General features: G+C 39.0%; 2 protein-coding genes across 5 annotated transcripts; one reads left to right on the top strand and one right to left on the bottom strand.

Moving 5' to 3' along the window:
- The first annotated feature begins 38,588 nt into the window (after positions 1–38,588).
- On the top strand, positions 38,589–108,635 carry LOC127627240 (calcium/calmodulin-dependent protein kinase kinase 1-like). The gene is made up of 15 exons (XM_052103584.1): positions 38,589–38,975; positions 52,670–52,717; positions 52,968–53,021; positions 59,243–59,294; positions 59,439–59,572; positions 63,240–63,276; positions 69,645–69,666; positions 71,118–71,206; positions 81,623–81,822; positions 82,670–82,723; positions 82,924–82,997; positions 85,052–85,139; positions 93,180–93,308; positions 94,860–94,963; positions 103,980–108,635. The coding sequence occupies exons 1-15, from the start codon at positions 38,661–38,663 to the stop codon at positions 104,053–104,055; spliced, it is 1,476 nt and encodes a 491-aa protein (XP_051959544.1). The 5' UTR covers positions 38,589–38,660; the 3' UTR covers positions 104,056–108,635.
- A 1-nt stretch (position 108,636) lies between these two features.
- On the bottom strand, positions 108,637–143,181 carry LOC127627220 (P2X purinoceptor 1-like). 4 transcript variants are annotated; one of them, XM_052103556.1, is made up of 13 exons: positions 142,834–143,180; positions 134,665–134,809; positions 132,823–132,891; positions 130,171–130,249; positions 127,655–127,742; positions 125,045–125,125; positions 121,161–121,302; positions 120,579–120,724; positions 116,721–116,811; positions 116,577–116,642; positions 114,975–115,069; positions 109,919–109,962; positions 108,639–109,837 (listed from the first exon to the last, which is right to left on the bottom strand). In XM_052103556.1, exons 1-11 carry the CDS (start codon positions 142,968–142,970, stop codon positions 114,980–114,982), a joined length of 1,134 nt encoding a protein of 377 aa, XP_051959516.1. In that variant the 5' UTR covers positions 142,971–143,180; the 3' UTR covers positions 108,639–109,837; positions 109,919–109,962; positions 114,975–114,979. The 4 variants fall into 4 exon arrangements, with proteins under 4 accessions (XP_051959532.1, XP_051959516.1, XP_051959526.1 ...); XM_052103566.1 differs by having other exon boundaries at positions 108,639–109,799; XM_052103575.1 differs by having other exon boundaries at positions 130,183–130,249.
- Between the last annotated feature and the right edge of the window lie 998 nt (positions 143,182–144,179).

The following is a 144,179-nucleotide window of genomic DNA, read 5'->3' as shown; positions in this document are numbered from 1 at the left end:
ACTATGTGTTTTCAACATAAATGTTCAATTCTGTTGGTTCAGGAAGGACGCCATGACAGGCTGCTGGCTCCCACTGTCGCTGTTAATTTTTATTTATTTTTTGTTGGAAAAGCACTTCTGTATTAGCTTAAAGCCCTCAAGTTTACATTGGTTACTGTATTCTTTCAATTGCTCTAAACAAGTATTTTGGGTGACCTTTATATTTTTTTATTGAATGCTAGACATCAAGTTGTTGTTATTTTAATCTGAAAGAAGAATTACAAGATGCACATTTGTTTCAGTAAGCTAGGCCTATGTGTTTTCAAGGCATCAAGGTTTTATTGAATGCTAACTCTGACTAAGAATGCATTACTTTGCACTTGTATAGTCTTTTATTTTGGAATTTTAAGAGCAATAAACATATATTGCAATGTTAAGGAATTCATGTTTTTTTCATGCAGATATGTAAATCAACATGTATAAATTGCTATTAGTCAATTAATGGGGAGATAATCGAATCGAAATCGAATCGGACTGGAAAAATGAATCGTTAGATTAATCGATGCATCGAAAAAATAATCGCTAGATTAATCGTTTAAAAAATAATCGCTTATCCCAGCCCTATTCATGACACCTCATATGTCTAATTTTGCGAGAATCACCCATCTATACTTTGAAAAACTGACCCAAACCAGACAGTGTGTTGGGTACTGTCGGGCTCGGGTCGGGTTGAAGAACTAATTTACCATGCAGAATAACCAAATAGTGATTTTGGTATACACTGATTAGCCACAACAATAAAACCACTGACAGGTGAAGTGAATAAAATTTGATTATCTCATTACAATGACACCTGTTTAGGGGTGGGATATATCAGGCAGCAAGTGAACAGTCAGTTAATTAATTTAATGTGTTGGAAGCAGGAAAAATGGGTAAACGTAAAGATCTGAGCGACTTTGGCAAGAGCCAAATTATGATGGCTAGACGATTAGGTAAGAGCATTTCCAAAACTGCAAGTCTTTTGGGGTGTTCCCGGTATACAGTGGTTAGTGCCTACCAAAAGTGTTCCAAGTAAATACAACCGGCGACAGGGTCATGGACGCCCAAGGCTCATTGATGCATGTGGGAAGCGAGGCCTGTTTGTTCCGATCCCACAAAAGAGCTACTTTAGCACAAATTGCTGAAAAACTTAATGCTGGCAATGATAGAATTGTGTCAGAACACAAAATGCATCGCAGCTTGGTGCGTATGGGGCTGCGTAGATGCAGACAATGGGCATGTGAGCATAAGAACTGGACCGTGGAGCAATGTAAGAAGGCGGCCTGGTCTGATGAATCACGTTTTCTTTTAGATCATGTGGACGGCCACGTGCGCGTGCGTCATTTACCTGGGGAAGAGATGGCAGCAGGATGCACTATAGAAAGAAGGCAGGCCGGCAGAGGCAGTGTGATGCTCTGGGCAATGTTCTGCTGGGAAACCTTGGGTTCTGGCATTCATGTGGATGTTTCTTTGACACGTACCACATACCTAAAGTTTGTTGCAGACTACGTACACTCCTTCATGGCAGCTGTATTCCCTGATGGCAGTGGCCTCTTTCAGAAGGATAATTCACCCGTCACCCGTGGTGCCACATTGCATAAATTGTTCAGGAATGGTTTGAGGAACATGACAAAGGTGTTCAATCCAATTGAGCATCTATGGGATGTGTTTGACCATAAAGTCCGATCCATGGAGGCCCCACCTCACAACTTACAGGACTTAAAGGATCTGCTGCTAATGTCGTGGTGCCAGATACCACAGGACACCTTCAGAGGTCTTGTGGAGTCCATGAATAAATGGGTCAGAGCTGTTTTGGCAGCACGAGAGGGACCTACATGATATTAGGTAGGTGGTTTTATTGTTGTGGTTGATCGTGTATTCTGGCCCATCGAATGGTTAACTGAATAGCGACTATCCCTGCTCATCCCTAATAGAGACCTCCATCACTCCAAAAAATAGCTCACTTTAATAATTCAAGCAAATGAAGGCAGTAAATGCTGATTGAATGAGTAAGCAAAACCTTTTACTGTTGTCCTTCCTCTGTTGCTGAGCACAAGTCTCCTCAACAAACTGTAATTTTGCATCAGCAATAGCAGCTGAATAACATGAAGAAAATCAGATTAATTTATCTGTCATAGCCTTTAACCTTTACCTTTATTTATTGTTACAATTCAAAAGTCTGAGTCCATATTAAAAATCTGGGATTCAAATTCAATTGAATGAATACAATTAAAACCTGAAATAAACCAAGTTTTAAGATCTTGAATAATTTAAAAGAAAGTTGCATTATATAACATTGAGTAATTGAGTTCAGTTATTAAGTAAATTGAATTATGAAATATATAAGATTCTGTAATCTTGCTGGGAAAACTTAGATCATCAGGTTTTGCACAAAATTGTGGAGTTCATGCCAGCCTCGCGCCACTGGGGTTGATGCATATGAGACCGCTCCAGCACTGGCTTCAGACTTGAAACACAGCAGACACCCATGTCATCCTAAGACTGCAATGTTCCCAAGGTTCCTATGACCCCCTTCAGGGACTAGGTAGTGAACCTGCAAATGCTGCCCTGTGAGGAGGCAGACCCAGCCTTTCCGTTGCTGTGTCCGGTACGTGCTTCGCGCAACTATGTGGATCGCATGCAGAGCTTTAGATGTTCTGAGCAGCTCTTTGTCTGCTTTTTGTCTCCAAACAGAGGCTTTCCCACTGGGTCGTTGATGCCATCACATTGGCATATCACACCCAGGCCGTGTCCGCGCCCTTGCAGGTTCGAGCACACTCAACGAGAAGTGTGGCATCCTCGTGGGCACTGTCCAACAGCACCTCCCTAGCAGACATATGCAGAGCAACACCCAATACCTTTACGAGATTTTACAATCTCAGGGTTGAGTCGGTCTTGTCCCGTGTTCCCTCTGGTCCGAGAACATAGAACTCGGAATGTGTAACATCTGAGCTGGTGTTCCGCTTGCACATGCCGCCTTTCATGGCGCTACCTCCACTGAGGTGATCATGTGCACTCTTTTTCCCCAGGAGAGTCCACTAGATTCATGCTTCCTGGATATTTTTCCTTCCCAGCCCTCTGGTCCGCGAATCAGCAGAGGAATTCCCCAACCAGACCCACTATGGGTACTAAAATGACTGTACTGGAATAGGTGCTCCACAGTATGGGCACTTGTGGATTAATCCCCTGTGTGTATTTTCCGCAGTACGGTCCCCCTACCAGAGGACCCGCGTCTCCCTCGGGCAGTCCTTGCTGCCCCCGGTCACCGTGTTTGTAGCAACTCCTCCCTCGCAGCAGGTAGGATCTACAGCACCATTCCCACATGTGTTCTGAAAACTCATGTGACGTATTTCGCCACTCTTTACCGCACCCCAGCCTGGGCAGGTGGTGGTCTCCCCAGGGTCTTTTCCACCTGAAAGAATAGGAGTTGGAAAAGAACGCCTTCCCCGATGTGTGTGATAGTGTTAAGATGGCCCCAGCCACTTTAACTCTATGCGAGAATCATAGAGAGAGAAAAGGCATGGCTGGTGCGGCCTGCTCCCATGCTTGTCACGTCACTTTGTTCCCCCCTTCAGTGTGCCAGGTACCTAAAAAGTTTATAACAATTTTATGGGGTGTTGGGGAAGGGTACGTGCAGTCTGATGCAGCCTGTCACTTTGGCACGCAACTGCCTGCCCGCACCTGCTTCAGCATTACACGTACACGGTTCAGCACATGGCATGGGTAAATAGTGACCCCTAGTGTCGCTTGACTCGACACAACATCGAAGTGAGCGACAGACAGGGAATGTCTAGGTTACTGTTGTAACCTCCGTTCCCTGATGGAGGGAACGAGACATCGTGTCCCCCTGGCCACGACGCTGAACCGAGCCACTGCCATTGTCGAACCTTATTCCCGGCTACTCAGTGCAAAACCTGAATGAACAGACGCATGATTTAGTAAATTTGTTTTTGGGTGAACTATCCGTTTAATGTTGCAGGAAGTTCCATGCGTTTGTGTTTGTGTAATAACTGTCTCTGTAATCCTCCTCTCTGGGCTGTTTTTGAGGCACTCCGTAAGAGTTGGGTGATGTCCAGACTCTCTCAGGACAAGCATGCATTTCCACCATTCGTCATTTATGAATGATGATTAACACCAGCATATCCATGCATGTGTTTGTGAGTGTTTGTGTGTGTGTGTGTGTGTTTGTGATCTCCCTAATGGATGCTCACAGTCTCTAGAGTATTTCATTTGGTATGTCCTCAGATGTGTCCTATCCCCCATGGTGTTGTTAATCTAATAATAAACAAGTGCATGTGTGTGTGTGTGTGTGTGTGTGTGATTCAAACACTGCAAAACACATCCTGTCTGCAGGTTATGCAGGTCTAAAGTAAATGGGAAAATGTGAGAAACCTTTGACTGGACAGAATCGTCTTCGGTTAGGACAGCAGGGGAAAATTAATGCTAATATATAATAAAATTCAGATTGCAAAACTACGCAAGACTTCATTATAAAAACAAGTTTGTGGTGAATTATTAGCTACCAAGAGCATGAAATCATCAAAATTCAAGAGACATTTAGAATCCAAAGACTCTATAGACTATAGATAGGAACTATAAAAACAATGAAGACAATGTAAAATTTCAGTATGAATCATGTTAGTAATTTTGCATATTGTTTGGCTTCATGCAGTTCATGGTAACATTAATATATTCCAAGGTTGGAATTTAAGCACATTTTTGTTTACTTTTTGAATGATGTTGTTGTGTCGTCACTTGATATTAGGGATGGGCATTTACAGTATCTCACAAAAGTGAGTACACCCCTCACATTTTTGTAAATATTTGATTATATCTTTTCATGTGACAACACTGAAGAAATTACACTTTGCTAAAATGAAAAGTAGTGAGTGTACAGCTTGTATAACAGTGTAAATTTGCTGTCCCCTCAAAATAACTTCACACACAGCCATTAATGTTTAAACCGCTGGCAACAAAAGTGAGTACACCCCTTAGTGAAAATGTCCAAATTTGGCCCAATTAGCCATTTTCCCTCCCCAGTGTCATGTGACTCATTAGTGTTACAAGGTCTCAGGTGTGAGTGGGGAGCAGGTGTGTTAAATTTAGTGTCATTGCTCTCACACTCCCTCATACTGGTCACTAGAAGTTCAACATGTGGCACCTTATGGCAAAGAACTCTCTGAGGATCTGAACAAAATAATTGTTGCTCTACATAAAGATGGCCTAGGCTATAAGAAGATTGCCAAGACCCTGACACTGAGCTGCGTAATGGTGGCCAAGACCATACAGTGGTTTAACAGGACAGGTTCCACTCAGAACAGGCCTCGCCATGGTTGACCAAAGAAGTTGAGTACATGTGCTCAGCATCATATCCAGAGGTTGTCTTTGGGAAATAGACATATGAGTGCTGCCAGCATTACTGCAGAGGTTGAAGGGGTGGGGGGGTCAGCCTGTGCTCAGACCATTGACTGCATCAATTTGGTCTGCATGGCTGCCGTCCCAGAAGGATGATTCTTCTAAAGATGATGCACAAAAAAGCCTGGAAACAGTTTGCTGAAGACAAGCAGACTAAGGACATGGATTACTGGAACCATGTCCTGTGGTCTGATGAGACCAAGATAAACTTATTTGGTTCAGATGGTGTCAAGCGTGTGTGGCGGCAACCAGGTGAGGAGTACAAAGAGAAGTGTGTCTTGCCTACAGTCAAGCATGGTGGTGGGAGTGTCAAGGTCTGGGGCTGCATGAGTGCTGCCGGCACTGGGGAGCTACAGTTCATTAAGGGAATCATGAATGCCAACATGTACTGTGACATACTGAAGCAGAGCATGATCCCCTCCCTTCTGCCGCAGGGAAGTATTCCAGCATGATAACGACCCCAAACACACCTCCAAGATGACCACTGCCTTGCTAAAGAAGCTGAGGGTGAAGGTGATGGACTGGCCAAGCATGTCTCCAGACCTAAACCCTTTTGAGCATCTGTGGGGCATCCTCAAAAGGAAGGTGGAGGAGCACAAGGTCTCCAACATCCACTAGCTCTGTGATGTCGTCATGGAGGAGTGGAAGAGGACTCCACTGGCAACCTGCAAGCTCTGGTGAACTCCATACCCAAGAGGGTTAAAGCAGTGCTGGAAAATAATGGTGGCCACACAAAAATATTGACACTTAGGGCCCAATTTGTACATTTTCACTTAGGGGTGTACTCACTTTTGATGCCAGCGGTTTAGACATTAATGGGGACAGCAAATTTACACTGTTATACAAGCAAATTTACACTGTTATACAAGCTGAACACTCACTACTTTACATTGTAGCAAAGTGTCATTTCTTCAGTGTTGTCACATGAAAAGATATAATAAAATATTTACAAAAATGTGAGGGGTGTACTCGCCAGAGAATGTAACTCCCATTGTGGATGCGCTCTTCTAACTGCACGCTGAAACACGGGCAAGCAAAAAGAATTCACAACATTCTATAGTGTTCTCATAATGTATATGTATATGGCAGCTTACATTACAGTATTTTCATCTACTTTATCAAGTGATTGCTGACATCGGCTATATATTGGCTACAATTACGACATTTTAGTCAGAGTAAAACTGACATAAATTACTGAACAACACATGATGATTATTGATGAATTATGAATAAAATGTTAAGGATATTTTCATCACAAGATAAAAACTGACAAAAAAAGTGTTGATTTTCATTGTCTCTCCAAATATAGGTGTCACAGATTGTCTCCACAGTGTTCTTCAAGGACTCTTATTTTGAAGTTTTCCCCAGCACTACGTTTCCCAGAATCCACTGCCCTAATCACTTCTGTTCATTGTCATCCCCACCTGTATTCCATTTCCTCATTAGTTTCCATGTGTGTGTGTATGTATATATATATATATATATATATATATATATATATATATATATATATATATATATATATATATACCCTCTAGGTTTCTTCATTATTTGTTAGTCCTTGATGTGTGAAGTTTGAAGTGTTACGTTGAGTTAAGTTTGATGTTAAGCTTTATTGTTTGTTTCCACTCCAGCGTTTGTTTTCACTCCAGCGAATGTTCTACTCCAGTGTGTAATTAAAATATTCAAAGATTCCACTCCTGCGTCTCCTCTCTTCCACTCCTAGGACAACAAATGTTACAAGAGGACTGACCCAGAAACAACAAAGTATACGGATTCTCTTACTTTATTAGCTTTATTCCTGCAGCTTTTCAGGCAGGATATTCCCCTACTGGAATATTCAACCAGGTTCCTTCGCCTTGCTGCTGCTACTACAGACTTTTCGGATAAGTACCTCAAGCCCATTTATGGTATGAGGTAAAAATTGTATCGTGCAACAGCGCTTCCTGAGGTGGGGAATCTCTCCCTGGTTGAGTTTGTTGCTGCCACTCTGATCTACTCTCCTCCTTGTCCAAAGTAACTTCTCTTCAATTTTTCTCTCCTCACCTTGAGGGTTATGGTGGGAACTCAAAGCCTTCCTTGGCCTCAGCTTCCACGACTCCTTCCTCGCCCTCTATCTCCAAGGTAACTCCAGTCCCCAGGGGGGCTCATCCTCTCCTGTATCCGGTGGTCGAATAGAGAGCCAGTGCCCATGCCTGCCACGGTTAACGAGCCAGTGCCCATGCCTGCCACGGTTAGCGAGCCAGTGTCCATGCCTGCCAAGGTTATCGAGCCAGTGCCCGTGCCTGTCACGGACTCTTCCTCGGCTCTGCCCTCTGTGTCTTCTGTGGCTCTGCCCACTTCTCCAGAGTATCCTCCTCCACAGGTTCCACCTCCTGACCTAGTCCTTGCCCTGTGACCAACTCCCAGGCCTCCTGACCCAGTCCTCGCCCTGTGATATGCCCTGCTATAGAGCATCTATTCTTCCAATGACTGTTTTGCATGATGGGTCATTATACTGAGGCTCAATGTAATGCATAAATCTTTGACTAAACTAATGGGCAGCAAATCTTTTGCCACCATTTCGGTGATTAGTTGTGTAATCTTTTCAGCTCTGGCTGCGTTGCATTTCTGTCTGATGGTAAAAGATGCAATGCTCGTCTGAGTTGCTTTTCTGGTATCGGAAGACATTTTATGTACAAATACTAGATGATAACGCTTTGTACTTGTGGTAGATTTGTGTGACAGCTTGGTGCTGCACATCATGCATTGAACTGTATTTTGATCTATTTTGTCGAAGTGAAGCCAGACATCACTATGCAAATTTGATGGCATGTTTCTCTCTGTTCTTTGATCTGGACTTTGGACCGCATGCTCTAGCAACGCTAACTCAAGGTGCTACCCAAAATTCCGCTATATCCAATCTTTTTTAAACTAACACGATCATTGTTTTTATGATCGATCGTCGCTGTCATGTTCAATTACTCCAGTACAATTGCCCATCCCTACTTGATATCCAACATATAATCTGGGTTCTGAAGCAAACCCAGTTGAAAACCACTGTACTAAAGGACCTGTGAAAGGGGAGGCCCTGGAGTTCTTAATTGCGTCTTACTACTGTGCAGGGAGAGGAAAACTCTGAGTGTACCATGGCAGGAACAATGGTTTTGCCTGGGTTTCTATTCATCTGGGTCCTCTTCCTCACCCCCACAGGATAGGATCATGCCTCCATCCATGAAAGCAAACCTCTCAGTGAGCCATCCTTCCATGTGAGTAAACAAAACATTGAATTTCTACCTCTCCCTCTGCTAACCCCAAATTCACTATCTGGGGGTTAGCAGGGTAGATAGAGGTTAGCTCAGGATTTGAGTTGTTGCTGCTGTGGCTAGCCAGATTGTGACAAGATAATCTGTGTTATTCAATTAAAGTGACCCAGATTACACCCTTACACACTCAAACCTGATAATACAACCACTCTATCGCTTGAAAAAAATATGTTTGGATGCTACAGACATCCTCTATTTAGGATAAAAGTATAGTTTGAGATTTGAGCACTAATATACAATGTGAACACACTGTTTCTGAATCTAGCAATAACTTGAATGTTCTCTTGAACAGGTTTAAAAGTCTCAGAGGGAGTTTCTAGTTTACAAGCAAGTTTCTAAATGAAAAAGTCTATATATATTTTCATTTTAAATGAACTCAGACACTGATCTTGATCCTCGAGTGTGTAATCCAGTTTGACCCCTGACCTCAGCTGATCATTCATCAGGTTAAATTTCGCTTTATTAATTAAGCACTGAAGCAGTATAATTCTGTTTTTATTGCTTTGTTAAATATTGAGATTGTATAGGTTAAAAATTTGCTTTATGCTGTACTGCAAGTCTGCACTTGAATAACACCGTGTGCAAGATTTGTTAGAATTATGGTTAAACTGAATTTGCTACAAGAGCTGAATGTGATATGTGGAGTATCGTTTTGTGTATGGGTTATTGGCATGTTATCATTAGGTGCGTTATTCAGTTTTTATGTTAAAATTAGAGGTCGACACAGATTTTTTTTTGTATGCATTTTTTAACATAATCGGCATCGGCCAATATCCAAGTATATCAAGCCGATTATTAGGCAGGCGCATCTGTGGGCAGCCTAGTGTTGTTGTGGAACACGTGTTCGAAGCACGCTGCCCCTAGAGTCATTTTCCAGCAGAGTGAGCAGACCTCATCCAGTGCCTAAGGAAGGAGCTAAGTTCCTTGGAGAAAACGGTAAGGATTAAATTTGTATAACTCCTTTTATATTTAATTAAAAACTTTTGATATGTTACTGCCAACTTCAAGAAAAAATGCGACAAATGCGATAGCGACATGACGTTCGGCTACTTTGGATATTGATAGCGTAGTTGAAGTTGCATTATCACAGCAGAAGGGTTGCTATCATGTCACAATAATAAGCAAGAATTTTGCAATTACAGACAGTGAATCTGAGACTTTTATTTGTTCTGTTTGTGTGTCTTATTTTTGAGAGGGTTGTCACTCAATGCAGAGAAATAAGTAATAAAAAAGATACCAACGCACTATAGGCTATTGAAGGACTGGCTTTGGTAAGCTCGGACGTTATCGGTTCTGCTGTCGGTACTGGAGAAATTAAGAAAATACATTTATTATTGCTATAAAGAGAAAGTTATTTTATTTCGCCAGCCATTTCTATGTATAATAATATGAAACCATTTGTCTGTGATGCAATTTAGCTATTCGCAGTCAGAGAGGGAGATCCCTCTCACGCGGTGCCACAGCGAGCACAACACGAGCCCTGCTTAATGAATGACAGAACTAAACATTCAAACATAGCCTGGTTACACTTTAGATCTGTGATATTAGTCTGATTTTATTTTAGATTTCGCCTTCCAAAGATTATAAAAATAATATTTATACATAAGCCGCATTCTGTCTAGCACAACTTCCTTCCCTTCACAGCGGTGCACTGACATTTCTCCCTAAAACTCAAACTTAACGTCAGAATCAGCATGATTGGTGATTGTTGTAAAATGCAGTCTAGCTACTGTTGCTAAATAATAATAAATAATTTATTAAATAATAATGAAAAGAGCGCAAGAGATACCGTTCCCAAGGTGGCTCACGCTCCGAAACTGACTGGAACGAGACAAGCAAAGTATAGGCTACTTTGGGTTTCATGTGCGCATCTAAACGATCAACTATACACAAAAATATGTCAAAACGATCGGCTTGGAGAGTCACTTAAACACAGTATATGTCTTAAATGAACGTAGTTATGGAAATAGTTGGGAGAAAATATGGTGCATCAGGAGCCTATTAGATCAAAAGATTAAAGGGGAAGCGGTCTAATAAACATGCTGACGATTGAGCCATTACTGCGAATCAAACAACTAAAGTCAAAGAGAAAATCACTTACAGCTCTTGAATGAATAACTTCTGCTTTAATAAGCATTAATCTATCTATGATAAACTATGCAGTGTTATTTTACAATTGATTACTTTATTAGATTTCTTTTTAGACCACACCTGAACAGTAATGTTAGTAGACCTTCCTGAAATGAAATCACTGTGCCTATATAACGTTTATCTTTGTGTAATTGTTTTTCTTTTGTTTATCTATTGTTTATCTTTGTTTAATATATATATATATATATATATATATATATATATATATATATATATATATATATATATATATAACAAAAAGAACCATTAAGAATACTAGGGATGCACCGAAATTAAAATTCTGGGCCGAAACCTGAAAATCCAGGATGCACTTTTTTTTTTTTTTTACCTATTTAAGAAAAAAAATATATATATTTTGTGTATAATTGTATTAACATTATACTTTTTCATTAATTTCATGAATTTAATGAATCTGAATTGAAAAACTACAAACCAATAAAATAAATCACACTTTTATTGAAAGTAACACCAATATTGGACAAAAAATATATTAAAACATTATTAAATATTATTCTTCATTCAGTTCTGTAAAAATCTAATTTTACAGATTTTGTTAACAATTATCCAAATAATGTAAAGTTTTAGAAAACTATTATATGCAAAACAACAGTCAAGTAATGAACTTAGCTAGCATCTTTCAAAAAGTTTAAATATGCAACAGTAATTTTAATTGAAACAAAAAGGCAGAACACAGAATGGCAGAGGGCCTCTATTCCACTGATCTATATATAACTATAATATATAATTATATATATAGATCAGTGCTCTATTCTTTTTATGTAAACGTATGTATACTTTAAGTGAAAATTATTGTGCAAAACAGCAGTAATTGAACTAAATCCAACCTCAACTGTAAACGACAGATGTATCCTCAAGTCAAGAACTAGTGTAATGTAATTGCTATACACATCAAATTGGACCGCTGTCTATTTAAGTACAAGTGACAGGTTTCTCTTCAAGAACAAAAGTTGCTAAACTTTCTGACAGTCTCTCCTGTCAGAAAGCTCATCAAGAACATGAGATGCTGCACTGAATACACTCTCACTCTCTGTGCTGGTGCTTGGGCAGATAAATACCTGTGCGCAATCCGTGCAAGCAAAGGAAAGCGGTCTTTGTTTATGCGACAGTAGTCAAGGGGATTGTCGCTTCTGGCGTAGTTCAGCTAGATACGTCTCAAGTTCTGTTGTAGCTGCGCTAGTTGTGGCACTGCTGTGGATCGGGGCACTTTCCTGTAGAATCTCTTGCTGTACTCTGTGTATATATATATATCTTGAAAGTTCTGCTGAACAAACACTGCAGATCGCAAATGTGATGTCCTTATCAGAAACTTTGAAGAATTTCCACACCGCTGACATGACCGGCCTTTGTTTGGTAGCGCCGTGATAAGGGCTAGATCGATCCAGAGTGAAATCAGAGCACTGAGGGGCGGGGCGAGGAGGTATATATTTTCGGCTCATATTTTCGGCCTTTTTTCTCTTTCGGCCGAAAACCGAAAGTGCCATTTTTGGCCGAAAATTTCGGCGCCGAAATTTCGGTGCATCCCTAAAGAATACCGTTAAAGTACCGGATCGATAAGCAGTATCGGTAAGATAGTAATACCATTAAAACCTTCCCTAGTTATGCCTGTGCTTCACTTGGATGCTCTGAATATTGGATTACGTGTCTGGATTGCCCCTTAATTAAAGCTGCATTTGGATCTCAACCTTCGTGTCTCGGAACAGTTTGTAACACCTGCTTAGTTTATTTAATATATTTGTTATACATTATTTATACAATATGTTTTTACATTATACATTTTTAATTTAAGTGTACAAGTGCAGATTGGTCAAGTGTTCAATAAATGTATTTGTTGAGAAATTTTGTCTATCTTAAGTAATTATTTGTGTTCATTTTATCTTTCAAATAAAAGGTTCAAATAAGAGGTTAAAAACAAGCACATATCAGCCAAATATCGGCCAAAATAAATCGGCAGCATTTATCAGCCATCGGCCGACCCGGATTTCAAAAGATAGGCATCGGCCTGAAAAATCCATATTGGTCGACCTCTAGTTAAAATACTTTCTTCTATGCCAGTTAAAATATGGCCCCATTTACACCATTAATTTTATTACTTTCATTAACATGCGTTTCATATCCGTATAGTATCTGGATATTTTTAGCTGGATTGTATTTACACCAACCAGTCAAATGCATCTCCACTGTGGTTGGATAGAATTTAAAGCTACATTTCTGGTTCGCTATGGCAAATTTAATGACATTCATCTTACGTTTGGCACTTTGTAACTGCTAAATACGAGTGATGCCTGGAGTGTTGTGTGAGCCACATAGTGATTAGAAAACATGAGAGAGGTGTAAGCGAGTATGGATTTGAGGAGAGAGATGAAATCTTCCAAGTGTATTCCAATTAAAATAAAACTTAAGAGGAAATTGGCGGTTGTGGCAGGCTACGAGGATGCTTAGCCTGCTCCCCTGTTGCTGACCAGTCCTACGTTGGGTACTCGGGAGGAGGTAAGTGCTTTAACGTCTCTCCCTGTACAGCAAGATCGAGACACAAGGCCTCTCTACATAGCATTTCCCACTGCGCCTGGAGTTTGGAGGCACAATGGCTGGCCAGGACGATCCGACTCTGCTACTGGATTCAGTTCTCCAGGCACCCGCCCAGGTTCAGTGGCGTCCATTTCACCTCGGCAGGTGGCGAGGGCACCGCTGCCCTATGTGTGGAAGTCGCAGTCCTTCTGCATAAGGATGCAATAGAGCCTGTCCCTCCGGCCGAGATGAAGAGTGGCTTCTACAGCCCCTACCTCATCGTGCCCAAGAAAGGTGGTAGTTTGCGACAGATCTTGGACCTGTGGGCACCGAACCAGGACCTGTACAGGTTTCCATTCAGGATGCTCTCGCAGAAGCACATTCTATCGTGCGTCCGGCACCAAGATTGGTTCGCGGCGGTAGACCTGAAAGATGCATAATTTCATGTCTCAATCCTGCCTCGTCACAGACCATTCCTTCGGTTTGCCTTCGAAGGTCGGGCATACCAGTACAAGGTCCTCCCCTGCGGTCTGTCCCTGTCGCCTCATGTCTTCACGAAGGTTGCAGATGCAGCCCTTGCCCTGCTAAGGGATGCGGGCATCTGCATACTCGATCTCATTGACTGGCTGATCCTAGCTCCCTCTTGAGATCTGTTGTGTGCACAGAAGGACCTGGTGCTCGGCTACATCAGCCGATTGGGGCTTCAGGTCAACTGGCAAAAGAGCAAGCTCAGCCCCAGCACAGAGCATCTCTTTTCTCAGGATGGAGTTGTACTCAGTCGCTATGACTGTTCATCTCACGAGCGTGCGTGCTCAGTCGGTGCTGAATTGTCTGAAGGCATTCAGGGGGAGAACAGCTGTCCAACTGAAGCAGTTTCAGAGGCTCTTGGGGCATATGGCATCCTCGGCGGTGGTCATGCCCCATGGGTTGATGCATATGAGACCGCTTCAGCACTGGCTTTAGACTGGAGTCGTGAGAAGGGCATGGCGCTGCGGCACGCAGCCCTTGGACGGAACTGCCATTTCTACTAGCAGGAGTTCTCCTAAAGCAGGTCTCCAGGCGAATCTTTGTCAAGACGGACGCTTCCAAGTCATATTCCTGGCGAACTGAATCGCACAGTAGATGCTTTGTCATGGCAGGTGACACTCAGGGGAGAGTGGAGGCTCCACCCCCAGGTGGTCCCACTGATTTGGAGTCGATTTGGCCCCAGCTGGAATCAAGCGAGTTCTTTCTCCGGAAGAAGAAAGAAGGGAAAAGGCTGACCCAGCTGGCGTTGTCTGTTCCCATTGTGGGCCCGTCTGACCCCCCCCCCCCCTTTTATGCTTTCAGGGAGCGAGGGTCCTTACGACGTACACGGGCGTTGGAAAGGTTACGATGGGGCCGGTGCACTCGTTACTTGGCACGCAGTGGACTGCACCTTATGTCCGGGGGAGTGGCATGCAAATTCCACTCGCCAATTTGCATTGGCCTTTTCTCAAAGATCAGAGGGGTTTGGGGCTCCCAAGATTTACCCCTAGTGTCACTACATCAACACGTCTCGTTCCCTCCACCATGAACAGGGGTTCCAACAGTAACCCAGAAGTTATTCTGTATATTGCAAAATGTCATTCTTTATATTGTTATTCTGTACACTGTTATATTATTATTCTGTAAATTGTTATTCGGTTGAATAACAATGTCTGGACCATGCACATAAGCTTTGCGGACCCTCTCCATGTAGAATAAAACAGCTTTTATAAGGTTACTGTTATGTGTGGAGTCTTCATTTTAATGTGAGTGGTCATGAATACATATCTTTAAGAGTTAAACTTTTTAATGAGGAAAAATTACTTGAGTGCCCCTTTAATTAGTGCATGTTAATTAGTTTTAACAGAATAATTAATGTAAGTGCTTTTATGAAATGAGAAGCTACACATTTCAACCTTTAAACTCACTTTAAACTCAACCCAAATTCACTTCTATGATAATTGTCTCTGTAAACTCTGTATTCTTTTTTTTTAAAGAAAAGGAGGGACTATTTGAAAATATTTTTTGTGGTAATCAACATTATGGCTAAACTTGTATTGAAACCATAATATTCCTTTAAACATTGTCTCTGTGAGGATAGGCATACATACTGAATGTTTCAGCCAAAAACATATAAGTGTGTAGTGACCTTAAAGTGCTCTTTAGTGTGGATGTGGCCTTAGAGTGCTAATTGCTGTTGTTTACATACAGTTCGGTAATAAACAAGATTGGCAAATGCATACCTGAACTGAGTCCCTTAAATTTTAAGGACATTCACTCTCATTTTGAGAGTGAGTTTGGAAAACTTGGTATTTGTGACAAGTTGTCTGTCTTGTAATCCAGACAGGGGAAGTAATTTCAGTCATGCTCAAAGCACAAAATTGATGGGAGCAGTGATATCACGAATGCTGCACTCTACAGTTAAACTGGGAGTCGGGAGCATTTTGTCCAAGTTATACTTGGATATAAATAAAGAAAAAAAACTTCAAAGCCACTGTTGGTTAATTAGGATTTGACGGATGAACCTTTGCTTCGATTGGACTTGTTTATTAAATAATAATGTAAATTGCGAAAAGACTTGGGTTATGGATGTCGGAATCTTTGAAATTAATTTTAGTCATTGTCACTATGGTTACAGGCATTGTTTACGGACATCAGAGTATGAACGTAGCCATAGAAGAGAGCTATATTTGTTCCAATTAAGTTATGGTGTGGCAAAAGTAAAAATACAAAAAAACTCTCATCCTTTGTGGTTATTTTTGTTCAACCATACTTCCTTGTGGTCTCGCTAACTCTTCTTCTCTCATTCTCTCTCTCTCTCTCTCTCTCTCTCTCTCTCTCTCTCATTTGCCATTAACTTACTCCCTCTTTCCCCACTCTTTCCATCTCAGCTCTTAGTGTGGGATTACCAGTGATTAATGAATCAGTCTGATCACCCCACAGCAGCAGTGAGGATTAGTCTCTGCTGTCCATTACTCTATGAAAGGAGAGCTCTCTCCTTTTCTCTACTGGCTAAATACTTAGATCACATTTTATTGACGACATCGGCTATTCTGTATGTAGAATGTAGGCTAAATATTGAAATTTACTCAAAAGTTTATCATCGTTATCAAAATGTTTTCCGAAAAATATAGAGATTGTTTTATTGCCAAACCATATAATTAGGTATAATTTTGACAACAACTTGCCAGCTGTTTTAAGTCCCTAAAATCTCTCTCTCACACACACACAGACAGAGAGAGAGAAAGAGAGGGGGGAGAGGTGACATATATATATATATACTACGAAAACATTAATAAAAACACTAGGTTTAAATTGACGCAACCTCTGGTCGGTGTTAGCATTCCTAATTAGCTATATTGCACTACCCAATGTTTGCGACAGTACAATATTAGCTAGCTTTGTGTGTGAATTAATGTGACTAACCTTTGAGAAGGTCCGAGTCTCTAACTCGAGTCCCTATATCTGGTCTGAAGTTCTGCAGTATGTTCAGTCCCATTTTTTTTTTAATCTTTCCAGAGCTTACAATTAAAGTTTCTCTCAGAATAGTCTGCATTTCACCATTCATTCTCTAAAACTGGCATTCACTGATGGCCTCCTGAAATCTATATCCCACTTGAGTTTGTTGGCAAATACAGCTCTCTTTCTGTTCCCTTGCTAACTTGAAAAGGCTTAAATTGAGCTGCTTCATGATTTAAATGAAGACTTATGGCTTAAGACAGCAAATGAGACCCCAGAGCACTGTGATGTACCACATTCAGCATTTGCTCTGAAATGCAGACCTAGCAGATGCCACTCCTACAAAAAGGCTTGTCTGTGCTGTCTGCAACTGAAAATATATTTTATAGAGTGGGCAGACAAGTTGTTTTGGTTGGTTCTCTCACACGTGGAGTGCTTAACTTTTTTCATAAGTGGCCTGTCCATGCAGTTTCCTTAGAGAAGACTGCTGGAAAAAAGAGGGTAGTTATTCATCCCTTATTAACAAGATACTTAAGCTTGTCTGCTGCACTTCTGTGTTCACTGAGTTTAGAAATTATCCATTCACCATCTGTATAAATAAATTATGTAATAGAATAATTTTAGCCTGTGTGTTAGAATAAGCATTGGTTTGTTTTGTGCATTGCATCTGTCTGTTAGTCCACCTGTAGATCATCTGTTATTTTTTCAAATATTGTAACATATCAGGTATCAACACTTTTTCCCACAATTTCACTGTCAGAGTCAAAGCTTTGGATTTAGACCAGTTGATTCTGTATCCTGAGAACTTAGAATAGTAATTAATACGTTTGTGGAGGCAAGGCATAGATCTAGTAGGGTCGTAGATGAATAATGAAATATCATCTGTGTATAGAAAAAGCTTTAACTTAATCGATTAGCCAAATTTTTTTATCAATATTTTAACGTCTAGCTGGATCAGGGAAATTGAACAGTAACTCTTACAATCGCTTGGATCTTTTTCCTTTTTAAGAATCAGACTGATCTGGGCCTGTATCATGTTTGGGGAAAGCTTTCCATTCTTTAATGATTCTGTAAAAACTTCTAACAAAATTGGTGCCTGTTCTGTAGCATAAGATCTAAAAACATTCAGCGGCAAAGCCTTCTGGCCCCAGAGCCTTGCCTGTAGCCAAGGCTTTAATTACCTCGCTAAGCTTTTCCAATGTTATCTCAGAATCAAGAGAAATGTTTTGATTAGTCATCAGTTTAGGAAGTTCTAATGGTTCCACAAAGTTTTTAATATCTTCATCAGTAGACGATGTGGAACAATAGATATCGAGATAGAATTATTTAATTGCATTATTAGTTTCAATAGCCGAGGAACATATTTCACCACCAGCAGAGGGAATGGTAGAAGAAGACACTTTCTGCTTTATATATCTAGCCAAAATCTTCACTGCTTTGTCCCCCGATTCAAATTACGACTGTCTTGCCCTGAATAGCCAAAACTCCACCTTCCGTGATAACCTGAGGCCATTAGACTACATTCAGCGCTTCAGCTCTGCCTGTGCACTTTTAATATTCCCTTCCGATTTCACGAGTTCTTGTACTCTGGATTTTTTGATGGAGGCATACTGTATTATCCTGCCCCTATGAACCACCTTAAATGCCTCCCAAGCCATGCCAACAGAGGATACCGAGGACCTGTTGGTCTCCATATAGACAATGATTTCAGTCTTTATCATTTGTTGGAATTTAGGATTTTGCAAAAGGGATACATTAAAGCAGCAACTATATGATTTTTTTCTCTGTATGTGGCAGCAATTCCACACACACAAGGGCGTGATATGTGATTTAAAATGTTTCCAATTGAGCAATCAATAACAGATGAAATGAGGGACTTCTATTCTATTATAGAGTAAATCTTATGGACTGAAGCAATAAAATGTATCCTTACCAGATGGGTTTAAAAGTCTCCAAAGCCCTGATCATCAACGTTAGGTGTATAAATATTCTCCAAAATAACACTTTGTCCCTGAATTTCAGCTAAAACAATAATGACTCTTCCTAATTTATCTTTATTCTGTTTGAGACATTTGAATTGTAGATGTTTACTTATCAGTGTTATGACTCCCCTACATCCCATATCTTTAAAAAATGTTCGGCTTCCTGCGGAGAAAGGTGCGTTTCTTGAAGAAACAGTATATCATATTTCTTACGCTTCAGAAAATAAATAAACTTCCTTCTTTTTATGGGGTGCCACAACCCATTCATCTTCCACGTGGAGAGAGACAATCCACTGATGTTAACATTTTGACATTTTGACATAATCAATTGATTGTGTATCAAAAACAGGATTATAATGACCACATTCCTATATTAGTGCAACAGTCAAACCCTGAACATTCCCCAGAACCAAAAAAACAAAAAAGAAAAACGTGCGCATTAACCCAGCACACAACAGCGCCAACTGACGTCCATCACTCTAAACTCATAAAATCCATGCACACCTACGAGAACCTCCACGACAACTGTGCAGTCAGATTGTTAATGTCCTGTGATTCTATACAAGTTGTGAGAGAATTTCACAGCAAATGATAATCTATAAAACAAACTCCAGCCAATAGGCAGAATAAACACAAAGAGCATGTAGCTTCATCCATAAAACTGTGCTAAAGGTGTATTATTCTACAAAATAAACTCCAGCCGATAGGTGGAACCAGCACAAAAAGAGCACGCAGATTCTTCAGACAGTCAAATTAATGTTCAGTGAGCCAGTCCATTCGGCTGCAACATGAGTACAAGCAAATAACTTACTCCAATGACTTTCAACTCCAATGACTCCAATGCCAGAAATACTCCACAAAATAAACTCCAGCTGATGAAAAGCGTACAGAATCCTTAAACTGTCAAGCGAATGATCCATCTGTCAAGCCATCCACCTGGTGGCAACGTAAGCGCCACAACACGACCCACTCACTCCATTGACTTTATGAAGGACATCGTTTGCTGTGGGCATTTGAATGTTTTACGGCCATCCTTAGAATCTATTCTCAATTTGGCCAGGAAAATCCATGCAAAGCAACATTCTGTTGATGTAAAAGTTTCTTAACATTAAAAACATCAAACTGATTAAATAGCCATGTGTCATATGTTCTTGGAAATCTCTCATGGAGTAGAATACAACCAGCCTATTTATATTACTAACAGAAAAAAATATATACAAGTATACACTGGTGGCCAAAAGTTTGGAATAATGTAAAGAGTTTGCTGTTTCAGAAGGGAATTGGTTCTAGACAGGCCCCATTTTCAGCACCCATCACTCCAACACTTTATCCTTGAGTAATTATGCTAAATTGCTAATTTAGTACTAGAAAACCACTTGCCATTATATCAAAAACAGCTGAAATCTATTTGGTTCATTAAATGAAGCTTAACATGTCTTTGTGTTTGTTTTTGAGTTGCCACAGTATGCAATAGACTGGCATGTCTTAAGGTCAATATTAGGTCAAAAATTGCAAAAAAGAAACAGTTTTCTCTAGAAACTCGTTAGTCAATCGTTGTTTTGAGGAATGAATGCTATACAATGCTAGAAATTGCCAAAAAAACTGAGGATTTCATACAAAGGTGTACACTACCGTCTTCAAAAACAATTGGCTCTAACAAGGACAGAAAGAGATGTGGAAGGACAGATGTACAACTAAACAAGTGGATAAGTACATCAGTCTCTAGTTTGAGAAATAGATGCCTCACATGTCCTCAGCTGACAGCTTCATTGAATTCTTCCTGCTCAACACCAGTTTCATGTACAACAGTAAAGAGAAGACTCAGGGGTGCAGACCTTATGGGAAGAATTGCAAAGTAAAAGCCACTTTTGAAACTGAAAAACAAAAAGAAAAGGTTAGAGTGGGCTTTTGTGGGATCATCTAGACTGCAAGGTGCGTGAGAAGTGCCCGACAAGACAGACACATCTATAGCAAGTGCTACAGGAAGTGTGGGGTGAAATGTCACCTGAGGATCTGGACAAACTGACAGCTAGAATGCCAAGGATCTGCAAAGATTTTATTGCTGCATATAGAGGATTTATTTTATGAGAACTCTGAAGTAATTTAAGAAGTTCTGAATTTTTTTTTTCAAATTGTAATAGTATTTTTTCATGTTATTAATGTCCTGATTATACGTTGTGATCAGTTGAATGCCACTGAAAAAAGTACTGATTTCTTTCCATAAGAGCAAAATCTGTACGTTATTCCAAACGTTTGGCCGCCAGTGTATGCCTTTGACACATACATTAAAGGGTTAAATTTTAAAGACATAGTTCACCCGGGGGCCTGGGTAAAGATGAGGACTATCACCTCTTGAGTTTTGCGAATCCCAGGGTGTGCCGAGTGCCTCCAGCCAGGTCTACTAAGCAACCAAATTGGCCCGGTTGCTAAGGAGGTTAGAGTCACATGGGGTAATCTCCTCGTGGTTGCTATAATGTGGTTTGCTCTTGGTGCGGCGTGTGGTGGGATGTACATGGATGCCAAGTGGATGACGTGAAGCCTTCACACACACAATGTCTCCGCTGTAATGTGCTCAACAAGTCACGTGATAAGATGCGCAGGTTGACTGGCTCAACTGCGGATGCAACCGAGATTTGTCCACCGCCACCCGGATTGAGTTGAGTCACCACACTACCACGAGGATTTAGAGTAAAAGTGCATTGGGAATTCCAAATTGGGGAGAAAAAGAAATATATAGTTCACCTAAAATTGACAATCCTGTTATCGTTTACTGGCCCTCATGTTGTTTCAGACTTGTGCAACTATCTTAATTCCATAAAACACAAAACAAGATGAAATTTTACGGCTAACATTCTGCGTAGCGTTCTGAACCACAAGAGTCAATGATGACTTTTCAGAATTTACATTTTTGGTTGAACTCTCCCTTTAGATTCCTTTCCAAAAATAAATAAAAAAGAAAGATAAATACAAAAAAAAGAAAATACTAGCTTAGAATCAGAATCAGCTTTATTGTCAAGTATGCTTACACATACAAGGAATTTGTCTCAGTGACAGGAGCTTCCAATGCACAACAATACAAAAATAATACAAAAACAGCAGCAAGACATAGATAATAATAAAAAAGAATTATAAACATATGTACACACACACACATACATAGTGTAGACACACACATACATAGTGCAAATCTGTTATCTGTTATGTACCGTGCAAAATGCAAATCTGTTCAGTGCAATTTCTTTTGTTTGTTTTTATTAATTTTTTTCAGAGGAATGAAATGGCAGGAGAGGTAGATGTGTTGGATAAATATAATAAAAAGACTAAACTGTGTATTGCACATAATTATTGCTCAATGGGGGAATTTTAACTGTTCATGAGATGGATAGCCTGAGGAAAAAAAAACTGTTTGGGCAACCTATAATCCTCTCAGCAGTCCGAACTGTCCTTTGTAGTCTTCTGAAATCTGATTTCGTAGCTGAACCAAACCAGACAGTTATTGAAGTGCAGAGGATAGACTTTGCTGAGTAGAACTGTATCAGCAGTGCCTGTGGCAGGCTGAACTTCCTCAACTGGCAAAGGAAGTACAACCTCTGTTGGGCCTTTTTCATAATTGAGTCAATGTGGGTCTCCCACTTCAGGTCCTGTGAGATGGTAGAGCCCAGGAACCTGAATGATTCCACTGCTGCCACAGTGCTGTTCAGAATGGTAAGGGGGGTCAGTGTTGGGGTGTTCCTCTTAAAGTCAACAATCATCTCCACTGTTTTGAGCGTGTTCAGCTCCAGGTTGTTATGACTGCACCAGACAGCCAGCAGCTCAGCTTCTATTAGTCTGTAATTTACAATAATAACGGAAAATTATGCAGCTATAATATGGAAGCTATTCTTCAGCTTCAACCCATTCATACTGATAATGCAAAAAAGTGTTGTTGGTGGGATTAAAATCATTGTAGATTTGGGCTTATTTAAATTTCCATCAGGATAAACTCAGGATTTGAAATATTTATGATATGATATGATTACCGCAAAGCTGCTGTTGGTAAATTAAAACTTTTTACGAAGGAATCATTCAAACATCGAATGCAAACCACTGTTTTTAATTTCCAAAGTGCAATCGCGTAACCTAATGATAATCTCATTTGAACATGGGAGATCTAATGGGAAGAACTGGACCCCATCTTTACCATCACAGCGCAGAGCAAACTTACTGTTTGTGAAAGGATATGTGAATAAAAATAATGTAATACTGCTAAAATTATGTCTTTGCATTTATTTTGAATGCAGTAAGTAACCATTTCCAAATGGAAAATGGCTGAAATTAAGTTTGAACATGGAATATGATGAAATTGAAATCATATTTTATATTTAACTTAATGTGGGTCATTAATTTAAGCAGTTAAGACACATATTGTATGTCTGATGGTAATTTCTTTCTTTTTTTTTTTTTTTTATTATGCCACATTTCTCAGGTTTAGAAGTGTGCTAAATGTTTGAGAATGTGTATCCATCAACTTGTTACGTGTCCGACATATATTGAATCAAGTTCAAATTAGTTTAGCTGATATTTCAAAAAAAATCTACATAATTTTTTCACTGTAAACAATAGATATCCCTTTATAATAACATTTATTAACATCAACAAACATTCTTACATTTATTTAATGCTTAAAAGATTATTAAAATGGCACTGCTACCCATATCCACTATTCAAATCTGCTGCTCAAAAGAACCTGGAAGCTTGGTTGCCTGCGGTGTGACGTCAGAGTACTTTAATCTGTATTAGCCTGAAAGATCTTTGTGACAAATTTTAACTTGGCTTAAAACCTTACAGAAAATCAAATGTTAAAGTTTTCAAGGAATAAAAAACATTAACATGATCAACAAATTAAATATGTAGTGATTTAGCCCGGCATTGTCCCAATAGGGCAAGTGAAAGTTCCATCAACTGACCCAAAACTATGCACCAGCAGGCCATTCTTATTGTTGAGCCCTGCATGTAATTTCTCATTTCTGCAGTGCTAATCAGTCTTTCTGGCATGTGCTTTTAAAAGAAAGAATCAAAACTTTTGTATCAGGATGTACTCAAAATTCATGTACTTTTGGGAGAAGCATCGAATGCCCAATACTAAGGTGAGTAAACCCCACTTCACCTACTCAATAAGATCCAATTGCCTTATTGAACATTAGCTTTACAATTATTTTTGAGGATTCCTTTATATAATGTCACACTTTACACCTAATTAGATCTAGATATTTCTAGATGACTCCAAAAGGGCAGCTTCTACCACAAGCTTTAGTACATAAAACACATGTACTGTAATCTGTCGAGCTGTTCCCTCATGTGTGAAATCCCATTTGTATTCATCTGGATGTACATTGGCCATGTCCTCAACCACTGATTGCTCCAACAGTTTAAAGCCTGTCAATATTCATCTCGTCAGCGATCCCACTCTCCCTCAGCACTTATCAGCCTCTTAAAGGGGAAGTGATGGACATTTATGGACCGTATCCATAAATGTGTATCAAAACTATTCTGTACATTTGGACGTAGCTAGAACCCATTTTTAGGTGTTGAAATTCACTAACACATTTGAGAGCTCGATACTGTGAAAAAGCTGAAACCTTCTCAAGTGTAAATTGCTTTTACTTTTACAATGTTTAATGGTGATCTACAATTAAAGGGGTCATATCACGAAAAATGAGAGAGACTTTTGTGCCCAGTTGCTCTGAGGTAAAATGTAGGAAGTAAGCTAGTTACCAATAACTAAACACTAGAAGAAATGGCCAAATTTCAGCCATGCAACTCTCTGTGGTGCAAGCTGATAGGTTATTTGACTTTTTAGCTGTATTTAGACAATTTAAGCCAATCGGCTCACATGGTGTAAGCTGATTACACCATGTGAGTAGTTACAATTGTTATCGGGTAGCCAGTCATCTTGAGTCTCTCCTTGTGTTTTATTTACATGGTTCTGTTTTGCTGTTAAGCTGGTTTCTCTGCAGCGCTCTGTGAGTTTTTTTTTCTCTGAAAACGCTATTTGTTCAGGTGGTTTGCTGGGGGTTCCTTATATCATCTAGCACAGTAAGGTCTGCTTTGTCCATGACACATAGAAGTGTGCCTTAAGCTGGCTTTACACTAGCGAACTCAAAACAAATAGTTTTGGCCGATGGGGTCACACCTGCGGACTGTTTTGCTGAGATCTCCGCTCTCTTCAGTCAGAGGTATGACACACTTGCCGATTAAAATTGGTGGAAGGGTGACACACATATGACACACAACTCGCTACAACTACCTCTCTGACAAAATAACAACATGAGTAAAATTGCAATTGCAATATAGTGATTTGGGGTGTTTTCAGACATGTAGCTTGCTTTATATATTTTCCGAAACAGGCAAAAATAGTTGCAATGTTGTATTTTCTTCATGGTTCAGTTGGCTTTCACAAGGTTATATTTTAAAATGCACCAAAACTGTAAAATGTCTGTCAAGGTTATTATATTTATTATTTCTGCAGAATGACAGAATCACATGGATTTGAATCCGTGTTTGTGATGATATGCTTCTGAGTGTGATAAAAAAAATAGTTCAGATAAGCTTGTCATCTTGTCAGTTCTGCTCAGTGGCAGAATGATTTTTTCAAACAAAACAGATGTTTTTTTAGCGCTTGAAGCCATTAACTCATCATGGAGTACAGATGGTCAAGTGATTAATACCTCTTGCTGAGATGTACTAATGGGTGCTCTGTCTTCCTCTGCCTGGTTAGTGATTATGTTAATGAAGTTAACACCTGAAAATCATTGAATAAATCAGCTAGTGGAGAGCCATCTTTAATAAGCCTTGGCCAAATCTGGCTGGCACACATTGCCATCCTGTCATTAAAGTAAATAAATCCACACATTTGTGCAACTTCCCTGCTTTTTTGGGGTGTTGTTTATGTCTTTTTGTGCAGCAGTATGTAACATATGCTCATTGTGCAGCAGAATGTATACATGCTAACTCGGTTTGTGTTTGCTCTTTAGCAGCAGCAGCACAGCAGACCTAGTCTGGCAAGACTAATATCCTATCAATATGTCATACCCACATTCACATGCTAAATCTTTCAGAGAGTTGCATGACTGAACTAAAAACTGGTGCAGTCTGTTTTGTTAACCTGTCAAAATGTAACGCAGTTTTTGCAAATATATTTGCAAAAAAATTATTGAAGGATGGCCATGGGGCAGTTGCAACAGTGTTGGACTCACAACCTGTAATAAACGTTTCTGCTCATTTCACATGCAAAGAGAAAGTTTACAAAACATTTAATTCACAATAGCAAAAAATGGTCTGTTTAATTATAAGGGTTAGATAAAAACCTTCCCGTGCCCAAATGTACCTTATTCCGTACTATAATGACTGTCAAAATCATGTGTCAAATGAGTAGTATGTCTGAATTCTCAGTATTCATAAAAGAGTAGGTGAAAAATACTCTGATTACCTCAACACTTTACTAACTCATAATATGATTTGAGATGTCAAATCACTGAATATCAATAAAATGCAGTAGAAGCGAGAGCCGGGTGGATTGTTTCAGCTGTAAATGCTTTATATACAAAGAAAAATGTTCTTTGTGTTTAAAGTGTGTTTTAAAAAAAAACAAAACAGATGAAATTATTTTTGTTATTGTTGTTACTACATCATGCATTCGGGCCACAATACAATGCCCACATAAAGGCATGAAGTATGTCTCAGAATGTATTCATACTGATCACTTTCATACTTAAAGAACATAGGAACATGTTATTTTTAAAGAACATTTATTAACTGCTGGGTAGTAAGTTTCATGCAGAATGCATGAAATGCTGTCTGTCTTGTCTAACAGTACATAAACGCATGTTCTAGTACCAGTAGCTCCAGATCACCACCCACTGAGTGATAGAGCGCTAAAGGCGTTTGGCCACTGTTCTCTCACAGTTTGCATCAAAGCATCAGTGTTGATTTGATGTGAGAGGAGGCAGAACGTAGGCATGGAACTTTGCAGTCATTCACCTCTCCTCCTCCTGTTTTCCCTCATCACATATCCTTCACTTTGCTCCATGCAACTCTCCTCATCCGGAAGGACTCTCTATAACTGCCGCTTATATGCGTTCTGTTTCTACAAGGACACCTGCTAGAGCTCAACTCTTCCAGTGTGGGAAGAATGAGTGTCTGCATACAGATGTTTTGGGTTTAAATGGATATCCAGCACCTGGGAGTACAATTGAAGTGTCTGTGAATGCAAACTCACACTTGTGCACTGAAAAACACTGTGTGAGTTATATTCTCTTATGCAGGAGCTGGCAGATCTGTCTGGATGAGTTTAGAGAGTCCGCGTAATACGCATTGCTCTATTGTATGGTTATAATAGTTTAAAAAAAAATTTAGTTTTCATTTTGTTTGTTAGTTCTTTGTTAGCTTTAGTTGGTCATTTTAGTTTAGTTTTCAACTGTTCCTGCTGATCTCCAGACAGGATCTTCTGCACTTTCCCTGATTGCAGATTCAATAATTAGACATATTAGCATTAATATTGTTATTTTTCCAAAGGATAATGTAACAAAGTATTGCAATATTTTCAATAAAGGAAAGACCATGAGCTAATGTTTTCTTATAAATTATTAACAATGTTATTCTTAATGTGCACTGTTCCACGTGTATTTGTATCACAGTACCTTGTGTTATATTATCCAGGCATTAATCCAATCATTATAAAAAGAGTAGTTGGCTTCATACATATACAAATATAAATAGTAAGTATATTTATGCTACAGCACTCTTTACTCATCTCACTCACAAATAAACACAGATTATATGCTCCTCAGAATGCATCAACTCCATGGAAAGAACATAATGAAACAGTTATGCCAAATTAGGTAAATGAATGCTTTAACAGCATTCGATATAGTAATCTCTAACAGCTGAAGGTGCGGGCATGAGAATGGTATAAATGTTTGTAAAACAGCAACAGTGCTGCCTACTATACAGGGGTGAAATAGTTTTTCATTTTCATTTTTTTATGCACTCTGTGTGTGTGTGTATAGACTTTTCGTCAGAAGTTTGTCTCACATAATCGTCATGATTTGGTGTGAAACCTTTGTCTCTCAAGGGCCGGATGTGGCCCGAGGGCCGCCTACTGAGGACCCTGTACTAAACTATGTTTTTTTTGAAAATGTAAAAATGCAGAAAGTTTTTTTGTGAAGGTTTGGTTTAGGGGTATATTTAGGGTTAGGGGATATAATCTCTAGTTAGTACAGTATAAAAATCAATATGTCTATGGAGAGTCCTCATAAGGATAGCCGCACCAACGTGTGTGTGTGTGTGTGTGTGTGTGTGAGAGAGAGAGAGAGAGAGAGAGAGAGAGAGAGAGAGTCAGAATAAATTTCTGGATATTAAATTGTTTCTGTTCTCTTTGTTTTAACATCATGCATGGGCAACACAAGCAGACTGAGGTAATGGTTGAAAACGACTCTCTCGGTTTTATATATCCAGAAATTTTCCTGCTTGTTCCCATCAAATTATGACTGTCTATGAATAGCCAAAACTCCCCCTTCCATGACAAAATAGTATTATATCTGTATTTCAATCGGGTCAATTCTCTGAGGCCATCAGATAACATTCAGCGCTTCAGCTCTAATTCGGCACTTTCCACGAGTTCTCGTGCTTTGGATTTTTTGGTGAATGAGGCATACTGTATGATGGTGTATGAGGTGTCAGTGGCATGCAACATCCCTTCAAGATCTATAAAAAAGCCCTGATCTTCAACGTTAGTTGTGTAAATATTAGCCAAAATATGACTTTGCCCCTGAATTTCTGCTAAAACAATAATTACCTAATTTATCTTAAATCTGTTTGAGGTATTGTAGATGCTTGCTTATCAGTGTAATGGCTCCCCCGCTCTTACTTGAGCCAGCACAAGAAAACATGTCCACCCCATATCTTCCCAATTTTTCATCTTCCTATGGGAGTGAGATAATCCACTCATATTAACATTTGACATTTTGACATATGAGAAAAAATAGACTGTGTGTCAAACTTTTTTTTATAAAGACCAAATTCCAACATTAGTGCAACAATCAAACCCCGAACCTGCCCCAGAACCAAACAAACAGAAAAAAGAAATATGTGCGCATTAACCCCACGCACAAAAGTGCCAACTTCCGTCCATTCCTCTAAACACAAACAGCCTATGTATGCCTACGAGAACCCCCGTGACAATTTTGCCATTGGATTGGTCAAGTCTGGTGTGTCTATACACATTTTTTGAGACAGAGTTACACAACAACAGGTAATCTATAAAACAAACTCCAGCCAATAGGTGGAATAAACACAAAGAACATGTAGATTCATCCACATAACTTTTCCAAAGGTGGTGTACTATTCCACAAAACAAACTCCAGCCACTAGGCGGAACCACCACCAAAAAAACAAACAAACAAAAAACACAAAAGGTTCACTCTGTTTCCTAGGACCAATCAGCTGCTACATTAGTGCAACAAATGACCTAATCACTCCAATGTCTTGCAAGAAATACTTCACAAAACAAACTCCAGCCAATAGGAGGCATAAGCACAAAGAACATACAGATTCATCTACTCAACAGTCCCGAAGAAGTGTTACTACACAAAACAAACTCCACTATACCTCTAGTTTTATTCAGATAGTATAGAGTATAACCTGCATTATAACACATCTCTTCAGAGACTCCCAACAGCAAGACATGCAATCATGGGCTGACATTTATATTGTTGTTCTTGGCAAATACCTTTAACAAATACTTTAGCAGGTATGTAAAATGATAGTTTACCCAAAAATAAAAATGTTGTCATGATAAAAATAGATAATAAGATGATATTTTGAATATTATGTATTTATATTATTAATAAAATAGTATGTATATTATGTAAATTGATAAACATGCCTACCGGTACTTATGAAAATGACTGATTCACAGGGCAGAGAAAATACCCGAATCCTCCTTAGACCCCTGCGTGACAGCTTTTTCCATTCTCCTTTTTAATTTGTAACTAGTAGCCCCTAAGAAACAAAAAAAAAACAATCCCTAAAAATCGATGTTCACATACAGTATGTGGATCGTGGAACGAAGTTGTGAAATTTTAAATAATAGCAAGGTTTAGAAAGTCAGATATTTTTAATGAAATTGTCTATGATGTTTCCAGGAGTGTTGGTTATTTATGTTTTTGAGACATTACAGACATCACATCAGAAATAGGCATAAATAATTCTGATTTAAAGTATTGACCAGCATCATTGAACATTATAAACATTATACATTATAAATAGGTCCAGTGGATATGAAAAATGTATCCAGTGTTTTACAGGATGAGAAAGTAGTCTTTTTCAAGCATTTCTTTTCATCTTGCATCTGTTCTGGTAGCATTTTTACTTCCATAACCACACTGTTGCACTCTATCCACTTCCTTGGCTCACTGTGTGCTTGTCAAGCTGTGGAATGTGGTAGCACCCCGGATGGGAAATGCTGGTTTAGTGTATGGGGTGTTAAAGGTGCTGTAAGCAGTCTCTGACACTTCTGACTGTCAACCATTTTGCTTGTTCTCATAGGGTTGTCGTTGCAGCAATTTATTGAGGCTTAATGCCACATTCTGATATATAATTTGGCAGTTGATGGCATTATTTCACTTCTGTTGTGTTTGACAACCATGGGAACATGCTTTGTGTTGGTCTAAACAGTATCTGTGCTAAGTTTTGTATAGTGAACCGTGGTTAAATCAAAAAGTTTTTTGAGTTATCCCTGAACTACCAGCATTATTTTATTTATTCATTATGAACATTGCTGGGTACTATTAATTGATGGTTGTTATTAATAAGGCTAGATGATCTGGTGCGGGAGGAACCGTATGATTCCGTTATTAAAATGCAGTAAAAAATGAAAGCAATTTGGAGTTCCCCTTCTGTCACTCACTCGAAGTTGTGTCGAATTAAGTGATACAAGGGGTCTTCCTTGGGAGCCTCGTGTACCTCTGAACTTGAGAAAATTCCAATGAGAAATTGGCAGACAGAATTTGCATGTCCTGCCCCGGACATACGGGTATAATGGGAAGCGGGCATGCATCTGTCAGTCAGATTTTTTCTTCGGAGCCGAGTGGTTGTGCAGCAGCAAGCTGAAGTCTCACCACTGTTCCACTCACCTCTGTTGGCAAGAAACACTGCTGTTGGATCTTACGGCGCGTTTATAGCGGTGTTATCTCTCTGCACGCTGTGCAGTCCACGCCCCTGGGCACTTCGACAGCGCTTTCTATCTAAAAGAGTGTTTTCCCGTCCTAAAAGAGTTTGATTTCTCTGGAAGAGTTTATTTTCACTAATAAATGAGCAATATACAAGCAGGCGTTAAACGTCCTTTTCAGGACGCGTCTTTTTAAAGATGCCTTTCCGCCTCTGTGTAGTTCCTGGATGCGGTCGATATCTCTCCAAGACCGACAATCATAGACGCTGCCTTGTGTGCCTGGGCAGCGATCACACTGAGGCAGCGTTTGTGGATAGTTCTTGTACTCATTGCGGCACTTCAGCAACCCCCCGAGTCGCTCCTTCTTCCCACGGGATTGAGGACGCGATGGAGGCGACCTGGGGATGGCAGTGGGCTCTGGTTCGCAAGGTAAATCCCCACGAACCACTCGCCTCACGGCCAGCCTGCATTCTCCCTTGAGCCCCCGGAATCGGATGAGGACGCCGCCGCCGCCGCATCAGAGAGCGTTCAGGCATTTGACACAGAGGACTCAACTGGGCTGCCACCTTCGGGTCAGCTCGCTCAGTCTGAGGTCAACGTGCAGATGGCCGACATGCTTGCCCGGGCTGCCATGAGCGTGGACTTGGACTGGAACCCTCCGTCCTCCCCACAGCCTTCACGGCTCAACGATTGGTTCCTCGGGTCAGGGCGCCGCTCCCAGCCACACCCCCTGCAGTTCCTTTCTTCCCGGAGGTGCATGAAAAGTTGACGAGTTCGTGGAGGGCACCTTTTACTGCCCAAAACCGAACCAATCACTCGTCCGCCTGATACTCCCCTCCAAGGCCTGTAGGGTGAGGTCATCGCTGACTTCGACAGCCTACAACACCAATGGACAGGCTGCCTCACCAAGCCAAGGCACTCAAAGAATGCACCTGGGTAGTCCCGACCCCGATGTGCTGCAGGAACTGCACTCTGCTACTGACCTCGCTCTCAGAGCTACGAAGGTCACAGTGTGGGCACTCAGGTGGGCGATGGCCACCCTCGTGGTACAGGAATGCCACCTTTGTCTGAACATGGTTGAGATGCGCGACTTTGACAAGTCTCCCAGCTTGGCCTCTATGGCGACACCATTGACGACTTCGCCCAGCAGTTTTCGGCTGTAAAGAGGCTATATCCCACATCATGTCGCGGTGCTGCTCCAGCGGAGCCCACGCTCTGCCTGCCCACAGAGGGCGTCCCCTTGTGCCCAAACAACAGGCAGCTCTGCCTCAACCCTGGCCCAGCTCTCAGATCCTGCGTAGAGTGCCCTGTAGACGGCGTACGCCCACCGTCTCTTGGACCCTCTCTAGGACCCGTAAAGCTCCTAAGCACTCCTGAGACAGAAGACCCAGGCAGTCAGATGTTCGCTCCGGAGCTGGTATCAGGACCAGGTTTCTCAGCACCGAAGCCTCCCGATGCGGTTTTGCCTCCCGACGCATTATTACCTGCTCCCCCCCCGCTGCGAAGCCCCACCTGGTACATCAAAAACTATCGTCCCTGTAGTGCCCCTCGCGCGGAGTCAGCCGAAGAAGGGTTTCTACAGCACTTTCTTCATTGTACCCAAAAAAGGTGGTGGTTTTCGGCCAATCTTGGACTTGCGAGTTCTCAACCGGCTTTGCACAAACTCCCGTTCAAAATGCTCACGCTGAGACAGATTCTAACCTGCGTCCGTCATCAAGATTGGTTTGTGGTGGTAGACCTGAAGGACGCATAATTCCACGTCTCCATCTTGCCTCGACACGACCCTTCCTACGGTTTGTGTTCTACGGCCAGGCATATAAGTACAAGGACCTCCCCTTCGGCCTGTCCCTGTCCCCTTGCCTCTTCACCAAGGTCGCAGAGACAGCCCTTGCCCCGCTTCCGGCCTGTCCCTGTCCCCTCGCGTCTTCACCAAGGTTGCAGAGACAGCCCTTGCCCCGCTACGGGAAGTGGGCATCCGCATACTCAGTTACCTCGATGACTGGCTCATTCTGGCTCACTCTCGAGTGTTACTATGCTCTCATAGGGACCAGGTGCTTGAGCACCTCTGCCGTCTAGGGCTTCAAGTCAACTGGGAAAAGAGCAAGCTTGCCCCGGTTCAGAGCATCTCTTTTCTCAATGACAGTGTGCCTCACGAACGAGTGTGTGCATTCAGTGCTCAGGTGCCTCGCTCTCTTCGAGCCCAGCACAACGGTTCCTCTAAAACAATTACAGAGGCTCCTGGGGTATATGGCATCCTCGGGCGCGGTCGCGCCGCTCTGGTTGATGCATATGAGACCACTTCAGCACTGCCTTCAGACTCGAGTCCCGAGATGGGCATGGCACCGTGGCACATACCATGTGTTAATCGCCCCTTCCTGCTGTCAGACTTTCAACCCTTGGGCAGACCTCTGTTTTCTGAGGGCCGGAGTTCCCCTACAGCAGGTGTCCAGACATGTCGTGGTCACCACAGACGCCTCTCAACTGGGTTGGGGCACAATGTGCAACAGGCACGCAGCCGCTGGCTCCTGGATAGGTCCCTGGCTGCGTTGGCACATCAAATGCCTAGAGTTGCTTGCTGTATTCCTTGCCCTACGGAGGTTTCTCCCGCTGGTTCAGGGCCAGCACGTCATGATCCGTTCAGACAGCACCGCGACGGTAGTGTACATAAAGCGTCATAGGTGGCGTGCTCTCTTGTCATATGTCACTCATATCCCGGGCAACAGCAACATGACGGTCTTTGCAAGCGTTGTCCAGCGGATATGTGTTTGTTTACTGAATGTTCCACAAACAGTCCTGGCCTGAATCTTTTAGTAGCTTTTAAATAAAATATGCCCCTGTGTTGCGCCTCTACCAAGATCGACTAGCAGGAGAAAAGATCTTTGTGCTGAAACAGGGGTTCAGTGAACTGGCTGTGAGTTTTAAAAGGCATTTGCGGCTAGGAGGAGAAAACATGCTCTGTTTGCTCCATATTTTTTAGATAATAAAGAAAAAGGTAGCCTGTCCCAAATATGTCTAATTGTGAGTGGTACCATTGACGTTTGTGTTATGGTATTTTGCTCTGTTTTGTTGAGCTGGTCCTGTGCTTCAGTCTCTCCTAGTTGTGATGATATTCCTATGGTAATTCATCATGCACTCATAGAGGATTCTCTGGAATGGATTACATGTGGAACGAGACAATAGGTGTTAGAAATAAAGCAGATGTGTGAAAAGGTATTATGAGAGTGGATGAAGAAATCCATCCCTACGCCTCTCTCTCTACCTCTCTACTTCTGTGTAGAGAGCTACATTTTGTATATACACTTCTTTTATCTGTTTAACAAAAGCTCTGCTTTGATTCTCTCTATGAAGCAAACGGTGTCTGATCAGGAGAGAGATACATTGATGTGAGGTAAGATGTGAACATGCCCATGCTCATAGAGAAAGGTACAGTAGACAGACAGTCAGGGTTACCCGCTATTTCTGTGAAATTTCAGCCAAAGTGTAAACTATTTGCATATTCTTTCCTACCATAATAACTGAATAATGAGATTAAATTATTTGTCTGATTGGTTTGGAGGGTTATGTGGGTAAATGGAAACATTTTTCAACTGTTGTTCTGCATTTGCACTTTATGAATTAATCGAGAGTTCTTCACTCTTTGTGTGACCACTGTTTTGTGTGAACATCATTGTTATATAAATTGTTTGTGGAGTGACATGTATGACACTTGCATTTATTGATGGACAAATACACAAGACTGATTAATCTGCCAATATTTGAGAATTTGGAGATCACATTTTATTTTATTTCCACAATTTTGTGTATGCCTCATTTCCCATTGTATTATACATTTTTTTTTAACAGTGATTAATAGCATATTTTTTCATAGTTAATAGCGATTGATCACAGATTTTGAAAGTGCTGAAATTTAACTCTAAATATACTATGTAACAATATAATTCTTTATTAACATTTTCCAAACAAAGCCTTCAAAGATAGAAATGCAACAAAATAGCACCAATTCAAGGAACATTAAACATTTCCCAAAGTCTATGTGGGAGTTTGACTAATTGAAATAAACTAGTCCCCACATTGGTTGCATATTCATTTCAATAGGCATTACATCTCTTAATATCTCATCCTCCACAATATTAATCAGCCGGCAGACAATGGCAATAAAAATGCGGCTGTAAAATCCTGGATTTCTGTCACAAGTTCCATCTAGGCTTGTTTTGTAAAACAAATAACTTTAAGAGTTCCTTTCCCCATCACTTTATCACTGACACTTAATCATTACAGTGTGTGTGCATCAGTGTAATGACTCTGGACACATCACAAAGGTTCTGCCCTTCCAACCAGTGTATATGCTGGTTTACACTGTATTAACAGTAAAAGCATATATATATATATATATATATATATATATATATATATATATATATATGTATATATATATATATATATATATATATATATGTGTATGTATATTGGTATTGTATCCACCATCAACTGTCTGGATATCATCATCTGTATCAGCCCTTTAAAATCCCATCCAAATTGATAGACCACTTGCATTAAGGGCTGGTCACACTACACTTCACGCTATTGGTTCACTGAACAAACACATTTTGTACTGTTCTACATTAAAAAAAAAAAAAAAAAAACTAAAAACAAAGAATACATATTTCAAATAGGGATCCACCGATACCACTTTTTACTCTTCCGATTCCGATATCTGAAAACTGCAAATACCGATCCGATACCAGTGCTGTTGTTTTTGTATAATCAGTTTAGAATGTCTTTACATTATTGTATGGAACTAATTGGGGGTACTTTGTAATGTGTAAAGAAACACAAACTTCTAACTACACATTATTTCAATATAAATGTATTGCTGATTAAGAAAAACTGTATTGCTAACTAGTATACTGGATAATGTAGTAGTAAAATTAACAGTTATTCCAGTCTTGTGTTCAGTAGAAAAGAAGGCAGGTTTTTTTTTCTTTTTTTGCTAAATGATTAAAATTTTTCTATCTGGATTTTAAAGGATTCAGATCTGTTTTTTGTTCAATTTAGTTATAAGATATCAGATAAAATGCACATTCGGTGTCGTTCTATATGCATATTTTAAATGAACCGAAGTATTGGGCCGATACCTAATCGGTGCCATCCCTAATTTCAAAACTGCATGTATTATTTTGACCTTTATTTTATAATACATTTTAGCATTTTAAATATTATATTATTTGTTATTTGTAATGTATTATGTACTAACACCAGAAGCCCTCTCGCGTGATATCATATCCTTGTCGGTTGCGTTGTCCAAAAAGTTACACTAGTTACACTAGTGACATGTAGTTCTTGTTCATTTTTATCATTTATATAGTTTTGAATACTTCTATACTTAATTCTGGTTTAATATTTCTCTCATTTTCTTTATTTTGACCTTTATGCTATTATATCTTACTGTTTCATGGATGATTTAATGTGCTGTTGGGTTCATGGTCCTGTGATGTTGCTAATGTTGTTCTGTTGGCTTTCTAAAGCACTGCTGTTTGTAAGTCAATAGGCCTCAGGCAGCCGTCTCACACATTGCCGTCTCTGTATGGATAGAGAAAAAGACTTGCTTACTGTCTCAGTCTTCCACAAACAAACCCCAGACCGATAGATAATTTGAGTCTAAAAGCTCTGAGGGAAATAGGATGCACACACACACACACACACACACACACACACACACAGACTAAGTCATGGAGTACAAAGCAGTTCTTGTTCACAATGGTGGTTCTTAATTATCTCCTGTCTGAAGAAATTGGGCTCCCTGAGAAACACACTTTATCAATTAGCTGGTCATGTGTGGATGATTTCATTCATAGGCACCCCGGTGCCAGTAATATTCACACACGGAGATAGAAAAATGCCATGGAAAGTGTTATCAGGAAATAACTGGCCCTTATTAGAGCCCCAATTGAAGAGGGCTGATAATGTTATAATAGAGCCTTTATATTTTGTACTTTGTTTCATAAGAGATACAATTAGATTTTATGAATGTACAGAATCAGCTATATCTTTTTGGTAATACACATTTATTATCTGCCGTAATGTTGGGACAGCATGTTTTGGTCACAAAACACCTCAAGCATTGTATCTCGAGAACAATCTTCTATTTGATTGTTTGTTTGACTGATTTTGATTATAAATTACTGCAAGATCTCTGTAAAGGTCTGTTCACAGTGACCAGAAATGTTAAGAGAATCAAATCGTAATGCGAAATATGGAGGCTTTTGTCCCACCTTACAGTTGAAATAACCAGTCGCTTTTTGATAGAGGCATTGCAGTGCTCTATATGGTGTCTATAGGAAAGGAAGTCGGGCCTTACATTTTAAAAGAGCCAATTGCCTGTTTGATTAAAACATTGCCTGTTTGTTTTCTCTAAAATCCTGGTTCACATAATGCTGGACTATTTTGAAAAATAGCATTAATTTTGTGTGGTTTGAGAAAAAGAAAAAGAATTTAACTTACCACTGTTTTATTAGATGTAATTGCTGATTTGAAATTTTTTATTTTTTTTTAAACGTAATCTTTATTGACCGTTTTGGAGATTTTGGTCTTTCCACATTGTAGCTGTACTCTCAGATGATGACTAGAAAACAGCTGCCCACAGGCATTTTGAATATGGACGCTTAGTTACCTGACTTGCCTTAAAGGGTTTGTTCAACCAAAAATGAAAATGATCAGATAATTTACTCATCCTCAAGCCATCCTAGGTGTATATGACTTTCTTCTTTCAGCCAAGCACAATCAGAGCCCAAACCAAGCCCTTTTTTGGGCTTCAAAATCTAAAGTACCATTCAATTCCATTATAAAGCTTTGAAGAGCAGGAATATTTTTTCATATAACTCTGATTGTGTTTGGCTGAAAGAAGAAAGTCATATACACCTAGGATTGCTTGAGGATGAGTAAATTATGGGATCATTTTCATTTTTGGGTGAACTAATCCTTTAAAGGTACTTTGCTGGAAGTTGTTCATTTTGGATGAGACTTGGTGCTTAGAGGCAACATAAGTGATATCGATGGTAATGCAATGCACTTCAACAAATTTGAGCAAAGTTTAACTTTATGCAAATAAGCAAATTCAGCCTTCTTATTCAGTCATATACTCTCTTATGAAAATCGAGAGTTCATGGCAAATTTGCTGCAAACTTGCTTCAAATTCACCACTGATAATTTTGCGGCAAATCGTCCATTGTTGCCAGAGGTTTGCGGGAGGTTCACCACTATCGGCAAAGAGGTGCAAACTTCTGGCAAAATTTGAGGCAAATTTACAGCAAGTTTGTGGCTAGTTAAGATTTTTTTGTAAAGATAGCAGTCGAGTAAGAGTCCCAACAGTACAGCAACATTGCACCTCCAGAGTTTAAGTGTGCTTTCAGTGTGTACGCACCTTGAGATGGCAAGTCTCTGTCATAACGTTAATTATATTCTCCTCTTTCTTTTTTCTCTCTTTCAATCTATCTTACTCACAGTTTCCTGTAAATACAAACCAAAGTTGGAGGTGGAACGTTTAATGCAAAAACAGCCACACCCCCTCCTAGCCTCTCCTACTGCATCGTCATGGCGATGAGCAGTGATCCTGGTTCCATGGGGGCGGACTTTGACACAGATTCCTCACAGACTTCTGAGATGGCTGACAAGATGTCGGCTGTCTCCTTGAGGTCTGATCCCTCCTCCAATGGAGCAAAGAATGGAACAGGTGTTAAGAAAGCTCCACCCCAGAGGCCACACCTGTCAGGCAGGAAGATGTCATTGCAGGAAAGAGGGACATATGTTTCTTCTGGGGGCGGAGCAGACCGCTATTCCCAAATCACAGCACGAGTGGCCAGACATCCAACCGTTGAGTCTAAACGAGTGTCCATCTCAGAATCACAGGTGAGAGACATTTACAAATCGCCTGGACTCGCAGTGGTCATTATTATGTATGAATCATGAAATGCATCATTACATTTACTGGTGTTTATTCAACTAAAGGCACTTTTATGTCCAAGGGGTTGATTTCTTTTATTGAAACTTACAGATTTTTTTGCAACATGAAGGTCACATTTGAACTAACTTGGAAACTTTTGAACATGCCTTAATCATTAATTTTCGCTACTTCTGAAATGCCTTTTATGTATAGATTATTTTAACCATTTGAACATTATCAGCCCTCTTTATTTTGGGTTCTATCTAGGGCCAGTTATTTCCTGATAACACTCTCCATGGCATTTTTCTATCTCCGTGTGTGAATATTACTGGCACCGAGGTGCCTATGAATGAAGTCATCCATACATGACCAGCTAATTGATAAAATAACGTCTCAGATGAAGACTCAATCTTAAAATATAAAAATCCTAATAATTACATCATAATTATTAAACATTTTTAAACTATGATAATCTAAACATGTATGAAATAAACCAACAATCTCCATAAGTATTGTGTGAAAGTTCATTATAAAAGATTGTATGCATACAGTATTATGACCCTCAGGTGTCACTTCACCTTGACCAAAAATTTAGTTCCTAATAATTATTTTTCAAAAGTGTACTTGGTTACCAAGAAGACCACAGTGTCAGTGAAGAGCAGTCATTTCCATTCAATGTTGAATATAATTTAATTGCACATAGTTGTGTGTATTTATGAGATTAAAATGCTTGCTATGAAATAATGTTTTAATTTTTTCTAATATTACAATTTTATTTCCACAACAAAATGAATGGTGATTTGAGATGTGGTGGAAATAACATTTGTACATTAATGTACAGTCATATCTGCTGTTGCATATTGTTAATAGACACATTAAATAAACTAGTGAGTTTGAAAAGTGTGTTATAAGAGTGTTTATTTCTAAAAGTCCACTGGACAAAAAGTGCCCATAGTTGAAGAAACACTATTACATGGATTTACATTTTTCATCACTTTTATGACTGTCAATAGCAGGCATCTGGATTGCACATGGAGTTAGAAAAGTGAATGTGGATAGGGGGTTGCAGAGACAATGGCTGTTCTATATGTGAGCATCAATGTTTTGAATTTGACATGAGCAAACATGTCAATATAGGTTGACATCTGGTTATACCTGAATGTCTTTCTAGTGTGACATTTTCTGTAAAAGGTGCATTAGTACCCTTGGAATAGTTTGTGCTGTTTATATTCAGAGTTTCGTTTGAATAACATAGCAGAGAGTTAAGCGGATATCCACCAGCAGAGTTTTGATTACTTAATTATGTCTGTAAAATTGTCTATAATGAGGTTTTCTGTGCTGCACTTAGACTCTCTACACCAGTGTTTCCCAAACTGGGGTATGCGTACCCCTGGGGGTACGTGAGGTGACAATAGTGGTACGCGAATACAATTCTGAGATTTACCATTCTTTTAATTTCATCAGTCTAAAATAACATTCAAACCCAGTTCATGTATTTCTCACTGGCAAAAATTATTTTGTGTGCCCTCTAGTGTAGAAACAACAAAATGTGCAATGAAATAACCCTATCTTTTGCAGTTAAAAAAATGCATCTACTCATGCGTTGTGCGTCACACCAGTATCTTTTTTCGCCAGCCCAGCATACTGCTAGGTGAAGTAGCTTAGTGATGGCAAGTAAAATACTTCACTGTTTTGCCTGTTTTTACATTGTTGCATGATGTTTTTTCAGCAAATGAGCTTAACCTTGCTAACAGTGAAATGTGACATAAAAAAGCACCTTGAGCTGACCGTGCAATTGCACAGATACTTACCCGCAGTGCTCAAAGTCGGCCAGCAATGCCATACCAGCAATGATGCACAATTCCAGGCACAGACCCAAACACTGTTATTGAGTACCACGACGCAATGAGGGGGAGTTTTGAAGTTATGCAGTTATATCATATCTAGTATTCCCATCTCAATTGGTAAGCCATTTATTCAGTATGTTTATGATTAATATAACATGTACAAAATATGTAAAAATATTACATGTTTAATATAAGGGAGTTGTTTTAAAAGAGAATTGTGTTAAAAAGACATATTTTCAAATTACCTTGTGGGAATTTATTCTATGTGTTAGAGTGGGGGTATGTGAAAGGATGTTTGAAGTGGTACGCCACTGTAAAAAGTTTGGGAACCACTGCTCTACACATTTGTAGAGCTTGTGTTTTCTGTGCAATCACTAGCGGAGACTTGCTCACCATTATATAAATTATATTTTCCCCCATGTCGGTCTTTTATTATGGTATGAAACATATAATAAGCCTGCCCCTTAACACCCCGTAATGACAAAACCAATTGTGATTGTTCGCTTTACATGTCAGTTGGCTTTTCAGTAGATGGCTTTTCCTGTCTAAATCGGCGGTTTTGGCCAATTGAAGCGGCTGTAGACCCCAGACCTATGCCGCAGTCATAGTCAATGATAAACATTTTGTTAAATAATATCCATCAATGACACAAAGTTCCTACATTACATATTATAAAACTTATTTAGCAAACATTTGCAGAGACAGGTGTTCAAAACACTGTAAATTATAGGCTGCATCCAAAACCAAATGTAGTTGCCTCATTGCCCTATCAGTCAATGACACTACAGACAGTGTTTCCATATGAAGGAACCTCCAGAAACTGGTTTTGGACAGGCTACGGAGAATAACGTCACATCGTTACTAGGATACCAGCAACTGATTATCGCCATCTAAGTTGTCCACTAAAGGTAACACGTCTGCTTCATTCAGTCCAACCGAATCACAATGGTTTAATAATATAGAACAAAATCAAGAGAGTTTTGCCAATAACCAAGTGTATATTTAATAACTACAATACTATTTTCTCACTAGAAACGTAGCCAAAAGTTGGAAAAATTTAATAAAAACTTTTTTTATACACAAATTGGCAATTAAAGGGTAACTAAACCCTAAACCAACTTTTTTTAGTTAATGATCTGTAAGAATGGGGCGTTATTAGTACTGGTCATTGATTCAAGTAATTTTTTTTTTTGACATTTGTGTATAAAGTGTTTTAATTCTACAATATATGGTGTAAAAACATCTGAGTGCTGCCCTCTTCAGGTTGAACGGTGGCTACTGCAGTTGAATTTTCCTATTGGCTGTTTGCGTACTGCCGTGATGTAAGCGGTGACAGCTGACGTAAGCAGGTTCCAGCTCACCACGCCCTTGGTACGAGCTACCACGCCCATGGCAGTATAAAAACCATCTCGTTTCGTCAAAACCACTGTAGCGAGTCAGGAGTTGGAATTGCGAGTATTGAAAACGATCAGGATAGAGTATTTTAGCATCTATTTAGCATAGCATTTATATAGTTATTTAGATTATTTCGTGTAGCCTAGGTAGTTAATTAGCATATTTGTTAGTGTAGTATTGTTAGAAGCATAGTTAGTTAGTAGCATAGTATTAAGGCCAGTTAGGATAGCTTCAAGTTAGCGTAGATTATCTGTATTTAGTACAGTGGTCAGGATGGTACGTAGGTGTAATGTTGCTGGTTGCAACAGCACTGCTGGACTGTATTGCTTTCCATATAGACTTGGAAATTAGGCGGCAGGGGTTGCACGTCCTTGTTCTGGAAGACCGTGAGTTCCCGCCTAGAGCTGTAGGAGTGTGCAAACTGCATTTTACGTGGGATTGCTTCTCCAACGCAATGGAGGTGGAAATGGGCTTCTTCAAACAGCTCGCGCTGAAAAGCGAAGCAGTGCCAAACGCTGCTCCTCCTGCATGGACTCTACCACCTCAGCGGCGTCTTGAGGTGAGTGATCATATATATTTGAATCACAATTTATGGTTAGGCTAAAGTTAATCCTCTGGGGCCGACAAACGCGGGTTCGCGATGCGGGAGTGTTAAATGTATTGCACCCTTATACATTGTATTACGGTATTGACTACCTGTATAGTTTTATTTGGAGGTATATGGTTTTGTACATGATGACGTTACGCTTTATGTCACATTCTTCTAAGTTGAGAGAACAGCTAACTGATGTTATGTTCAAGTGAAGCTTGCTAAATAAAAATCCTGCTAAAAGGATAAACATCACTGAACAGCGTTTCGTTTGTTTTTCCTGCACGCGAGTGAAGGTGAATACGCACCCGGATGCTCAACAGGGAGTTAAAACCGCAGTTTGAGCCAGCAGCTCGAATTGATATGGCTCCGGCCCTGTGTCCACAGACAATTCACCCTCCTCCACTCCAGGTGAAGGTGGGGGAGAAAGGTCCTCGACTTCAAAAGACCGCTCCGTGGCAAAGCTATTTGCGTCACTCCAGTCACTCTCCATTTTAGAGTCTGACAGCAGCTGTCAATTAATCTGTCACTACGGGTCTCAGGTCCACTTTTCGAGCATTTTTCAAATATTGCTAGTGGGTGGAGTCAGACTCTGAGCAGGGGTTTAGTTACCCTTTAACTGCCTCTTCGGTCACCTTTTTTTCCTCTTCAGCTCAACCGATGTGGATCCACGTGCGCAAGATTGGTGGATTTCATTGGCATTGAAGGATACATCTATGTTGCCTTCAAAAATCAATCAAATGAAGGTAGCTCAGTAGACAGGATGTGACACAAACATTGACAGCCTACGGAGGCAGCATTTTCCTGGTTTCGGACGCAGCCATATTCTCTTTTGATTATCATACACTTGTAAAACAAATGCAGTATTGTTTATCAATTGTGTTGCTATGAGATGTCTCTGTTGACAATGAAATAACTCCTAAGCTAACGGAACCATAGCAGTTTTGTTTCCTTACACTTCATCTTCAGAGCATCAGGCATTGGATTGCCTTTCTGGGCTGACATCGGATATATCAAGCAGAAATATCCCATATCCGATTTTGAACTGAAGGCAGCATAAGTCATAAGTCATGGTGACCCATACAGTCATTCTTTAGTAAGGCTTCTTTCATTTGAACATAGCCTGTTGCTCTCCACACACACCCTTAACAACATGCTTTTATTAAAGCATGCCTTTGTTTGGACCTGCAGAGGTGGTCTGTGTGTATGGCTGTGTGTGCGCACTATCCTGTAATATGTCTGTTAGTGTCTGTCTCTCTGCTCTGAGAAGAGCATCAGCTGGATCTGTTTTAATCCTTATCTGATATCAGTGATACTGTAGCAGCAGAGAGGAAACTCTCTTTCACTTATCTCACAGTCAAACTGAAATGCTCCACTCCACCACTGCAGGAGTTCATCAGTATTTATCAACTAAGGTAGTCACTGTCATTGTTGTACAGTAAGTGTAATATTTTAACTTCCATTCAGTACTGTTATACTACTTTATAAAATCCAAAAATTCTGATTAGATGTGATGCATTTGAGTGGGTATAAAATGACAATAAATGCACAACTCAGCTCAACATGCAGCAATACTATGAAGGTATTTTTGGTGCAAAACAAATGAGTACCTGTGACAGTGGAATTTGTATTTGTAGAGATTAGCCACACATGTATATCAGTAAATTTTAAGTCACACAGAAAAATGTTTTAAGAGTTGCAAACTTGTAGATTTGTTTTCTCTCCCACTAACACAACACAACATTAACACCTTCTCAAATTCTTCATTGCAGGTGCACAAATCCTTTTCTACCAATCACAAATTAAGAAACTCGTATGCTCACATTTTTGCTACAGTTGCTGCAGTGAATATGGTGCAAAACACATTCACACACTAGCATCAAAAAATGTGAAGACACAGACAAAATTTGCTCATCAGTATGTGAATTCATCCAATGAGAGTTGCACACTTGTAGAATATTTTCTCACAAATATTTTTTTTTCTTGGACATTTTTCTAGCACAATCACAAGTACATAACTACAACTGCTTTAATCTGCGCTACAAGTCTCAAACACTGTTTTTCGCTTGCAAATTACAAGTTTCGCGAGCTCTCCCGTTTCCATATCTGTGTAAAATATGGAGCAAAAGTGTTTTGTGCATCTGTAGAGGCAGCGGCGACCACTGTTCAGAGATCAGAGAATTCTGGCCAATCAGAAGACGCCTATCCGTAGGCGGAACTTCCATGAGCATCTTCCCGAGCTGGCAGTGGCAAATACCAAGAAATGTATGTTTTTTTCTGAAATCACTCACCGTTATACATTTGTTTTTATAGTTTAAATATATGCGCTGGTCAGCTACAGTTGGTAATCAGTGTTTCTTAGTTAGGTTAGTCTTTCTTGTTTCAGAAAAGTTTTGCTATTCAGTTGTCTCATATTAAACTATTTATTCCTTATATTCTCTTCTGCTTTACCTTCTAGAAAAATGACAGAACAAGTATGCACCTAATGTAAGATTACCCTTATGAGAATTTACCATGGTGCCATATTTGTACTTTTCTTTGTTTGTTTTTTGCGGCTAGTAATTGTGTGTGTGTGTGTGTGTGTGTAATCTCTGTGACTAGAAAATTTACTGATACACATGTGTGGCTAATATCTACAACTACAAATTCCATTGTCACAGATGCTCATTTGTTTTGCTCCAAAAATACCTTCATACAATACAGTTTAAATAAATACAATAAGATGTGCACCCATTTCAATATACTATACACACAGTGCTGGGTAGATTACTTCTAAAATGTACTGATTACAAATTTCACAAATTGTAGGCAGTAACGTTATCTTTATATAACACTTTTTAGATACTGGAAATTAATCTGATTACTTTTGGATTACTTATTGCATGAAGATGTTAACTTAACATCCAGTTTAAATTCAAACATGAAATCAAACAACAATTTGCTATTTGTCAATTGTTGCAAAGTTTATGTAAATAGATATACAGTATTTATATATTTAGAGAAAGATTTAATCAAATTTGAAGTTTGAGGTAATCAAAAATCATGATCGTGAATCATTGGAATCTAATGCTGAACATTAGCAAATCAGAATTCCTATCAAAATCTCTTTAGAGCAAATTGTGACCTGAAATGAAGATTTTGTTTTTATAAAAATGCAATAATATGAAATTAAGAAGAAAATAAAAAAACTAAACCAAATGTATTATGGATTAGTTCTTCGTGATCTTCTGATGATTTGGGTATTAATCCCCAATATCTCTGTACTGTTTGTTTGAAGTGTTTTAGTGTCAAAAATTACTCTGGTAGTGATCTCTGGTAGTTAGAAGAAGGCTCAAAGCAGAGATTCTAGGACTGCATTTTCCCCACATTCTCACATGTTCTGCCATGATGGTACAGTATGTTAGCACTCATGAGATGGTTATCACTGATTGTAGGTTATTATTTTATTGTCGAAATCACACCTTTGTATTTTATAATATTCCCACAATTTCCCAGTTTATTGGATACCTAATCTTGAGGAGATTTTATGACATTGTATGTACAGTAAATTATATTTCATTGTTTTCTGATTGTTTTCTAAATGTTGAGGTGCCATGCTCCCTTATTATCCTGCAACTGTATATCTGATCTGTTTATCTCTCGCTCACACTCTGTCGCTCTCTTCTCAATTATCTCTTTCAATGTCTGTCTCTTGATCTCAGCAGCTCCAGTAAAGTCTTAAAGGATCCACTGTATTCTTAAACTTACAGCACAAGCTCTCTGTGTCTTCATACATCTGTCTTACACACACTCTTTTCAGCAAGTGAGGAGTTTGCCACACTTTGACACTGCAGTTAAAATGAGAGTAGTAATGTGAGACTGTTTTGGTTTAGCAACACGGAACAGTCAATGTAATTGTCAGATTTCACATAGATTTACATAGACATTCCTCTTCCTCTCATGCTTTTGCAGTCCTTTCTGTTTCTTTCTGCCATTTGCCATCTTGATCTCTTTTGCTCTCTTCACTCACTCACACCCTTTCTATAAAAAACTACTGATGTTTGTAAGCTTGGTTTCTCTAGGGTGGTCACTCTATGGTGGTCTTGACAAATCTGATGTGTTTATGCAAACAACTCAGCTGCAGAAAAATCTTCAGACTTAGAAAAGGAACAAGGTGCATCCCAAACCATGCGCTTCTACACTATTCAATGTAATTTTGTAGTGTAAGATGTGCATGTGTTATGTTAACACTGAAAATGCAACAAAAAGTAGTGTACTGCAAGTACCTGGATGATGTACTTCTTCATGCATCAAAACGGAGTGTGAAATGTTGGACACTTGCATTCGGCTTACATTTACATTACATTTATGCATTTGGCAGACGCTTTTATCCAAAGCGACTTACAGAGCCCTTATTACAGGGACAATCCCCCCGGAGCAACTTGGAGTTAAGTGCCTTGCTCAAGGACACAATGGTGGTGGCTGTGGGGCTCGAACCAACATCCTTCTGATAACCAGATTACCAGTTATGTGCTTAGACCACTACACCACCACCACTCCTTGCAGTACATAGTGGAAGGGGTGGAGGTACCTGGCTGCAATGCTGATCTGACAAAACAATTGTAAATAATGGAGAATGTAGTAACTAGCGAAACTTCAGTGAAGACGGCACCTTACAAATGTAAGTTGAACACTTTACCATCACACTGTACTGTGTGAATATGCATGTTGAGATACAAGTGTTGAACTGAGGTAGGCTAAAGAACTAAAGCTAGCCAACAGCTTGCATGCTTTTGAAATGTCACTTCTGTAAGCTGTTAAACAGCAAAAGATTCCATGTAGTAAAAAAACTTTACGTTTTTCATTTGAGGCGATACTAAACTTTCAAACACTACCTGGCTGAGTGCACTGCATAGTAGAGGTCGACCGATTAATCTGCCAATTTTTTTGCATTTTTTAACATAATCGGCATTGGCCAATATCCAAGTATATCAAGCCGATTATTAGGCAGGCGCATCTGTGGGCAGCCTAGTGTTGTTGTGGAACACGTGTTCGACGCACGCTGCCCCTAGAGTCATTTTCCAGCAGAGTGAGCAGACCTCATCCAGTGCCTAAGGAAGGAGCTAAGTTCCTTGGAGAAAGCGGTAAGGATTACATTTGTATAACTTCTTTATATTTAATTAAAAACTTTTGATATGTTACTGCCAACTTCAAGAAAAAAACGCGACAAACGCGATAGGCGACATGACGTTCAGCTACTTTGGATATTGATAGCGTAGTTGAAGTTGCATTATCACAGCAGAAGGGTTGCTATTATGTCACAATAAGTAAGCAAGAATTTTGCAATTACAGACAGAGAATCTGAGACTTTTATTTGTTCTGTTTGTGTGTCTTATATTTGAGAGGGTTGTCACTCAATGCAGAGAAATAAGTAATAAAAAAGATACCAACGCACTATAGGCTAGTGAAGGACTGGCTTTGGTAAGCTCTGACGTTATCGGTTCTGCTGTCAGTACTGGAGATATTGAGAAAATACATTTATTATTGCTATAAAGAGAAAGTTATTTTATTTCGCCAGCCATTTCTATGTATAATAATATGAAACCATTTGTCTGTGATGCAATTTAGCTATTCGCAGTCAGAGAGAGAGAGAGAGAGAGATCTCGCTCAAGCGGTGCCACAGCGAGCACAACGCGAGCCCTGCTTAAGTGCTTGAGTGACGACAGAGGACAGAATTAAACATTCAAACGTAGCCTGGTTTAGATCTGTGATATTAGTCTGATTTTATTTTAAATTTCGCCTTCCAAAGATTATAAAAATAATATTTATACATAAGCCGCATTCTGTCTAGCACAACTTCCTTCCCTTCACAGCGGTGCACTGACATTTCTCCCTAAAACTCAAACTTAACGTCAGCATCAGCACGATTGGTGGTTGTTGTAAAATGCAGTCTAGCTACTGTTGCTAAATTGCGGGACGGGTTTTTTAATAGAAATCTGGGTTTTAATAGAAACAAATTACCAACCTGGAAGAGATGGAAAATGAGTGCTTGCTTTAATCCTGAGCTGTCGCACTTAAACGTTTATTTTTTCTCTCTCACAGTTATTGAAACATCTCAATCTTTCTTTCTTTTTATTTCTCTTTCTTTTCATCTTTCTTCCTTCATCTACATCTTCATTCCTGTCTTTCCTCTCAATCTCATTCATCTCCTCTGTTTGCAGTCCTTCAGTTCTCATTGGCCCCAGGAGTCATCCCTGCCTTCACAGGTTGCAGGCGTGTGCTTTATTTGTTTTGACAGTGTTCGGATGTGATCTGAATCTGTGTCACCTTCATATGTAGCGCGTCTTGTGTTCTGTAGGTTATTGGGTGAAATCTTGTTGAGGCATTACAAGATTGTACTGTAGGAGCTACACAGTAGCATTAGGTGTCTGGAAAGCCTGTTGTTGTCCATTGCCTTGAAAAGCAATTCAATTAGAAATTCAAGGCATATCAATTTCAAATAGAAGTGATGGCTTTTGTCCCTCAGAGCACAGCATTTATACCTTCACCTCACATTAATCTGAAAAATGAAGCAGCAAGCATAGAATACATCACTAGGTCATGACTTCTTAACTCTTTCCCCGCCAAACACGGAATTTTCTGGGTTTTATGAAAAAACGCTTCCCCGCCAAACACGGAATTTTCCGGGTATCCGTGTTTTAGGTGGTATACGGTAAGGAAGACCCGCACGCATGTTTTGAAAGAGTACGCAACTCTTTGATCAAAGAAACAGACTGCAATCGTCTCAAACGTGAAGTGGAACACCATACTAATACTAAAGCACTTGTTTGATAAAAATGCCTTTTTCTCAGCTTTTTGTCCGAAATGTTGTTTTTGACAAAACCTACCTCTGTTCAAGTGGCAATAAAAAAAGTAAGACAAATGAAGATAAAATAAAATCGTTTTTTTGCCTAAAAGCAGAGGCTCAGATCTTTATTTTGATATATAGCATCTTCATATATTCATGGAAGAAAATATTCTGCGGGCCATTAAAGTTTAGCGAAAATCGTCAAAAACCCTGGCGGTGGCTGGCAACTTTTTTTAAAAACGCTGGCGGGGAAAGAGTTAATGGATAATGTGTGAATATCTGTTCTCTCACTAGGAATGAAATTAAATATGGTCAGAATGTGGTGTTTTTGTGCCCTTATGAAGAACTGCAGTGATTTGATCGAAGAACATTTTATCAGAGCCAGTTTCCTCTAGGAGAAAACCTATATTTTGTTGTTGACATGAAACGTCATGTCTCCAATCAAACTTTACAGTATTCTGGCACAAATTCTGTCACTTGGTAGAAGCTAGTGAAAATAAAGAGATGCCAAAATATGCAGGTTGTGTGACATGCCCTTATCTCTATAGACCAGTTGTGAAACACTAATCTAGACTGGCATTATCCAGTGACATCTGTCATGTACATCTAACATAATGTTCATACATTCATATGTTTTTTATGTTTTACTACACTAGTAATGGGTTTGTTCTGACCCTGCATGTGGAATGGCTCCTCAAACAGCTCAATCATAATTGAGATGTAATCCTGATGCTTGTGAGCTTGGCGACACTAAGGGTGGTCATCTCGAGGCGCTTTAGCCATTCAGATGTATTTATGCAAATTACTTATCAGTGAACAAATCTTCAGACTTGGAGAAGAGATTAGTCGCAGCATTTGATACAGACGTGGCATGAACTCATCATGGGCATGACAACATGATGGCTTATTATAAAAACAGAAGGCGATTATGAAAATTGAACCTTCAAAGAATGAACAGAGAATTATTTTGTTTTCCCTGCTCCAAATGTTAAATTGATTTGTCCAGTGCTCATAAAAGGTGATAAATTAAACAGCCACATATAACTGATCATTTTTAGGTGTATATGATCCCAAAAAAATTGCACCAATATCTAAGAAGCTCAGAATACTTGCAGGCCAATGAAAAGCAATTTTTTCACACTGAATGGGAATGTTAAATGGAAAGACAACAGACTGATCTCACTGGGGGTGTCTCGTTTGGAAGGATGCGTCCTCCGGAGGTCGTGTCCTTTGAAGGCTGCAGTATACAGAGTGTCCTCCTTTAAACAAGCCTCATTTAAACGAGACTACCTTCGTAGGACAAATAGGAAACGGAACATAACATGGTTGCTATGACAGCACGCCACTCTTTAAAAGTGCGAGTGCTTTGAGTGAGAGAGTAACAAAGTCCCTCTGGAAGGGAATGAATGAGGTACTTTTTAGGACCGTTATAATAATGTAAAGAGAAAAGAAAATAGATTTTACAGGTGTACTTTTATTCTAATACTTTATTTTTATTATACATATAATTATACATATTATATACTCTGAACCTGTCTACTAAGGTACTTCAACTTGGGAATTAACATTCCTTTTGAACATCACATTTTATGGGCAAATTGGCGTAATTGTTTTAGACATTTCCATTGAAGCAAAGTATTGTGAGTTATGAGTGCCCACAAAGGTTACACCTCATGCATCCTCTAAATTCCCGTGAAAGAAGGTCGATTCGAAGTGTCCTACTCTCTTTTCTGAAACGAGACATCCTAGATGACGTATGCGGCCGACAAATGCGACCTCCGGAGGATGCAGCCTTCCAAATGAGACACAGCCAGTGTGTAATTAGAAACAGTTGGTTGACTTTTCTTTAGCTAAAATCGGTCTATTAGAATTCTAAACATTGAGCTCGGAGGCCAAAGTGGTAAGTGTTGTTGGGTGTATGGGCATGTGTGAGAACCATTTTTTGGAGCAATGCATTTTATAAACTGTACCTCCAAACCTAAACCTAACCATCATTGGAGTAAATATAAAATATTAGAGGGAAAACTGCAACAATGTAATCGTGCTCGTCACTGATTATGCAAATGCAATTACCTTGTGGTTTCAACGCGATCTGAAACCGAGTGTCCCACGCTGCTGATGCAACAGGCTTCTGGTCAGACCGTAGGGTAAGATAGAAGCTGGAGCCCCTGCAAAAATGTCTGATAGGTTAGTGGTTCTCAGCCCTGTTCCTGGAGGCCCCCCTACACTACACATTTAGGATATCTCCCTAATAAACACACCTTGTTCATCAGCTCGTTAGTGGAGACTCAATGACCTGAATTGGGTGTGTCAGAAAAGGTCAAAATGTGCAGTGTTGGGTGACCTCCAGAAACAGGGTTGAGAACCACTGTGATAGGTGATGCCGCTTCTCAGTGAGTCAGCATAATGTGGCCAATCCTAGGGTACCAGAACTCCCAGAAACAACACACCGACTTCCCTTGTTATCATTAGACAATGATGAAGAATAGACATTTTCCATATTTAATGCCTTACATTATTATATAAAAGTATGAATTCAATGTTTTTAGCTTTGTTTTTCACGTTTAAAATATAATGGTATTATATAATGGCCAATGTAAAATGTGGAATTAGCTATTAGGTATTACTGTACTCTCAATGTTTTCCCCCTCTACAATTTACATCAAATTGATCTGGCCCACAAAAGAAAGTAGTGAAGAGTGCTTCTGTTGTTGAACTTGGGTGCAGGAGTTCGAGGTCTTTGGCTTTGCCTCTTAGTGGTACTTGGATTAAGTAACAGTTAATTTTGATTACTGCAGTTTCCATTCTTGCCATCTGGAAAAGGCTATGAACACAGAGGTTTGTTGTTTCCAGATAATCAGGCTTGCATCTTCCCTCTGGTGTATAATACAGTATATCAATATAGTGTCATTGCTTTTTTGTTTGTGCTGCTGGGAATTGATTTGTTTCTCTCTCTGTCTCTCTTCTTCTCTTGCTTCCTTTCTCACTCGCTTTTAATCTCAGGATTGCATTCAGCTTAACCAGTACAAGTTAAAGAGTGAGATTGGAAAGGTAAGCCTACTTACATCATTCTCATATTTTGTACTTTTGATTGTGTCATGTGCATATACTCTAGTCTCAATTTAATTCCTATGTTATCTAGTGTGTCATAGAAATCAATTAATGTTGTAACAGTCACATGGCTGGAAGTCATTCAGATGCTGACCCTATCTTACCTTGAGCACTGTCTCACAGTCTGACTCATCTCACTCAACGTATTTAGTTTTTCTTTTCTCCTTTCTCTATTTCTTTTATCTTTAAGGGCTCATATGGCGTTGTCAAGTTGGCGTATAATGAGGATGATGACAAATATTACGTAAGTACCTTTTAAAATAAAATTCTTAACACTTTGACATTTAGATGTCCTTGTTACATAATCTCTAACTGTTGACTGGAACAGTATTGTGTGACCACTGCAGAACTTAAAGTGCTTTTATAAAAACTGCTTTTATAACTTAATAAATAAATTATGTATACATACAATAACATAATTATCATTATATGAAACTGATATAGCAAAGATCATGAAGCCATGAATTGGGCAGTGAAATTGCAGAGGTGGTCAGATGTGGCCTTTAGTGGTCACCAAGCCTTTCTTGTACTCTAATGCATCACTATCCATTCATGTTACAACTAAGGATGTCAAATTGTAAAAATGAGGATTATCATGTTCGGACCTCAATTGTATGATTTCTTTTTATTTTTATTATTTGTATTTTTTTGCTACAAGAGGAAAAGCAGAAAAAAATGATTTACTGAAGGAGTAGACATAACACTCAAAAATAGTTCTGATAGTTCTACTCATCTACTCAATCTAATGGAAAAAAAATATTAAAAGTTATAGAAAGCACAACATCCCTATCAAAAAAATAAACAACAAGGAGAATCGGAGTGACCAGAAGCGATAGGGAGAAGGGAAGAACATGATCAGCAAATGACCTAAACCAAGCTTGACATTGTCTCTCCTGCACGTCAGAGTACAATATGTGCACTTCCTGCTAGTCCACTTCTCTGACATATTTGTATTGTTTGTGTCTATTCAATGGATTTAAGATTTGATTTAAGAGCTAATAATGTGAGAGATTAAGCAAATACGTGAGGTCTATATTGTGACAGGATGTTCACATGATCTGTATGTCAAGCATGTGGGATGGGGCAGAGTAAGTGCAGCTTGGATTGAACATGATTGATAACAAAACAGACAGATAATGGAAATGACATTAAAGCATAATGGAAGAGGAAAAGGGCAGGAAGAAACTAAAGGTAAGAAACAGTAGACTGGGGAAAATATAGAGAGAGAGAAAAGAGGCATGACAAGAGCAGGATAGATTGTATGTTAATCAGAATGAGAGGGGAAGGTTATGATATTGCAGTGATGGTAGGAATTTACATTTATGCATTTGGCAGACACTTTTATCCAAAGTGACTTACAGTACACTTATTGCAGGGACAATACCCCCGGAGCAACCTGGAGTTAAGTGTCTTGCTCAAGGACACAATGGTGGTGGCTGTGGGGATCAAACCAGTGACCTTCTGATGAACAGTTATGTGCTTTAGCCCACTACGCCACCACCACCACTCCATTTAGGAATGTAAAACAGCCTTAATTTTATTTGAAGCTGTTCAATACAGCTCCCAACCACTATTGCTGTTCATCACATTATGGATCTCTACACTGAAAAAACACTAAATAACCACTCAAGCACATGTACCCATTCATAGACGTACACTAACACCTTTGTGCTTCTAATGTATACAAAGCTCATACACTTTCAGGAATGGCTACTTTATTAAAGGTGAAGTATGTGATTTTTTTTTTTTTTTTTTTTTTATGTAAAAATACATTCTATTATTCCAGTTTATTATTCATTGACAACTATAAGTAAGCCATTCGTGGATTTACCTCCCACCAAAGTATAAACACTGAGCCTGCCAGGCACTATCAAACCATTCATGTTTATATTTTGAGCGACCTGCTCCGCTCCGCACATCCCTTTCTAGCTCAACTAATAGCTTGAGTTTGGGGCGTGGCTACTTCTAGTAAGCTGTTCAGCCAGGGGAATATAAACATCAATGGCAGATGTGTACAGAGGAAAATAAATTTAGCTTCGTCCACAGATGTTAAAGCCAAGATTGGAAGACTTGCTAAAAGACACAGAGACAGAGATCGGAGTAAAACCATTGTAAACATTGGCGTCTCATTTGCAAGGTGGAGATGCCAAACTTTCCGAGTTGCTTCTTGATAGGTACTGTAAGCTACAGGTAGGTACTGTAAGCTAGTGTATTGCCACACTAGTTAGCTCATTACTTTCAAGCTTCAGAGAAATTCGTAAGATACTCAGGATATATATCTTTACGCTTTCTAGTAGGGCTGCACGATTTGGGGAAAATGTCATATTGCGATATGCAATTGCGATTTCGATATAATAAACAAATGGTAACATGACCATGACAGCGGGGTTGAGAGAGGAGCATCTCAGTGTTAGAGTGCGCATCACCCGGCAGAACTTTAAATCTCTCCCGGTCTCGGCTCCCGCTCAGATTGTGTCTTCCGCGACTGGTTGAAGCGGCTCTGACCACACCGAGAATGACAGTTTTGGAGTTTGTGTTTATTTACATGGTACGCTCCCATATTATATGAACTTTAATTATGGATGAAATAAAGATATATCGCCAAGCTATGATCTGTGTTATTTTTGTCTGCTCGCCGTCCATTTTCACCTGATTTCCACGCTGCACACCGGAAACTGACATGACATGACCACATGTGCCACTCCTTAAACTGAGACTGACTGGTCATCTTTATTAGCAGTGTAGAAAATGGGCAAACAGCTCTCAGAGAGAATGGGCTGTCACGTCCACACATGCACTTATTTATTTAATATAATTGCAGCATTTTGCCGTCATATAATCGCACAGGCTGACATCGTGATTGCGTTTGTGATAAGATTTATCGTGCAGCACTGCTTTCTAGTTACCAGAAGAGCTATCCTTCCTTATATGTTGGATCCCCCCTCACACCAAACTGCCGTTCAATCCGGTGATGTTATCGGATGACATGATTCCTCTGCCACGCTTTCTGTCCGGTTTGTATATGTTATAGTGGTCATGTTTATTACAATGTTAAACAGAGCATTTAGATCACCTCAAAGCAAACACATGTGGACTAAAAGCCACAAAACTCAAATTTTAATATCATGTGGTCTTTAACACAGATAGGAGAAGACATTTTATCTAAATTACTTTGATTGAGGTATGATGGTTGGTGCTAGATTTAACCTGATGGCCTGGAAATGTTGCATGCTGCAATCGTTTGAGTGTACAAAGAGTAGTGCTAAAGCAAATTGCATTCAATTAGAGGCTGATCACTGGATGAAAACACTTTGAGATTGGTCAGGCTACTTAAAGCTGACAAAAAGGTCACAAAGCCTCAAAACTCTACTTTTCCCAAAACCAGAAAGGCTAAAAGCATAGCCTTGATGAGAATGGGCTTTCAACAGCAAAAGGCCATTCCTGCTTTAATTTCTATCAGATAAAAAAAAAGGAAACATTTGATTGCCACAGCATACTTAAGGATTGCTGCAAACCATTTGCATTCATTTATAGTCACTGTCTACCCATTTTAAAAAGAAATATACTTCCAGCAGAACAATGCACCATTTTACAAAAACTTATAATCTCAGTCTGGTTCTACAAGCATGACAGTTCAAATTATTATATTGAGCTGAATGGGAGATCTGCAGCATAAATGTGTGGCCAAAAATCTGAAAGAACCACACGATGATACAGAGTCTCCATGGATCAAAAGTTCATGAAGAATACAAGCTATTCTGGAGGCAAAATGGGGCCTTACTTAGTATTAGGTGTACCTTATAGCAAAGAAGATTCTTCCAGGGTAATGTTATTTTCATCTTTAAAACTGATCCTATATGAATCTTCTTTTCTTTTCTTTTTTGTATTTTCACCCTAACTCCATGTAAAGCCTCTGAAAGCAAAAAAAGTTCTCAGTGAGAAAATGAACACTAAATATAGGATTTCTAATAAAAAAATATTGTGCTTCTATGCACATTAGTGTACATTGTGTTTAGTAGCATGCCGTTTTGTGATCAATTGCTAAGTTTTTAAAGTGGCATATCGGGTGAAACTAGAGATCTTTTGACTCAAACAGGTTTCAGTGTAAAAACTTAATTAGGTTTCTTACCAGATGTAAGAACAAACAGACACTGTGATCAGTGCAATGTCGTTTTGTCACATGAATCAGTCCGTTGAAAGTTTAACCCTTTACTGACCGCACAGATTCTCCTGAACTGTGATCATAAATTATACGTTATGTATAGCGAAGGCAGAATGCAATGTCCACGCATGTGTTTGCGGGGTCACACATGGTTAATGCATGAACTATTCCAGGTTGAGCTGTAACGCACATAATTTTTGTTTCTAAGAAATAAGTATGATTCATTGTAGGGTAACTTAGTTATTACATTTCTAATAATAATATATAAATAAATAAACATTTAAAATGACTATATTCCATGTTCCTAAGTACATCATGACAGAGATCAAATTCCTTCATAAAGGCAGTAGAGTAGATCTGCCCCAGCTCCTGGCCTTTACACTCCACTGACCGCATGAACCATTGAGCACGGGATTAAAGGGCTAACAATTACCACACATTCTATTTTCCTTTAGAGGTAAAATTTATTCTGAAATTAAAACTCTCAATGCGTATTGCCTTGCTCATTTAGTCTTTCTTATTCTTGTCTCCAAATTTGTTTTCAGTTTTTCCCCTATGCCAAAATTCAGCCTTTTCCTGTCTCATTCTTTTAACAATAGTAAATTGTCAGAACCCTTTCATTCAGATACCTGTTTCTGTTAGTCTTTCAAACTCAGTTTATGCAAAAAGAGCATTTTCCAAATTTCCCCAAAAAATTAAAACAAATTATAATAACGTAAACTGTATACATAAACATAAAATGTCTTAAAAGTATTGTATTATGCTTGTGGTTGTATATTTACAGTATGTAATCCCAAACCCCAACTTCAGCATAATTACTCTGATAGCTTCTAACATATATTTGTATGGCATAAATATAGTAGCATTTTCCTCCTGTAACAAACTACATCTGTATATGGATTGCTTACTTGCTGATTCATCTAATCCCCAGTTGCTTAAATTGTAACATTTGAGTCCTTACAGTTCCTGCAGGATCCTAAATAGCAATTATTTTTCAACCTGCTTACCTATGACACGTTCATAAAACATTCATGTTTTCCTCTTCCGAGGAGTGGCTGTCGTCCGAAAGAGGGTGGAGGAGTCGCTGAGGACCAGGCGACGACGTGTCTTGCGAGCAAGTTTTTTCTTTCTCTAGAGAGAAAAGTATTTAGTCTGGCAATTAATCAGTGGGAGAGAGAGATAAAGGGATGCCAGAGACGCCAGTTCACACGAGAGAGAGAGATACCCACGCAGATGCTGTGTGTGTGTGTGTGTGTGTGTGTGTGTGTGTGTGTGTGTGTGTGTGTGTGTGTGTGTGTGTGTGTGTGTGTGTGTGTGTGTTTTTGTTTGTTTTATGTTGTTTCAGTAGTTCAGTTATGTCGTTAAAGTTTACGTTGACTGTTCTGCCGGTTCCTGCCTCCACCTTGTGCACATTTCCCCATTACAGCAGTTTCTTTTAGTTATTTTTATCACAAACTGAAATGTATGATCTCATAACTGATATAATGAATTTATGTCTAAAGTTAAATAAACATTTTTATTTTAATTTAAAGATACAGGGTCATTTGCATTGGTGCTGTTTGGGTTATAAAAATGTGCACACTGTAACTAAATTCCAATTTATTTTACTCAAAATTATATTCCCAAAATTGGAATATCGTGACAGTGTGAGGAAATATTTTATTTATTGTGACTCTTCATGCTTTGATCTGGCAATTGTTTAATTGTTGTGGGATGTGCCTTCACTGTGTTCCTTTCGCTGTATGTGTTTTCAACATTTGCTAGTCCAGAATATTGCAAACATTTTAACAGCATGAGAAATACAGTAAAGAAAAAAGACAATATCACAGGATTACAACATGGCCTGTTCTGACACTTTGCATTCTCTTTGTAAGAATATATTTATGGAACTGTTTTGAACTCAAGGGTGAATTTGAAAAGGTTCACCCTTCACTTATTATGAAACCTCATCTTTTCTGCAGGTGCTAGAAACTGGCAGTCTGTTACATTGTAATTCTCTGGCTATAATGAGCAGAGTGACTGTGATTCAGTGACAAAGCTTGTGTTTCGGAGCATGTCCCTTGTTATATAAGACTCCAAATATTCTCTGAAAAGGGTGAATAACTTAAAAGAAGAGTTGACAATTTACAGTAATTGAAATGTGCACAACAACTGGTTTCCTTTTTACCTCTCTTAGAAAGCCGGTATATAGATCAGTTGATTTAAAACCTCAAGCACTTTTATATGCTTGCTTCTTATAGTCTGTCACTCAGTGTTTGTGACCAAATTTCCATATTCCAAATTTCCTCTGTCTTTACTTGCAGGCAATGAAAGTTGTGTCTAAGAAGAAGCTGATGAAACAGTATGGTTTTCCACGTATGTATGGTATTTAAGAGTAGTCTAATAGTAAACATGAATTTATGCAGATATTCTGGGGCAGCAGATGAACACTTTTTAATTAAAGCAGCTTTCTCCATTCCGATATTTCTTTTAAAAAGAATTTTGTATCTGTCTGAGAAGGTCGCCCTCCTCCCAGAGGTCCTAAAGCAGCCCAAGGAGAGCAGCCCAAGGTGCTTGGTCCTTTGGAGAGAGTTTACCAGGAGATTGCCATTCTGAAAAAACTGGACCACATAAACATTGTTAAACTGGTTGAGGTAAGGATTACACCTTTTAATAGACTTTTTTTCTTTCTTTTTGTAACATTTTACACTGAAGTTGTATATATTTTTTTATTTTTTATGCAAAGGTTAACGTGAACAAACAATGAGCAATACTTTTACCATATTTATTCATCTTGGTTAATGTTAGCCTCTACATAAATTAATGCATTTTCACGTTAAAAGTAGTTTAAGGATGTTTCACCCAAAAATGAAAATGTAATCATTGTTTACTCACCCCTATGTTGCTATAACCCCATATGACATTTTGTTTTCTTAACACAAAGGGAGAAATTGTGAAAAAAAATAATAATAATGTTTTTAAAGAAATTAACTTACTAAACATGTCTGAAGAGATTGTAATCGAAGAATTGATGCATTAGCCCAGCCTTATTTTTTTTTTAAACAAAGTACTCAGAAATCAAACAGAAACACAGAGGAGGCTACATGCAGCCACAGTCACACAGTGTCCTAACCTGACGATAAAAGGTGTATTTTCTATGGAAATCACAGTTTTTATCCTAAACAGCAGTGATGAGCGAAAGTACATTCTATCGATCGCTTGTTTTTTATTTTCAATATTGTGCGGGTAACTTCATCTACTGTGTGAACTGGCACAGGTCCAAAAAAAATAAATAAAAAGGGCTGGGCTGGGCATAGAGATGCATCAATTCTTCAACTACAAACTCTTCAGACATGTTAAGTAAGTTCTGTTCTCTGTGTTGCATTCTGTTTTTGACATTGCTGTGGCTGACCTTTTTTTAGATAAACAAAACAAGTTTTCACTTGAATGCACCGATGTTGCAAAGGAGCTGCGTGAACTGTTGCTCTTGTGCCCTTTAATGAACACGCATAGAAGATCAATGGTCAGTGAACATTTTCACGAAATAATACATTCGATTTTGGTTTGTTTCGCACCAGACATTATTGTATGCTTTCATAACAATTATTATTCTCATGGAATAATTTATCAGACTTCTGAATTATACCTTTGAATTCTTTTGAAGCTTGAAGTGTTGGTCACCATTAAATGCCATTGTATGACATCACTGAGCAGATTTCCCCAAAATTTTTCACTTTGTGTTAAGAAAGATTATGTAATTTAGGGTTATAACAAGTTAGGGTCAAATCAATGACTCAATTTAAATTTTTGGATGAAATTATCCATTTAATGCTTTCGTTAACGTACTGTTCTCAAGATTAATACATGCTGTAAAAATGTTGTCCATTGTTAGCTCATAATCCCTAATGCAAGTTTAGTTTTCATTGGAATAAATGTTTTTTGCACCATATTATCTGCAAGAGTTATTTTCAGAATGGCTTTTCATGATTGGGTCTCGGATGCAGTTATAGGTAAACCTTAGGTTAGAGTGGAAAACACAGTAAAAACATATTGAACAAGGGAACAGAGAGACGCAATTTGAATGGTACTGAACTTGACTGCACAAACCACTCAATAACAAGTTTTCTTACTAATCATGTGTCAAAATATTTTTTGTAGCAAACAGGGAACAAAACAATAGCAAGACTGAAAATCAGCCAGGATTAAATCTGTTGAATAGAGACCCTGAGAATGGGTTGTGTAGAGAAGTGTGATCGATTTCATGATGAAGAAAAGGAAGGTAGAGTGGAGGTATACAGAAGGAGAAAAGAGCCTTTCCTTCTTTCCCCTGTGGTTCCTTCTGAGTGCTCTTCAATCACAGTAGCACCCCCGTATGTCAGCAAAATTAGAACAAGTGAGAGAGGGTGCTAGATTAAAATCCAATTGGAGCATAACGAATGTTTAAAGAATGTAGAAAACGAGACAGAATAACATTCTACTTGCCAGTCATCATCACCTACTGCTGGCCCAAGCACAGGCTTGAGTTAGGAGTGTGTGGCCACGCTGGCAGTGAATGATGAGGTGTACCTAATGCTTATTGAATCTCATCAACACTACCATAAATCCATCATCATGTCTTGTTTGTAGTTAGCTCAATACCAGTGGTTCTCAACTGGTGGGTTGTGACTCAAAAATAGATGGCCGGTCTGTTTTTACAGGGTCGTCGACAGCAGGGAAAATTCTTAAAAGGAAGAAATTTCCTATATATATGGGAACATATACAGGGCATTCAGAAAGTATTCAGACCACTTCATTTTTATTCACATTTTATTATGTTGCAGCCTTACGCTAAAATGCTTTCAATGATTTATCAATCTACACACCATACCCCATAATGACAAAGCAAAAAACAGATTTTTGATAACTTTGCAAATTTATTAAAAAAGAAAAACCTGAAATATCACAGACTGAATGTGTGTGTGTGTGTATATATATATGTATATATATGTGTGCATATGTGCATATTGTTGTTTTTGATGATGTGAAAGGTTTTGTACTGTATACTGCAGAGTTTTATTGAAATGCATCTGTCACTTGGTACGTTTGAGCCAAAAATGTCAGATGCTAACATGGCCAGGTTGTGTGACATGCCCTGATCCTTTTAAAACTATGAACAGAATGAAGCAAGGTAGAGGAAAATACAACCCTGATTATGTTAAATGCGAGTTCATAAGTAAATGTAAACTTCTACTGTTATTTATGCATTTACAAAATTGTCCGTTTTTCTATTCAGTTTATGTAATAATTTTCCATATTGTTGGGCCTGCAAAATTCTTAGCAATACAATATTTAATGTAAATTTTTGAAATATTTGACTTTGAGCATATATTTATTAAACCATTTGGATTTGTTTGGACGCCACTTGATATTAAATCTGGGTCCTGAAGCAAAACTACTGGTTTAACCTATTCATGTGTCTCTCAATGTGTCCTTTAGTAATCATCTTACATGGATACTTTTCTCCTGCACACTTCCTTTTTTTGTATGACACGTTGAATTAAAGCCTCCCTGAAGGATGTCACCGCTAATCCCACTGTTCCTTCTGCACAACTCGACACGAATGTTAAAGTAGTCTTCCCTTTTTCTTGAGAATTAAGATAACTGCAAATTTGTGTACCCACGATATGCTAATAAATAAATTCATTTTTATCATGTTTTGTTCCATAAAGTCATAAGCAAAATGAGGATTCTCTACCTAATTTACTACCTCGTAGTTTTAAATATATTGCAGAGAAGGGTATGTTCCCCACAAAAGACTTCCTTAATTTTTGCTGCTATAGACCCCATTTACGCCTTATATTATTAAGATCCTTTTCTGATGATCCAATTACATGGTCAGCTCTAAATACAGGTCTAAATGGAGACTAAAACATTTTCAGAAAAAGCTTTATTGCCAAGTAAGTTTTTTACGCATACAAGGAATTTGTTTTGGTGTTGTAGGCGCATGTCACACAATCTCTAAATATATGAAAAAAGAATTAAAATATAAGTAATATAAATATAAATATGTCCACACAGTATCAATTAAAAGTAAGAATAAAATAAAAGAGAGCAGAGTAGTACAGTGGAATGTAGAGCCAGAGGTGGAGTGTGGAGAGTGATTGGATCACAAAAAACACATATGAATGTGGTCAAAAATGTATGTGACCACATCGCATTTGGGGTGTAGATGCATTTGTTATTAATGTTTATATCCCATATGCTTTGTTTTCAGAGCTTCCTAGACAATTTCAGAGATAGTATCATGTAGCTGGTAGGGTTTCTAACAAGTTTCTATTCCAGGTGCTGGACGATCCGGCAGAGGACAACCTTCACATGGGTATGTTCTTTTTGTTGTCCATATGCATTAAGGGTTACTGTTTTTTAAGTTAACACTTGTTCAGTTGCTATTGTTTCATATCAGTGAATTAAGATTGTTATTCTAAAACACTCATTGGACCCATTGTCCCAGTCCCAGCATTCAAACCAGTTCCCTTTCTATTTCGGTCACTTACATCATGTCGCTGATTCTTACGGGAAAAACTCCTTTTCTCAGATTTCTGAACTCCTATTGGATCACGCCAATTCAGATGCAACTGAATTGAGCCAATGGCATTCGCGTCTGCTCAGCCAATGACATTGAGCACATGACACTCATCTCTCTATATACAGTCAGAATTTATATCCTTCACTCCTGGATTTCACTGTCGAATCACACTTGGATGGCGCTGATAAGTGCAGATGTGTGAAACCTGTTCCCACATCTGACAGCCACAAGAGCTGTGTGTTATGTCTGGGCCACACCCAAGCAGAAGCAGCGCTGGTTGAGGCTAAATGCCCAACGCTTCTGCCCTCGTGCAGTTTGGCAGCGGTGAACATGGAGAAGAGGAGAATGATGATGCCGTATCTATCATGGCTTCAGACACTGTCACCTCATCCTTGTCAATGGTGGATGCTGCTTCTCCACCCTAAGAGGCAGAGACCATTCTTCAATGGCGGATGTAGAGCTTGTTTGCATTCTCACTAAGGCTATAGACAAGCTGGGGCTCAAATGGTCACCTCCGTTAGAGCCAACTCATTCTTGGCTGGACGAATGTTTTTTGTCGGGCTGCCAAACTAAGAACGCCCTGCATAGACCTGGCCCATTTTTCCCCGAGGTCCATGTGGAACTCTCCAAATTGTGGAGTTCACCATATTCTGTGAGGCTGCACCTCTCCAATACAGCAGCTTTCACATCCGTCGACCACAGAGACCAAATGGGATATGGCTTGCTTCCCCCTCTGTTGAAAAGGCAGTAGCAGCCACTTATGTCCCTTGACTCAAACTGGCCTGAGATCCCGCCCACTGTTCCCATCTAAGCCATGCCGGCATACTTCGACACTAGCGGGAACCATCTATAATAGAGCTGGGCAAGCTGGTGCCACCTTGCACACAATGACAGAATGCTAAAATTCGTTAAAAAAAATTTATGAATCCGGTCCCGGCTCAACCATGTTAAAAAGAACTTTGCGCCTTGGCGCTAAAAGCAATAAAGGCCACTGCCAGAGCGATCGGATGATCCATGGGAAATCCTAGACATCACCTTTGGATGATGCTGACCGACATATGCGATGGGACACGCCAGTATCCCCCGCTGGTCTCATCGGCAACATAGTAGAAGCCCTTTCGGGGCGCTTCCAGACAGCCCAAAAACAGCAGCAGGCTATGAAGAACCTAAACAAGGCAGTACCGCCGCTCAGGCAAGCTGTTCACGCTCCGCTTCAGCACAGCGCCCCCAAAACAGCAGCATTCTACTCCCCAGGCCCCTCAGGGTCCATCTGAGCCTTGGCCGAAGTAGGTAGGGGGGTGCCAGTAGGTAGACACTGTTTCGTGGTCAGCTTTCTGAGGCGTGAGGTGATTGAATCCTCCCTGCCCAGCTACAATCCCTACATGGGACCTGGACTAAAGCCCCCTTTGAACCCATCAAGACTAATGATCTACTTTCTCTTTTCTTATAAAATAGCGCTCTTACTCCTGGTGTCTGTTAAGAGGTTGAGTGATCTCCAGGCATTCTCAATCCACAGGTCCTGGTTGGAATTCGGTCCGAGTGAATCTAGAGCCATACTGAGACCGAAAAAAGGTTATGTTCCCAAAGTGCTCTCTACCCCCTTTAAGGCACAGGTAGTCGCTTGACAAGCCTTTTACCCCCCTCCCTTCCAGTCGGAAGAGCAACCCTCCCTCCTTCAAACCTATGAGTCCCACACTAGCCAATTCAGACAAGCGGACTAGCTTTTTTTCTGTTTCGGAGATTGCTCGAAAGGCATGCCAGTCTCAAAGCAGAGACTGTCACATTGGATTGTCGATGCTGTAACACTGGTGTACAAATCTCAGGGAACCCAATGCCCTATTGACATTAAGGCGCACTCAACAAGATGTATGGCCGCCTCTTGGGCATGGGAAAATTGTGTTTTCATACAAGAAATCAGCCTGGCGGCGGGTTGGGCTTCGCCCAGCACATTTGCACAATTTTACAACCTTGACGCTGCATTCGGTGGCTTCACAGATATTGTCTGTGCAGCAACATTAATTCATTCTGTTCTAAGGTCAGCTTCAAGAACTCGATGAATTCACTTCGCTCTCGGATCGCACGCATCTGTGCTCTCCTAGGTCCGCTTAGTGTTTTCTTTTCAACAATGCAAATACTTGGCCCTTCATGTTAAGTGCCGTCATACTTTGTTTATACTGCCTAATTACACTACTTACACTATCTCTTACGTCTCGGCTGTGCTTTAGACATTCAAATGTAAAAGGTGCCACACTGGGGCCATACTGCTTGAATATATATATACTGTGTACCCCACACAAATACATTAATATACTTGTGTCTCGGTCATGCCTTAGACATTCATTCTCTAGTTAACCCTCTGGGGTCTGAGGGTGTTTTTGGCCCTGGAGGAGATGACATTTGTGCTTTTTTCAGTTGCTTAAAAATCCATTAATGGCTAAAGTCTGATAACACTGTATTCAGCACAAACTGGGCTAAAATAATATGTGAGCAACATGTGTGTACATGTTTGTATTTTTGAGAAAATAACGTTTATGCATGCTTTTTTAAAAACAAAATTTTTAAGTTATTGAAATAAGGCCATATTACACATACTAAACATTTGTCCACAAACCTTTTGAGAATGGGATCTTGTAGCCTAAAGGTTTTGATACAAAATTATGTGAAAACCATCCTGATCACTCATTCATACAAAACAATCTAGTAATTGAAATTTTGTAAGACACTTTTAGTGTTAGAAAGGTAATATGCGAGGAGGTGTGAACTATAATGAATATTGATTGTAATTCACACGTGAGGAGACAAAAGACCCCTCCCCTGGGCCTATCAATGAGGAATGTGACAGAAAGAGAATGAATGTGAGGAGATTTAATGATCAAAATCAAGTTTTAAGTGAAAAGAAGTAATCTGACTATACATTTTCTTTACATAAATACTTTACTTAATTTTAGACCTACATTACCGTTTAAAAGAAGTCTCTTCTGCTCACAAAGGCTGCATTTATTTTATCCAAAATATAGTAAAAAGAGTGTGCAGCAGTTTCCACCAAGGAAAACACGGCAACAGCATTTGGCTTCAAAGGTCAGATTCTTTAATTTACACTCTTCACACTCTAACATGTATGATTTCTAGCACTTCTACTCGTAGCCTTGGTGTCGGGCTCTCCCTCTCGAGGCTTTTATATGCCGCTCTCCTCATGCTACTGCAATTAGACACAGGTGTTAGACATAATTTAGCTCAGGTGTAAGCGCCCTTACCGCTTTTCTCTCCCGGACGGGCGCTTGACCACGCCCCCGCTGTCACAGAGTGATATTTTGAACTATTTTTACAATTTAAAAGAACAGTTTTCTATTTGAATATATTGTAAAATGCAATTTGTGATCAAAGCTGAATTTTCAGCATCATTACTGCAGGCTTCGGTGTCACATGATCCTTCAGAAATCATTATAAGATTTCTAATATGGGCATATTTAAAGTGCATTTTACTCATTTAACCTGAACACATATTTGCAAGCACAAGCTTTGTTGAAGATAATGAGGCAGCATAAACACTAGTTAAAATATAATCTAAACATTCCTATTATTTTTATATCATATTTAGGGCTCTCGATTTAACACGTTAATTCAGTGCGATTATTTTGACAAGAAATAACGTGTTAAAATAATTAACGCAATCAATCGCACTGCCGGACCATAATAGGAAAGATTCCTGAGAAATGCAAGCTTGTAGTACCACCTGTTTACTCCAGAGGGCAAGTGAAATTTCAGCTGTATGAGCAACGCGCAGTTTATACAGTGAAGAAAACAACATTCAGCAGACACACAACACAAACATGCGTTACGTTCTTGCGTTCAAAACACTTGAAGGAGCGCAAATGCGAACTAAGGGATCTCAAGATGTGTTTAAAGATTGAGTATTAAACTATATTTAACTTGACACAGTGACCTAAACATTTTTCTCACTTGTGTATCGTGCAATCTTTCAAACGTGCAGAAAAGTGAATGACTTTGTTTTTAAGGCACAGTCGGGGTTGTTTACATTTGCATTGATCGCCTTCAGCACATTACCGTATGAATAGTGTGATCATATTAGATATAATTAGCTGAGCCAGTAAAAATTGTACATCACTTAGTTTCATACAGATTATGTTGCAGGAGAATATTTGTTTTAAATTTGAAGTATTTTATTTAAAAGTTGACATTTTAAGCTTTCTTTAGACATATATTTCATGTTTGTGTGATAAGTATTCGCGGAGTTTCAGTTCATTTTTGTGACGTGTTTCAGATACTGCTTACAGCTCACCCATTTATTTTCTTTATTTTACAAAAGGTTTTGTTGTTATTGTGAGTGTAAACAAATAAAAGTAGACCCTTTATAGACTAATGATGTCTTCCACTTATCTATATGCCCCAAATGGCGTACAATTTTATGTAGTTTCCGCTGTAATGCCGATTACAGCGGAAAGTAGTACCGCGCCGGTGCGTCCGTCGACCCCAGAGGTTTAAAAGATAAAAGATCCCTTTGTGAAACTCTGCTGTTTCACTAGTGGACTGTGCACCTGGCTGTGCTCCACTAGGTCCGCTTGGAGCCCTCTTAAAGGCAAAGAATACCGCTTCTGAGCGATGCAGATGTGCTTGTTACCAGGCCCCCTCAAAAATGTCAGGGCGAGGTTGATTTCTTATATGCTTCCTATAAGCTATGCTTTGTATCTGTACGACACAATCTCATGTCCTGCCCCATCTATACACTCGGGGTAGTTACAACAATATTCACTCTTGAGTGTTAAGTGTTACATGTCCATTGTCCAGTACCGTGGTGTGATCGTACATGTTCCCATAAGTATCATCGACGTGATGTAAGTGACCGAAATCGAAAGGGAACGTCACTCACAGGCAGCTCAGCTGCTGAATTCATATGATAAATTCTGACAGATGTGAATGCCATTAACCAGGCACATTGCAACAAGTTTTCTCAGAAAGCAATTTGTCTGTCCACAATGAACACTAAACTGCAGTGCGATGTAATGCAGTCACAGCCAGTCAGAACATAACTGATGTTTAATCTACAATTATGAGGAGTGGGATTTTGGAACAATGAGATTTCACAATGGACGGGGGCTAACCAGTGTGACAACACAGAAATAGAACACACAAAATGTCCTGTTGCTCTTTGCAGTTGAGGCTGGTTTGGACAGGTGCGTTCATACTGACAGTGATTTAATAGCTGGAATTCACCATTATGCTGTATTGTTGGTTGTTAATAGGCATCCAACTGTGTCATGAGGTGGATCACATGAGTCTACTGGTTGTCGCCACATCACATTGCTACCATTTCCATAAACTCACCAACCTTTTCTTTTTTACTTTATATCACCAAATTTCATTTAAGATTAATGAATTCCTGTCGCTTTGTCACTGAAAAGCGCTGTCAGTGTGAACCCCACTTAAATGTGCAATTACAAACTTTACATTATAATGAAAAGCAGACTGTGGCATATTTCACATAGATCATACAGAGCAGTCCATCATCCTAATGTGTATTATGAACTAGTCATATGTAAGACTCTGTGACACATTTAGTTGCCTGGTCTGACTCATAGCAATGAATATAAAGTGTTTGTCGCTGTAGGCTGATGGAGTGGTACACAAACATGGATGAATTCACGCCACTGAGCAATGGTGCGAATAAAAGCAGACATTGTGCTTATGTTTGAAAGGCGTTTGATTTGACTAAGCGTGGGTCATGTGAGACTAAGTCATATTAGGACTGTAAAGATCAGCAAATACTATAGGGTTAGTTCACTCAATACTGAAAATGTATTTGCTCACACTCATGTGGTTCCAAACCTGTATGACTTTTTCTTTAGTGGAACACAAAAGGGGATTTTGCGTATAATTTTAGATTCAGTCACCATTAACTTTCATTGTATGGGAAATAACAGCATCAGCTTTCTTCAAAATTTCTCCTCTTGCGTCCCACAGAAAGTAATGTCATACGAGTTTGAAGTGACATGAGGGTTAGTGAATGAGTTATGATTTTTGGGTGAACTATCCCTTTAAGCCATTATGTATTTGTCAATAACAGAATATACATTTTGGTCTAATGATTTTCTTTCTAAATGTACCATTTTAATCTCTCTCTGTTATTGATATTCTCCCTGCAGCATTTGAGCTGATGCAGAAGGGGTGAGTACTCTTGGTGTCCACTTAGATCTCTCTTTTACATAATTGATGTTTCACTTTGCTGTCTACTATCTTTACTAATTTAAAGGGCAGGAGTGGCCCAGTTTAATATATTACCTTATTCTAATTATAAGAAAAAAATTTTCTTTGGTTGAATGCAAGCTTTTACGTTTACCAACTCGCCTTGTTTGGGAGAAAAAGGTATTATTCAGTTTATGATTTTTTTGTGAGCTGCTGCTTTGAAAATGGCTGTTCAGACTACGTGTTCTTGCATTTAAAAAAGCTAAACACAGCGCAATGAAAGGAATAGCATGCAGGTGTCACGAAATGCATTTTTTAACAGTTGAAGTTCTTTAACGTGGCACTGCATCTTAAATATGCGGAAAAGAAAACAATGCGAGAAATGCAGCGACACCAGAGACATTCGTCTCACTGATGTAAGTGACATGACCAATTTAAATCTAAGCATCTACTAAAGAAAGCATTTGTTGCAACTTGGGCATCTGCCAAAAACTTTTTCCCAGTGGAAAATTTGTAATCAACAGTTTTTTATCCCTAATTCTCTATGTGATGTCACATATGTGGAATACTCCTCTAATATAGTCACCAAAATTTAAATTTCAGGAACAAAATGTGATTCTCAAAGATCAGCGCTGATATCATAAATATGCATGGAAAAACAGCTAAACAATTTTACTGTCATAGGTACAAGAGTAGTGCCTGGTGAGTAGTGAGGGCATTTTATGCAGTAGCGCACCTTCCCCAGGAGGAACCTTCGACATAAGGAAAACAAGCATAATGCGGTGGTACACTGACAAGTAGACCAGAGAATATCTCAGCTCTTAAAGTGCATACAATACAAGTGAATGGTGGACAAATCTTAGAAGCACAAAAATGCAGCATATAAGTAATCCACATGACTCCAGTGGATAAATCCATGATTTCAGAAGAGATATGATTGGACTGGGTGAGAAACAGGTCAATATTCCTTTTTTCCTATAAATTCTCCTCCCTGCCCAGTAGGTGGTGATATGCACAAAGAATGTGAATTACCAAAAATAAAAGAAGTAGTTTGTGAAAATGGAGATTTATAGTAAAAAAGGACTTAAATATTGAATAATAATAATAATAAAACATGTATCACCTGTGAATTGTTGTCTCTGAATTCACCTGACATTGGCAGGTGTGGCTAAAAGTAAATTTTGGACCTTGTGTCCCAGGTTTAAAACTGACTCTATGCTAAGGGGACATTTTGGACACTTTATTGTATTGTATTGCTTGTGGACATCTCCTAGGCTGAATTTTGGAAGTTATCGCTCTGCCTATAAGTTTATTCTCTATTTCTCCATTCATTAATCATTGTTCTCTATTACTGCATATCTATAATACCTTATTAATACATTATCAGTTAACTTACAATAAAGTTACAGTTCTGTGTATCCATTGGTCACCAGGCCTGTGATGGAGGTCCCCACCGATAGTCCCTTCAATGAGGACCAGGCACGCCACTACTTCAGAGATATTGTTCTGGGCATCGAGTACTGTGAGTCACTTCCTTCATTTTGAAAGCTGTGTTCAAGTTGTTTGGCTGACCTCACTGGGATTAAATTTTAGTTCAGACAGTACACAGTTTTGCAAGTTAGAATTTCAAACTCCTACAGCTGATGTTAGTGATAGTTAGTGATATTAATCATTATTACTTATTTTAAAATAAAGACCCAATAGAGCTCTGTCTTTAAGAACATCCCTGTGTTTGTTGTTCTAACACATTAGACTAATGTTCTGTTTGACTAATGAAGTGAGCGAATGTCGCAGTGTGGTTTTATGCATTTGCTATTTCTAAAGGATGTCTGATCTTCCGTCAGAAGAAACATGTTATGAGACAAGTTCTTTTATGATTACATAGTCAAGTCATATATATATAATAAAGTTTAATCACAATAAAAATAGAAAGCAGATGCACGTGGAATCACGATAAGAGAATAATGTGGGGAAAACCTGATGTGCTCCGGAAAAATGGCAGATATTAAAGACTACATTTACATTTATGCATTTGGCAGACGCTTTTATCAAAAGCGACTTACAGAGCCCTTATTAAAGGGACAATCTCCCCGGAGCAACTTGGAGTTAAGAGTCTTGCTCAAGGACACAATGGTGGTGGCTGTGGGAATCGAACCAACAACCCTCTGCTTAACAGTTTAGTGCTTTAGCCCACTACGCCACCACCACCACACCACTCAGATTAAATGCTGAAAACAGATAGATAACCAATACTAAAATGCTAGCAGGCACAGACTTAAGCTAGGCACCAGCAGCAACAGGAAGTGACATCAGCAACTTGATCGCAATGGTTAAATAATGTTGTGACGAGGAGGAGGGCGTGGCCGGGCCATGTTGGAGCTGTTACAAAGATGGTCTCTTATTATAGCTGAATAATGCAGAATCAGCTAAATTGAGTTTATTGCAGAGTGTGTGTTCTGCGCTCTCATCGATTGAAAACTCTGCATTCGTCAATTAATTTCAATCAAACCAACCAAGCAACACTCGCTTTGGTAACCGTCTGGATGGCAAAAGACCATTTGCATGATTATCCACAAATAAATCTGTGTTCACAACGGACTCCTTTCACTGTGTTGGTAATTTGTGGTTTGTATGTTTAAAAATGGGGCATGGAGCTCTGTCTAACTCACTCGAAGCCAGAGCTAAGAATAAGAGAAGATTTGAGTAATCTATAAACAGTATGAAAAAAGCATGCATTCATATTCTGTTTAGTGTTAAATGGAATTTGTGATTGGTCGTTATGTAACTCTCACCTGCAATAGTGCTCACACAGTCCAATTATGTTGAAGGAATTCATATGGTGAGTGGCAAATTCACTTCGAAACAGTCACACTACTTTTGCATGCAGTATTTTAGTGCAAAAACCTTCGTTAACCACCTGCAATCTATGATAACCAGGCATTAAATGCTCTTGAATAGCGCTGTGTCCTGAATTTAAATTAAATTGTCATAGTTTTCTTTGTAAGAATAAACTCAATGTAAAGGTGCAATTAAAGTTGCCCTATTAAAGCTCAGTGAGCTCGCATAACGTAGGCATAATGCAGAATTTCTTTAAAAAGAGAGCTCCTTCTAACTCACTCGAAGCCAAAACCAAAGATCAGAGATGATTTAAGTAATCTGCTTTTAATATGCAGGACTAGAGTAATCAGAGCCTGCATCCACATTTATATTACATTTATTCTTTTGGCAGACACTTTTAAGTAGAGATTTACAAAAGAGGAATAATACATCAAGGAGACTGCATTAGAAAGCATCAGAAGAGTAGTATCCAAGACAGATTAGAGTGCAACAAGAATATATATATATATAGATAGATATAGATATAGCTATAGCTATATACAAAAAATTAATGAGTAAATGGTTAAGTGATCATGGAAAAGATGTGTTTTTAGACTTTATTTTTAAGTCAGAGAGTTAGTCTGCTTCACGGATGGAGTTGGGAAGGTCATTCCACCAATGTGGTACAGTGAAATCCAATGTCCGGGAAAGTGTTTTGGTGCCTCTTTGTGTTAGTACAAGGCGCCGCTCATTAGCTGACCTTAGGCTTTTGGTGGGAACGAAGTTCGGCAGAAATTATTTTAGGTATGCTGGGGCAGACCCAGTGACTGTTCTGTATGCCAGCATCAGAGCCTTGAATTTTACCGGCAGCCAGTGAAGAGAGACAAGGAGTGGTTTAACATGCACTCTCTTTGGTTCATTAAATGCATTCTGGATCATTTGCAGGGGCCTAATTGTGCATGCAGGGAGTCCTGCAATGAATGCGTTACTGTAGCCCAGTCTAGTTATGACACGTTACTGAACAAGAAGTTGTGTGGCATGATGAGAGAGGAAGAGTCTTATTTTACTGATATTGTAGAGTGTAAATCTACATGGTCGTGCTACTTTTGAGATTTGTTCTGTGAAATTGAGTTAGTTATCGATGGTTACCCCTTGATTTCTGACAGTTTTGGAAGGCATTACTGTAGTTGAACCCAGCTGTACGGTGATGTTGTGTTCAACAGCAGGGTTGGCTGGATAGACGAGGAGCACAGTCTTTTCTGTGTTAAGTTGCAGGTGGTGTTCCTTCATCCAGGCCGAGATCTCTGCCAAACAGGCTGAGATTCAAGCAGTCACCGTGGTGTCATTGGGCTGGAAAGACAAGTAGAGCTGTTTGCCATCGGTATAGTAGTGGTAAGAGAAACCATGTGCCTGAACGATGGGCCCCAATGATGTTGTGGATATAGAGAAGAGAAGTGGCCCAAGCACTGAGCCCTGAGGAACCCCAGTAAGTAGCGGATGTGACTTGGACACCTCACCTTTCCAGGCTACCTTGAAGGACCTACCTGAGAGATAGGAATTAAACCAGTTAAGCACTGTTCCTGAGATGCCTTGAGTAGAGAGTGTGGAGAGTAGGATCTGATGGTTGACTGTGTCAAAGGCTGTATAAAAGTCCAGTAGTGTCAGGATGGATGATCTGGCTCCAGCACTTGCCTGTCTCAGCAATTCAGTGACAGACAGCAGGGTAGTCTCAGTTGAGTGTCCACTTTTGAAGCCTGACTGATTGTCATACAGCAGCTTGTTCTCAATCAGGCAGAGATCTGATTGAAAACTGCACTTTTAAAGTGTTTTTGCCATGAATGGGATGAAAGAGACTGGTCTGTATTGTTCTACTTGTGTGGGGTTAAGTGCAGGTTTTTAAACAGCAGGGTTACTCGAACCAGCTTAAATGTAGTGGGAAAAAAAATTCAATGTAAGTAGAGATGTGTTTCTTATGAGATGTATTATTAGAGATGTGTTATGTGTGTGAGTGCAGGTAGAATGGATGGAGATATGGCTTGGAGAAGTGGGAAGGAATGGAGTCAAGGGAACAGGTGGTGGGGTGGTTGGAGAGAAGTTTAGAGACCAAAAACTTCCTATTACCAGTACAGATGTCTTCGCCACATTTTTTACTAATAAGGTTACAGCCATCAGCAATACTTTCTTAGCACCACACCCTCTCAAACACCTGCCTCCTGTATGCAGAAAACATGATCCTATTCTCTGTATTGCCTGCACTCAAGTCAAGTCAAGTCAAGTCAAGTCAAGTGGTTTTTATTGTCGTTTCAACCATATACAGTTAGTACAGTACACAGCAAAACGAGACAACGTTCCTCCAGGACCATGGTGCTACATAAAAACAACAAAGGACCAACACAGGACCACATGAGACAACACAACGAAATAAAATACCTATATATAAAAAAAAAACCCTACATATACCTATATAAAGTGCACGTGCAAACATATGCAAAAAGTACAGGACAGTACAACAAATTTCTGACAATGAACAGGACAATAGACAGTGCAGCGCCGACCAGTACTCAGTAGTGCAAAAAGATGACAGTTTCTAAAAATGTAAACATAACATACTATGAGATAATGTTCTATGCACATAGCAGTTATTGAGGTAGCAGACAGTTATAAAGTGACAGTAATTAAAGTGCAACTCAGGACACGTGTGTGTCAAACCAGTCTCTGAGTATTGAGGAGTCTGATGGCTTGGGGAAGAAGCTGTTACACAGTCTGGCCGTGAGGGCCCGAATGCTTCGGTACCTCTTGCCAGACGGGAGGAGGGTAAAGTGTTTGTGTGAGGGGTGTGTGGGGTCGTCCACAATGCTGGTTGCTTTATGGATACAGTGTTTTTTGTAAATGTCTTTGATGGAGGGAAGAGAGACCCCAATGATCTTCTCAGCTGTCCTCACTATCCTCTGCAGGGCTTTGTGGTCCGAAACGGTGCAAGTCCCAAACCAGGCAGTGATGCAGCTGCTCAGGATGCTCTCAATAGTCCCTCTATAGAATGTAGTGAGGATGGGGGTTGGGAGATGTGCTTTCCTCAGCCTTCGAAGAAAGTAGAGACGCTGCTGGGCTTTCTTGGTGATAGAGCTGGTGTTGAGGGACCAGGTGAGGTTCTCCGCCAAGTGAACACCAAGGAATTTGGTGCTTTTGACGATCTCCACAGAGGAGCCGTCGATGTTCAGTGGAGTGTGTTCACCTTGTGCTCTCCTAAAGTCAACAACCATCTCTTTTGTTTTGTCGACATTCAGGTACAGGTTGTTGGCTCTACACCAGTTCGTCAGCCGCTGCACCTCCTCTCTGTATGCTGACTCGTCGTTCTTGCTGATGAGACCCACCACGGTCGTGTCATCGGCGAACTTGATGATGTGATTCGAGCTGTGCATTGCTGCACAGTCGTGAGTCAGCACAGTGAACAGCAGTGGACTGAGCACACAGCCCTGGGGGGCCCCCAGTGCTCAGTGTGGTGGTGGTGGAGATGCTGTTCCCGATCCGGACTGACTGAGGTCTCCCAGTCAGGAAGTCCAGGATCCAGTTGCAGAGGGAGGTGTCCAGGCCCAGCAGGTTCAGCTTTCCAATCAGGTGCTGGGGAATGATTGTGTTGAATGCTGAGCTGAAATCTAAGAACAGCATTCGAACGTATGAGTCCTTATTGTCTAGGTGGGTGAGGGCCAGATGGAGGGTTGTGGTGATGGCATCGTCCGTTGAACGGTTTGAACGATACGCAAACTGCAGTGGGTCTAGTGAGGGGGGCAGCTGGGTCTTAATCTGCCTCATGACGAGCCTCTCGAAGCACTTCGAGAGGCTCGTCGAGTCATCCCTCATCCAGGTAGACGTGGATGACTCGACTAGGAGACGAATGACATGTGGTCCACTGACACGTCTCCTATTGGCTGTTGCTGCCAAAAGTCGCTTGTGACAGGGCAGAGGGCGGGCCGGGTCGTGATTATACACACCCAGTCCCTTATCAGGCTAATTAAGCATCTGAGAGGGATAAAGGCCGACTGCGGAAGGTGGTGCGACGAGAAAGAGAACATTAATGGTCAGCTGACCGTCATGTGTTTTTCATTAAACTATATTGTCAATTATTATATTGTCAAGCCGGTTCTCACTTCCTCCTTTCCCTTTCCATCCCTTTACACTGGTGCCGAAACACAGAAAGGAGGGATGCCCGTTGCAGAGTCCTCAACACTGCCGTACACCCAGATGAGCACCACTGCCGTCCGCCGGGGGACGGAGTAGGCCGTCCGCGAGGCGAGTTGGGACGGGACTCCACGACTGCCTGGAGTGATGGAGCTGCTGCCAGGGGCGGAGGAGTGCCCTGCCGTACCCCAGAAATGCGGAGGGGTCGAGAATACCGCTGTCCTCGAGGGGAGGAGGGAATTGACTCCCCGACTGCCTGGAGTGGTAGGGCCGCTGCCAGGGGCGGAGGAGCGTCCCTACGAGTTGCCGGGAACGCAGAGGGGCGTTCTGTCTGCCGGGGGTCGAAGGTCTGACTCCTGTCCACCTGGGAAGGAGCGGCTGCCGTCTGCCTGAGAGGGTTGAGGAGGGATCGAGGAACACGCTACGGTGCATCAGAGAACCGGGGAGTTTTTTTTACATCTCTCTCCTCTCTCTCTCTCACTGCAACTCCGCGTTGGCCTTTTCCCTCTCTTTTAAATTTTACAGTGTTTTTTTTTGGGGGGGTGGTGGTGCTGTACTGTTACAGGAAGGACCCCCCTATTTTAATTATTTCTGTTTCCCTCCCCTTGTCCCCTCCCTCACGGGGATGACCTGCCGGCAGATGGGGCGGAAAGTACGGGGGCTCCCCAGCCTGAGAGAATGAGGGAGGAATGTGACAGGGTGGAGGGTGAGGCCGGGTCCTGATTATACAATTATCAGGCTAATTAAGCCTCCGAGAGGGATAAAGGCCAACTGCGGAAGGTGAAGAGAGATCGTTTATGATCAGCTAACGGTCACATGTGGTTTGCTTAAGTTAAGATATTGCGTGTTGTATTACCTATTACAAGTTTAAGTATACTTCTGAGTGTCGCCATTCTTGTTAATAGCTTTCCCGTTGCTACACAACTGTTTTATTAAGTTGCCTAGGTCCATTAAGATCGCTATGTATCAGGCTCTCGAGTACGTGTGTGGAAAAAAAAATGTGTGTCCATGTGTAAGAGTATAGTTGAGAGAGGGGGAGCGTGAGGGTGCTTTCCAGTGAGGCTGATTGTGGCTAAATACAATGAAACACTTGCCCCAAGGGTGTAGCCAGGAAATTACTTTTGGGTGGGCCACAATAAAAATGGATGGTCCAAGTTTTCACCCAAATTTTTTAACCAAATTTTACTTTACAACAGACGCGGTACATTAAAAAAAGTTATTTCACACTTTCAGAAATCAGAATTTATGCATTTTATAAATATATATTTGAAGTCAAAGAATAATCTTTAATATTCTGGCTATGCCACTGACTTGCACATATTAAAAGTTATTTTGGGTAATTAAAAAACAGTTTTATTGATCAAGTCCTAGGGTTGCAGATCTGTTTTTTGGTCATGACTCGAGTCTCAATGTGCATGCGTGTTTGTGTGCGTGTTTGCACGTGCGTATGTATATGTGCTAGTCAGTGTATGAGTGTGTGTGAGATGAGAGCGAGAGAAAGAGGGAGCGCAAGGTTGTTCCCTTTCTGTCACTCACTTGACGTTGTGTCGAATTAAATGACACAAGGGGTCTTCCTTAGAAGCCTCGCGAGAAGAGGCCAATGAGAAATTGCCAGACAGATTGCATGTCCCGCCCCTGGACATACGGGTATAAAGGGAAGCGGGCGTGTGTCTGTCAGTCAAAATGTTTCTTTGGAGCCGAGTGGTTGTGCAACAGCAAGCTGAAGTTCACCACTGTTTCACTCACCTTTGTTGGCAAGAAGCACTGCTGTTGGATCTTGCGGTGCGTTTCCAGCAGCATTCTCTCTCTCTGCACGCTGGGCAGTCCACGCCCCTGGGCGCTTCGACAGCGCTTTCACTGCCTGAAAGAGTGTTTTCCCATCTTTAAAAGATTTTGAATTTTCACTCATAAAAGAGCCATACACAGACAGGCGGTGAATGTCCTTTTCAGGACGCGTCTTTTAAAGATTCCCTATAGCCTCTGTGTAGTTCCTGGATGCGGTCGATATCTCTCCAAGACCGACGGCTACAGACGCTGCCTCATGTACCTGGGCAGCGATCACACTGAGGTGGTGTTTGTGGATGGTTCATGCACTCACTGTGAGAACATGACCATGGCAGCTCTCCTTTGCGGCTCTCCTTCCTTAAAGTGAACGCCACGAAATCGCCTTCATCGCCAGCCGGGTCGTCCTCAATCCTGTGGGAAGAAGGAGGGAAGCGGGGGGTGGCTGACATGAACATGGTCATGTTCTCGGCTCACGGCGAGCTGCCATTCTCCCTTGAGTCCCCGGAATTAGATGACATGTCCTTCAGGTCTACCGCCACAAACCAATCTAGCTGTCGAATATAGGTTAGAATCAGTCTCTGCGTGAGCATTTTGAACTGGAATTTGTGTAAGGCCCATTTGAGAACTCGCAAGTCCAAGATTGGTCACAACCTACCACCTTCTTACGATGAAGTAAGGGCTGTAGAAACCCCTCTTCATCTCGGCTGGAGGGACAGGCTCTATCGCATTCTTGAGAAGCAGAGTCGTGATCCCTGCTCGTAAAGTGCTGGCTTTTTCGCCACATAGAGCGGTGGAGTGAATACCGCTGAAACGAGGCGGGAGCTGGGCGAATTGAATCGTGTAGCCGAGTCGGATGGTCCTGGTCAACCAGGATGCATTCATTACTGCAAGAGAGTCTGGAGGGGAGGCTGTCCCACTCCACCTTGAAGGTGTATGTAGCCGCTATCGTGGCCCACCACGACGCAGTGGACGGCAAGACCTTGGGTAAGCACGACTTGATTATCAAGTTCCTTAGAGGCTCCCGGAGACTGAACCCTCCCTGACCAAGCCTGTTCCCCTCCTGGGATCTCTCAGTGGTCCTCTCGGGCCTTCAGAGCCCCCCTTCGAGCCGCTTGACTCAGTTGAGCTCAAGGCCCTCTCCCTGAAGACGGCCCTCCTGATAGCGATAGCTTCCATCAAGAGGGTTGGCGACCTGCAAGCGTTCTCTGTCAGCGACATCTGCCTGGAGTTCGGTCTGGCACATACTCACGTAATCTTGAGGCCAGGTCGTGGATCAGATCAGATCGTGGATCCACTTCACGGATCAGGTCGTGAACCTGCAAGTGCTGTCCTGGGAGGAGGCAGACCCAGCCCTTTCGTTGCTGTGTCCAGTACGTGCTTTGCGTATTTATTTGGACCACACGCAGGGCTTTAGATGTTCTGAGCAGCTCTTTGTCTGCTTTGGTGGATGCTGGAAAGGGAACCTCCATCTCCAAACAGAGGTTAGCTCACTGGGTCGTTGGCACCATCTCTCTGGCTTACCAGACCCAGGCCGTGCCCGCCCCATTGCGGGTTCGAGCACACTCGACGAGAAGTGTGGCATCCTCCTGGGCACTGACCAACGGCACCTCCCTAGCAGACATCTGCAGATCAGCGGGCTGGGCAACACCCAATAACTTTGCGAGATTTTACAATCTTAGGGTTGAGTTGGTCTCGTCTCGTGTTTTGTCAGGTCCGAGTCGGTAGAACACGGCAATGCGGAACAACCGACTGGGTGTTCCACTTGCACCCAGCACCCTTCACCAAGTTGATCCAGTGCGCTTTCTCTCCCAGGTTAGCCACTATGCGTCGCTTGCTGGATGTTCTTCCTCCCTAGCCTTCTGGCCTGCGAATCCAGTGGACCAATTTGCGACCAGACCCACTACGTGCCACAAGTGTTCTGTACTGGGGTAGGGCTCCAGAGGCTTAATTCCCTCTTCAGACAACTACCTGTGATGTATTTTCCGCGGTATGGTCCCCCTGTCGGCGGACCCGCGTCTCCCTTGGGCAATTCCACTGCCCCCGGTAGCCGTGTTTGTAGAGCTCCTCCCTCATCAGGCAGGACCTACCACCGCGCTGTTCCCACTTGTGGCTTCACAACCCACGTGGTGTATTTGCCACATGTCACCTCCTCCTAATCTGGGCAGCATATGGCCTCCGCATGGTCTTTTCCCCCTGAAAGAATATGATCGGGGAAGACTGCCTTCCCCGATGCATTTCATAGCGTTAAGATAACCCCTGCTGCGTCACACTCTATGCGAGAGACATAGAGAGAGAAAAGGCAGTGGATGCCAGGCTTACTCCCATGCTAGTCATGTAGCACCTGTTCCCCCTCAGGGGTGCCAGGAACCTAAGGTCTGTATATGACACCTTTTCTGGGGGCGTTGGGGAGGGTTACGTGCAGCCGATACAGTTGCTTATAGCAAGCAGCAGCCTGCTTGCACCTGTGTCAGCAGTTCACGTAACATGGACTAGTACATGGCGCTTTTGAATGGGACTCCTTGTGTCACTTCATTCGACACAACGTCAAGTGAGTGACAGAAGGGGAAGGTCACGGTTACTGTTGTAACCTCTGTTCCCTGATGGAGGGAACGTGACATTCTGCAATGTGTCTGACGTGTTTACCCAAAGAATTTAATTCTATCATCATTTAACCACCCTCATGTCATTCCACACCTGTAGAACACAAAAGGTGAATTTTTTAAGAATATTCTGTCCATTCATTTACACAGAATGAAAGTGAATGAGTGGACAGGATATTCATCATAGAATTTTCAATTAATCACCATTTTTCTGTTCCTTGGAAGAAAAGTCATTGGTTTGAAAAAAGTATGAGGGTGAGTAAATGAAAATATTTCATTTTTTGGTGAACTATTTCTTTAAAAAGCTTCTGAAAATTCTTCAGACTTCTTCAAAAGAACACTAAAAGATACATGAGTTATGTTTATTTTATTTAAGTCAGTCTGATCAAATTTGGGTATTTGAAGCCAATTATCAGCAAACTTTTAAAGCATAGCTCCACATTGTTATTTTTCATTTACATTTATGCACGATATACTTACAAATATATAAAAACAAAAGATTCCAGAATTAAAAAAGTCAGTTTCTTATTATTTCTTTGCTATGTTCTTTTTTTGCTCAGTGCACTATCAAAAGATCGTTCACAGGGATATTAAGCCATCTAATTTGTTGCTGGGAGATGATGGTCATGTCAAGATTGCTGATTTTGGAGTCAGTAACCAGTTTGAGGGTAATGATGCCTTGCTGTCTAGCACTGCTGGCACTCCTGCTTTCATGGCCCCAGAGACGCTATCAGACAATCGCAAGAGCTTCAGTGGAAAGGTAAACTGGAAATTTTTTTTATATTTTGGGCACTCTTCCATATAATGAAAATGAATGAGGATTAGGACTTTCAAGCTCCAAAATGACAAAAAAATCACTATAAAAGTACCTTAAAAGTGGTCCATATGACATGTTCACTGCAAAAATAGATTTTCAAGACATGTATTTTTGTCTTGTTTTTCTGTAAAAGTATATAAACATTCTTAAAACGTGATTTATTTACTTGTCAGTGAAAATGGGCTAAGATATTAAGTCTTGTTTTAAGATAAATCTGACAAAATTTGTGAACTTTAGACTTAAAACAAGATAAAAAATCTGCCAATTCAGAAAGCAAAATAAACTTAATTCAAAGGGAATACAAGTTTATTTCGCTTACCCCATTGGCAGATTTTTTTTTCTTGTTTTAAGTAATACAATTGCTTTGGGTGATATATGCCTTTAAAACTGAAAAATGTACACATTTCACCTTTAAGGTCAGAATAATAATAGGGGTGGTCACGCTACGCTTCGCGCTCCATTCATTCTCATTCAAATGCCTCTGAAAAAGGGAGACTGGAAATGCCACCTTATGCAAAGAAATGTTGTACTACACTGTATATCGAAAGTTCAAGTTTGGTGAACTCTGACTTGCAATCCATATTACGAGAGGATACATGACTAATAGAAGATCGAAATGTCACACGCTGACCTCTTGGCTCAATTCTAAGAAAACATCTCAAAGCTGCATATTTTATTGGTTAACACTATGAATATAATATTATTTGTTAGTTGTGATGTATTATTTACCTAAAGCAGAAGCCCTCCTGCATGACTTCACCTTAAAATAAGTCCATGTGTTGTGTTGCAGGCTCTGGATGTATGGGCTATGGGAGTGACTCTCTATTGTTTTGTTTATGGGAAGGTAAGTCTGCTCATGTAGAATGTAGAAAGACAAGAGTTCAGACTGCTACTGCTCAGAGTGATATCAGTAACCCTTTTCTTTGAGATTACATTTCAGAATGATCAATATACAGAACAGTGTTCTACATCAGTGACATTTGTGTGATTTATGACTTTGATCTTTTTCCCACCCTTCCTCTATTTTTCTTCCTTATCCTTCAGTGCCCATTTATTGATGAGTACATACTGGGACTTCACAATAAGATCAAGAGTAAGCTGGTGGAGTTCCCCGAGATGTAAGTCCCCCTTGCTGTGTATGGCATATTTGCTGTCCTGCAGGAAGACAGAGAGCACACAGAGAGAGAAAATGTCAGTGGTCTTGTATGCAGTTGGTCGATGAATGGTTTACATTTACTGTACATTGCATTCGCACATTTGGCAGATTTTATCCAAAGCAGCAAGCTTATATTTTCCCAGTATGTGTGATCCTTGGAAATCAAACCCATGCAAAACCTACACAACATCCACGTGCATTTCTTACATTCTTTATGCGTTGATTTTGGTGCAGATCAAATGTACGTCATCCGTTGTGCATATGGTGATGTCCAAAGGCAGAAGCTGACACTAATTTGACACTTCTGGATTGTTCTAACTATACCTGCTCTGCTCTGCTTTACTTTCATCTCTGTATAAAGCGTAATAATAATGGTTAGACTGAGGAGAGATGTTATAAATAAATAGACGATTAAGAAAATATATGGTTTGTCTATATTTCCCTAGCGATCGCTGGTATTTTTAAGATGTGTTTTCTGGGTATTTTCTGTATTCTGTATATGTCATTCTTTCAGGCTGCACATTCAATAACTATAATGCTTTCTTCCTCATTCTATGAATGGAATCCACATGAGATCAGTAAAATAAGTTGTTATAAACACTCGACGAAAATTGAAAGATCTATATGCAATAGATAATGTGTAATTTGTAATGTTTACATCCTGCATTGGTGGCACTAACGCTAGCATGCTAACCTTGGCCATACTATGCATCTGTTAACCTATTTTATTGAATTCTTTTGTGTGAAAGTAGTCAACATAAGATCATGAAAACGTTTTTTTATACATGTTTTATTAAAGAAAGACATTTATTTCTACTGCAAAGATCAGTGTTGGGGCATATAAATTTACTTGCATGATATGAGATTTTCTATTGCAGACAGATAGGAGTATTAGTTAGTGGACAATAGAATAGTAATTAGAGGCACAACAGTTGTGATTGGTTTACAGCCTGCTAATCCATCCAAAATTGTAATTTCTATCATTCCATGTGTTCCTTGTTACAAACTATATAAATCAGCCTCTGAATGGCACTTTGAAAGGAAAACAATCATGATAGCCAAGCTGTAAAATTGCTTCAAACTGAATTTCCAAATAGCAATGTCAAATGTGTAAGTATATAGTGTATAATGTATAACTTGTAATCAAGTTAATAACTGAAACAACAGTGCCACCTTGAGGAAAAAATTGCATTGATAAAATATACTGAATGTGTACATGCAAATGGGATACTGATTATTTACCATTGCATAGAAAACCGACATATAGTAGTCATTTGTATGAATATAGTTCTCATTCCTCTTGTAATAAACAAGTAAATAAATATACGGTAATTTGACAGTAAACTTATATAAATATGATTTCTGTAAGTGCATATATATATTGCAACACTATTGCATATCTTGAGTCACCAATGATCCTGTACTCTTTTGGCAATTAGAAAATGTATATATTTTTAATTTTGGAATTTTTTTATTGTTACACTATTCACAAGAGAAAGGAAGGAATACTAAGGAATGAGGTCTCAGGAACTCACTAAAGACCCGAGGTATACATGTTAGGGTTATACTGTATGGTAATTTACTTGGCTCTACTATACTGTACACTACTGTGCTCTACTGTACTGTACTCCACCATTATGTGTTCTACAGAAGCATAAAAAAGTAACCCACAGAAGTGAGGCTACTTTTTCAGCCTAATGGCTCCTAAAAGTATTGGAGTGGTTAATTCCTGGATGTCTTTGTTTATGTAAGGAGAGTTCCTGAAACTCAAGCTGTAACTCAAGTTCATTCACCTCCATACAGCCTCCTTTGCTTCTCTGTTTAGTCCAGGGTAGTTCCTCAGCACCCATAATGTTTACAGAAGCAGTATGACAGTCATTGAGGGTTTTTAGGACCGTTTTCTTCTCTCTGCACAGTGTGTCTTACCTCTTGTTAAACCATGCTTTCATTGTCAAGCAGTACCATCAGATGTTCTACTGCTTCAGCTGTTTGGTTTGTGTTTGTGTGATATTTCAGGCCAGCTGTCAGCGAGGAGCTGCAGAACCTGATTTTACGAAGTTTGGACAAAAACCCAGACACCAGGATCACCATTCTTGAGATCAAAGTAAGTCTACCAAAGATGAAAATGGGCATTTCTGAAATAGAGATTGACAAGTAATCCCTTTCACCTTCATCATCTGAACTCTGTAGTAAGCTTCAAAGATTAATTTAGAAGTGAATCAATTTACACAGAAATAAACCTCTGTATTTTATCTTTTTGTCCTGGCTAGCGTTATTAATTCATGCGATAGAACTTATCACCAGGCACTCTTTCCTTCATAAAACTGATGCTGAAATGACTCAGTTCTCTTCTGTATAACAGATTTAAATTGAAATTATCTTCAATATGTATAAAAGAAATGTTTCAAGAACATTTCCAAGGAAGTCTCATTGTCATAGTCTGCAGGCTCACAATGGTAGGAATGTTTCTATCAAAGACCATCAGTGAGCCATTTTCAAGGATATTGTTTAATAAAATATAACACTTTGATATAGTTTTTGAAGCATCTACCAGACTTTGTGTTTGGACAGAAACACATCAGCTAATCACCATGGAAGGACATTTTGGTTCTGTTCTGGAAACTTCCATCTGCTGTCGCCGTCTGACAGTATGTGTGGATAATTAGCACACACACACGCTTGGTTGTCAGAGACTCCTGGCTGCATGTCGTTACCCAGAACATTTTCCATTAAAGCAGTGATACCCAGAGCACACTTTAATCAGAGATGCACACTCTACATTAACTCAGAAGCTCTACCCTCATATCCTTGTTACTAACTTTCTGTTTTGTATAAGGTTGCTTCAATGGAAATTAGTACAGACGTGGCTGACATGAGAGTATTAAAATAAAGGTGCATCTTAAAAAAAAAGATATATCGATAACATTGGTTGGTTATTGGATCGATGCATCTTCAAACCACCGGTTTTCATTATACTTTTTTCAATAGCAGTAAGATTGTAAGCACCCTTTTAGGAAGAGTAAAGTGCAAAACAAGTATTACAACTGGACTTAATCCCCATATTTGTACATATACATATCTGTACCTCCTTTTATCCAAGAAGGTAGGATCATTTCTCTTAGAAAATATCAGTTAGTTGGATCTTTCTTTAGAAATCAAGTCCAATTGCTGCCATGAAGAGGTTCCTTTCAAGGTCCAAACTGCTGTTCTGCATATCTATAAGCCTCATCTGGGTCGGTAAACACTGCTTCCGTGTCATTATGTGTCACTCTCAGCTTGGTGGGATAGAGAAGCCTAAAATTCACTCCCAATTTACTCCGAAGCTAATTCCTGACTGGGGTGAAGGCTGTGTGCCATTTAACCACGATCTGTGTCATGTCTCGGAACATCTGGATCCGGTCCCGTCTCCATTTTTCAGATTCCTGTTGCCCGCGACCTACTGAAGTATATGTTCAAGTATATGACAGTAGTGTATTCTCATGAGCAGGTGACGTGGTGGCTCATCAACTCCTGAACGTGTCCGCAAGGGCTCTGTAGGCTCGGTCTATCATCAGAGTTTCTACCAGACCCAGCACATTTTAAGAACCTGTGTCACAAAGTCTCTTGTCTTTTGCCCACTCTCCTTCCCCTCTCTCACATCGGTAATTCTCAGGTTTTGCCTCTCCAAACGACCCTCTAAATCCAGGCATTTCTCAGACAGTTGCTCAACTTGGTTAGACAAGTGTTTAACTTTGCTTTTTAACTCTGCCACAGTATCTGAGGTGTACGTGGCCGATTGAGCTATTTCAATCAGTTTTTCATTCTGAGTTTCCATTTGGTCTTTTAAAGTACTGACAGCTGAGACATTTTCAGCTTTTAATTCGGCTAATTGACCGTCACATCAGCAATCTTCTCTTCAATTTGTTGCATATTTCTGATTTTCAATGATAGCTCAATGTGTAAAGTTGCTATCGCAGTTAGCACCTCCTGGCTGTCTGAGGTCTGTGCACTCATATCAGGATCCTTCTTCCACAGGTGCTGGTAAACCGCGTCTTCCTTGGGCAGAGGGCCCTCTGTCCTTGGTCGCCATGTTTGTAGTAACTTCTCCCCCCTTGGGTAGGACTTACCACGACACCGCTCCGCACGATGTGTTTCCGCTCCTAACTGGTAAGACCATGTGTTGTATTCCACCTAAAATCCCCCCCCCCTCGGGGCCGGGTGTGGTCTCCGTGGTGTTCTCCTCTTTGGAGGGACTTGGACCATATATTTGGCCCCCAGCCGAACGATTTTGTTCCTTTTTTGGGGAGAACAATAGAGAGAAGACCACGGCTGGGCCAGCCAGTCCTTCTGGCTGGGCCACTCAAGAACATTCACAGAGTTGTCCCTAAGCCACTCTTGCATTGTCTTGGCTGTGTACTTAGGGTCATTGTCCTGTTGGCATTGTCCTGTTGTACTTAGGGTCATTGTCCTGTTGGCATTGTCCTGTTGAACCTTCAGCCCCTTCCTGAGAGCTCTGGACCAGGATTTCATTAAGGATGTCTGTATTATGCTGCATTCAGCTTTCCTTCAACCCTGACCAGTCCCCCAGTTCCTGCCGCTGAAAAACACCCCATAGCATGATGCTACCACCACCATGCTTCACCGTTGGGATGACATTGCACAGGTGATGAGCGGTGTCTGGTTTCCTCTGGACATGATGCTTGGAATTGAGGTCAAACAGTTCAATCTTCGTTTCATCAGACCAGAGAATCTTGTTTCTCACAGACTTTAGGTGCTTTTTTGCTTTCTGGCCACTTTCCCATGAAGAGCAGATTGGTGGAGTGTTGCCGTGATGGTTGTCCTTCTGCAAATTTCTCTCATCTCCACACATGATCTCTGAAGCTCAAACAGAGCGACCATCAGGTTTTTGGTCACCTCTCTTACCAATGCCCTTTTCCCCCGATTGGTTAGTTTGGCCGTGCAGCCAGCTCTAGGAAGAGTCCTCGAAGTTCGAAACTTCTACCAATTAAGAATTATGGAGGCCACTGAGCTCTTGGCAACCTTCAATGCAGCTGAAATAATTTTGTACCTTCCCCAGATCTGATCCCCAGAAGTGCCTCCACACAATTCTGTCTCTGTTTCTTTGACCTCATGGCTTGGTTTTTGCTCTGATATGCATTTTCAGCTGTGAGACCTTATAACATTAAATAATTAGACCTTAAACATAAAATAATAATAATAATAATAATAATAATAATGATGATGATAAATGAGTAAATAATTAATAAAAGAGATAAATAAATACATTATTAAGGAGGGAGGGTTATATGAAAAATTAATCTAATGTATATTCCTTTGTTTTATATTATATTCCTTAATTTTAGAGGTGCTGATATTTTTTCAAAAAGTATACTTTTGCTCTTAATTTCATGTTATCATCTCAATAGAATGTACTTTGGAAACTAAATCTAACCAATCATTTATAATTGGGGATTCTTGCTATCTCCAAAATGTTATCACTTTAAAAGCTGTAATTCTCAGGTTTCTAAATAAATATAACTCATCTTTATTAAGTAGCATAGGTCTTATATTCAAGACTATATGTTGTATCTTTATTATAAATGGTTTCTTAAAAATGTCTTCTATTACCAGAGTTACTTCTATACAAAATGTGTTTATTGTTTTACAAGTATAAAAAATATGTGTATAATGAGATTTAAATTCATCACAGCTTCTCAAGCAACCTAAAGATGAATGATTATACTTGGAGGATATTTCTGGTGTCATGAAATATCTCATATTAACTTTCCAAATGTATTCTTGCCAAAATGGAGATTGCGTGGTTTTTAAAATTTATTTTAAACTTTGTTTCAAATCTCCTTATATTATTTTATTTTCCAACTCAACTTCCCATTTTATTTTAATATTATGTAAACCCTTATCCTTGATATCTTAATATAATTAATTTATTCATCCTATCAAATAATCTACTTTGTTAATTTCACTAACTTTAATCATAAATTCCAACAGAGGGTGAATATCATCTAAAGTTTATAACTTTAATTTCATCTTTTAAATAAGTTCTTAATTGAAGATATTAGTAAAATAGTTTCCTAGACAATATTTATTTTTCCCTATGTTCTCAAATGTCTCCATCTCATTGTCTCCATAAATTTGATAAAATCTTATAAGCCCTTTGCTAGCCCAAACCTTAAATACATCATCAAAGGCATTTGGTTTAAAAACTGGATCTCTGGCTATTTCTTTTCAACAGACCATCTCACGATCCCTAATGTTCATCACTTTACAAATTCTTCTCCAAAGTTTCACCTATGCAATAATAACTAGAATTCATATTCTTTTATCTCCCACAGAATATTAATGTACTGCTTTCATCAAGTGAACCCTTTTCCATAAATTTCCACTTTGATGTATTATCCGCTTGCATCCAATTCAAAATTGGTTTAACCTGGGTTGCCTAATAATAATTCTCCAAATTAGGCAATGCTAGACCCCCCCATTACTTTATTGTTTTGTAAGACCTTAAGTTTAACTCTTGGTTTTCCTTCATCCCAGATACATTTTCAAAAAATGCAATGCCACTTTTTAAAGCTACTAAGCTGTATATAAACTGGAAAGTTTTGAAACAGAAATAAGAATCTTGGAAGTATACTCATTTTAATTGTACTTATTTTTTCAAACAAAGATAATGGTATTTTCCACCTTTTAAAATTGTGTCTTATAGTAGTTTCTAGAATACCATAATTACACTTATATACATTTTCTACATTGTTTGGAATTATCACTCCCAAGTACCTTATTTCAGTTTGGTTCCATTTAATATTATGTTTCTTTTTAAAATCCTTTTGTAATTTGCCCCCTATTTCCATAACTTCTGTCTTATTACATTTTAGTTTATAACTTGAAAAATCTCTATATAAATATATCTCTTCTAACACTGAGTGTAATGATGTTTCTACATCTCAAATCAAATCACTTTATTGTCACACTACCATGTACTCAAGTGCAACAGTAGGTGAAAGTCTTGTGTGCAGTTCCGAGCGACTTAGCAGTCATGACAGTGATGAGACATAGCAATTTACAATAATCAACATATTTACACAACACAATTTACATATCAAATGTACACATACTTACACAACACAATAATTATATACAATGTACTGTAAACAATACACACAATATAGAATACACATCAAGAATGTGTCTGTGACATTTCATCTCAAAATACCCTACAGATAATTTATTATACCATGTTGAAAATGTCAATTTTGGGGTGGGAATAAAAACGAGCTGTATTTGTGTGTTTGTGTCTTTAAATGCAAATGAGCTGATGCTCCCTGCCACGTATCCAGAATAGGGCAGAGTTTTGACATATCTGCTTCAGATAACTAGACATCATAAGTAAAATGACTGACAGTGAAAATATGTGGTGCTCAGCCTTATATGTTTGAACCGGAGTCAGACACTGATGAGGGAGAGACTCCGTCAGAATTAACAAATTTGAGAATGAACCAGGAAGTTTCCGAATGGTTATTTGATAAATGTATTTATTTGTTATAGAGTTTTTTAAGCAGTTATGCAACGATGGATGAGCAACACACACACACACACACACACACAAATAATACTGTTACAACATTCGTCATGTGCTATAACGAAACAAAACACACAAACAAACATGTTGAACATGTTGCGTAATGTTAACTTATTCATTGGTGTACAGGTGCTGCAGTTTCCATCAACAGTTGTGGGCAGGGCCGGTACAAAGTGACGTCACTTTGTACAGAATCTGCCAACGGCTTGTTCTGAGACAGTGGTTATGATTAATGGGGATTCTAAAAAAAGGACTGGGTGGATTTTAATCATTATAGGGTGATTCCTCAATCATTCTTTGGGGTTATTTAAACCATTAACCCAAGATTAGCAAGTTTCTCTATCTTAAACATGTATATTGAAATGATTTCATTCTTTTATTCCTTAAAGAAAAAAATAACAGGTTTAAGGGGCAATTTAAACTTTTTAACCCTTATTAAATTATAGACGTTTCATTCTACTCCTTTCTTCCTCAACACCATTCAAATTAAATCAGTACCTTATTTATTTTATCACTCATTTTCTCTCTCCAAGGTATTTATAAATTACTCCTCCTGCTCCTCTGAATTTCCTTGACGAGTCCATTGAATTTTAGTCCATCCTGTGGTCTTCAACAATCATTGGAATTCTTGTTCATTCTTTCAATCTCCTCCAGGAAATGTTTGTTGTGTTCCTTAACAACTGTCTGAATACTGTCATATGTCTGCTGGCCTTCCAAAATATTTTCAGTTTTTCTGTGTATCGAAAGTTTTTGGCACATCCATCTAAATGAATTCCATTGTTCTGGGATTTTTGCTGAGAAATACTGATCGAAGTATACTCTATTCCCCTCTTAAATTATCTCTCTCTTTGCTCAGACAGCCTGCAAAACTCATTGCTTCATGTTCCATGTCAAAATTCTGACCACAATGGATCTTGGTTGTGAAGTTTCAATGGGGAATTTCCTCGAATTGATGCGGTGTGCTTGTACTATGGTCAGATGTTCAGTGATACCACAGGCCTCTGTCAAAAGTCTTTCAACACCTCCCACAATGTCGGTTTCCTTCTTTTATCCAGTAGATCGTTTATTATTTTGCCAAGATTTATTTTCTAAATAATCAGTCCTTTCTAATCAGAAACATCTCAAAGATGATCCAGAGAAATGGGATGCACCTGAGCTAAATTTCAAGTGTAGCAAAAGGTCTGAATACTTATATCAATGTGATATTTCAGGTTATCAAAAATCAGTTTTTTGCTTTGTCGTTATGGGGAATGGAGTGTAGATTGATGTGAAAAAATTATAATTTTAAGCATTTTAGCATAAGGCTGCAACATAAAAATTGAAAAATGAAAGGGTCTGAATACTTTCTGAATGTGCTGCAAATGAAGTGGTGCAAAGCTCAATTTGATATTCTTCTAGAAATTGGTCATTGCGCTAAGACGTTTCAATACCACATCTTATCTCAGCTCAAATTCCAAATTCATTTTCTTCATTTGCAGTTTGGAGATTCCACCTGCAGGTGGTAATAAAGTTAATTTTCAGACTCTTAAAATATAGTAGAACATGAAGTGTAAGTCCCTGAAAAGCACTGTCATAGCCATTTTAAGAAAAAAAAAAATAATATTGTTAAACTGTCTTAAGGTCTTGATTTATTGTTCTATTATTATTATTATTGTATTTATACTTACAATTGTATTTATGATCTAGTTTGTATTGGTATTTTTCCACCTGTTTTCATAAAGTATTTTTTAGTGACTGCAAAAGAGGCAGGTGGATGAAGTTGGAGAGTGTAAAATGTTTGGATTTGGTATGATCTTTTTTTTTTTTTATGTATTTTGATAACTTCATTATTTTGATTTATGTTTTTGTTTCATTTGAAGTGTAATTTGAATTTAGAAAATGCTTTGGTTTAATTTTAGGGAAGTATAATTTCAATAAATTAATACAAATTTTCAAAATCACCCAGTAGAAGTGAAGTGCTTTCCAATGCAGTCGCTGTTAATACTAGCCAGGAGTTGTTGGTCAGTAGATGAAAATGATTAATAATACTTACATTCTCTATAGTTTAACAGAATAATTTGACGAGAATCACATTTTCTATGTGTATAAAAGTGTGTCACTGTCATAGATATATGCTGGGCATTCAACAGGGAAGTAGTTAATGCATAAAAGAATTCAATTTTCATGCATGCGATTTTGCCAATCCCACTTGTGCCTAGACTTAGCGCATACTTGCACATAAATACAAAAAATGTATGACCATGACCACTGACTTCACGCTTATGAGTTATGGCATAGTGCTGCTATTAATGCTAGTGCTTTTCATATAGGGCCCTAAAATGTAAGTGAGTTTGTAACATTGACCATGTTACCACTGTCAAAAATGTTTCTTTGTAACATGGACAAATCATGCTGTTATGACAGGAATCATCAGGTTTTCCACAAACCTGTGGAGTTCATGCCAGTTTAAATGAAAATAAATAAAATAATACAATTATAGAGGCATTAATTATAGAAGCAATAGAAGCATTTTAAATAGTAGACTGGGGCCTTTTGAAAATTACAGCACGTTTGTGTTTGTATTTACAGGTGGACCCCTGGGTAACTCAGAATGGGGCAGACCCAATGCCTTTAGAAGAAGAGCATTGTACTGTGGTGGAAGTCACTGAAGAAGAAGTGCAGAACTCTGTAAAGTTTGTCCCCAGCCTGTCTGCTGTGGTACGTGAAAAATTGTGTCTGTCTTTTAAATATGTGTGTATTTCTCATATGTAACAGAGAATCTATAACAAACAAGAAAACAAAAAGGTTTAAAAACACATGAACAAGTGCTATTGAACTATAGTTACATGAACACTTGAACCTTGCCCTTGCCCTTGGTGTATAATAAATACATCTCAATGCTCTCAATAAGTGCTTGCATAAGAATGTTAAGACCCATTTGATCTCACACTAAATAAGTAAAACCCTACCACATGTCAAACTGAACTTGCCACTGAACTGTTATCATTTCCTTGATGTCCATCACACCATCATTTTCAAGGAAATGGACAAAAAAAATAAGTTTTTTTGCTGACCTTCTTTTCCCATCTATTTTGTATTTGTACATGTTGAATTTTTTTCTAGGCATGTCATAAAATAATCGATTATTGATCGGCACATTATTTTATCAATATGTTTTTGAAACATTGATATATTAGCATTAGCCGATATTTAAATTAGAAGCCTTGAAGCCAGTCGCAGGTAGGACAAGGCAAAGATCTAGTCACTGTACACAGAAATGTTACAAAGGTTTCTCCACATCTTCAAGAATGAACAAGTGACGTTGATGAGTTTACAGGTTAGCATGAAACTGCACAACCTGAACTATTAGAAATTATTATGAACGTTCTCTTTATGTAGCCTTGAAGAGATTTCATTCAAGCTGTCAAACCACAAAAATACATACTTGTAACTGAAATGACTTTTTGTAGGCTAAATAAAAGATACAGCTCCATGGCACTGCAGATGAACTTTAAGCAGCCTCTAGAGACGATGAGTGTGCATACCTTCATAAAAAATAATTGTTCCAAAATTCAGAAACATGTCATCCGCCAGATTCGACTCTTTAATTTACCCTGCTGCTCACACTTTACCAAAGTTGTGTTTAGAAATATTTTTGAAGAGACCAAGACTACTGTGCAATAAGCAGCCCTATTTATATCTGGAAAATGCTGAGATATATCTAATATAATCATCTGGAAAATGTTCTGATTGACGATGTTTGAAAAAGGCATCGAACCCAAGCCTAATTTTTTAATTAAGTTGTATAGAGCTGTTCAGTTTGTGGTCCTAAAACCCTAAAATTATTTTTAAAAGAAGCAATGGGTTTCCTCAGGAATTTCCAGTGGGTAGCGGTTTGCTATTAATAAAGACACTGGCACGTTTTGCTCTACAACATAAACAACAAACGCAAGGATGTGACTGGACATGCTTGCACATAAAAGTCCTTATATAGAAACTTGTTTGCAAATAAGGATTTTAACAGCACACAATGACTTTAAAATTATATGTACAATGAAATGTGAGAAAATGTTAGGAAAAAGTAAGCAATATCACATGTCTTATGTTACTTCTAAATCAAAAACCACTATAATAAAAGCACATTGGAAAATCCAGAGGAAACCAATTGGGTTCAACAGCTGAACTGAACAGCTCGAATACCACATGCCCTGTTCTGTACAATATATCAAAGTAAAATATATCTATCCTTTCCTTTATGTGCTACTGTAGATATTGGTCAAAGCCATGTTAAGGAAGCGTTCCTTCGGGAATCCATTTGAGTTTCCCAGCAGAAGAGAGGAGAGAGCCATGTCTGCACCAGGCAGTCTGCTCATGTAAGTGTTCCAAACACACTTGTTTGTCTATGAATTACCCAAACAGACAAATTATATTGCCACCAATGGTCTTGTGGAAATGTGTATATATATATATATTGCTGCACAAATCCAAATGACTCTCCCTTTCCTCACAAGCCTTTTTTAAGAGGCTGAAATCTATGAAACATCACTTCTCTTTCTTTTCTTTTTCTCTCTCACATTTAAGGTTATTTCAAACATCACGTCTATCTGTTTGAACAGGAAAGTGTGCTAACAGTCACCCATTACTTCTCCTGCCGCCGACATACGTTTCCATAGTAGCATGATTCAGCCGGTCTTTCTCTTGCAGTATGTGAGTGCTGCATTAAAAGCTCTGGGACTTGATGTTTTCACAAGATTTTTCTGTCTAGAACTTTCTCCTCTGCAGTGCCCTGAGAAGATGGCTGACTCTAATTCCATTATCAATCATTTAGATTTCATTTTCAATCATTTACAGTATACATGATTTTCAAGCATGAAGAGACTCAAGAGGAAAATAGTTTTAGACAGCCTTGCCTGTATGTTTATCTTTATGTTTCATATTTCTTTCTTCTCTCTCTCTCTCTCTCTCTCTCTCTCTCTCTCTCTCTCTCTCTCTCTCTCTCTCTCTCTCTCTCTTTCTTTCTTTATTTCTTTCTTTTTATTGATTTTGATCTATCTTGTTTAAACCATGTATTTCCAACCGTTTCAAAAAAGGTCACAACAATAATTCCAATGTCAGTTTCTCGGGAAGTTGTACTTTGCACCATTCCTTCCATGACAGTTATTCTCAGAGGCTTTTTGCTGTTATTCACTTGCAGCCTTACAATATTTCTGCCCACTAGACTGACAGTAAGTGTCACCGTTATGTCACTTCTGTCTCCACTCTGCTGTTTCTCCCACATTAGAGGGGGTTTTGCTCTGTGTGCTGCCTGTTATATGCCTGTCAGAATCAGCATAGGGTTACTCCCTTTCAGCTGAGCACCCTAAATCAATACAAACATTCGAATGATTTCTCTATGCATTGCAGATACAACCGAAAGCCTTGCAAATATTTTAAAGTTGTGCTGAGCACTCTTTGTTTGTTCAGACGTGTCATCCACAGTGATTGCACATTTTGTCCAATCAAGACAGCAAGTCATTTGATTATCTGTAAACAAACCTGGTAAAGCCTATACATGTTTAGACTGGAAATTAGATTAATCAATGCAGTGACTCAGCAGACCAATGACTCCTTTACCGGGAGGCAGTTGATTGTATTTTAATTTACCTCCATAATTTTTTTATTAGTCATTTGCCACTTATTTGTTCCTTCTGAGTTCTAGAATTTCTACAATGGAGATATAGAGGGCCTTCCATCCCTTTAAATCTCTAACTGTCGGCAGTGCTTATTTACATATCATCCATAATTCAGTGTCGGGTTGAATACACTACCTGCTGCAACCTTAACATTAACCTTTCTCATCTAAACATGTACACATAGATGCAGAACACACACTCTGTCACTCCCTATCTGAAGCATTCATGTACACTCAATTGACTGCAATTGTCCCTCTGTGTCAGCAAGCAGTATTTTCTCAAAACTCATTAAAGTTGCATTCATTATGGTACATTATTTCTCCATGTCCCTCTTTAGTTATTTATTTCTCTCACTATGGTGATTAAGATGTTCAGTTTTCTGTGTATTCCCAGGTCTCCAAATTATCTTTCCTTTCAAAGCAAAGCAGCTCAAATCAGGCTTGACACAATAAATTCCACATGAAGAGGGATTCACAAGGGGTGTTCAGTCTCAGTACGTTTACATGCACAGTTATAATCGAGCTACAGCATGTTTTTGCATTGTCAAGTTACAGTCTTCATCTGTCTCCAAGTATGGCACAATGAGTAATCAAATATTTGAAAGATGGATATAAGTTTAGGGAAGAACAGGTAATACACATTGCGTATCACCTCGGTCTTTCGGAGCACGTGCACAAGTCAGTCTAACTCATTTACGTGACATTTTAAAAAGCTAATTATTGATTTAGTCCGACTGAAATCAAACTTTTATAGTACATGTAAACTTACTGACTGACTGCGATATTCAGCAATAACACGATTGTAAGTCATTAATTTTCATTGATCGAGTTGGCGATTTGAGGTGACATAACAGACTTTAGCAGAGACAGGCCACTTCTATTAAAATGAATAAGAGAAATTGGAACATCCAACAGTCAATGAATGTAGAAAAAAGGTAGTCCCACTTTAGAGGTAAAAGAGCCAATCACCTTTTAGATACAGACATCACCTGTCAATCAACTTGAGAACACGCATGCGCATTAGCTGTACAAGCCGGGAACATTTTTATTTTAGCGTAATCCGAATTAAAGAAGCACAATTTATGATACCTACATTGTCAGATATTGCTGCTGATTTGAAATATGTTCTTTGATCGTAATCTTGACCAACATGTTAGGAAATTTCAGTCTTTTCCATTCTAGTAGATAGGAGCTGCACTTGTTTGCTGCTCTGTTAAAAATAGCTGCCAAGCCTGCCCGAGAGCATTACAAAGATGGCTGCCAAATGTACTGACTTGCAAAAAAGACTTTGGACATAAGCAGGGTTATAATGATATTGTGTTAAAGGAATAGTTTACCCAAAAACTAAAATCCTCTCATAATTTTCTCACCTTCATGCCATCCCAAATGTGTATGACTTTGTTTCTTCTGCTGAACACAAAAGATTTTTAGAAGAATATCTCAACTCTGTAGGTCCATACAATGCAAGTAAATGGTGATCAGTTCAAACAGTTTTGAAGTTCCAAAAAGGAGATGAAGTCAGCATAAAAGTATTTTGTACAACTCCAGTAGTTTAATCATGTATTCTGAAGAAATCTAATCGATTTTGGATGAGAAACAGACCAAAATATAATTTTTTCTTTTTTTTTTTCTTTTAACTGTACATCTTACCATTTGAAGTATTTTGGCACAGTCATGATATCAAGCTCATTTACACTCCCTAGAGCTTGATGCATGTGCAGAGAGCTAGATGGCACTCTAGGAAGTGTAAGTGAGCTTGAAATCAAGGTGTACAGTGAAAAATTAGTTATATCTTGGTCTGTTCTCACCCAAAACCAACTGGATCACTTCAGAAGACATTGATTAAACCACTGGAGTGTTCTGCAGAAGAAGAAAGCCATACACATCTGGGATGGCATGAGGGTGAGTAAATTATGAGAGAATTTTCATTTTTGGTTGAACTAACCCTTTAAACTGAAACCACAACACATTTATTGTTAGCTAAAGGAATAATCAAATAAGCCAACATTTTATTTAATTGAACGCACAAGGGATGAGTGATGGGTGTTCTAATTCTGTGTAAATCTGTGTAATTGTTCTGCATACTTTTGCTTGAGCAGATTCTGTGTGCACCTGGTCATGAGTGACAGCAACCATTGGCAACAGTTGAACTATGTTCTATGAACTATCTATGAAAGTGATACAATGCTTCGAAGACCAGTGGGAGTGCAGAAAAGAAGCTCATATAATCTGCCTTCTGATACAGAACTTTGTCACTTGGTTACTATTGATGCATCACATCATGATTGGTTTCACTACCCACAGTCAAATCTCATTGGTCCAAAATGCTGCTCCATAGCTGTATATAATAACCATCAAATGTGTTCTTATTGGCTGTGATTTTGTGCCAATAAGCACAAAATCACTCTATAGGAATATAGGAATATGCGTTTCGTGCAACATTTTGCTGTCCGTGTAGTTGGAGAAATTCCTGAATGCTGGAAAGTTGTGTCATGCCTGGATAGGACTCGTTATTAAGCCATACAGATCACTGAACAGACCCAGCCTGGGACCAGAAATTGCCACACCACTAGACATTTGTTGACTGTGATGAAAATGTTGCTGTGCAATTTACACTTCAGCATTTTTTTCATGCCTTAATAAGATAAAAATCTCTTAAATGTTTACACATGGAGAGCACAGGTTAAGTGTGGGTAACCTAATAAAATGCTAATGAAGCTCAGACTGGGGTTGGTTTATAAAATTTGCTGTTGGTCTTTGTCAAACAGAGGTTGAATGCTGGACAAATATTTGTGGCATTTAAAAAAATTTGCAAAAAAATGTTTGGGGTGTTTGCTTCTCTCTTCACAAGTGACACGATACTAATGTTGTCTGTTTTTGACTGGACTGAAACTAGACTGACAGTAAAGACTGACAATAATCGCAAATCTGACTGTGATCTCTTATCATCAATTATCAGAGAAGAGCTACTTTCACAAATGTACTATTGTAGCACTTGACTAGAATGTTGCAAACAGGGTTCCCACTCTTTTCAACCAATGAATTTCCATAAATTTTCCATGATTTGAAAGCTAATTTCCATGCCCAAAAATTTAGCATTTCATTCTGAAAATGGCACCGAAATCACATAATCGCAAATTAGTAAAAAATAAAAAAACTCACCATTGTTTGATAAAAGTTCAACAGAAAACATATTATTTTAAATTTAATCCATTCGAACAGATTGCATGAATCTTAAAATGCGAGGGGATTAGCAGCATATCTTTGTCTCTAAGGGTGCTTTCACACTTGATACGATTGCTGGTCTCTGTTTACATCTGATTATTTGGGTCCGAACTCTATTAATGTATTAATCTCTTTGGATTTATCACCACAACTTTACATACACAGAACAACACTTGTGTTTGTCTCCTGCGGATACATTGCATGTGCAATAATGTGATGAAAATTATCATTCGTCTGCTACAAGCCTGCGGATATGTTGCAAGAGATGTGAAAAATGTGAGCTGCTCTATGAAGGGGATTTATTTGGACACAAGCATGTATGAGAGATGCATTATACCATAATAATTGCGATCGGGAGCCTGCAAAGATGCGAATACGTCATCACTAGCGTTTCACTTCATGATTTAGGAAGATTGCGTTTATATCAGCAGTGAACCATACTGGAGTTCACATGAACCATACCCCAGACCACCTTCTCAAGTGGACATGGGTGCGGTTCCTAGGTGTGCACCCAAGTTCGGAAAACAGTGTTCACATTATCCAAACAAACCGAACTTTGATGTCATTTGAACCCGTGTGCGCACCAAAAGTTCTTGTGTGAACGCACCACAATTGGTCAGGTATTCTAAATAACATGATTACCTATATTTTAAATTCTTCACCGTGCAACAGGCTGATTAAATATTTTAGGACAGAGCATAATAAATAGAAATATATTTGTAACAACTGTATATTTGTACTTTGAAGATTTTACTAATTTCCATGACTTTTCCTGGCCTGGAAATCACAATTTTAAAATTCCTTGAAATTTCCAGGTTTTCCATGACCGTGGGAACACTGTGTATGATGTAGAATTTTAAAGAAACAGTTCACATACAAATGATGTCATTATTTACACAATAGCCACTTTTCCACTATTGGGCCAGTACGAGTCAGGGCTATCAACTGGTCACCTGGGGCCAATAGCCTCCGACCTCAAATCACGAGACCAAAATTGATATGCATTCTCACCATCGGACCAATAGCCCTGCAGCATTGCCCTAAAACCTACCCTGATGCAACATCACACACCCCACCCATTTCACAAGCAAGAGGGAAATTCAAGCTGAGCTATCAGACTCTATAGACTAGCTATCCCTCAAACCCATATTTTTCACTGTACCCGCAACTCTCTTAAGTTTTCCCGAACCTGTACTGTTGAGCACTGGATACACAACTTGGCAAGTTCAGCGACAATATACTTAATCACTTCTTCGTTTCAGCAGATGCCGTCGATCTGACATTGCACATTTTCATCAGCCCAAATATTGAGTTGAGCCATGATTTCATCAACTGACCAGTACTGATGATTCTACATTCTCTGTTGATCTTTTGAGGTAAGCTGGTAGCTAGATATGAAAAATTGGGAAATTATTATCTTGGTGCTGACACTCCAGCCTGACTCTAAACTCAAAGCTAAACTTTGCAATGACCCCGCCTCAATCCCACGTTTACCTTCTTTGATCCAAGAGTTATCAGCAGGCCAAAGACCATTGGCCCGAGGATGCACAATGAATGCCTGGGATGAGGCAGTGGGAATACAACTAGCTCTGGCATGCACTACCATGCCCTCATTTGGCCTGAGAGTTGAGACATGGCTAATGTCATGTCGTTCCAAACTTGTATGACTGGCTTTCTTCCGAGGACCAAAAAAAGGGCATTTTTGAAGAATAGCTTAGCCACTCTTTTCCATATAATGAAATAAATTGAGGGGTGGGGTGTCAATAAACAAAAACCTCATAGAAGTGTCCCATACGAAGTAACCTAGTCTTCTTAAGCCATATGGCAGCATTGTGTGACAATCAGACTTAGATTGTTGTTGTTGAAAATCCTTATATCTGCTCTCTTTGCTGTGTTTATGATACTTCAGAGAAGTAGTGATGCCCAATTTGTGAACAAATTGTTCTTTTGAGTAGAATGTTTTCAATGATTCAGCTGATCCGGTTAGCCAGCTGGTCTGAATAATTTGATCATGAATTGGACCGACTGGAATCTTGAGATTTAAAAAGGAGGGGACCTGGGTAGCTCAGCAATTAAAGACGCTGACTAACACATCTGGAGTCGCGAGTTCGAATCCAGGGCGTGATGAGTGACTCCAGTTGGCCTGGTTGCTAGAGTGGGTAGAGTCACATTGGGTTAACCTCCTCGTGGTCACTATAATGTGGTTCTCGCTCTCGGTGGGGCACATGTTGACTTGTGCATGGATCCCATGGAGAATAGTGTGAGAATCCACATGCAAAACATCTCCTCATGGTTGCTATAATGTGGTTCTCGCTCTCGGTGAGGCGCATGTTGACTTGTGCGTGGATCCCACGGAGAACTGCGAGACTCCACATGCGCTACATCTACGCGGTAACACGCTCAACACCCCACGAAGATGCGTGGATTGACTGTCTCAGACACTGAGGAAACTGAGATTCGTCCTCTCCCACCCTGATTGAGGCGAGTCACTGCGCCAACACGAGGACTTTGCATTGGGAATTGGGCATGCGAAATTTGGAAGAAAAGGTGAGAAAATAAAAAAAAGTTTCAGAAGGCATGGAATGTAGTGCACAAGTCATATTGACCACTTTTATAATACTTTTATGGTATTTTTTTTTATTTGTATTTTTTTTTTTATTTGGAGCTTTACAGCCCCAGTCCTCATTCACTTTCGTTACATGGAAAAGAGTGGCCATGATATTCTTCAAAAGTCCACCTGATGTGTTCCACATAAGAAAGTGAGTCTTTTGGGTTTAGAATGACATGAGGGTGAGAAAATAATGACCGAATTTTCATTTTGAATTGCTGTTCTTACCAACAATGACTTAACAGGAATCTTTGCTGAAGAATCTGTAATGACCAGGCTTCAGCTGTTTGAAACTTACCTCACTTTCCCATTGAAAGCCCCGAGCTCTGATGCTCTCCTCAATTTCCTCCACTTTCTCTGTCTCTCTCTATCTGCTGCAGGGACTCGTGGCCATTCCGTCCTTCTTTTAAACTCCAGCCCTCATTAAGGTAACTTATTGTGATTGGTGGTCACTGTCATTTGTCACTCAAGCCCTGTATCAAATTCCCTGCCCCTCTCCATGCATTCCCATGGATCAGTGAAAGTGTGAGTCTAATCATCCCCCATCCTGTCCTTGTGTGTCATTTCAGTGTAGGTATTGGATAATATTATTTGGAAAGTCCAACTCTACTCTCCTGATATCTTATTGAAACCTACTCATGTTCACCTCTGTGTCCTCCATCATTGTTTCAATGTGTCAGTGTGTTCTAAAAACCTTTTTTAGTTTTCAGATTTTACTACTGTAGTCTCAGACAGCAGGCCCATTGACTGAATACTAAATGTCTGATGCGTATTGCACACAAATGACAACAGTTCCAATCTTATTGGCAAACTGCTACACAATTTTCACAAGTCATGGTGCTCAGGTTTTTTAACCAGTCTGCCTGAAAACAAATGTGTGTTTGCAAGGTACCAGGCTGCCTTTAAAGAAACTTTTCTTTTTTTTTTTATTGAGTTGCAAGTAAACAGGATATTTTCACTTCCAGATGTATATATGTGTTGTTTTCAGAGGTATGCCTATAAAAATAATCTATACTTACTGAATTTTAGACAGAAATTTTTATCAATGTATACAGATATTTTCTGTTAATTTCATCTGGGTTTTCTATATAACCTTTCCATTGTTTGAATTGAGTTTATTCCACACTTCCATCCACGTATTTTCGTGTACATTTTGGGATAAAACGTAAAAAATGCTGGATGGAATGACCAAGATGTGAATAAATTCGCTAAAATGCGCATAAATACATATGTGCTCATTTTAGGTGAATACATTTGTATTCGATAAGAAGACATGCGCATAAACTGTGATGGAAACACCTAAATTATTCCTATAGAGTTTTAGAAGATCCTATAGTTATTCTGAAATGCTGCTACCAAAGATGGTCATTAAAATGATTGGCTATTATTACCTCCAAGAACTCTCTTAGATGCATTCACTGACATTTCACTGTGCACTCTAAATGTTAAGTAATTCATTACATTTAACAAAAGAGCCATAGTAGCTTCAACTTCCATTTTCATTTCTATTTTGTGCCAATTTCCCCAGAAGTGACTACTTTAAATACATGGGATTGAAACGCTGATTTATTTGAAGATTGTTTTTGCTATATTCCGATTTTGTGCATAAATTAAATTCATAAATTGGATGGAAATATCACTATTGTATTATTGATTTCAGACATACCCACTCTAAATGGAATGCAATAACAAAACAAACTCTTTGGTCACTTTACAAATCAATTCCACTCTTCTGTCTACATGGGCACTTCCTGGCCAGAATAAGCTGTAAAGGGGACTAGACTTTGTTCAGATAGTCAAACTGACTACTGGAGGAAACCATGGTCATCTCTCAATTAATTTGAGATCAAATTGTTTATAATTCCTCTCTTTTTCTGTCTCTCAGAAAAGGAAGCAGTGGAGAGACTGGTAGAGAAGTGGAGCTTGAGGACTTGCATGAGGATGAACCACCCACCTCCTGAAAGTCTCTACAGATCTTCACAGCTCATGATGTCCTCCATTCAAACATTTGCAACACTACGAGCAGATTCATGACCCAAACCGCACCGCTACACTCTATTTTCAGGACCTAACCTTGACTTCAAACTGGATTCTTCTATTCCATCCTTCAGTCTTTTCACTTTCCTCAGTCTTTCAAAAGAATCACTTTCACACTCTTTGAGTCCATCATAGTAACAGTTCTCTTTTCATGAGGCATTTTAGGTCTGAGTATGTTCCCTTTCCTCAGTCCTACCTGGCTAAACTGGGTAGGATTACATAATTTTCTCCTTCTCAAAGTTTGGATCTTTCCAACTGTGTCACATTGTTTTTTTCTCATCCATGCTAAGCAATTGGAATCTACACTGAACCAGAAAGACAGACACTGAAATACAGACTATGCCACAAGTTGTCTTGAGCATAGGCCTACAGCATGGATAAAAGATTATGATGTGAACTTGGGTCTTGCCTTTTGCACTTTGTATACGTTAACGTGCAGTTCTTGACCCTATCTGACTTAACATGCCTGAAATATGGCCTTTTCATGTTATGGTGAAATATGGTGTTTCCATATCTCTTGTTTCTTTTTTTCTGTTTTATACCATCTATATTTTCTCATTTAATTCAGACACAATATATGACCACACACACACACACACACACTAGTAGACACTAAGACTTTAAAGAGCCCTCTCAGAGTAGAAATGTCTCAAAAATGCACATTCTGCAAATTCTAGAAAACAGGGCTTTCTCATGAAACATTCATTATGCATGCACCTCATCTCTCACACAGGGACCATATTTTTGCCCAATAGGACATATTCCTGGATCAACATCCTTAGGGGTCTTTCAGACCGCATTAGTTGTACTCGTTCTCAACAAAAATGGTGTCAGGACATCCTTCGATTTAGGGTTAGAATTAGTGTTAGGACAGTCTTGACCTATCGCATATTGTACACAAAACTGGAAAATAATGTATTTGATCAATCTGGTAAACACTACTCTGATTGGCTGGTTTGATGCAACTTCCTCAAATAAGGGCACATATTGTAGGCTTCTTATATCAGTCAGCCTGGAAACAAAAACTTTTGAGGTTGAAATAATTTATGGATTTGCAAAAGTTAGTCAGGTTATTGATATCAAATCTTTTAAAGATACTCTGAATTGTATATTCTTCTTTGTTTTATTAGTTAAGTCTCTGAAATAGTCTGCATTTATTTTCTGTACTGTACTTCTCCTTACTAAATAACTTACTGCTATTTTTCCATGCGTTTCTGATGAAATCATAGCGGAGACTAACGCAACTTTATTTAAATGAATTTGTTCCATGTTGGTCTATTATTGTGGTATTAACCTGCTCTTAAACAGCACATACTGTATGAACAGTATGAACTGTGTTTTATTGCTTAACATGTCAGTCAGTCGACACTTCTTGTCTAGGTAGAAGTAAGTTGCAGTGTGTGCCAGACATTTTGCTATTAAGTCAAGTTTGACTAGGCAAGGCTAGGATTAGTCTTAGTGCGGGGGTTGGGGCTTCCAAAAAATTATAATCAACCAATTATTTCCCATTGGTTTTTGTGGTAATGGTTAGGACTGTTTATTTGATACAAATGTTGTTCCAGGACCAACAAAAGATATTGAACCCAGGAACACGTCCTACTGTTCTTGGCAAAATCATGGCCACCTCTCTCACACACACATTATAACAATGCTTTGTCTAACTACAGGAAAAGAATGTGTCATTGTTTACAGAGTCTGCACATTCCAAAAGGCCTGTTTGTCAGTCAGCAGCATTAAAAGGCTCACAAACACACTCACAAACATTCCATTATATGCTGATGTGAAATCACTTTCACTCAGAACAGACAAGCCAATTGAGGGAAGGGTCTGAATATGGTGTTTAGCTCTGGAGCGAAAGTGAACTGCCATTCAATGTCACCACGGTTCTTCTCGGCTTAGATTAACAATACGCCTTGTTTGCGTCAGATTCTCTACCAGGCGAGCCAATCATCTCCTCATCCTAAACTGCAAATTCAGAATGCAAAAATATTCTTATCGTGGACAACCATTTTAACTGCACATTGGCAAGCATGACATTTTATTATAAGCACTGACAAAGCACTCCTATTTTCATTTGATTTTTGTAATTGTGAAAGCCTCATCGAGCCTGGTTCTGTTTTAATGTATTTTACAAGAACAAAACTGGATGCTTTATCAGGTCAGCTGCCAATCAGTTCCCATTAAACTGATTATGAAAGCAGTGAGCGCTTACTGGAAACTGTTTCACTTATTTAGAGGACTGTTTATTGCTTATTTCAAGGCCTAGTGATAAGCTACAGTGAACTGCTTTCATTATATTCTCACTAATATCCTGAGCAGATGGTGGTCCATTTTCCTGACTCCTACACATTCTTCCCATCTCTCTATTTCTTTCTGTTTTATGCACACACTCCTTGTAGATTGCTTCTTGTCGATACAATTGTCTACTAAAACGGAAAAACACAGGAATACAATTTTCAGTAACACTTTACAATAAAGTTGTGTAGATTAACATTAGTTAACATGAACTAACAAACAGCATTTATTAACATGGGTTCATGTTCATTTCTACATTATATATTTTTAACATTAAAAGTTAGACATTAACATAAGTACATATTTTTTTCATTATGCATAATCTAACGATGAACAATTTTACATTTATAAATTAAAATTAACCAAGATTAAAAAATGCTGTAAACAAATTGGGTAAAACTTTATAACACGGCTGTATTTGTTAACATTAGTTAAAGGAACATTTTGGGTTAAATGCAAGTTAAGTTAAATCGACAGCATTTGTGGCATATTTTTTACCACAAAAATGTATTTAGACTTGCCCATCCCTTTTTTTTTTTTTTATCAAATATTCAGGTACCAGAGTGGCACACACACACACACACACACACACACACACACACACACACACATATATATATATATATATATATATATATATATATATAATATTTTTTATTTTATTTAATTGTATAGTTTGATAACTTTAAGTAATGCATTACGAACTAACATGAATGAACAATTGTATTTTCATAAATTAACAGGAACCAACTATAATCAATGCTATAATAAAAAACTGTTCATTGTTCGTTCATGAAACCTAATGCATAAATTCATCTTATTGTAAAGTGTTACAACATTTTTAGTGCCAAACGACTGGTCTTTTTATGGTCCGTTGGTATGGAGTATTTGATCCATGCATTAAATGGAGTCTCATCTCTTTTGTTTTAAATGCACTGAGACTCTGTATGTTGTACTCAGGGTCTGGACACTACTGTTCTGGAAATGTACAGAGAGAGTGGTGTAGCATATTCTGTGTTCAGGAGTTCTAAGATGTGTTTATTTACTGTAAAAATAATTATGCATCCATTTATGCACATTTCAATTTCTATATGTGTCTAAAAAATTAACAGTCCTCTTGTCAGTTAGTTCTTGATGTATGCTATGCACCTGTTTGTGTCTTTATGTACGGCATATTCCTTAACTTGCTATAAACTTTTACTAGGTTTTACCTATCTCTAGGTTTGGTATTCCTTTTTATATCTATGTGAGAAAAACAAATCACCTCTATCTCTAAAACCCCTTTACATATTTCTGCAGGACTTTTCTATAAGCTAAACATATGCAGCAGTCTATATGTTATACCTCTGTGTGCATTCAACTGAAGTGCAAAGGCTTTATATCCTGTTTTTTGTTGCAGCTCATGTGCAGTATAGATTGCAGGCTTGATCACTTATAGTTTTTTTTTTAGAGTGTGTCCACAATTGCAAAGATTTGTTTGTCATGAATCTAAAAGAAGAGAGAGAAATGCAACCATTTTTAGCCCAACTTGGGCACTTTGTAGCTGAATAACATTCCTGCTATCAAAGCTTTTATGGTTTTACCTTTTAAAGTGATAAATGAGCATTTTAGGGATCATAAAATTTTGTCATCATTTACTCACTCATAGTTTTCAAAACCCATATGACTTTCAAAATAAAAAAAAAAATTTTTTTTTCATACAAGTGAATGGAGACTGAGGCTAAGATTTTGATTGCCATTTCCTTTTGTGTTCTATGAAGGAAAGTCAACAAAATGAGGGTGAGTTAATGATTACAATTGAATTTGAGAGAATTATCTTTTAAAATGTCCCTTTCTAACAAAAGTCATTTGAGGGATTTTAAGAGACTTTCATTGCAAGGTATATTAGTAGGTGTATATAAATCTCGAAAACACTGTCTTCCTCATATACCTGCTGTTTGATCTTCTGAGTTATTTGTGGCAGAGCGCTTGATATTGCTGGTTAATTTATAGTTGTCTGTATTCTGCTGCATTGATTTTGAATGTAACTTGTTAACATGTAATTCCAAGAAAATAGACAAAAAAAAAAAAAGAGCATGGCCCAAGAAAGCACTGAATGCAACTCTAACCATGTACTGTAAATATGTACCAAAGCATATAAAGATGTTATTTTTTGCATGCTTTTTGTACACGTAGACATAATCAAAGCAAATAAAAATATCACAAGTGACTTTATTTTTATCTTTTGTCATTTGTAATTTTATTATGATGGCTCAATGATGTTGATGTAAAGCAATCCTTCATGATGCTGTCTATGATATTTCCAAATTATTCAAGATTTTAATAATGTACTAAAAAATTTGTAAAAATTGCTAAACTAACCTCCCATGAGTTTCTCCCATTGAAAAGGAGACATGATTTCATTTGAAAAGTGTATAGTACAAAGAACAAATCCAACATATTCTGTATAAATTGTATATAAAACACTTTTGGCTCAGGGTTCTCTGTCCAGATGCTTTTAGTTCTGTGAAAAGTGTTCTGTGAATCTATTAAAACTAACACAGGTGTGAAAAGTAAACATACAAAGACTACTTAAATTATTCATATATTCACATGTTGCTCTGTCTTTCACAGACTAGTCTTTGACAATCTATCTTTTTAAAGCAAAAATAAAATACAAATCTATTACAATATAAGTGACACAATGGACTCTTCACAGTTCCAGGTTTGGAACACAGACGTCAACTACAGATGGGTACACTTCTATAGCAGGGAGACCACAGCAAATTATTTTACATTTCCATTTGCCTCAATCTACTTTTATGTTTCCACAATGGAAAAAAAAAAAATAGAAGAGAGAAGGAGCCAAATGTACTCCCTCAAAAACTGTATTTGAACCCTTGAATCAGCAGTGGTGAGTTGTTTTTTAAATGAATGACAGGGTAATATAACAAAAAAGTATACCAAATGAAAATAAATTGACAAATATAAAAAGTTTGCTTTCATACGCTGCAAAATGAGGTGAAAACTCATCACAGTTAAATGGTCGATATCCAGAAATGAGTATTTTGCTGCAGAATATTTTGATAACCTTGTAAGGATCCCAAAGAAGTCTCAATCACACACCTCATAATATTGCTTCCCTTTGCAGTCAGTTGAAAGCTTTTCAATAGTAAGCACACCCAGTGCAAATGAGCTTTGTCTTAAATAATAATAATAATAGTGTTTTAATGTCTTTTTTCAAAAGTTTGGGATGGAAATATAATTTACAAAGGAAAATGATAGTTCTGGAGTCAAGTCTCCTGGTCCACTTGCTTATATGTTCCAGTGTTGAGAGTTTTTTCCTTCCCCAGTGCAGCAGTCAGTCGTCATGGCAGCCACTCTGCTTTCACTCCTGTGCACAGCAAAGATCTGGAATTACTGTGACCACAACTGAAATTGAAAAGTTGTTTATGAAGATGCGGAACAATTCTACAGGGGTCTGTGGTTGAAATTATTTGAATGGTGCATTACCTATGGTTGATCTTTCTTTTTCTGTGAAGAGGCGAATCTGGCTTCTGTTGATGGGCAAGTACATTTCTGTGAGAATTTTCACTTTTAAACCGTTTATGCTGTTGTAATGCAATACGTAACTAACGCAATCTGTGTATTTAATCCATGCTGAAAAAAAACTTCTTAAACCAGCCTAAGTTGGTTTGCTGATCCTAGCTGGTTTAAGCTGGTCTCTGCTAAAAAGTGCCCAAAACCCCCTCTAAAACCAGCAAACAGACCGGGTTAAATGGCTAAGAAAACCAGCAATGCAGCCTTCTATTTTTTGTTGTTGTTTTTCCTTCAGTAGCATGGAAGTAAATTATTATTTATCTCCTCTTCACACTGATCTTATACAGTCTTCTCACTGGATTGGTTCTTTCTGAATGTTCATGTCAGTGTGGTGATTAAAGATCACTTTAATCACCACAGCTCAAACTCTTCCTGTCTTTCTCTAACTCTCTCTCTGTTTTCAACCCTCTACGGACATGTTGGAGAAAGAATCACCATTGGATAGTAAATGTTATTTATATATTTATATATGAAAAATAGATACGTGAATATATGTATATTTTTTTACATGACATGCAAGCAAAATGGAACTGAAAAACATTTTAGGAAACTGGGAAGGGGGCATCTTCACATGTAATCTTCACTGTAATCAAAGCTAAAGGTTGTACAATGATTATTAGAGTATGCAACTTTTTTTTGGCCAGGCACTGTATAATTTCAAAAGTTGCATACTCTAATATTCATTGTACCACCTTTAGCTTTGATTACAGCATGCATTCGTGCAACATCACAACATTTATTTCCATCCAGAGTTGCATTCATTTTTGGCCGAGATCTTGTATTGATTACGGGAGAGTCTAACCACTCCGTAAAGTCTTCTCCAGCACATCAAAGACTTTCAATGGGGTTAAGGTCAGGACTCTGTGGTGGTCAATTCATGTGTGAAAATGATTCCTCATGCTCCCTGAAACACTCTTTCACAATTTGAGCCCAATGAATCTTGGCATTGTCATGCTGGAATATGCCCATGCCGTCAGGGAAGAAAAAAATGCATTGATGGGATAACCTGGTCATTCAGTACATTCAGATAGTCAGCTGACTTTATTTTATTGCTGCATAGCATTGCTGAGCCTAGACCTGACCAACTGAAGCAACCCCAGATCATAACACTGCCTCCAGAGACCTGTAGAGTGGGCACTATGCATGATGGGTGCTTTGCTTCATGTGCTTCCCTTCTTACCCTGACGTGCCCATTGCTTTGAAATTGGGTAAATCTGGGCTCATCAGACCACATGACCTTTTTCCATTGCTCCACAGTCCAATCTTTATGCTCCCAAGTAAATTTAAGTAGTTTTTTCTGATTAGCCTCACTTCCAGAAGTGGCTTTCTTGTGGCCACACAGCTGTTTAATCCCAATCCTGTAAATTCTCGTCGCATTGTGCATGTGGAAATGCTTTTACTTTCACGATTAAACATAGCCGTGAGTTCTACTACTAGATTTTTTCTGACCACATTACTTCCGCGAAGCTAATGGTTCACCACTATCCTTCTAGGCTTTAATAATGTGTTGGACAGTTCTTAACCAAATTCCAGTTATTTCAGCAATCTCCATAGTTGTTTTCTTTGCTTGATACAGGCCAGTAATTTGCCCCTTCTGAAACACAGTAAAAAAAAATGTCCACGACCACAGGATACGTCTTCCGACATGGTTGTTTAAGAGAGAAGCTACCCACTGCATCAGTTAGGGTTAAAATAAGTGTTGCCAGCTGAAACATATCAATCACTGCAATAATGATCCAATCATAGGCTCTTAAGTATCTGATTATTTAAATCCAAACGGCGACTTTTTGCTTGGCCAGGCAGTGTATGACTGACTTCACGTGACGTGAGTATGTGAGAGTGTATATTTTATTGAATATTTATTTTCATCCTTTTAATGACATTAGCATTTTAAAAATATACAAAACAATTTATATGAAAACCATCTGAATAATCATAATTTGTTCTATTTACAAGGATCTACACTTAGTAACATTTATTTGTAAATATAATTTTACTGTCTTTTTAAGTATACCGGTTCAAAAGAGGATTAAAGAGAGAGGAGTGACATAGTTGTTTTTAGCGCATTGTGAAATGCGAATTCATGTTTCTTTAATTGATCAACAAGAATGACATGAAGGAATGAACATGAATGACATAAGAATGACATGAAGGAATGAACATGAATCACGTTGATCTTGTCTTTGGACACACATTTCAAACGATTCAAAGCAAACCTTTAATCGCATACTGTCGCGGAGATACGTGAATAAAGGTACGTACACACTGCCAGCGACATCGCGCGCGACAGCGACTCAATACCATTCATTTTCAATGCGAGCACAGCGACTTCCAGCGATACGAGCAGTCGCGACCGTTGGCGCTAGATGTGGGCGTGTCCAGCGACGCGACAAAGTTGAGAAAAGTTCAACTTTGGAGCGACTAACGGAAGCGACAGCCAATAGGAGAGACGACGGGAGAGCTCACGTGATCCTTCTCTCTTTCTCTCAGCTCCTGCAGTAACGGAAAGATGGATGAAAGGCTAATTCTTGCTGTTAGAAATGTTCAAGTGCTCTATGATATGTCTCTTCCCACGTACAAGGACATTTTAAAGAAAAATACTGCGTGGAAAGGTGTATCTGAGATCGCGGGGATTTTATGGACCTAGACAGACCGACATTTGCATTTTACGCGCAGATAAACAGCCGCTCTGGCAAACAGCACGCCTTGTTTCTCATTCATCTTTGATATAAAGCATTTTATGAACTGATTCCATTTATATTTAGTCTTTTCCCTACAAAATGTTTGTTTTTAGTGGCAAGAAAAGAGATTCGCTGTCAACAGCAATGGAATGACATCCGTGAATGTCATTTATAAACGTTACTAGGCAACCAGTAGTGGGAACACCCACTAGCGACTTCACCGCCAGCCACTGGCGACCTGCAGCGATAAAGTCGCTGGCAGTGTGTACGCAGCTTAAAGGTGTGTACACACTGCCAGCGACATCGACTCCATCCCATTCATTTTCAATGTGAGCACAGTGACTTCCGGCGACACGAGCTGTCGAGACCGTTGGCGACTAGATGTGGGCGTGTCCAGCGACGCGACAAAGATGAGACAAGTTCAACTTTATTCAAATGAAGAGCGACTAACGGAAGCGACAGCAAATAGGAGAGAAGACGGGAGAGCTCACGTGATCCTCTCTCTCTCTCTCTCTCTCTCTCTCTCTCTCTCTCTCAGCTCCTGCAGTAACAGAAAGATGGATGAAAGGCTAATTCTTGCTGTTAGAAAACGACCTGCAGCGACAAAAGGTGTGTACACACTGCCAGCGACTTTGTAGCTGCAGGTCGCCAGTGGCTGGCGGTGAAGTCGCTAGTGGGCGTTCCCACTACTGGTTGCCTAGTAATGTTTAACGTTTGACACATTATATTATTTAAGCATACTGGTGTCAGTGAGTGCTGTTTAAATAAATGTTTATACATAGCTTGGCATTTGTCATTCATTTTAGTTAAGATAGGCTATGCTGTGGTAAATTCTGACATGGAATTTTCTTATTTGGCATAGTGGCATGTTTTAGGAAATGTACGGTCATGAAAATTCGCCTCAAAGTCATGGAAAATGATTGGAAAAATATGTATGAACCCTGATAACGGTTCACATCTGTACACATCTGTCCAGCTAGCTTCTGTGTTAAAGTGCTTGTTATGCATATGATATGCGTGTTGCAAAATGGATCGCTTTATATTGACTGAGTTTCCCCACTTCAAGTTCTCCAGAGGGAGGCTCACTTTAACCCAATTTGAAAACCCCTTGGCTAAAGCATTTCTTCCATTAATCGTTCAGACAGATGCGTTTTCGTGCTAAAAATGCAAAACGCAACACAACGAATTGTGCACTGTATCCAGCGCTGATTGTTCTCTGTATTCATAAATATCCCGATACTATTTTACTGTGTGTGAGAAACTGCTCCAAATAATTCAGTGAAAGAGCGGTCCGAACGAATTGTACTGAATCACGAATCAATTCATCCCATTTTGCTAGCCTGTTTGGCCAATTCAATGAAAAGAACTGACTCAAAAGAATAATTCATTCGCAAATTAGGCATTGCTAGTTCTTTTAAACAGCCAACATAAATACGGGGCACAAAATGATGAAATATTCTGAGAGTAAATATTTCTCAGGTCAGTTGGAGAGCTCATGGTACACAGTGCATAGGGCCACAGATATCTGCAGGGCCACTGGTTAATATGTTTTGTCACAGCATTGTACTCGCATTGTAGAGGGCTTTCTCTCTCTCTCTCTCTCTCTCTCTCTCTCTCAAACATGCCCTCTGACACTTTGTCTTGGAGTAAGGTAATCAGCCCCCATGTTTTTCTTTCTCGTAGAGCTGCAATTGAGAGTCCTGCAAGTTAGGATGTGCCCTTACTTTCCTCTCTCTGTAAAAGACGAATTTGGTCAATGTGTTGCATTGCTACGGTAACTAGTCAGACCTATCTATAGGAAGCATGGTGTTGCATGGACTAAAGAATTGCATACTGCCCATATGGATAGAGCCTTAAAGTTATATACTTGCTAACTGACACACACACACACACACACACACACACACGCATGCATGCATGCATACTTTTCCTCTCATACTCAATCTTTTCAAGTGAGGCATGCTCCATAAACCACATGATTGATTATATGGAAATGCTTATTAGAGCTGAAGATGTATCCATAATGACACAATGGGGAATGCAGCTTGATGTAAATGTATGGAAACAACATTGGATCTGCATCTGCTCAAGTTTTCTTCCATTATCGAACAGTGTTTCTCTACTGCCATCTTGTGTTGGGAAAACACAACCTAATACAATTAGTTTTTTCTCAATTTGGCCTTTTAGATCTTCCACTGGTCACTCATAAAACATACACCAGCAATCAAAAAGTACTATACTATATGAAAAGTACTATATTATTGACAAGCCACAAAGCCAACACTCACCTCCTCTAGGATTCTGTATTCTTGAATTTCATGTTTTTGTAGTAATCTCTCTTTGGAAGTAAATACAGAAGGAGCAAATCACAGAGGACAGTTGCCTTAAAAAAATAACAAATATTAGTATCAATTTCAAAAAGACTGGTAGCATGCAAAGAATATTTAAATACCTATCCAGCGTGGTTTGAACATTAAAAAATTGTAATGCACTACAAAATACGAATGATTTCTCTAAAATTGTAATCAAATTACTTTACTAATTACTTTATTGAAAAGTAATCACATTACTAATTACTTTAATTTTTAAGTTTATTTTTAAATTCCACTCAACAAATTCAAAATAACTTCTATAGTTCTTGCTTGTTCATTGTTACACACAAGTCATCTAATCAGTACCTCACATTTCTCCTTCACAATGACTCGTTACAGGGCCATAATTCATGTATTCTACATAATTAATATATTAGAAATAAGCTTAACCCTATAAAGTACTTAAAAGTAATTAAATTAATTGAAAGTCAGTAACTGTTATCTGATTACAATAATTTTAAATATAATGCATGACACCACTTTTTTACTTAGTAATTAGATTACAGCAGGAAACTGATAGAGTGCGTACTCTAGGTAGGGAAGGAGGTATTGCCCCAAGTGATGGAGTTCAAGTACCTCGGGGTCTTGTTCACGAGTGAGGGGACAATGGAGGTTGGCCGGAGAATCAGGGCAGCGGCTGCGGTATTGCATTCGCTCTTTCGCACCGTTGTCATGAAAAGAGAGCTGAGCTGGAAGGCAAAGCTCTCGATCTACCAGTAAATTTTCGTTCCTACCCTCACCTATAGTCATGTAGGTCACGAGTACGAGTGGCCGAAATGGGTTTACTCAGAAGGGTGGCGGGTTTCTCCCTAGGAGATAGGATGAGGAGCTCAGTCATCCGTGAGGAGGGAGGTGTTTCAGTCACGTCTAGCTGGGAGGAGGCCTCGGGGAAGACCCAGGACTAGGTGGAGAGATTACATCTCCACACTGGCCTGGGAACGCCTCGGGGTCCCCCCATCAGAGCTGGTTAATGTGGCTTGGGATAAGGAAGTTTGGGGCCCCCTGCTGGAGCTGCTGCCCACACAACCTATTTCGGATAAACGGTTAAAGATGGATGGATGGATGGATGTTATTAGATTACAGTAACTAATAATTTTGTAATTGGATTACACCCAACACTAGTTTACACCTGTTTGATACAAACAGGCCACAGCTAAACTCACAGAGAACCATAGAATTACTGAATGGTGGGTATCTATGTTTCATTAACACAGATTGGCAACGTCACCCAAAATCACGTGCGATCACGTCAAATATGTTATCCCTTTAGAACAAGTAAAGCAAATGATAAGTAACTGTATATATGTAATATTCTAGAACTGTTTGAACATATTAATAGATATGACTTATTCAACATTACAACATATTCATTTGATTATGAGATGCTGCAATCCCATTAATTAAATATCTTTATCTTACATTTTTTATATGGAAGTGAAAAGGCAAAAGTTGGATTCTTCATCGAGTTGATGATTCCAGATATACTCTTTGTAAAAATGTATTTCCTATGAGACTCACCACTCCAAAGATTCCTACTCCTGAGCCTATGGCTGTCAGTGTTGGGATAATATCAAATTGTCCTGCCTGCAAGGAAAATTGTAAATCACCAAATTAAAATGTCCTCAACTATCATGTGAATGAGTCGTAATAAAATAATCTTACCCGTCCATGAACAACGATGTCTATCCGTATGCCAAACACCTTCATTAGTGTTCTCTTTTCCACTTTGTTCTCCACAAAATATTTGCCATATCTGAAACAGTCAGTTTTACATTTAAATCTGCAGTGGTGAGTCCAGATTAAATGTATTTGTGAAATTCTTCACTCCATTTATTGCTTTTATCAAAGTATGCATGCTCTAAAATAATACAGTACAGCTTGTTTGATCTTTTCTCAGTTTAGCTGTAATTTTACTTCTAGAGAAACATGAATGTTGAATTTATTAAGTAATCTGCCAATATTCAATGAAAAGTTTCTAAAATACATCAGTGTATAATAATGTACTCTTTAACAGTTACATTTCCATGGGAAGGCTGTTTAATTAAAAAGTTTAATTAGGTCTGTTTTTATTTGAATGGCTATTAAAGTTTTTCAGTATCATTAATCAGTAATCAGTAAATTATTGTCCAAAGGTGGACCACTACCAAAGCAGTGAAAAGAAGAATATCTCTCACTTTTCACAGTGCTGGTCAGGATGGGCCAATGACAGTCGCTTAGTATTACTGAATGAGGATTTAAAAAATGCTTTGGTAGCACTTTCTATGAAGCCCAAATTTATAATGCATTGTAATATATTTGTAATATATATATACATATATATAATAGGTATGCTTTAAGTAAAGTGACATAAGCAATGACATTACAAGCCCTATTTGAAGCACACAAACTCATAAGCACAAAGTCAGTGGGCATAGCCATGAAGTTTTGGTATTTTTAAGTCTAGGCACAAGGGGATTAGTCGCTAGTTGGGTCAATGGAGGTTCTTCTCCGGTATGTTCTCCATCCTATTTTACAGTCCATTCCCTGTTGAGCACCAACAATATAAACAAAGACAGTACATTCATAAAAAGTTGGTAGTGTAAATGAACTGTATGCAATGAATTAGAATATAAATATGGTCTACGTTCTTTTGTGTATCCTTGTTAAATGGGACACTTTCCTTTTATACACATGGAAAATGTGGTTCAGGATATGGATGAAGTTAAGTATGTTAAATTACAGAGAATGTAAGTATTATTAATCATTTTCAACTACTGACACACATCATGGATAGTATTGACAGTGATTGTATCAGCACATACTTCACTTCTAACTGTCATTTGTTATTCAGTTAATTTATTGATACACGATCAAATTAAACCAAAAATATTTCTAAATTCAAATTACACTTCAAATGAAATGAAAATATAATCAAAATAATGAAGTGGTCAAAAAAATCTAACCAATTCCAAACATTTTAGTCTCTCCTTCTTCCATGGCCCCTTTTGCAGTGACTTAAATGTAACAATAAAAATTATAATAATTGAACAAATAAACCATGACCTCTAGAATATGTAACATAAATCTCGTAATTTTTTGTTTCAAGAAAAACTGCTTCAACAGTGATCATCAAGCAAATTATTTTATGTTCTGTACTTTCAGAATTTGGACGAACTTTATTACCACCTGCTGGTGAAATCTCCAAACTGCAAATACACAAACTGAATTTGAACTTGCGCTGAGTTAAGAGGTGATATTGAAACGTCTTAGCGCAATGACATCTTTCTCAGGAAAATAGCTAATTGCACTTTGCACCACTTCATTAACATACAACACACCCACAGTTTTGTGTGCCTGCACCCACAGTATTACATACACTCCCACCCATGCCCACTTGCGCTTTGTGCTGGCACTTAGAATTAGCACTCTCATGAAAATTGGATAAAACATTGTGTCTTAGCGTGTAGCGCTAAACACTCATGAAAATAGAGCCTGACAAGTCATACTGGAAGTTATACATTACACATGTAAAAAATACAAAATAGCACACATTCAATGTAAATTGAGATATTATGTAAAACTACAAGGAAAAAATATATCAGAAAATATATCAATCTTCTTGGGTGATTGGCTACATGTGTGATCAACATACATTTATTTTTTGTTTCTGATATAAAATCCTAACAGATTCTGTTCTGACTCCAGACTCTTCAATAAACATTAACGTTTGTGCATCTTATTTGGAGACTTATTTTATAAATAACTTCCATTACAGTGCATCCGGAAAGTATTCACAGCGTTTCACTTTTTCCACATTTTGTTATGTTACAGCCTTATTCCAAAATTGATAAAATTTATGATTTTCCTCAAAATTCTACAAACAATACCCCATAATGACATCGTGAAAGAAGTTTGTTTGAAATCTTTGCAAATTTATTACAAATAAAAAATGAAAAAACAGCCTTTGCTCAATACTTTGTTGAAGCACCTTTGGCACCAATTACAGCCTCAAGTCTTTTTGAGTATGATGCTACAAGCTTGGCACACCAATTTTTTTGCAGTTTCTCCCATTCTTCTTTGCAGGACCTCTCAAGCTCCATCAGGTTGGATGGGAAGCGTTGGTGCACAGCCATTTTCAGATCTCTCCAGAGATGTTCAATCAGGTTCAAGTCTGGACTCTGGCTGGGCCACTCAAGGACATTCACAGAGTTGTCCCATAGCCACTCCTTTGTTATCTTGGCTGTGTGCTTAGGGTCATTGTCCTGTTGGAAGATGAACCTTCACCCCAGTCTGAGGTCCAGAGCATTCTGGAGCAGGTTTTCATCAAGGATGTCTCTGTACATTGCTGCATTCATCTTTCCCTTGATCCTAACTAGTCTCCCAGTTCCTGCCACTGAAAAACATCCCCACGGCACGGTGCCTGGTTTCCTCCAGACATGACGCTTGCCATTCAGGCCAAAGGTTTCATCAGACCCAGAGAATTTTGTTTCTCATCTGAGAGTCCTTCAGATGCCTTTTGGCAAACTCCAGGCTGGCTGTAATGCGCCTTTTACTGAGGAGTGGCTTCTGTCTGACCACTCTACCATACAGGCCTGATTGCTGGAGTGCTGCAGAGATGGTTGTTCTTCTGGAAGTTTCTCCTCTCTCCACAGAGAAACTCTGGAGCTCTGTCAGAGTGACCATCTGGTTCTTGGTCACTTCCCTGACTGAGGCCCTTCTCCCCCGATGTCTCAGTTTGGCCTGGCGGCCAGCATATGTGTGCCTTTCCAAATCATGTCCAATCAAATGAATTTACCACAGGTGGACTCCAATCAAGTTGTAGAAACATCTCAAGGATGATCAGTGTAAACAGGATGCACCGGAGCTTAATTTTGAGTGTCATGCCAAACGCTGTGAATATTTACGTATATGTGATTTTTAATTTAGTACCAAATATATTTGCAAAGATTTCAAACAAACTTATTTCACGTTGTCATTAAAGGGTATTTTTTGTAGAATTTTGAGTAAAATAATGAATTTAATAATTTTTTGAACAAGGCTGTAACAACAAAATGTGAAAAAAGTGAAGCGCTGTGAATATCTTCTGGATGCACTGTATATAAATTTGGCTTGTTATGCATTGTATGTTACAAGTTTATGCTATGGCTGTTTATAAGAAGAAATTGCTTTTGTAACTTTATTTAAAGCAGGCAAAGACCACTTACAATATGAGCATGTCATAAACCTTTTTGACATTTTACACTTTACAGCACTTATATGATTAACTTTATTAGCTTCTGCTGGGTTAAAAATGGAAGTTGCTTGCTTGTGTTATAATGCATTATAGGCAAGGTATAACTATGAATAGGGGAAGTCTTATAATGTATCATAACTGTAGTAATAATTATTTATGGGAAGTTATAACCTATTATAAGGTGCATTATGAGACATTTTGAATGAAGTATAATGTATTTATAATGTCTTTACAATGCATTAAAAATATGGGCTTTATGGAAAGTGTTACCAGTGCATTTAGAATAGCAGTAGAACAGTCTCCCCCACCTGAAATTATATCCCAAAGATGGTTTCTCCTCTTTGTCATCTTTCCCAGTTCCATAAAGGCCATAGAATTCATAATTTGGTTTGCAGTATTTGATACTCCGGTCCAGATTGCAGTCCCAGTCAATGAGAATTCCTACAGCCCCACCCTACCAGATTACACAGGAAATATGATAACAATTATGAACAGATATGTTCTTCTCCAGGTTTTAATAAATCGGACTAAATTATAACAGTCACTAAAATGATAATGTCCTTATACATTTTGAATAACTTTAAGGGCTTCTGTGGAAGAACATGTTGAATGTTGGAAGTAATTCAAACTATTAATCAAGCATGACATAACACAAAGACACAGTGAATCAATACGAGAGCCTTTTGAAATAAAATGATTCTGGTAACGGTATAATTCTATATTGTATTTATAGAGTTCAAATTGAGATGGGTGGTTGGGTGCTCCTGTACTGTTTCAATGAAGAAGGGGAATGGGTGTGTTTGAATGTGTGTGCAAAAGTATCACTACAAGTGTGAGTAACTCTGGGTGTGCACATGCATTTACTATCTTGATTGAGAGAAAAATCCTACCACGCGAGCTATCTCTGAGAAATTGAAACCAGAGCGCTCAACGATGTCTCCCAATCTGAAGATAGGACACAGTGGATCATTCGTGGGGTTATAAAGACAGCGATTGATGTAACTCTGATTCACAGCCTCTACCAAGTTACTCCTGGGCAGAGAAAAAGAAAGTATTCCTTATTATCTACAGTCTCTACTACTACTATCCGTTCCCTATCTGTCACTCACTCGACATTGTGTCGATGTAGTGACACTAGGGGAGCGCCAAACACCTCTGATATTTGAGAAAAGGCTAATGAAAATTGGCCAGTGGAATTTGCACGCCACTCCCCTGGACATAAGGGTATAAAAGGAGCCGGCTTGCAACCACTCATTCAGATTTGTTATTCGGAGCAAAGTGGTCTCGATTAATTCCACTGCCATTCCATTCACCTCAACAAAGCATTCTAAGCTATTGGATATATGGCACATTGCAGTGGTGTTCTCCCCCTCTCATGCGGATAAATGCCCCTGGGTGCTTCGGCAGCTACACTAAAAGAGTATACTTAAAAGAGTATTCCTCTAAAAGAGTGAGCACTGACAGAAAGCGTCTTTTTAAAGATGCCTTCCTGTCTGTGTGTATTTCCTGGATGCGATCGTTAGCTCTCCACCTCTGATGGCCACGATCGCTGCCTCACATGTATGGGCCGTAGCAACACGGAAACAGCGTTCGTGGATGGTTCATGCTCTCACTGTAAGAGTTTGACCATGGCAACATTGTGGTCGTGGCTTTCCTTCTTCAGAGGTCCTTCTGCCTACGGGTATCAGGCCGCAGTTAACGCTGGGTTCTGGGGTGGTGGGTGATTTGGGGGACCCCAATGGGAGTGGTTCTGCCGGGTGAACCCCCTCGGACTTCCCATTCCCCTGGATGCCTCATTTTCCCCGGTCGAGTTCTGGGATTAGACACTCAGCTTTCCCCAGTGTAAGTTTAATATCTCTTTTGGGCCTCGAGAGCAGGATGAGCTCTCGATCGCCGCATCGGAGATTGGGCTGGTACGGTCGGACGTGGAGGACTCGGCTGGGTTCCCAACTTCAGTTGTCGTCGCCAAATCTGAGGCCGACTGATGGCCATGCTTGCTCAGGCTGCCACAAGTGTCGGGCTTGAGTGGAACCCTCCACCCTGCCCTGAGCACTCGTGGCTTGATGACTGGTTCCTGGGCTCAAAGTGCCGCTCACAGCCATGCCCCACCCTGGTTCCATTCCATTCGCTTCCTTGATGCCCACATCTCCCAGGCTGGCCTGTTCGGTGACACCATTGAGGACATTTCTCAGCATTTCTCGATGGTCAAGAAGCAGACGGAGGCTATCCAGCACATCCTGCCCCGGCGTGGTTCAAGATCCCGCACCCTGTCTGCTCGTCGCCGAGGGCATTCTCCTGGGCCTTGGTGAACGGTGCCTCTCTAGCAGATATCTGTAGAGCAGCGAGAATACCTTAGCGAGATTTTATAATCTCCGGGTTGAGCCAGTTTTGTCCCATGTCTTTCCTCCTCAGCCCTGAAGCAGGTGAATTCAGCTGAGAAATTTGATGCCAGGCCCAGTACTTGCACTAGTATGCCATATACTGGGGTAGGTGCTCCACATGTGTTGGTTGCCTGTGGTAACCCCATGTGATGCATTTTCCATGGTGTGGTTTCCCTGACAGCAAACTTGTGTCTTCCCTCAGGCAGAACCTCCTATCCCCCTAGTCGCCGAGTTTGTAGAGCTCCTCTCCTCTAGATAGGACCTACAAGGGGGCTTCTTTTCACATGTGTACTACCGGTTGGTAAGTCCATGTGACATTCTCCACATGGTAACCTCCCCTTCGGGCAGGATGTGGTCTCCATTGTGTCTATTCCCCTGGGGAAAAGGAACACCTTCCATGACGTGAATACATCTGGCCACAGCTGAATGAGAAAAGGCAGAAGAGGCTAGCACAGCCTGTTCCCATTGTAAGTAAGTCCTGTCCCCCCTTTTTGGGTACGAGGGACTTTGCGACGTTCGTGGGGCATTGGGAAGGTTACGTGGGAGCTCGAGTGCACTTGCTACAAGGCACGCAGTGGCCTGCCTGAACCTGCATTACCAGTCCACGTAACAGTTCAGCTGGTTGTGGAGTTTTGTATAGGGACCCCTAGTGTCACTACATCAACACAAAGTCGAGTGAGTAACAGATAGGGAACGTCTTGGTTACTGTTGTAACCTCTGTTCCCTGATGGAGGGAACGAGACGTTGTGTCCCTCTTGCCACAACACTGAACTAACCGCTGAAATGGCCGGGACTCTGTCTCGGCTACTCAGCACAAACCTGAATGAGTGGTTGTAAGCTGGCTCCTTTTATACCCGTATGTCCGGGGAAGTGGCATGCAAATTCCACTCGCCAATTTTAATTGTCATCAGGGAATGGAGGTTACAACAGTAACAGAGACTTTTCTCATCTAAAAGGAGTCTAAAGAAAAGAAGCTTAGATTGACAGCTAAGATTTCCAGACTAGCATGAATTTCCATTCTGTTCCAAGCTGATTTGATGCAGGTCTAACTGGTGAACCAATATAGCTGTAATGATAACCAACAAAATTTAGCTGGTCAAGCTGGTAGACCAGCATTGCCGTTCTGTCGGAGCTGGTTGATTTACTGAGGCTTGCAGGTTCAACTAGTTAAAGGAATAATTCACCCAACAATTTTAATTTGCTGATAATTTACTCACCCTCAGGCCATCCAAGATATATGAGTTTCTTTCTTCATCAAAACAGAATTAAAGATTTTTAGGATTTCATTTCAGGCCTCCTCCTTTAAACAATGCAAGTGGATGTACTCCATTTTTTTACTTGGCATATTTAGGGTGCATCAAAATAATCCATATGACTCCAATTGGCAAATAAATTTCTTCTGAACCCAAATGATTGATTATTTTTAGAAACAAAACAATATTATATACTTTTTGCTTCCGTACATCTCTGTGATGCATGCTCATGAGAGGGATGATGTAAGCTCGATGGTGAAGTCATGCATGGAGGAGGAGACAGGAAGCACGTTCTTTATTGTTTTACAGGAGATCGAGTTTGCACAGACTAAGTGCCGTTCACAAACAAAAACAGTCCAAAACAATTTCAAACACGATGTCGGAGGATTTGGATTTTAGAAGAGAAGAGATGATGGAGTTTTTGCCCAACCCTACCTATTTGAGCCTGAATACACCTCTCGTGAGCGCGCTTCACAGAGATGTACGGAAGCAAACATTTGTAGTTAAAAAGTATATAAGTAATGTTTTGTTTCTAAAAATAATCAATCGTTTGGGTTCAGAAGAACTTTATTTGTGTGGATTATTTTAAAGCACCCTATTTTTTGGACTGTCAAAAAACAATAACTTGCATTGTTTAAAGGAGGAGACTTGAAATGAAATCCTAAAAATCTTAAATTCTGTTTTCATGAAAAATGAAGATACATCTTGGATGGCCTGAGGGTGAGTAAATTATCAGCAAATTTTCATTTTTGGGTGAACTATTCCTTTAAGAAGCATGGTTTGAACATCAGCACACAAGCAACCAAATGACCAGTATTCAAATCAAAACATATGCTGGTGACTAGCTTTGCTGGTGTTTTCAGCATGTTTAAAAAACAAAATAAAATAAAAAAATAATAAAAAAAAATATATATATATATATATATATATATATATATATATATATATATATATATATATCAATTTAATTGCAGTGCATACATTTCATTCTAACTTTACCATGCAATCAAAAGGAACATTAAACAGTTTAATGGTGTGTGCTAGTAATGCAGGTCATGTCTTTGATTGTTAAAAGTTTGCTTTCAAAATACAGGATATGTAATTAGTAGTGCAATGACAGTAACCACAAACAGGAATTACCTGATTACTTTAAACTGGCGAAAGGTGATGGAGTTTTTAATGAACAATGTGTAGTTTTCTGCTGCCCGCAGAATTGGAGGACTACAGGGAAAAATAAGAGGGAAATGTCTCACTACAGTTAAATTAGTTAAACCAAATTCATGGGCTGATTCAAAACAACATTAAATATGTTTTGTCACATGCTTAAGGTACAGTATGCACACAAACATACATTTTCAGTCAGGTGTACAATTTCAGGAATAATGCAAAAAGCATTTAGGCAGCTGACAACATCTTTCTATAGTTACTTCAAAAAAGAAGCGATCCAGGAAAGGTCAGTGTTATTTTCTTTATAAACATTATCAAATATTTCATTTAAAGGGATATTTCACCCAAAAATGAAACTTCTTACATCATTTACTCACTTTCATAACATCCCAGATGTGTATGACTTTCTTTCTTCTGCTGAACACAAGCAAAAGATTTTTAGAAGAATAGCTCTGTTCTGTAGGTCCATACAATGCAAATGAATGGTGACCCGACCTATCAAGCTCCAATAATCACATAAAGGCAGCATAAAAGTAATCAATAAGATTCCAGTGGCTTAATATCTGTCAAATATTTGTGTGTGTGTGTGTGTATATATATATATATATATATGTATATATATATATATATATATATATATATATATATATATATATATATATATAATGCGATCACTTTGGGTGAGAATCAGATCAATATTTCAATCCTTTTTTACAATAAATCTCCACATTCTCTTTCATTTTCAGAATTTGAAAGTAAAGGTGAAAGTCATATGGATTACTTTTATGCTGCCTTTATGTGATGTATGGAGCTTGAAAGGTCTGGTACTCACTTGCATTGTATGAACCTATAGAGCTGAGATATTTTTCAAAAATCTTTGTGTTCAGCAGAAGAAAGAAAGTCATACACATCTGGGATGGTATGAGGGTAAATTATTGAAATTATTTTTGGGTGAACTATCCCTTAATCTATGTAAGAGCACATTATTCTTGATTCTTGCCTCTTCAATTGCTGGGCTACAGTAAATCTAGCTTTGTACTTTTGGTGGGCGTTTAACTAAAAAATTTCAAATAATAGTAATGTCTGTCTGTCTGTCTGTCTGTCCGTCCGTCCGTCCGTCCGTCCGTCCGTCTGTCTGTCTGTCTGTCTATCTATCTATCTATCTATCTATCTATCTATCTGTCTGTCTGTCTGTCTGTCTGTCTGTCTATCGATCTATCTATTGATCTATCGATCTATCTATCTACACATACATACACTGGCAGAATAATGCACAGATTTTGGTCTTAAGGTAAGAAATTTGAACTTGTATTCACCAAAGTGGCATTCAAATGATCACAATGTATTTTCAGGACATTAATAACATTAAAATTACTTACAATTTGAAAAAAAATTCAGAACTTGTTAAACTACTTTAAAGTGTTCTCATCAAAAAATCCTCCACGTGCAGCAGTGACAGCTTTGCAGATCATTGGCATACTAGCTGTCAGTTTGTCCAGATACTCGGGTGATATTTCACCCTACACTTCCTGTAGCACTTGCCATAGATGTGGCTGTCTTGTCGGGCACTTCTCACGCACCTTACAGTCTAGATGATCCCACAAAACTCAATGAGATTAAGATCCATAACAATCTTTTCCAATGATCTGTTGTCCAATGTGTTTCTTTGCTCACTTTTTGTATTTCTGTTTCAAAAGTGGCTTTTTCTTTGCAATTTATCCCATAAGGCCTGCACCCCTGAGTCTTCTCTTTACTGTTGTTCATGAAATTGGTGTTGAGTGGGTAGAATTTATGAAGCTGTCAGCTGAGGACATGTGAGGCATCTATTTCTCAAACTAGAGACTCTAATGTACTTATCCTCTTTGTTAAGTTGTACATCTGTCCTTCCACATCTCTTTCTGTCCTTGTTAGAGCCAGTTGTCCTTTGTCTTTTAAGACTGTAGTGTACACCTTTCTATGAAGTCTTCAGTTTTGGGCAATTTCAAGCATTGTATAGCCTTCATTCCTCTAAACAATGATTGACTGATGAGTTTCTAGAGAAAGCTGTTTTTTTTTTTTTTGACAATAATATCTAATATTGACCTTAAGACTTGCTAGTCTATTGCATACTGTGGCAACTCAAAAACAAAGACAATGTTAAGCTTCATTTAATGAACCAAATAGATTTCAACTGTGTTTGATATAATGGCAAGTGATATTCTAGTACCAAATTAGCAATTTAGCATGAATACTCATGGAAATAGTGTTGGAAATGGGACCTGTCTAGATTTGATCAAAAATGACTTTTTTCAAATAGTGATGGTGTTGTTTTTTTACATCAGTAATGTCCTGATTATCCTTTGTGATCAGTTGAGTGACACTTCGGTAAATTAAAGTACCAATTTCCTTCCGAAACAGCAAAATCGATATATTATTTCAAACTTTTGACCACCAGTGTGTATATAATATATATAAAACACATACTAAGACAATTAAAGTCCAGTTCTGCCAAAGACATGTGCCACAAACATTACAAGTTACTTTTTAACATCCTGTTCAGGTTGGCCCAATTAATCAACAATAATAATGAATAAGAATCCCTACTCCGGTATTTGACGATCATCTTCAACAGGACACCAGGAGTAGATCTCACAAGTACTGGTTGAGTTCACACACTTTCCTGTCATGTGCCCTAAGAGATAGGAGACCAAAATGTTGTGAGGTTAGAACAAGAGGTTAGGAGTGGATTAGAAAGGCCTAAACCTTTACTTAATCCTGAATCCAAACAACAGTAAAGACACTTTATCACATGCTTGTTTTTTTCTATTCCATAACCCTGCCGTAAACCTAACCCTCACTCAGACCTTTCTGCATTTTTAGATATTCATTAAAGGTGCACTCAGTAATATTTAGTTTATGTTATTCTGACTCTAGCAATTTAGATGCCAAAATCTACTGTAGATACCAATAGTGTACAAATGCCCCATTCTCATTCAGCCATAATTAATTTGTTACACAAGTAAAAGTGTCCAATTACAGGGAGGTATTAATATAAAGTAATTGATCTCAACATGGCGATGCCTTTACATTGTGCACCAAACACAATGTAAAGCAACTTTCCAATTTAGAAATTGCACTGCATCTTGAGTATTTAAATTAAGTCATTGTCATTCCTGTCCATATCCTTTCTATGTAAATACACACCAGTGTTTATGAAAATTAGGCTTAATATAGATTGTGCTTTATTCATAAAAATTACCACTCCATATAGTAACTCAACAGCCAATATACAGACAGAAACATGAGCGTAATGTAAGTTGTTTGTGGTGTTACTTTAAATTGTATACAGCATTCCTTTCCTTCAGAGCCAATGAAATCAATTAATTTACATTTTTAAATCTTTGATGAGGTGATTTTAATAGAGCAAACTCTATAAAATCACATATGTCTTTTTTTCAAAAAATAGATGGAGACAACAATTAGGTCTAAGCTGATAATAGGGTCTAAGCTGAAAAAGTCCACACATTTTCTTTAAAAACTGAAATTTCAATAAAGCAATTAAATTGAATTCTTACAGAAAGTTATTTATTTTGATAAATAAATCCCTAAACTTGTATTTACCTACTCATTTTAGACCAACCCAGAATTGAACTTCAAATACCGGTAACAAAACAGACATAAGCAGTTGTGCCAAGAGTATTTGATTAAAATGATTTAAAAACCAAAATGTTTTTATGCTTCAGTTCTACTGGATAAAGCATAATAAACTAATTTTAAATACATAGCAATAAAGAACTGTATATTATTAAATAAATAAGAAGCATTTTTACAATTCCGCTTCTCGTTTAGCACTCCAATTGAATAATGACCCATATTACATCAAAAACACCTCAGAGGCATGAATTAAAAGACAAATAGAATAATAATAAAAATACTGATAAAATGAGCATAAAATGCAATGCAGTCCATGGCATGGAATAAAGAAGACAACTGAGAAAATTCCAGAGTTCACTGAGTCACTGTTGTAACAGGATTAAGGATAATATGTTTTGTATGGTTAAGTTTGTTGGAAGTTTGTGCCAAATGGAAAGTTAGGTCGCTTTGAATAACTGCAAAGTGTTTACTTACAGTATGTCTGTATTCCTGGAGTATCCACTTACATTGTTCTGCTACACAGCATGTGACACTGAGTCAATATTTGAGTATTTGTAACCCACAGTGAGCTCAGGATAGTCAATAATGTGGGTTTGATTGAATTAATCAATTGTTTGATTTGGTGTCACCAAATTGTTTTTTTTACTTATAGTGAATCTACAAGTGTGTGTGTGGCTTTGCCTTTTGTGTGTGTGTGTGTGTGTGTGTGTGTGTGTGTGTGTGTGTGTGTGTGTGTGTGTGTGTGTATTATGTTATCTAATAAAAACATCTGAAATTACATTAAACTTTTCAAAGCAATCGTAAAATTACAAATGCACTCAAGATCTAGTCACACCAAGTGAACTAAATCTGGATAAGAGCCCCATGATTCTCTGGGAATGAGTGACATCAGTGAGCAAGGGGTGAGATTTATCAAAGATTTAGAAAATTAAGATGGAGGCCTTACAATACAAAAGTACAGCATGTTAGTCATGAATGTTAGTGACTTACGGAGACGCCGGCATGGCTGATGTGCAGTTTGTGCAGATGTGCAAGTGAGTACCAGACCTTTTTCAAGCTCCAAACATCACATAAAGGCACAAAAGTAATCCATATGACTTTAACCTTTACTTACAAATTCTGAAAATGATTTGTCAGTTAGGAGAGCAAGATTGGAATAATGTGCCGCTTCATTTGCAAGGGGTCTACATTTTTGGTTAGAAATGTGACTGAAATGCTTACTTGCAAGTGCACCTAGTTTCTTACCCCATGTATTTTAATTGTGGTGATGCATTGATTTAGTTGCCAGTCAGGGAAATTGGGATTATACTGTGCATATCTTGATTGCTATGATTGTCAGTAAAAAGGTTGAAAAAAAATTGATGCTTCAATTCCTCTGGCCCCAGACTGCTGTTAGTGCTTTGATGTTAGTCTGTAGCGCTGTGCGGCTGCCTTCTGTTGGAACAAAAAAACGGTCAGAACTTTACCATTTCCCGTACGTTTGTATTTGCCCTCATCACAGTCTGCGTCCGAGTCACACTTGTTCTTGTTCTTCCCATCTGGGAGCTGCAACACAAACAGGCAGATATATACACTTTATTGTCTAATTTTAGTGCTAATTTAAAGGTGCACTAATTTTTTCCTCATTAAAAACGTTTTTTCTCCTAAAGAAATTAACTGTAATTTTAAAACCTATGTATGAAATAATGACCACTCACATAAGATGAGGAGTCTAGTAATATCAGTAAACTTATAAAAGTTGTTTTGTTCTACATTGACAGGGTCCCCTCATGGGGGCTGCCATGTTAGAATCACATCTCAACAACAGCCCTGTTTATTGGACACTTTCACCCTTGGAAAAATTAATCATGGCTGACTGTGAAAAGTGAATTTACAATGGCTTCTGCAGCTAAAAACGATTGATTTTAAATGATGCTGCATCCATGTCGCAACATGTCACTGTAAGTATAAGATAACACAAACAAAAAAAAGTTGCTGAGTGCACCTTTAAGCCAAAATTTGCAGGTTTGCGGAAAAATCTGAGATCCAAATGAGACTGGATGCAAGAAGGTTAGAAAAACCACAAACCCTGTCCTGAGACTCATTTGTTTAAGCAAAGCTGTGGAGGAAAAATATAAAATTAAGCTTTTATCTGGGGCCATATGCATAAAGCCGATTAGAGTAAAATTTTAGTATTAAGTGTGTCAAAATTTGACTCTTATTCCTAGAGTTAAGAATAAGTGTGATTCAAAAGTGTTAAGACCTGGTCTCAGCTCTCAGATTGGGCTTTTTTGACACTTGAAGTCAAAGCTTAAGACTATTCTTAAGAGCATTTCTGAGAACTTTCATACAAACGGGTCCTGATCAGATTAATAGGTTTGGCTAGACCCTTTAAATCCATTAAAGATGATTTTTAATGTTATAGCACATAATGACATTCTAATGAACTGTTGTTTAGAACATGTCCTGCGCAAAGCTCATACCTTTACCCCAGTTAAATGAATTGGAATGTCTAGGAACCATCATCCAATATAAGTGATCTACCTCACTCATGCACGCTTCTAAATAGAAGCAAATCCCCTAAGCCATATTCCAAAATATTCCAACATAATAGCAAGCCTTCACATAACAGTGCAAGCAGTTTGGAAAGACAAACTCCTGATTAATGGTAATGGTTTTGAAATGAAATGCTCAAAAAGTACATGTAATTGTATTCTTTTGGTGTCCACATACTTCTGGCCATATAGGACTCTATTTTCGTGAGCCCGCTAATTCTAAGTGCAATTTTCATGCCAGCGCAAAGTGGGTGTAGGTGGGAGTGTTTGCGCTATCTGTGGGTGCATTGTATGGTAATGAAGTGGCGCAAAGGGCAATTTGCTATTTTCCTGAGAAATAGGTCATTGCACTAAGAGGTTTAAAAAGCAGGTCAGTTCCTGCATTTACAGTTTGGAGATTCCACCAGCAGATGGTCATAAAGTTCATGTACAAACTCTGAAAATATATTAGAACATCAAATTATGTCCCTGAAAAACTGTAGCAAATGTAACTTTTTTTTTTACATTTGTGTTAAACTATCTATAGGTCATGTTTTATTATTATTATTATTATTATTATTATTATTGTTGTTATGTTTATATTTACAATTGCCTTTATGAAATAATTTGTTTTGCTATTTTTCCACCTGTTGTCATCTGGAAGTCACTGCAAAAAGGGCCTTTGGAAGAAGTGATTTTTTTTACCACTTTGTTATTTTAATTATATTTTTGTTTTTATTTGAATTATAATTGTCATTTAGAAATATTTTTGGTTTAATTTTTTTCGTGTTTAAATAAATGAATAACATTTTTCAAAATCTAAATCGACTGGTAGAAGTGAAGTACGTGACGATACAATCACTGTTAATACTAGCCATGATTTGTGTGACAGTAGATTTATTAATAATACTTGTATTCTCTATAATTTAATGGAGCCTACAAATCCTGGAGAGAACCACATTATCCATGTGTATTAAAGAAGTATGTTTCTGTCAAAGAAAAATGCATCATATTCAACAAGGATGCAGTTAATGCATAAAAGAGGTAAATCCATATTTCTATTCTTCTATTCTAGTGTAATTTTGCCAAACCCAACTCCGCCTATACCTAGCACATGCTTGCACGAAAATACCAAAACTTAATAGCCATGCTCACTGACTACGTTTTTGACATAAAGCACCATTGTGTAGAAGCCTCTATTGATGTAAAAAGGTTTCCGCAATTGTTGGAAAGTACAAACAGATCATTTAATATGTGTGATGTCTCTGCAAACAAGCAGACTGAATCCATGCTGCGTGTTGCAACAGGCCACCACCTACCTACAGACTGACACTCAATGACAAACATGGCTTTAATAGGCCAAAGACATAACTGTAAAAGTGGTAAGAAGAAACTGAAGAGGAACTGAAGTGAGAAAGGATTTAATCGGCAGCTGAACCAACATGGAATGATAAAGATTATCAGGAAATGAGTCATAAATCTGAGAGAAAAATCCCAAACCTTTAAGAAAGTCATTAAAAGAGATAGTGGATAAGGTCTGAGAGAAAGAGAGAGAGAGAGAAAGACAGACAGACAGACAGAGGTGTGACAGACATATGTACCTACCTCAGGACACTTGCCCTGTGTCTGGATAGTAGAAATGTAATTTGTCATCACAACAAAAGAGGAGTCACCCTAGAAAAGAGAATAGAAAGTATGTGGGTTAGGAGTAAAGTGGAATGGGGTATACTTGGAGGCATTGAGGGGCTGCACACAAGTGCAATTGGCTATGCACACAAACCAGCATGTGGTGGTCTACAGTGTATAGCAAGAGTACCTCTCTGAATTTACATCCTTTTCTATGTGGTGATACAGTGGTTGCATAAGGTGTGCTTAAAGCTGGCTGTGCTTAACTTCAGTGTTCCAATGCTGGTCACCTATGTATGACATGATGAATTTCCTTTCTCACAAACTAAGTCTAATTCTGAAACCAAAGATTAAACCTAAGCAGATCTCAGACCTCTAAATAGCCCCCTTTACATTTAGTTTCACAACATTTGAAGATTAGAATAGCTACAGTATATTCTCAACTCACTGTGTGAAAACAAAGTGTGTTTGCCTAGGATGGCTGAAGATAAGGTTGAGCCTCAGTGTTTCACTACCACTGTGTTTTTATGGGTTTATAATTTAAGTGCATATTATTTGTAAACTGACTCTTTTGGTGATGTTGCACAAAGGCCAAATTATCATGCTCCATCTCTCTTGTCACTGGTTGTCTCTACCAAAAAGTGCTTTTTTATCAACAGTGTATTCCTATGTCAGGGCTGGACTGGGAAGAGAAATGACAGCAGGCAGTGTTGAGCAAGTTACTCAAAAACAAGTTGTCCCCCTCTTCTCCCCTGTCATTAACTCTCTCTCTGGCTCCACTCAAACTAAAACACACTACTATTATCATTATTACCAATCAAGGTCTTTTCTCAGTCATGCACACTTTCCGCTGTAGATATGTTAATGTACATACCCTTACAAAAACCAAGGGTTCATGACAAATGTTATTTATTTTCACATGCAAATGAGCTTTGCTGCAAACTTTCCATTGTTGCCAAAGGTTTGCTGCAGGTGCAACACTACTGGTGAAGAGCTGCAAACTTCTGGAAAACATGTGCAGCTCATTTGCATTTGAAAATAATGAGTGGCAAAATTGCTGCAAATTTGTGGCAAGTTTATGGCTAGTTTGCAAGAACTTTTGTAAGTGCAGTGGGGTCCGAAATGGAAATGTGTGGAGTCCACACTGAAACTCTGGAATACAGAATGTAATTAAAACCTGAATAATAACAGAACATTTTTGGGATTTTGGAAAAAATTTAAATATGAATACAAATGAATATAAAAGCACACAAAGCACACATGATGCACTTTGGAGCATTCAAAAATCATGCTTGTATACCATGGATCATAAGGTTTTGCACAAACACAAAATGTTCTGCCCTTAAAATAAAAGCAAAATCATATATACTATATGTGTTTTTCAGTTCAGAGATAATATTTGTTATCACAATGAACGATTTTTAGCGGCTTGTTTTATAGGCATGATAATATTTGATATTAACGTGAAGCACCCATGACCACTCCTTTGATTGCTCAGTAGTGACGTGTTTACCTCTCTGTCAACAGTCTGTCTCTGCCTTATGACTCTTTGTGCTTTCAGTATTTATAAATACAGGTTTGTACTTGCCTTGAGAACTCTTTCGGCTGTGTGACCGCAAATTCAAAATGTTTACACATTAAGAGTACATTTATCTGTGATATTGCCCAGAGCTAGTGTCATCATGACTCATATACTGTTTAAATTCAGGATGCATAGACTGACATTTACTGGAAGGGCATCTCATTGCATCTGTACCACTATATAGGTTTCTGGGCAAATACTTTCCCTGTCACATTCAAATTTAGGAAATAATAACCCACCTGTTCAGGAAAAACATAATCAGCTACATCCCACATCCTCTCCACTCCACTGATATTTGTGTAGGACAGTCCCTTCATCTTGGTGAAGACCGAGCCTATAGCAGTATCCACAGTCTGATAACCTTTCTCATACATAAACACCCACCTAACAAAAGCAAGAAACAATACATAAGCCTTATTGATCTGCTATAATCAAACTGAATTCAGATTTTTTTTTTAGGTCTGTAATTATTATTAAACCTTTTTTGATTGTGTCTTTAATTAGTGTTTTTTTTTTTATTTACAAATGCTGAATAATTCCATTAGGTCACCAGAATGCCAAATCACACTTTGACATTAATAATGACCTACAAATAAGTTATTTCATATTTTACAGTATTCAGATAAATGAAAGATGGATCTATTGCAAAAATTGTCAATCTTAATTCATTATACACTCACTGAGGACTTTACTAGGAACACTTTGCTCCTAAGAAAGTACCCAATGTGATCTTCCGCTGTTGCAGCCCATCCGTCTCAAGGTTCAACATGTTGAACATTCTGAGATGCTGTGCACCAACAATCATGCACAGTCGAAATCACTGAGATCCCATTTTTCCCCATTCTGATGGTTGATGTGAACATTAACTGAAGCTCATGACCTGTATCTTCGTGATTTTATGCATTGCACTTCTGCCAAACGATTGGCTGACTGGATAACATAGGTGTACAGGTGATCCTAATAAAGTGCTCAGTGAGTGTATAATGAAGCATCGTGACTGTAATCTGTTAAGCAATTCCATAATTTATTTGAATTCATGAATAATTGTAGCACGCAATGTGTCAATAAATATGCTTTCAGCTTATGCATGCTGCTACAGTAAGAAAGGTTTAAAGAGAAGTCCTCATAATTTTCTTGCATTCCTTCATTTAATTTGGTTTGATATACACTATTCAACTATCTATTGCACAACAGCTTGAAACGTGCTGATGTCACAAGGCTACAGGGGCGGATCTACCAGAGTGGCAAACATCACCCTAATATAAACACTGTCTGCTACCCCAGCATAAGTATCCAAATGTATTAAGTATAAATGTAAGTATGTTATAGTTGATGTTGACATTGTGTAGGGTTTTATTCATGTAAAACTGCCTCAACTCTCACCGAACGCACAAATGACTACACAGAACACAAACTCAAAGCTACAGCAGCAGCCAATCACAGTATCGGAACAATCGCATACTTGCTATAGTTTAGTTTGCTATAGTAGTTTTTTGGGGTTTATTTTCTTACTATCCACAAAATTGACCACATGGAGAAATACATGGAAAAAAGATGGTAAAAGGTTAATTTCTCAGTTGTTTCCAAGTAATCACTGAATGATTATTAGATACATCTCTGACAGTTATGGGTTGAGATGGTTGAGATGTGTCCTCACCACATTTTGAAATAGCTTTCGTTGGGTATGTGTATAATACCTTTGAAACGTCCCCAATTCTGCAGTAGGAGTTTCTATTTCATCTGTGTGTGTTTTGACTGGTGATCCGGCACTGGAATGTGTTAATTGTAATGTTATGATAAGTGTTCGTAGCGGCTGTTATCAGTGTTGTTAGTGTTAGCAGTTTTTCCGTCCCTCTTGCTCTTTTCTGTGACCCATTGTGATGGCCTTCTTGGCCATATTGTTTGTGTGCATGTAAAGTGTGTGTTGTCTTTTTCTCTTTCTCTCCCTCTCTCTTAATCGCTCTCAGGTGTAGGGTAACCAGGTGCTGATAGCTGATGGCATGCACTGGCACACTGTGCGTTTTCTCCCTGTATAAACTGAGTGTGATGGCTGGGTGATGTGATGGCAGACGGGTGTTCATGAGCTATATCATCTCGTTCATGGGTTTTTCATGGGTTTCCGGGTTACCACTGCTGGAGCGGAGAGTTTGTGGTTGTGGTTGTCTCTGTCTGAACTTCAGAATTCGCTGTTCCCCTTCTGTCACTCACTCGATGTTGTGTCGATGTAGTGACACTAGGGGTCGCTCTTGAGAGCCCTGAACTCCTCTATTCTTTTGAGAAAAGGCCAATGAGAATTGGCGAGTGCATGCCACTCCCCCGGATATATGGGTATAAAAGGTGCTCCTGGACCACCATGGTAGTCCAGGAGCGCCACCTGTGGCTGAATCTGGTCGAGATGAGGGATGCCGAAAAAGCATGCTTTCTCAATGCGCCAATCTCCCAGATTGGACTTTTAGGTGACGCCATTGAGGACCTCGCCCAGCAGTTCCATCCAGCTCATCTTGTCCCGGCTCGGCTCAAGATCCCTTTTCCCCAAAGCCCAGACGGCTCCGCCTGAGCCCGAGCCCCCTGCAGGAAGCTGAGGCCCCCGTCTCACGGCCAGCACGAGGACCCAGAAGGCTCCTAAGCACCCCTGAGATGGACGACCCAGGGAGAGAGATGTCCGCTATGGAGCTTGTACCCAGACCATTCTCCATTCACTCCATTCTCCGGTGGAGGGCCAGATGGTAAATCTTTTGCTACCTTTTGTGTTGTGTTCTCCCCACATTGTCAAAAAACGAGCAGTTTCCTCACTCCTTGGTTTCATAATCAGTGTTCACGTCAGCTAGACAATGAGCACCTGCAGCCAGGGCCCCGCCTTCACACGCCCAGATGTGCCATGCCTACGGCCAACCGGTTGTTATGAGCCTCAAGGATGACCCAAGAGGTCCTCCTCCTCAGTCGCTTACCTGCCCTATGCCAGTGCAGGAAGCTGAGGCCCCCATATCAGGAATAAGCTGGTGAGCCCGGGAGGAGGCAGACCCAACCCTCTCGTTGCTGTGTCCGGTGCGTAATTTGTGAACCTACTTGAACCTGCTTTAGACGCTCTGAGCAGCTCTTTGTCTGCTTCGGCGTAAAGCGAACGCTGTCTCCAAACAGAGGCTTGCCCACTGGATCGTGGATGCCATCGCTCTGGCATATCAGGCCCAGGCCATGCCCCACCTTGGGGAATATGAGTACACTCTACTAGGAGTGTGGCATCCTCATGGGCACTGGCCCATGACACCTCTCTAGCAGACATCTGCAGAGCAGCAGGCTGGGCAACACCCAATACCTTTGCGAGATTTTACAGTATCCGGGTTGAGCCGGTTTTGTCCTGAGTTTTGTCAGGTACGAACAGGTAGAGTATGGTAATACGAAACAACGGCTGGGTGTATCGCTTGCGTATAGCACCCTTCCCCTCCCCTGAGGTGAAAGCATGCACTTTAACCCCAAGTCGAGTTCAAAAAGTCGTGGATCCTGGATGTCCTTCCTCTCTAGCTCTTTGGCTGGCAAATTCGGTGGAGGAGTTTGCAGCCAGACCCATTACGGGTACTAATATGCCGGGTTTGGTGCTCCAGAGGTGCCGAATACTCAGGTAACACCCTGTGATGTATTTTCCACGGTACGGTCTCCTTGTCGGCAGACCCGCATCTACCTTGGGCTCTCTGCCCCTGGCCACCGTGTTTGTAGAGCTCCTCCCCTTCAAGGTAGGACCTACCATGTGCCCGTTCCATGTGTGGCTGGTTAGCCCATGTGTCGTATTGCCACATGTTGACTTCCCCTTTGGGCAGGATGTGGTCTCGTGGGGTCTTTTCCCCCTGAAATAATAGGAACGGAAAAGAACACCTTCCCCGATTCGTATAATAGATGGCCCCAGCCGGATCTAATAATCTGTGGAGAGAGAACATAGAGAGAAACGCCTGCTGCTGGCGTGGTCTGCTCCCGTGTTAATTACCTCAGGGATGTGGGGAACTACTGATGTCTTTTTGGGGTATTCGGGGAGGGTACATGCAATAGCAATAGCAATAGCAACTTTATTTATATAGCACATTTAAAAAAACAACACAAGTTGACCAAAGTGCTTTACATTGTAACACATAACACAGTAGGTAAAAAAGATCTAATCTTAAAAGTAAGCATCACATAGGCAGCAACACATTTAATAAAAGAAATGATCACTGATTAAAAGCTATTGAAAACAGATGTGTTTTAAGTTGTCTTTTAAAATCCTGCACATTAGCGGCATCTCTAATATGTTCAGGCAAACTATTCCAAAGTTTAGGCGCTGCTACAGCAAAGGCACGATCACCTTTTTTTATTTCGATGTGTCCTAGGTATTTTGAGTAGCTTCTGAGTCACTGATCTTCGTCCAGTCTGATATTCAGTTAAAAGATCTGACAGATAGGCCGGTGCGAGTCCATGCAGAGATTTGTACACCAGTAACAAAAGTTTAAAATCAATCCTATAATAAAGCGGAAGCCAGTGCAAGGAGATCAGGGTAGGAGTAATGTGTTCGCGTTTTTTGCAGACTGCTGCACCAGCTATTATGCATGCAGCAGCTTGCTTGCACCTGCATCAGCAGCTCACGTAACACGGTTCAGCTGTTGTGGCGTTTTTCTATAGGGACCCCTAGTGTCACTACATCGACAAAACTTCGAGTGAGTGACAGAAGGAGAACGTCTTGGTTACTGTCGTAACCTCCGTTCCCTGATGGAGGGAACAAGATTTTGTGTCCCTCTAGCCACAACGCTGTACTAGCCGCTGAAATGGTCAGACCTTGTCTCAGCTCCTCAGCACAAAACCTGAATGAGAGTGGGCATTCCTTCTCCTTTTATACCCATGTGTACGGGGAGTGGCATGCAAATTCCACTCTCCAATTCTCATTGGCCTTTCTCAAAGAGCGACCCCTTGTGTCACTACATCATCACAATGTCTTGTTCCCTCCATCAGGGAACGGACGTTATGACAAGACTTTTTTCATATATAGAGAACGTCAATAAACAGTCTGTGTTTCTGCTACTCTCATCTCCCTGCATCTTTTATTGTATTTTTATTTTTAAAATGTAGCACCCATCTACTGACATACAGAAGCAATCTTGGTTTATTAAAATAAAAAAGTTATATTTGGGCAAATTAGAACACTGAACCTCTAAAAACTAGAGGCAAAAAGTTAGATCAGTTAGGCCACTCGCATTCTTAATCAAAGTGCTGATCTATTAGTTAATCTACTGACTAAAATAATCCCAAAACTGATAGTGGTAGTTGTAGATTAAATTACCATATTTCGCTTTCAAATGTCTTATTCCAGCTGTTACAAAGGTGATAGGCCTACAGGAATTTTAATCAGAATAACATGGGATATGCATGCACTATCCATCCATTGGTACAATTAAACAGTTGGCCTGTGTAAGGCAGTGCAGTTTAGTCCAGATTGCCAGTTCTATGCGTCAAACTAAGGAATATTTAGAATTTGTTGATTTGTTTAATAGACCATGTCTTGGTGCTCTGTAGATATTGTTATGCAGAAAATGTAGCAATAAGAATTTGACATCATGCCCAACAGCAAGACATAGCAAACTACCCTCTTCCTTTTGAAGCATGACTCTTAACCTTATCATCTGACACACTCCAGAAAGACCAGGCTGGAAAAACTATATAATTAGATCAATTTCTGCTGCCATTTTAGATTCGAGGACTACAAAGCTGCAAAAACTCCAGCTACCATATTTTGCTGTACTGTATTTAAGCTTATATTTAGGATTCGCGTATTTTAATTTCGTAACAAAATTCCATCAAATTTAATTTGCAATGTTGGTGTGACTTAGTCATATTGATTCAGATATTTTAAATAATATTTTTTGACTTGAATCAAACAGTTAATGGAAGCATACTTTCTAGGTAAAAAAACAAAACAAATCAGTTTAGTTTAAATACCCAAATTGATTCCCTTTTCAGCTTGCTCTAATTTATGGCTTTCTGCATTCCATTGACTAAAGGGTGGTCTGGGATAAGCTTTTTTTGGTTTCACATGGCCCTCTCATTGAATGTCTGATGTTCACTAATAAACAAAAGTGAGTTACAGAGAGAACTGGACATGAGAGAGCAGCACAATTCCTATTTTGTTCTAGGATCATTGACATCAAAAGAGTCTCAACTGTTGTTAAACTGTAGTATATGCTGTAGTTTACGTGGTAGATCATGAAACTTGTCTATGCATTTGTCAAAGTTTTGTAATGCCTTGTAGATGTACAGTATCCCCTAATGTGGCAACAGCTACTGTAAGTATGACTGTGACTAGGTACACAATAATCCAGGCACTGTTCCATCTGAATTATCTCTAAAATATAAATTAGTACCTCATCTAATGTTACAGTACGTTTACTGTATACAGTCACTGATTTGGAGTGATGCACAACACACAAATATTTGTTTGGTTAAAAAGAAAATTGATTTTGCTATGGGCACACATTGGATTACACAACAGACTTAAACAACTTCTGAGGAAATGCCAACAGTTTGCCTGAAATTGATTGTTGTAAATGTTAACATCTGCCAAACCCTGTTTTGACTATAACTGACATTTCACCTCATTCTCTTTCTTTCTGTCTTTGTCAAATAAATGTTTGCTTATTGAAGCACAGAGCTATTCCAGAAGTAATATATGCAAAGTCAATGGGCATGACCAGGAAGTTTTGGCATTTTCGTGCAAACATGCGCTAAAATTTGGCGCGTGTGTTTTGCGAAATTGCTCATGTAAAGCACTAATGGGTTGGATTAAGTGCAATTTCATTCTGAGGTTCTTCTCCAGCACCATCTGCATCCTATTACTGTATATAGTCTATTCCCTCAAGCACCAGTGATATAAGCAAAGACATCACATTCACTAGAAGTTGGTACTGTAAATGGATTATGATGCAATGAATTAGAAGAATAGAAATGTGAACTTACATTCTTTTGAGCATTAACTGCATCCCTGTTAAATGTAAGGCATATTTCTATGACAGTGACGTGCTCCTTTTTATACGCATGGTAAATGTGGTTCTCATCATGATTTGGATTTAATCGCTGTTAAATTATCGAGAATGTAAGTATTATTAATCATTTAAACATGGCTAGAATTAACAGTGATTGTATTGGAATACACTTTACTTCTACCGGTTGATTTTGATTAAAAAAAATTATAAATTCCTTTATTTACATGAAAAAGATTGAACCAAAATATTTCTAAATTCAAATTACACTTTAAATGAAAGTAAAATATGATCAAAATAACGAAGTGGTCAAAAAAATTATATAAAATCCAAACATTTTATTCCAACTTCTTCTGTTGGCCCTATTTGTGTGTCTTAAAAATCACTCTACGACAACAGGTGGAAAAAAACAATACAAATTAGATAATAAGTATAATTCTTAATATAAGTATACCTAATAATAATAAACCATGACCTAAATCTCTCATAAAACGGCTGCAACAGTGATCATAATTTGATGTTCAACTGTATCTTCAGAATTTGGACATGAACTTTATGAAATCTCCAAACTGCAAATGCAGGAACTGAGTTTAGACTTTGCATTGAAAACAGACCTGCTTTTGAAACGTCTTAGCGCGATGACCTATTTCTCAGCAAAATAATTTGTGCTTTGTGGCACTACATTAACATACAATACACCCACAGTTTGCAAGCATACACCCACAGATGGCACAAACACTCCCACCCACGCCCACTTACACTTTACGATGGCATGAAAATTGCGTTTAGAAATAGCATTCTCATCAAAATGTAAAATGATGCACAGTCGCATCAAGTGTAGCGCTGCACTTTGTGCACTTCATATCATGAACATCAGATGTATCACATGCATGTATCTTCACTTACACCACACACAAACAGTACTGCATTCTTATACATACACATCTAATACAAGGGCCAGTGTTTAGCTCTATAAATGGAGATATGCAGTTGCTGTATTATTGTTGTTATATAAACCATTTCAATTTAAACAAAACTGACAAAATAGAAAACACGTGGACAATATATTAAATTCAATCTCTCTGATTAATTAATTCTGAAAATGAGAAATTACACATTGGCCCACAAAATTCTTCTGAATCATGTCCTTTCTGAAACAATTATAACTTGATGGTATAACTGGTAAAACTGCTATATTACTATTCGTCTTTGAATATAGACAATGAAATGCAGTAACCGCTCTTTGACATCAAGAATTTGTACATTGTGACAGCAATAAAAGGTATGAGCTGTTATTCTGTTTACATTCTCTACATTTTTTTCTGCTTGTTGAAACATGCATGTTCAGTTCAGTTGCACACTGATTTCCCCCTATTTTTCTTTTTCAGTTTTTTTAAGAATAATGAAAACACTTACCCAACAATGTAGGCTAGAACCCCCAGCTGGATGATTCTACAAACAACTGCAACTCGTTTGTTCTTGACTATAACTTGACGAGGAGTCTCATATTCAAAGAAAAAATTTGAAAAAGAACCCTTCACTGTATTTTTCATTGTCCTATTGGAAAATTGAAAAGAAAAGGTTCATAGATATCTCACTCTTTTTCTCTTTTCAGAATGTTCTTGAAGACTGGTAAGGTGTGTACTGGTGAGATGTCTACAGAGTGCTGATCTCTGACTTCCTCCCTCTCGTTTTATATCTTTCTCTCTTTTTCTTTCTCTCTCTCTCTCTCTCTCTCTCTCTTCTAAACAAAACATTTCTCAAAGTAAACCTCCCATTTTGCATTATCTTCATCCCCCTTCCTCTTGTGGCTGTAATACAAATACATTTACAGGCAGACTAAGTTCTTAAGGGTGGAGTAACAACTCAGAGTCCAATTGCAAATAAAGGCTTAATGTCCACCGCTCATTTGTGACATCCCTGTAACATCCTTGTTTCTCTCTCTCTCTCTCTCTCTCTCTCTCTCTGTCTCTATCAGTACTCTTTCATAAACTCTTCTGTCACTGCCTTCCTGAATGACTACTAAAGATAAAACTGAGCACAGTATGTGTTGATATTACGGTATACACATTCACAGTATACAGTATATGTACATATTCATCTTTTTTATTTCACATTTAAGTCTGGGTTATATTTAACACATCATTATTATTACATTTTTCTTGGCAACAATAGGGATAGAGAGAAAAAGCAGATTTATTCATTATAATGGGAGCAGTCACATCGCTTTCAGTGATAGACATTCAATTTGTCTTTTATAGAATACCGTCATAAGGAGATGTCTAATTCAGCCAAAGCCACTAGACTTTCCGAAAAATACCACAGTATACATTTTGTTTTTGGACATGTAGTCTACCATGAAACCATAGTCCTTTATATTTATAAATATTAATGACAGAATACAGTAAAATAACATTATATTAATATTATAAATGAAGAGAAAGTAATATAAGAAGTGTCAATTATATAAAGGGAAGATGAAGTGAGGGAGCAGAGATGAAAGTACAAAAGTGTGATGAGACAAGAAAAACATTAGAGCCCTATAACATAAAAAGACACCATGCAATTACCAGGGTACTACCATGGTACTGAACGATTATTATATTAATTGATGATACCGTCATGGTACTCCAAGGTACTTAAAGAAATACCATGGTTTTACTATGACACATGTCATAAACATGGGGTTAACACAGACCATGTCTGAAAATAAAAAAATAAACAAGTGTAATATCATGGAGCTTTTTGTGAGAAATATAGCA

Source organism: Xyrauchen texanus, chromosome 3 (genome assembly GCF_025860055.1).
Source record: "Xyrauchen texanus isolate HMW12.3.18 chromosome 3, RBS_HiC_50CHRs, whole genome shotgun sequence".
Taxonomy (NCBI): Eukaryota; Metazoa; Chordata; class Actinopteri; order Cypriniformes; family Catostomidae; genus Xyrauchen; species Xyrauchen texanus.
Note: the sequence above shows the minus strand (reverse complement) of the source record. Positions and strands in the feature narration are given on the sequence as shown.

What these genes read in the sequence shown, in the direction of transcription:
- LOC127627240 (XM_052103584.1), top strand. Translation starts at nt 38,661, where the DNA reads ATGGCGATGAGCAGTGATCCTGGTTCCATGGGGGCGGACTTTGACACA. An exon ending in TGTTCTGGGCATCGAGTACT is followed by an intron (nt 71,207 to 81,622) that starts GTGAGTCACTTC and finishes TTTTTTGCTCAG; the next exon opens with TGCACTATCAAAAGATCGTT. An exon ending in ATTGTTTTGTTTATGGGAAG is followed by an intron (nt 82,724 to 82,923) that starts GTAAGTCTGCTC and finishes CTTATCCTTCAG; the next exon opens with TGCCCATTTATTGATGAGTA.
- LOC127627220 (XM_052103572.1), bottom strand. Translation starts at nt 142,970, where the DNA reads ATGAAAAATACAGTGAAGGGTTCTTTTTCAAATTTTTTCTTTGAATAT. An exon ending in ATTATGTTTTTCCTGAACAG is followed by an intron (nt 132,892 to 134,664) that starts GTGGGTTATTAT and finishes TCTCTTTTCTAG; the next exon opens with GGTGACTCCTCTTTTGTTGT. An exon ending in CACAGGGCAAGTGTCCTGAG is followed by an intron (nt 130,250 to 132,822) that starts GTAGGTACATAT and finishes TTTGTGTTGCAG; the next exon opens with CTCCCAGATGGGAAGAACAA.